The following is a 103,984-nucleotide window of genomic DNA, read 5'->3' on the forward strand; positions in this document are numbered from 1 at the left end:
GGAGCGTAAGTGCGTCACGAATCAGGGTCGGGCCGATTAAGAAACAGGAATTTAACTGTTCATATAATACATCTTGCGTGCCGTAAAAACAGTACAATAACGTAACAATTTTTTGCTTGTTTCTATCAACGCATATCTTCCAATTAAAATTTGTTATAAGTTCAAATATCTACTTTAATCTAATCAATTGAACTTCTTAGGCGTGATGTTCCTTTTGTTGCGATCAGATATTAGTATTTAAAAATAATAATAATAATAAATTTACATGTATATCATCAAGTGTAATTCTTCATGTACCTTTTATTGAAGCTGAAAATTTTAGACGATTATTAAACTCGTAGGCACGGAACGAAAGCGCAGCTTGTACCTCTTAAGCATCGCTACACGAATTTTAAATCCGCCCCTGTAACGAAGCATGGTGCGTAACAGAAGTGCGTAGGCATTGGTCGTGCACACGTGCAGGGGCACGCGTCGTGACAAAGGGCCCGCACTGATCCACCCCCTTTCTGCTTCGTTTTACTCTCTGCTTCCCCGTCATTCTACCACCCCTCTTCCTCATTCCGTCCCTCTCGCCTCTTGCGTTCTCTTACGACTGTTCGACTGCCTCGGTCGCTTAACGCGGACGATGAAGTCTGAAGCATTCGCCGTGTTATTAGCGCTTTTTAGGCACGTGGGCCCCCGCAGCGCATTAGGCCGGGCGGATTTTACACGTTGAACTTGCGCTCGTGCTGGCTCGACTTGACCGATAATCGTGAATCGAGGGACTTTGCTCTACCCCATCGCACCGGAAGAACGAGTCATGTTCGTGCCAGGCGGTGGCAATCACCTATAACGAACAAAAAAAAACCTACGACGAGGCCAGTATTTACGATCGATACATTAAATACAGTATAACGTTTACTTCGTATCAGATGCGTTTCATGAGAAATCACTTTGCGATAAATTTGGGACAGGAAACGGCCAGATCTTTGTGTGGACAATAGATTCTGAGCACGAGAGAATTTAAATGAAATGTAAACCTAAGGGGTACCGCGTTGCGTGCAAGCCGAAAGAGATCGCGGCATTCCGCCACGGCCAACGTGATCAAATAGGCATCGCATTGTCACAATAATACGGTCATCAATAACCCCGACGGTTATCCCTTTAACAATAAACACGAGAAATTAGCCCCGGGAACGGTGGCACTCTCGTCCACATGCACAGCGCGCGACTGCCAAGCGAACTACTAAGCCGAATACTGGCAAAGTGGAGAAAGCCGCGGCCGAATTTATAACGAAATATATAGAGCGGCGACCCTCGGCGAGAGAGGAACTTTAATCTCCTGGGTGCCGTGGGGCGAGCGAGCTGGCGCGCACGCCTCGGCGAAGTCCCACGAGAGAGAAGTGCTCGCAGGGATTACGGGCGAGAAAACGAGGGACCGCCGTGGGGCCCCACCGAGTCCCCCATTGTTGGGTGCCTGTGGGGAGGGCGAGGGGGAAAGGATCTTCTCCGACGCATAATGCCCCCGGATGAGCCTGTAAACTTATCAGTCGGACGGGCATCGATGCGCCGCTCGATAATACCGAATCTCCATGGATATCGCATCGTGGCGGAGAACGAGGTCGACCGTGGTGCACGGATATTACGAGCGGGGAGTATTCGCGCCGCCCCGTGTCTGGGTACGTAAATCAGGATCAGATCACTTTGTGCCTTGCGACGTGAGCTTCTCTTGCGGCCGCGCCCGCGTACGCAATAGGCCTTTGAGAATATACATATTTGAGTGTTCGTTTTGCCCGCAAAACTATCGGATCAACATGTCCGGGAACTTTACGGGGTACTCGGTCGCGCGGCGTACCGCGATTTCGGGCCCCCACGTCCGGCTGCGACTTGTCGCGCTTGTAAATGGCGAGCGCCCGATGTACGCTACCCTCGCAATGATAATCGTTGAATTACGCACGTTTAACGCGCAATAAGACACGACGCTTAGGCGCTGCGGCCGTTCAGCAACGAGCCCCGACGCGCGCATATACGTCGCTTTATATTCCTCGCGTGACGTCCCTACGTACATATATTTTTCTTGTATCACGTCGTATAAATTCCGATTGTGCGTTACGCGAAAAGCAAACCAGTATCGAGTTCCCGATGGTCGTTTCTTTTCACGTTATTCGAGAGAAGGAAGTCGGCCCGTCATCGTTAACGAGTGTCATATGTGAGGATTGATCCTTTCCCGTTTTCAATGAAAATAATGAGGAAGCGAGATGGGAAAGTACCACATCGAGAAAGATTTCATAAATCACCGTCTTAATCGCTGCTGAGGACTAATCGCTGTCACGTGTAAACCGTTTGCACACGAATTGCGTTAATCCCTTACGGGGGATAGAGGATCTTCCCTACATGTGTGGGAAAAACCACAGCGCCACATCGCATTATTCCCATAAACAGATTTTTCCCAGCTGTTATGGAACGGAAAATCACTGTTCTCTTCGTCGTTCTAGCCATAAAACTGACAATTGCAGATTATCAATGAAGTATTAACTTGAATTTATAGTAGAAACATATATTACAATATCCTGGACTCTAGACAGTTATCACATTTTAATAAATAACATTGCTTTGCAAATCTGAAATTAAAATTCTGTGCAAAATAGACACAGGCCCTAGTTTACATAATGTACATTATAAATTCGGCCTCCGTTTTAATCGCACGGTTGGTTTAGGGGCTCTCAGGTTTGGGTGCACAAATGCAGACTAGATCTAGGTCGAATCCTACTGAACCCTCCGATCCCTTAAGCATAATCAGTACAGCCCTCCGGCATGAAAAGCTTTTTATCGCGGTTGCTTTCTAAATTATAACTTACGTATGCGCATACAAATCAGATAGGTACGCTCTAATTCAATATGCAATTCAATCGCCATTTTACGTGGCAACTACAATTTGTAATTATTTAATGTAAAAATGAATCTTTAATCGTTTTAAACATTCTCTCACTTCCTGCCCTTTTTCTCTTTCTAAGATAAAAAGACCTTTAAAAATAATTACTAAAATAAAACCAAGTCTTTTAAAAGTAAAACACATTTTTATCGAATGAAGCATAAACTTGGTAAATATCCGTCAAAGACAATTTCAAGGAACCGGTCTTTTTTATTTTCCCGAACAAAAATTTATATTTCACATTCGGTATGTCACTCTCACGAGCGTACCGCCCCGAAATACGAAACTTCCGCGGCGCGACGAGCCAGTGTGGTTCTTCCTGTCTTCTGCAGCAGTAGGAAATATGCCAGGTGGAATTAAATTATTCTTTCAAATTTCTCTTTTTATTTTTGTTAAATGATTAATGTATACGCAACTTGATATTTGCATGTAAAGGTAAAACGTCTTAAACTATACATCACTATTCTATTATCTTATCTCTTTCATGTTATTTTATACAAAATTAAATGTATATAATAAAATGTACAAAATAGTTTAAGGGTTCTATGTCTGCTTATTGCAGTATATACATATTGTACTCTTTTCACCCTACGCTTATGGCACATACAACGATGAAAATTAAAACGCTCTGACAATGTAGGACAAAAATGCAAATCATGAAACACATATCAATGATATCTAATACTGAGATCTACGTAATCTTCAACTATCTATATAAAAATTACAATATCTTATTAGTTTTAATTAAATAGATAATATGAATAAAATAAATGGATTCTACAGTGTTTTGTCTATAGAAGTGTTTCAAAATAAAAAGAAAACTTTACATGATGATATTAATTAAAATGCATAGACAACTTAATGTTTCTCCATGACTCTCTTTGATAATGGAGCAATGAAATGTAACATACGTATTACAGAACATGTCGGATAGAGACAGGCGCTAAGTAGACTAACAATATAAACATGACTACCTAATGTTACTTGCCGCCGGCACGCGTATTACCGTAGGGCAATAAGGGCTAAAGTACATAATAATATGGTGCCCTTTAATCGCGTATCGACCGCCGTTCAATTACGCATTAGATTACCAAGTTCACTTTGTCTTTCGTATAGTCTTCTACGGCCGACGCCACCGGTACAAGAAGCGGTAATTGCGGGCAAGGTACGCAGGCACGCACGCACGCACTCACGCACGCATACGCGCACCAATGTGCGCCACGCACATTATTGCTGGGCCGTAGACCCACACACGTAGTGGCACAACCGGCACACGCTCTCTCTCTCCCCCGGCATATGGCGCGCACGGTCCCCCTTTTTCAGTTCCGGGGGAGAAGAAACGAGGGGCTGCGGCGCGTGCTGAAAATCCCCACCATGTCTTTCTCTTTCTTCCTCTATTCCCTTCCCTTTCACGATTTCGCTCCCTCTCGCGCACGGGCGCCCTTCTCCCTTCTCGCTCCAACCCCGCGATCCAACTCGGCGCGGCACGGCAAAATGCTGAAACGTAACCCATCTATCGATGTCCGCGCTCATTCTCGAAGCGGACGCCATGTAGTGCATACCACGTAGGCATGATCGGCTGGAACAGAGGTGCTGGTGATACGCGATCGTGAAGATCTCCCTTCCAGCGACGGTAAACGCGAGCTTCTCGCTAGAGAGCTTCTCCCAGAGGTCTTTGTACTCTTAAGGGCACCCTCGATATTTCCGTTCCGTTAGCGCTCCGTTTCGTAAATCAATGTGGACCAGATTGTTCGCCACATGATCCATGTGGATCATTGCAAGTGAAGAGTGAGGAGTATGATGAATGAAGATTTTCAGTCGAACGGATTACGTGCGGTTGAAGTTCCAGTGGAAATTTTCTTCTTGTTCGCATTGCGGACATCAGAAATATCTTCTTTTTTTTTTAAGTAGTACATGTTAATTGTGTCCCGTGTGTGCAGACAATTTAAAATACAAAACAGATCGAATCTGACAATTTTACGTTAACATTGTGGCAAAAAGAGTCAAACAAATCATCACGAAGCTACCATTCACATTTGGACTACTGGTCCAAATTTTATTAATCTTTAATTGTTTGAGTGTCTTCAATTGTAGTGAATACATAGTGACTATTGTTAGCAAGATTGAGTTCAAAATTTGGATCGTAATTCAGTATTCGCGTCTGTTGCGAGTGTAACAAGCAATACATTGTAATAAAGAAGAAAATTGCGCCACTCGTTTGCATTGCATAAGGAGATACCAATGAGAGACACATAAGTGGATAAATTATCAAAAACTCAAGTGCCTTTAATTATTCCTCCGTCTCAGTGAAGTGTTGAGCTTCTAACGAAGCGATTATTCGTCTACATAAACATTTGGAGATCAATATACGTTAAAATCATTAAAATAATTTATCTTCATGGCAAACGTTACAAAATATTTTCATCAAGTGTCGTTTTGATCTTTGGTAAGTATTTAACTTTGAAAGTCATATATTCTTTTTAAAACGTAAAAGATCTTTTATGGTACGCTTAATAGCAATTGGTTGAATAACGACACTAGAAAGAGCTTGCAAGTTATTTTTAATTAAAAATAAATTAAATCGTTTTATAATTGACGGATCACCACGTTAAACTCAAAGGTTTACTAAAAAATTATTTTGAATCGGCAATCAGATTCGAACAGTCAGTTGAATGCAAATAATATACAACTGAATTTATAGTGTACGATTTCAGACGGAAAATTTCCCTTATATACTGATAACTTGAGTTAAGATAGATTTGTTTTGAAAGATCTCGATATTTAGTTTCCGAGGAGTCGACGACCGTCGTGAAGAAGAATAGACGGTGACCTCATGCTTTACTTAAGCCGTGGCGACCGGCAGCGAGACAATTAGATCTCGGTTTGGATCATCAGCTTCATAAGTTAGTAAAGGAAGAAGCTATAAGCTCTTGTGGAAACCTACAGCAAAACGTTCACACGTTTTTATTTCGAATCGTCGGTTTTCGGAAAGAATAAAAGTCTATATATGTGTGAATAAAGTAGAAAATTAAATATATATAAAACTTTCATAGATAAATATATAAGAATATCATTAATCGCACAATTTAAAAATGTTATCTCTTTACACAAAAGATTTATGACGCTTTTTGCGGACAACGTGACAGGTTTGACCCAGATTTGAATTGATACCCAATCATAGCGTCGTCGAACGGTCTGCGTCGATAATCGCCTTTGTCTCCGACAAGAGGGCACGTTTTATTTATAAGCCCGGCAATTAGATTCGTCCTCGACAAGCATTAGTGTCGTTTATCGACCGGTTGAGTCTCTTAACGCAACTCGTTTAATCAACACTATTGTGGAAATTACGCGATATAATATTTAAAATATACTTTACGGAATTCATAATTTATTAAGATATTGCATAACATGGATGTAAACATGTTATTAATTTTTTTATTTCTATTACATTAATTATATTTGGCCGCGTTATATTTATTTATTATTTAATAAATTCAATGATAAACGTCTTTGTAATTGCTTACAGTATTAAACTCGACGAAAGAAATTGATTTTTCCAGCTTGGCGCAAAATCGCGGAGCGACTTCGATGATAATTCACACATTCTGAGAACTCACTTCGCTGATTCGTGTCACCGAAAAACACTCGTTGAAACGAGCACAATGGCTACCATGGGGGTAACGGTGTTTTGCAATAGAGTACAGATAAACGGCAATGATCAAGAACAACTGATGTTGCTGCGAACGTTACAAGATAACGAGAACAATATCATCGGCAATCAACCAACGTTGATAGTCCCGAAAAATAATACCGGCAGTAATACGACGAACACTACGACGGTGTTACCTCCGTACGATCCCTCCAGACTGAAGAAGCACGGCAAGAACGGACAGCCGCCGCCTGTTGCTGTCGCTCGGAGAAACGCCAGGGAGAGGAATCGCGTGAAACAAGTGAACAATGGATTTGCTACATTGCGACAACACATTCCGAGCCACATTGCCGCGGGTTATGGCGACAGGGGTAAGAAGCTGTCGAAAGTGGAGACTCTCAGGATGGCCGTAGAATACATCAGAGGCCTTCAGAGGCTCCTGGCCGAAGCTGATGGCGTTGAATACGATACCAAGACCGTTGTCGGTGCCCAGTGCGCTCCCTCTCCAACTAATAGCGTCATCTCTTCGACCCATAACGGCTCTGGCGAGAGACTCGTTCTCGAGGACGATGTACTAGCCGCGGAAGACGACGAAGGGGAACAGCTCGACGAGGAAGAGGATGAGAGTGCCGCTAAATCGAAAATTACATTATCTAGGTAAATATTCGAGATAATTGAAATAAAACAATGAAAATAAATTTAAAAGGCACCCAGAAATACAATTTAGGAAAGAGACAGCTTCTATTTTACTTCATAAAATAAATATGAACAATTACATCAATTTTACCCTAATAATATATAGAGCTATGGCCTTTTTAATATTAATTTTGTTTTTTTTTCCCTTACAGATTATCCCCCAACCGAACGGCTATTCCATCCCCGCGTGACTACTACGCATCCTCGGCAGGCGATGAAGAAAATTTGGAACCGCGAACTCTAACCGGTGGACAGAATTTCTCCAGGCTATCGCCAAATTCGGTGGCCTCGCCACCTTCGGAGTATTACGCTCAGAATGAGGAGAACCTGGAACCGCAAATTTTGTCGCCATACAGCGGCGCCGGGGATAGCGAAGAGGGTGCAACGACCGTGTACGCGACTAGCCCAGAGACCTTCTCCGGAGCCCTCTACTACAAACAAGAGATCACCGAAACGGGGGAATTCATGGACGTCGTCAGCTGGTGGGAACAGGAACAGGGAAGACTCGTCCATCAACAGCACACGCAACGGCTGACGCACGTGTAACCATAGGTAAGTTCCCGACGAGTTTAACTCAAGTCGTCTGTTCAAACTGGGAGTCCGACCGACGACAATAAATTACAGAAAAGCTGGCGTACACTTTTAGCTTTTTACACGCAAGATTGATGGTTCATAAATTGATAGCTATGTAGCTCTTTCAAATATTATTATATCGTATTATCTTCACAGAAAAAAAAAGTAATATAGCCAATAACATATGTAATTGCGAGCTGCCAACTACATAAAATACTCAATACAACAAATAATATTTACTGTTAATGCAAGTACAATGTTGATACTGCAATAGCATATATTATTGTATTGAGTACATCTGTAGTTAGCAGCCCACAACTACATATCTTATGGGATATATTGCATTTTTTTAGTGTTGTCGTAACAATTATATTACTATTTAATGAAAAATTACCATGACATATCTTTTACTTTTTATTTCAGTCGATATTTCGAGTGCATGAAAAATACTTAATTTCGACACAGTCGTTGACACTAAAAGTTTTTCGCGAAAAAGATGTTAAATTACAAAGGGCAAAGGTGTTCGCGTATACGAGTGTCGCGGCTTGCATGTGTCCGATGCATTCAGGATGCACACGTGATACCCGCGTCGCGGAAATGCCGCCAAGTGGAAACTCGTGTTCGACGCTTCGTCCCGAACACGTGCTACATCGGTGTCGAGCCTGAAAATAAACTTTACGCATTGAACCACTTTGCGAAGTACGTGCCGACGTGACACTTGGATGTCACGGTCTCTATTACATTTTTTGTCGCATCCCTCTCCTTTAAAACGAAACTTTATACCGGCAAAGAGCACATCTTCCTATTGAGAATATCAATCTTTTATAATGTTTTATCATACATAAAAAATATTATGTTGCTTACTTAATATAAAAATGTTGTTTGTTTTTTATTCGGCAATCTTTTATTTATTTTTACTTAATTCTTGCAGTAAAGATTAAAAAAGACTTTCTTACCAGTTTAATTTTCAGAATTATTTATAAAAAAAAAAGTAATTTAAATTAATGTTTGAATAGAACCCTAGATTTTCCCTCGATAGAAAAGAAAGTTCGAATAAATTCACATTTGCAATTTCCGTTTTATATCCCTATCATATTTGTACTCGAGGTCTCGTGCATCGAAGGTCAGAGCAACCTTAATGGTCTACAGTATGCAATTTGGGGGACACATGGCTGGTGGTGGATCATGGTGTGTCATCTTAAAAGCGTGCAACCACGAACGGAAGTGGCGGAACGTCTAGCCATATGTTGGATATTCTTCTTGAAATATCTCACAACCAGACCTTCCTCAATCTTCTTGGTTTCCAATTGCTGGTCATCAATTCCCATGGATATCTGACACATGTTCGTTTCACGTCTGAGCTACTTCTTTCAAACCCACTTAGGGGAACTTTAAATCGATATCCGCACAAATATGTAAAATATTCTGTCGATATTTTTGTCAAATATCTAGTGCAAGAGTTAAAAAAAAAAGAGTGAGATAAACATTAAAAAATAATATACTATACGCAAATAAAAACACGCAAAAAGGTTTTTTAAAATGATAAAAGAAACTGAATTCCTTTAAAAACTCACGCGAGAAGATGGTATTACATCTTAGTTCTTTATAGAAGACTTTACAAAACTTTATATTTTTAATTTCTGTATAAACACACACATAATAAATATTCAATATATTTCTTAGAGGAGAGAAACATAACCGTAACGATAACCGATGCATTCGATTCTGGACGTGCAACGGGGAAAAAATCAGCTGGCGGGCGGTGCCAGTACCACAAATAGAAGTCGCGGTTTCCTTAGAAACGTGCGTAGTGCCCACGTGCCGTACATGCAGGCCGACATATAGTGCTGAATGCACATACGTTGATCGACAGAAGGGCGACGGAAACTGAATTACCGCTGCCGTTGACATATGCACGGCATGACCATTTAAAAAAGTCGAGTCACGGGCCATGAAACGCCATGAAATTTTATTTTCAAAGTCATTAGCCTCGTCATTATTATCATATGAAAACATTTATTCTTTAAAATATTTTTTTCTAGGAAAATATATAAAGTTTATATATTATATGATGAAATTTTTAGTTCGTAAGAAAATAATTTCAATTTTGTAAACATTTATTTTATTACATCTTCCTCCAGAACAGTTTCTTGAACTTTAGCATAAAAAATTTCAATCTTCCCCTTACAAACTCGCCGCGCTTTCTTCATACGTGTATATTTTTTCTCAGTTGAAATATATTTAAATATAGTTATCACAGAAACGTATCGCGGTATGACAAGAAGCTTTAAGCTTTAGTCCCGGAGGGCCTGGAATGAGCGTCCAGCAAGTAATTCTCGACAATTATAAAGTGAGGTCATCTACGAAGTTTACGAGATGCGTCGTCGCGTCAAATTAATTTAATAAATTCCTTACTCGGCTCCCGGTCACGTATATCGGTGTGTGCGACCGCTGTGCCGGTTTTCTTCCTCGCATTTAGTTTGCCTTTCGCGCGGAAACAGCACAGCGAGAGGCACACGAGGCCCAGGTTTTAGCATCATGTTAATCCGCAAGGTGAAAGAGAGAGAGAGAGAGAGAGAGAGAGAGAGCTCAGATTTCTCTACTCTCTCTCATTTGAGCCGGCTATATCCCAATTAAATCTTCTTTTTTTAATAACGTATTATTCCAATAACGGAAATGCGTTACGCACGAATTAAACGCGAGATAATCCACGGTAATTAAGATAATTAATTGAAGTGACGTTACGTCGCATCCAACACGGGAGTTTCTCGGTAGGAACGCGTGCAAGGGTGGCCGGAAAGCCGTAGGCTAAAAGTTGCAGTAAATAATGGTCGCGTCTCGCTTTAGTAATTGAAACGTATTATAGAAATTAAATATAGTATGAGATACAACCGTACTGCGACCATGTAATCGTGAGAATTTTTCTTGCGGACCCTTCGAAGGTAGAAAAAGTCCATAAATTTGCTACGTAAAAAAAAGAAAATAGAAAAAGAATTTTTTTCGGAGTAAACGAAAAGTAATTTTGAAAATCTTTAATCATCATGTATGACGAACTTCTAATTTTTTGCAATAAAGAGGGACTCTTTCTTTTTCACAATAGTTTTTAATCTTTAAATGATAAAATTTTGGTATTTAAAAGAAATCAGCTATTTTAATTAAAAATATAAAATATATATGTGTTCTTTTTATATTTTCCTTCAAGAAGAAATTTTTTCTAAAAATAACACGCAACTGGACTAAAAATTATTAATAAATTAACGTAAACTATATGAAATAAGTATGCGTCAAAGTTTATGGCGATCGTCACAGTCGTTTTCCGCTTTCAACTTATTCTATAGACATTTAGTGCATAGAACAAAGAATTCAACGAACAATATGCTGGTGGAACCCGCATGTTAGTTATCTCTCTCTCTTATCAATAAACATTACCAGCATGGTAGCGCGACAACTTTAAAACGACGATGGCAGTTTAAAGTAGCCAATTTCAGTACTGCTAAATTCTCTAAATTTTTTAAATCAATTTTTCTGGCATATAATTGTGAAAGTATATTACAGGCACAATTGGTATTTAATTATATAAATTTTATTATATTTTATTGTAGGACTATAATTTAGTAATTTTTTTTAATGTTTAAATAAAATAATTTTTTTTATTTTTACATATACATAATGACAACTTAAATAAATTATAATATGTTTTCTATTAGGTTTTCTTGATACTATTGTAAAATCCAATTTCACATTTTGAAACAGATAAATCTATATACGATCAGTAAAAATTTAGTTACAGTTTAAAATACACTTTTCTTTTATCAAGACGCACCGCAATATTGATGTGCGCCAGATAAGAAGAAATAAGTCTGAGGACTTCCAGATTTGGGAGACAACGAATATTTCTCTAAAAAACACTTTGTGTCGGTTCTTAGGATCTTAAAAGTACAGGCGTGGCAGATCCTCTAATTTATCTCTCACCACTTATGTATGCTACACACGCTTTCCTCAAGCTTTTTTTTATCGGCGCCTTTGCGGTTACGGAGAGACAGACATTTCTTCATCAAACTCTTCAGAAAACACCGTCGACTTTGAAATGGTACAGTAACGATATGTACAGTCTCTTGAAATTTATGTAAATTTCTATTTTTGTCATCAAATTCTATTTATCTCGATAAAATTTACATTGCTCCATAACTTAATTAACACAATGTATATTTCTATAACATATGTTCTTAAAAGATATCAATTAAAATCTATAATTGGATATTATTATTAGTTATTGTGTGTATATATATAATTTTATATAATAATTTAAATTGCACTATGTCATAAATGTTAATTTATAATACGACTGTATATTTTTGTTATTTTTTATATAATATATATTTATAGAACTCTAGACATACATACATACACATATATATATACACAAATTTTTTTACTATAAGCTGCGTTACATTTTTTATTAATTATACGTTTCGATTATAGATCACTTTTTTTATAGAGTTTTTTAATTCAATGTATACCATAAAGAGGAGTTTCTAACATCTTTTTTCTCATACCGAAACTATTCTGTTCCTTCTTTACCCCCCGATGCTTTCTTCTAAAGAAAAATGAGGATTTGCTACATTATTTGTACATGCGTTTTTTCCCACGATATATCCGGAATCTACGGGATGTCCGCGACGATTCGTCCGTCCGTTTCCGAATTTAATTCTTCCCCAATACAGTTAAACGAGGATCCGCGCGATCCAGTGACGGCACACAATAGCGAAACGGGACAAAGGATCTCTCGAGGATAGACGGGATCTTTTTTCCTTTCCTTACTACTAGGATCACGAAATTTTGATGTGTATGGAAACTGTTTTCTTTCGATATAAATCTTCGACAAGGATTCACGGTTATTTCGGACAGTAACGGTTATCGCGAGCAAGACAATTTTCGTACTAGAAGAATTTTACTATATGTATAATAAAAGGAGAATGATACAAATTTTCGATTATTTCTATTATAAAAATAAGAATAATCCACCAAGAATAATCCAGTAAAGTGTTATAAATGGAAATTAAATCTTGAAGAACAATCAAAACATGGATTACTTTACATATAAAAAAATTAGTTTTATTTACTAATTTAATGCCTACTTATTTAATGTTCTTTACATACAGAATTAATATTTTTTTGTGATTCTTTTCAGTTACAGATTCCAGTTAGGAAAGATGAATATTTGCAACCAAATTTGAAGTCTACTATAATATAATACGCCTCAAATTTCACATGATCTCACTAGACCTGGATGAAGATTTATTCGACAATATATGACATGATATTGTAGACACGTGGAAGACGTGTATTGTGATTAATAGCGAAAGATGGAAAGTGTACTTACGAGTACTTATCTTTTAAACATACTTACTTACCATTATATTTGTCTTTCGGATTATCAATAGTATGTAACAATAGAAGCTAATATGGGACGCAATTAATATAATATTTTTATTTTATAAGAACAGGTTTATTAAAAACAAATTAAATGTGATTTTACATCATATATATTACACATGAAAGTATTCATGAAAAGCTGCTATTTATGCTGCAGAGTACAGTTTTTTTAGACCTTGAGAATTATGTTATTTACATGTATATTAATTGCGTCAATTTCACGAAATAATATCCTCGTATACTTTCAAGTATACTAATTAATTATCTTCTTTTAAAGACAATAGAGAAAAATTTTTTAATTCTCTTTAGCAATGACTTTTTGCGCTTCCAGAAAGAAAATACTTATTTTCTCGGCTATTTATATCACAACAAGTACAATTAATTTAGTTATATTATAAATATAATTATATTTATATAAAACACAGTTTATCGCAAAACTGAAAAATTGAGATAAACGTGCATAACATACGTTATGTGCTATAAAATAGAAATAATGTTTCTTGTTAATGTCATCGAACGTTGATATGCTATTTTACTAAACTTTTACGATACAAACATTTAAGATTTGAAAAATAAAATTATGATACTCTTATTTATAAAAACAATGTTTATAGAATATTTATTACGCCGTACGTGTATTATTGCACAATTAATTATGTTACATATTATAAGATAATAAAAAAACAACGTGTAGGGTACAGATGATATAAATGAGCCAATCAACGAGGAAATAATAGGAAATTACATAATTATAAATTACACACACACACACACACACACACACACACACACACACACACACACACACACACACACACACACACATACATACAGATACATAAAATTGTATAAATTAATCTACAACCAATAACAAAAAGAATTTACATGCATTTAGAATTTACTTTACATATATTTTTTTATTTTCTTGTTTTTGATGTACCCTACATAGAAACGTTTTGTAAATCGACTTTAACGCTGCGGAATACAATCAAAAAATTTGTATATAAAAGTGCCTTAACTAATCATAGGCAATAGTGTTATAATATTTATATCTCTTTTTATACTCAAATTTTTTATGGGATATATATGTAATATGTACAAGAGTTACTATTACATTTCTATTACGGCGCAAAGTGCTGCTGTCTGTTTTGCGATATTATGATTTATCGAAAAATGAAAGTTATTTGTCATTATATATGATGCTGCGCCAGTCAAATATTTTTTAAGAAAATATTTTTGTAAAAATTTTTAGCAGTGCTAAAAAAATGTGTATTATCACGTTACGTGCCTTAACTATGCAAAATAAAACAATCCGATCAGATCTTTAATAATTTTTTATTCATAATTATTATTTAAAAGATACCACGTACAATCCCAAGTACATATGAATATTATCTAACACTATTTACAAAAAGCATAATTTGTTTAAAGGACATATGCGTTTAGAGCCACAAAAACGAAGGTACTTTTCACGAACTTTTTTCAGAGCCTAGAAGCAAACTAGAAAAATGGGACTATTTGCATAATAAAGTACATCTTTTGTTGTTTTCATGCAAATTTTATTACAATAATTTTGTTGAAAAATCCCCCCCCCCCCGCCCCCTCCATTGTCGTGTAGTCAACCATGCATTTCCGATATGACAATGATTTCTCTTTCCCTGTCCAACTGAAATACAAAAACCAAACAGCATCTTAAAGAAGAGTAAATTTTTTCGTCATTGCCGTATCCGATTTTTTAAATTCGAATTTTAAACAAAATGGTGGACTTTTAAAATTAGAGTGCCGATTTTTGGCAAAAAATTTTATCTTTATTTGTTAAAAAAAAATAGAGAAAATTCGAATTTAAAAAATCGGATACGACAACGACAAGAAAATTTACTCTTCTTTGAGATGCCGTTTGGTTTTTGTATTTCGATTGAACAGGAAAAGAGAAATCATTGTCACCGCGGAATTATGCATGGCTTTTTCAACAAAATCATTGTAATAAAATTTGCATGGAAAGAACAAAAAGTGTACTTTATTATTTAAAAAGTCTCATTTTTATAGTTTTTTTTTAATTATGAAAAAAATTCGTGAAAAATGCCTTCTTTTTTTGTGCTCCAAATGTATATGCCCCCTTAACAAAAACAACGAAATTGTTGCACATATATATTAGTTTATGTAATGTATATTAATTATAATATCCGTTTCATAATATTGTATACATTTTTTCAATAGCGGTGCCGATTATAATAAACATTATATAACTTTGTTGTAAATTTTATATTACTTACATATACGTTACAATACTCGATCGCTCTTTTGTCTCGAGTTTTGATCAAAGTATTATAAAAACGTCGAAGATGTCATTTTAGAATTAAGATTTATTGTAAATTATACTTGAACATAGACGATATTTCCATGGCCACCAGCGCTTATATCGATCTTGTAAATATCAGTGCCTTAATTAAGTTTAAAATAAGTATTTTATGATATTGTATTTGACATATCTTTTTACAAAATATTTAAAATACATTTTACTAATTATACACATTGTTTTTATTTAACAAAAACAATTTGTACCACAATTATTTATAAAATTGATTATATGTATTAAGAGATTTATAAAGATTTTTAATATAATAAAAAAAGAATGATTAAAGCAAATACAAATTGAACATAATTAATTTATAATTGAATATAATATATAATTTATAAAAGAAGATTGCCAATGGTAAATTAAGCCTCCTGAAGCAGCACTTATATATTTCTCAGAAACTAAACATTGTACTGTCTGTAATATATTAATAATTTTATTGCATTTTATTGTATGCAAGAAAATATAACATTTTTTATGTTCTACATTTTCTCATTTTCCATAAATACTTTTTTTATAATAGCCAATTTCTGATCATATTTAAAAAATTCTACTTATATTGCATTGTCACATCTGAAAAATTTTCCACAGTAATGAATATTAATTTTAAAAGTGTGACGCAGATTTGTCATCCGGTTTACGATTTAGTGATGTAAATGAACAAGCGATGTGAAGTGGCGAGGTCATTGTATAATTAAAAAGTAAAATCCTATATAGACTCAGACTATTAGTATTAAATATCACGACGAGCAAATTAAAAGCGCATTTACCATTAAAACGTGGAAATGTGTAATTGTTAGTATCTCTACAATCGCTATTAGTAAATGAAATATTTTTATTAAAGTACTATTACACATACAACAATATATATATAACAATAATTTTGGTTTCTTGAATCTTTTATCTTTTAACATTGACACTGTAATCAAAGAGTGAATTGTAACCAAAAAGTGAGACAAGGTTACACAAGACGGTACTTTTCAATTGCAATGGACGCAGAACTAGTAACGACACCCTATTTTTCGATTTTAACTTATTCCCTGTTGGCTACGTTCATCACAGGATTAATTGCACTGTACTACTATGTCGAAACCAACCGAGCAGTTCGTTTTGTAAAAAAACTTCCACGTATGTACATATTAATACCAAAACAAGTTTATCTTGTTATTTGTGTGTATTTTTGTGTTATGTTAATTTGTTCTTTATTTTGTTTGTCATTATATTATTCTCTTCTTAATAATTTTTTAGATCCACCAGCATTACCTATTTTAGGCCATTCATATATAACTTTTGGATTATCTCCCGAAAAAGTGTTAAAAACAGGTCTTGAACATTATACAACACTCACTAAAAACGCTGATTCTAATCTAGTAGCCTTGTACTTGGGTACAAAAGCATTAATCTTTTTGATAGATCCAGAAGATATTGAAGTAATCTTAAGCAGTTCTGTGCATCTCGATAAAGCCGAAGAATATAGGTAAAAAATCAAATTAATAATGAATTAAAATTTATATTGTGCTTTGTTTCTATATTATATGTTTTTATTATGTCCGGATGTTCTGTCATTTATATCGTTTTTTTGTTTTAACTATACAACTAGTATTTTGTTATTAATTATATAATATTGTTTATTAATATTCGATCTCTTTATCCCTATCGTAGACTGTTCAAGCCGTGGCTAGGGGACGGTTTATTAATCACAAAAGGCAACAAATGGCGCAGACACAGGAAGGTAATTGCACCTACGTTTCACATGAGTATCTTAAAGACGTTTGTACCGTTATTTTATGAGAACAGTATAGATCTTGTAAACCGACTTCGCGAGAAAGTTGGAAAGGAATTCGATTGCCACGATTATCTATCTGCCGTAACAGTTGACATTTTAACGGAAACAGCAATGGGAATCAAGAGGGAAAAAAGACAGAAAACCGGATACGATTATGCCCAGGCTGTGATGAAGTATATATTATTGTTTTCTTAAAACTATTAGTAGCATTTTATTAAATATTTATCATGTAGGCCATGTACTCATCACAAGTTGAATATTGTAGAATGAGCGATATCTTACACCGAAGGCATTACGATCTCGCATTACGTTCAGATCAGATTTTCAAATATTCTAAGTTTTCCAAAATTCAAGAGAAACTGTTAAAAACTATTCACACACTGACAGAACACGTAATCCATGAGAAATCAATTGACGTTGAGGAAAAACATACGAAAGAGCAAAAACTAAAAGAAGAACAATACGATAAACCAAGTGAAAATTTGAATGTAACCGAAAATACCAAAAACAAAGACGTTAATTACAAAATGCATTACGTAAGAGATGATCTCGATGACATTGATGAGAATGATGTAGGTGACAAAAAACGACTTGCCTTCCTAGATATGATGTTCGAATTAAAAAAAAATGGGCAGATGACTGACGAGGAAATTTGGGAGGAAGTGAACACTATTATGTTTGAGGTATGACAATAGTATATTCTTAATAGTAGTAATATTCTTTTGTATAATATATTGTAGAAAATAGTAATATTCTTTTGTATAATAAAGTACATAAAAATAGCTTTTTGCAACTTTAACTTAAATTTCTTAAAATTGTGACGTAATAAAGCAATTCTCAAACAAAATTCAGTCCAAAAACTGTAGAAAATTATTAATCATATTTTGATGTTTTCTGTTTTTAATGAGAATTTTGTTACTGTTTAATTATAGGGTCATGATACCACGGCAGCTGGCTCGAGTTTTGCACTTTGTGTCTTAGGGAATCATCCAGATATTCAGGTACGTTTGTTATTTTTAATGACAATAACTTTGATAACCCCACAGTTTTCATAATACTTTTATGCTGCAAAACTACAGCACATACTAGTTTATTAAAATGTTATTTTAAAGTAGCTAAAAAAGCGATTATATCTCGTCGATCTTCGGACTTCTTAACGCCCTTAAACACCATTGATGTTCCCGGGATAAATTTTTTGGGATAGTCAATATAGCCGCTTAAATTCTTCTCATTCCATACAATAGCGCTTTCTTTCATGGCTTTCGAGGAACTATATCCCGGAATAGCTAGAAAAAATTATAACGGTTGCGTATATAAGTAAATAACGGTTACGTATATAAATATAAAAACGGTTATATATAAATAAAACTGCTACATTATTATTTAATTACATATTTTTTAAATTTATGCATAAATATTATTAAGCACTGTTAAAAATAAAGCTTTTCTAAATTTATTCTTAATAAATTATGTTCTCAATTAAGATATAATTTACAAAACATTGGGACATATTTAATATACCTACTTCCGCTAGTTTTGCCCATGATGTCATGTAGGTTAGGACCTATCTTATGTTTTCCACCCTTTTCCGTGGTATGACACGTAACACATAACTTCATAAATAATTTCCTGCCATTTACCACATCGCCCATGATTAATAGATTATTTGTTTGTCGCTAATTGAGTCAAATTTATAACTTAAATTAAGATTAATATAGTAATTTAATAATATTAAATTTTGCGATCTTCAGTTTCTATCTCGTTTTTTAGAAAGGTCGATATATTTCTCAGTTTCAGTTGTTGTGACGTAAGTATCTCTGCACTCTTTCTTTTAAATTAATGATTTTTACTGTCTTTCTTCAAGGATCGTGTACATGAAGAATTAGACGCAATTTTTGGCGATAGCGATAGACAATGCACTTATCAAGATACTTTAGAAATGAAATATCTTGAGAGAGTTATATTAGAAACTCTGAGACTTTTCCCACCAGTACCTTTAATTGCTAGACATCTTAACGAGGACGTGAAAATAGGTAAACTGTATAATTAAATGTATTATTATTATTATTGTAATAACTAAATTAATTGCATTATAAACTGCATTCACTTTATAAAATCACTTATAATTTAAAGAGAGATGCTTATCATTAATCTATTTTATAATTACAGGCAATCATGTTCTTCCAAAGTCTGCCACAGTATTGATCGTGCAATTTTTAACCCATCGTTTAGAGAAATATTATCCAAATCCATTAGCTTTTAATCCAGACAACTTTTTACCAGAAAAAATGCAACAAAGACATTATTATGCCTTTATACCTTTCAGTGCTGGGCCAAGGTATGTAATAATTAAAAATAATACTTTTTAATAATAATTCATTTCTATTATTACTAAAGTTTTCTTCAAAATTACGAAATTCATAATTAAAAACATTATATTTATGTTTAGAAAACGCTTGTTCTTAAAACATTTGTAAAAATATTTTGTTGTGAATAGTAAGATATTGTTACATTTATTAACAATGATATATTTTTTAAAGATCTTGTGTGGGGAGGAAATTTGCTATGTTGAAATTGAAGGTGTTATTGTCGACAATACTAAGAAATTACCGTGTAATTTCTAAAATTCCGGACAGTAATTTTATGCTGCAAGCGGACATTATTCTAAAAAGACACGATGGATTTAAAATTAAAGTCGAACCGCGCAAGCCAGCATTTCCTAAAGAAGAAAAAATATTTTAAGTGAGAATGCAATCTTTATTTATTAATCTTACTTAAGTAAATATATTTTACTAACGTTTTGCTATTTATTTTTCTAGAATAACATTTAAAACGCAGATGAAAAAATTGATATATATGTATAATATGTGTTTATATAATATATATAATTATTATTAGACTTCAAATTATATGCAAATTGTCTAATTATTATTTTTTGCATAGTCTGTTAGAGCATTAATAAGGTAAACAAATTATAATGTTTTTAACTTAATTAGTTAAAAACACATTAATTAATTAAAATTAATTAGTTAAAAACGTTATAATTTGCTTACGTTATTAATATTTTAATAGAATATTTAAAAAAACAAATATGCAATTTGCATATAATCCAAAGTCTAATCATTACATTTAAAATACTAAAAATATCGTTTGACACGCTATACTTTAAACTTTATTTATCTATAAAACGTAGATTTGCGTTACTTATTTGCTTTACTTTATTTCTTTTTTTGTTAATTTAATAAAAGTTAATAATTAATTATTTAAATTTAATCTACTTTGTAAAATAATTATAAATATATTAAGCAAATAAATAAAACTCTATGATAAAAATTATAATGTTGTGTTTAAAATTATTTATCACTCGGTAATATATCTAACATACTTAGTAATTTTCTTTATAAAAATAATTATAAACTATCTGTATATTTTTTAGAATGCAACAATTATGAGAAAAAATTCAAATTTAATTAAATTAAATTGTTTATTTTAAATTATTTATTTGTATGTACAAAAAATATTTGTTATTACAAAATATCAAATTCTTTTATATATAAGTGGCAAAAAATTACATATATAAAAATTAATATGTTTAATATACATCAAAAATAACTTAAAAAAATACTAAACGTTTTAAAAAAAGCAGTAATACAATTTATTAAGTGGATTAATATGAATAATTAATTCTTAAAACATTTTACATATCTTTATTTAACCGTTAGCCGATAAACTGTCAGTTTTCTGTGTACGTTGCTCGCTCCACTTTCTGAAGTCTACGAAGATAAATTGCAAAGCCCAAGGTAAAATAAATGCACTATTTAATACTAGTAAAGAAATTTGATACATTTCGTAGCTACCAGTCCAATCCTTAATAATTCCTACAACAATATACACATATATGTTTAAGTTACACATAAAAAGTTGTATGACGGTCTTTCTCGACTTACCTACGATAGCGCCAAAAATTATCGTTACTAAACTGCTGATGACAGAAGCAATTCCATAAGCAGAGGCAATTTTTTCTATATTAATATCTTCTATGATAACTAGAGGCTGTGGAACAAGTAACCATGATCGCACAATGCCTATTAGCACTATCATAATCAATGCGCCGTTAATTGTACGTTTAAACACCAGAAAACCTAAACAGCATTTTTATTATCAGCTTTAGAAACAAATTTGTAATAATTTATTTAATTAATTATAAAAATTAAAGACACTCACCTATTCTTGCGAATCCCATAATGATTGTGGCGGTAAAAAATATATACTTAGACTTTACGCTTAGTATTAGTGTAAAAACTGACAGTAAAATTTTTGACGTCAACTCGGCTATCCCACTAATTGTGACGCTCAATGCGGCATAAGCCTTCGGATATCCCAAATCGGTCATCATAAGAGGAAGAAGAGAAGAAAAACCAAAGTCGGCAGTACACACGAAACTCACGCCAAAACACAAGTTTATGAAACAGATATTTTTCACCAGAGACATATCCACCAGTTCTTTCAAAATGGTTTTAAACCTTTCCAATTGATATAAAAAATTAGATAGTAAATATTATAAAAACACAATTAAATATTGTAATATTGTGTGTGTGTGTGTGTGTGTGTGTGTGTGTGTGTGTGTGTGTGTGTGTGTGTGTGTGTATGTGTGTAGATATACAAAATTATATTTGCAAATTGTAATGATATACACAAAAAAATGTAATACCAATTAATATAAAAAACCAATTAATATAAGAACCTCCGAATTCTAAACAGACTTAAAGCGTACTAATCAAAAATTGTATAATTCAATTACATAAACAACGATATACTTACTCTATCATTAATTGATTTTTCTTAGTATCTTGTTCCTTTTCTTTCTCCTGGATATCTTTGTCTTGTTTTTCCTTCTTTTCCTGAATTTCCTTATCTTGCTTCTCCTCTTCCTCTTGAATTTCTTTATCTTGTTTCTCTTTCTTCTCTTGCTCTTCCTGAATTTCTTTATATAGTTGTTTCTCACTATTTCTCTTCTCCAAAAGATGTAAGTCGCTCAGCATGCAAGAAGTGCGAGTCGCCAAATTAACTAAGCTAGAAGCCGATATACCCGATGTGCGCCTCGATAAATTTTCCCATACAGATCCTGATTTTGCCCTTCTGCGGATTCCACTCTCGATTGCCGAGACTGACGCGACTCTTTGCGCAGAAGGCTGGCAAACAAAATCAATTAGTGCAAATAAACACATATCATTGCCATTTGTTTAAAAATATTTTGCATTTTATGTAAAAAATTAAGGGTTAATTAATAAAATTGAGAAACGATCTTAATGTTCATTGGTTACCTTAAGATTTTCAATCAACAGTGGAATTTCTACGCCTCTTTCTTCTTTAAGACTACGAAGACTGCTCCATTTAGTCTTGGAAGATAAAGGTATCACGTCGAAAGTTGAACGACGTTTTAACAGTGCCAATTCTTCACAAAGTTTTTGTTCCTTTTCACGTGCTTTTTCTGCACGAACATCTTTCGGCTTTTTAGCATGCCATGCCACGGGATGCATCAGTGTCATTCCAACGACGCTATTAAGGCTTATAGCGCCTATGATTACCGCAGTACCTAACACAAACAATAAACAAAAATAATTTATAGTAAATTTCTAAACTTTGCATTTTTTTAGCACTTACCACGAAAACCGTACATCGGCAACATTTTTTCACACAACATAGGATAAACAATTCCGCCCAATGCAATAATAACTTGCGATGTGTACATCACCTAAACAAAAAAATTAATATTCAGCGAAATATTCAACAATTTTAAACAAATCTGAGCATTAATCGTAATTGCTTTACTTTCGCTCTTTTTTTAACAAAGTACGAGTTAAAAACCGTGTTGGTGATTGTCATAATCAAACCAAATCCAAAACCTTGAAGAAAACAAATAAAAGCCATCTCGTATATGTTTCTGACAAAGGCTATAGCGATGTTAGGTAATCCGAAAAAGAGTGCACCCACAATTCCAACCGATCTTGAAGTATATCTCTTCAGCAATGTATTGGTGAGCAAGCCTGCAAGAAACATTTTCTTAATGTGACAAGATTTATTAAATTATATGACAAAATCTTAAATAAAATTTATAATCTGCATATTATATGTATATTTACTAAAATAAATGTACAAGTACGCTTTTTTGTAAAATATTTTTAACTATTTGCGCAATTAATTTCAAAATTGTATTTTGGCAAAACTATGACGATATGGCAAATCATCTCAGTATATTTGCAAAATTTAAATTTAAAAAGAAGTTATTCAATAATTTAAAAAATATTTTAACTATATTATTTATAAAACACTTAAAAATATAGATAATTTATATACATATTTACAAAAATGTATAATTATTTCCCAATTATAATGTAAATAGAAATATTGTAACATAAAATATTACACATTCAGCATGACAACATTTTATATAAAAAAATTAATAATTATTTAAATAATTATAAAATATAGATATCTCAAACTTAGATTTGTCAAAATTTTGACAAATATTGTTTAGAAATTTTAATCCGACAAAACTGTATTATAATATATTATCTTATGATGACGTGATTTTATGATATTATTGTGTAATATTTATACACTGTATTTATCATGGATGATTTTTGTTTAATGCAAATAAAAAAAAGAGAAAAATTATTTTATCAATGAATAAAATGCTGATAAAGAATGTAAACTTCTAAACACTAAAAACTTTATATAAATAATTTTTATAATAAGATGTTCATTATCTTATTTATTTTAATAAAATTTATTATTTATTATACTTTACTATCTGTTAATTAGCTTTATGTTATAAACATGTTTGTATATTTTACAAAATATTTATCTTTATTTACATCATTATAATATTTTATATTAATAAAATATAAAATATATTTCTAATAAAATAGAATTGAGCATATTAGTTAACAACAACAAATAATAAATACAAAATTCTACTTAATTTCTTATTTAATGATCTTTATTTAATTATTAAAATTTATTAACTTTAATTCTATTTTGAAATTTATTATCTTTATTTAATACAAATACTTCTAAAACAACGAAAATGCATTTCTACGCTAGTAATAATGCTCTAATCTGATAGTTGCGATATGTTTCATATGATAACAAAATATAGCGTTTGCTTTTTTATAAGCATGAATTTGATTACAGTTAGATTCGAATGATTGCCGTGAAACTTTCACGTGTCAGAAACATATAACATATATCATCGTATAAATATATGTCGGATTAAAACTTCGAAGAAAAGCATGCTATTTGATTTAATCTTTTGTATCAAAGTGTCGACAGCAAAAGCTGCAAATGTGTATTAAGAAGTTAATGACTTAACTGACAACGTTGATAAGAATAGAAAAATGACGCTTATTTCGAGAAACACTTAATCTTCTTATCACACGGATACAAATGCAAATTTCTTCATTCCAGAAAATTTTTCCATGAAAAAAGAATGTTGCAAAGAGCACACAATTTTTTGTAAACATCATTTACTATTAAATTTACATAGAAGTTTTTAATTAATAACTATAAAAAATATAATTTTATGTACCGATCTTTTCTTTAATTTTGAATACTAAATACGTGTCACATATACACTTACTGGCAATAGAAAAAGTGATCATAAAAAGGGAATTAAAAAGGCTCGATGCCATGCCCGCTTGCCCGGAAGCTTCGAGAAAATCGCCAAAGACTATAAAAAATGACGACGATGGACCTATTGTGGTAAACTGCAGAAAAAAGAAGTTATTAATACAATATATACCTATAGGCAAAGTCATTTGTGTTGCATTAAACAAAACTTTTGTTAAATGATTCTTAAGCAAATATTATTTGTATAAGAAGAATAAAATATGTCTGTTTCGATCTCTAAGCACTATTATCGTACATTATTATAATTATCATACTAACTAGAATTAATATCATTGCGAGTGCAATCATCCATCCCCAGCCACCATCTGGCGCCAAATCTTCCAAAGTAATTTCATCCTCTTCATTTATCAAATCTTCTAACTTTACAATTGTGTTCTTTTTATTTTTAACAGAATTGTTGATGGTGGGCGTATTTGTCGTGCCGTTGACTTCTGTCACCGTCATATTGCGATAATCACGTCCTGATTTATTTGAGCACATTAAAGAGCACGTCTTAACGAACTTTCACAAAATAAAAATATATAATGAAAGAAGTATTTAACAAACAATAAATATAACAATATTTTCAATAACACTTAAAATAATATTTACGTATAAATATATTTCAGTTAGAAATAGACACTGAAATAAAGTGATATTTTTTATTTAATAAGAAAATGACATATTAGTTGCAATAATATTTTGGATAAAAATAAACAATTTATTCATAGAAAACAAAATTTTAAAAATATTAGCTTTTTTGTTTAATTAAGTATATTTTCTCATTATTATACAAATAAATTTAAAAATAACAAATTTCGAGCAATAAGAGTTAATTTATTAACATATAATTAAACAATAATTTTAACACAAATATTTTTATATAAAATTATTTGTATTCTCGTAACATAATTTACATATAATTAGTTTATGACAACAGATCTTTCATTCAACGTTTACCAGATTAAGCAGATGAAACATATTTTTGACCACTGGATTTGAAGATTAGATTTAAGTATTTACCTAGCAGAATAACGATAGATAAATTTAAAGCAAACCTTAACGATTCCGATACACTTCCACGATAATCGAAGGTAGACAGTTTCCGACTAAGCGGGGTATGCCAGAAACGATTTCGAGGTTTCTCTTATCTACGAAGTGTCATCGTATTAAATACTCATTCTTAGGCCAGAATGAAATATTAGCACTGTAGATTCCATAATTATGGAATTGCACGAAGAGAGAAAATGCGAATGTAAATCAACTGTCTCACGTGCACTCTCTAATACATAAATGCTCCAATTAATCAACTATCATGTATTTAACATTAGAATGCGTCACTTTTTATATCTGATTAGCCAATAATAAATATACATAAGTATCTTAATACTACGGATTTATTCTATATATAGTTAAATATAACAACAAAGTACGCAAATAATATTATTATTCCAATAATGCACATTAATAAAATTAATTAATGCTTACTAATTATAAATTTCTTTGCACATTTCTTAAAAAAATTTTTTTTTTTAACATATATAACTTTGCACAATTTTGTAGTTTATAAAAACTGTATTTACAAATTTTAATAAAATATAAGATTAAATGAAAAAATCTTTTTTAAATAACTGTTAAATAATAATATTAAAAATACAATTACAAATAATAAAGTATATAATTTATATATTCTTAATAAATTTATTGTAATATATATTACAATACAGTTTTAGTTTCTATTAACTTTCATAAACTTAGCTTATCAAAATATATAATTATTTTACATATTTTTATTAGTTTATAATGTAATACGAAATGTAATATAAAATAATACTTAAATCTTAGTGATATAATCGTAGTTTTATTTTTTTATATTATTATGTCTGTATTACAGAAAATATTTATAAGTACAGACCTGAGCAACGTTTACCCAACTTACATCGCACAAGTTGCGGTTGCATAAGTTAAGGCGCAATTCGTTTTATATCAGTAAACATTATAATATAATTATATATTATAAACGTATTTATGTATTCTATTTATCATAGTTGCAGCATATTATCACATAGGGCCAATAATACTGAAGATTAAATCTTATTTTGCAATAATTAATTTTATTAGCAAATAAGTTTGTAACCTCTTATAAAAATGTAATACTGGGCTGTATTCAAGCATTAATTATTACTTACTTTTAGCATTAAGAGTGCTACTAGTAGTACTATATAAATTACTAGTAAAAGTAATTAAAATATATAATTATTACATTATATATTCTGCCGTTTAAAAATTGTTGTACAATCTGTCATAAAAGCTTTATTGCAATTAAATTTCATCGATGAAGGTGGGTAACGTTTTGCATATAAGCTCAATATACCTATCAGTTAGTGAGTGCTATCTATGTGTACATATATATGTATATAATGTGGGCAAAGATAAAACGTCCAACCGATGAAGGTCGGCCAGTGTTGCAAACGATTTACGTGTGGACAGTTGGATACTAGCCTTAACAATTATTCGTCAATTATATCAGCGGTTTTCAATGACTCATTCTGACGAGCCACAAAAATGTTCGTGATGCTGAGTAAGAGAGAAGTGAGAAGTGTGTAACGTACAATATACATATGAGACAAATTATTGAAATTGTTTGCAAAGCAAGTTAATAGAAAAATAAATCTTTTACGATTAATGGTAAGTTTTATAATATTTATTGCTTACATATTATGCATTAAGTAATAATTTAGTATAGTTCTATAAAAGCATAAAAATTATTATTACACTATAACACATCCTTAAGTGATAATATATAATAATAATAATTTATGTACATATAATTGTAACGTTATTATTTATTTAATAAATTTTATTTATAATTATATATAGATAATATGTAATTACAATTTTACGCGCATCTTTTACTCTAAATATAATATTATGCTTTAGACTAAATAATATTAGAAAATAAAGACTAATAATACATATCTTACTTGCAACTAAAGATATCTTATCGATATTAAAGAAATTCACTAGATACAAGTCACGTGTATTTTTACATCAAGCACGTGATGCAATACAACATATATTTTATTCGTCCAATCCAAATCATCTTACGTGTCATGTTATTCCACTTGCTGAATGCCAAAATAATTTGACTTTATCGTTACGTAACATATACATTATATAATATTATTTAATATTATTTATTGCGTTATAGATTTTTTAATATACGATTCGATTATTTATACGAATACGTTCGATTAGTTATACGATTATTCTAGATCTCCTTTGACGTATGTATTTTTCCACGAGTGTAGAAGTGGAAATAAGTGGAGAGGAATAGACAGCATGCTATTCGGGTATTCGCTTAGTCTTAAACAGAAAGGCACACAGTAGTGGACAAGCATTCCATTACTGTTTAGTGGGCAGTATTGGTATAAAGTAGAAAGCGCTTATGTGACAATGTGAGGAACGCTGACAGAGTTTAACTCTCAATAATACTTTTTAACGGTAATCGTTTACGAATAAAAAATTATTTTCGTGGATAATGACAGAAAACAAGGAAAATGATACTAAGGGACAAGCTCCTGATGGTGGTTGGGGCTGGTTTGTTTGTCTTGGAAGCAGTTTGATTACGGTAAATGTTAACAGAGTTATCACTGTTATGATAAAGCTTGAATTATAAATTAACGTTCATAAATAAAAATATGTTATATTAAAAATGTTATTTAAAAATTTACTATTAAGAAAAAATATTATTTATGTATAATAAAAAGCACTAGATAATAATTATTTTTGAGAAACTTTATTTTTTTTTAGAACTTCTCCAAAGTTCCTATTTTGCAAAGCTATTACTTTTATTTTTATTTTTATTAGCTATTAAACGTCAGAATACGTATACATATTTACTGATACTGAAAAATATAAATTAAAAAAACAAACTTGAGTTTTGTGGAAGATTATTTTCTATTTGTAATAATAATTATAGATAATATTAGAAAAAATTGACTTGTTATTTTTAATAATGATGTAAATTATAGCTCTCTTTGCGATCATTGGATCCATCATTCGGACTGCTTTTCAACGATTTATTGAAGGAGCTCAAGGTTGGCTCTACAGGGACATCAGTTATAATGAGTGTCTTAGATGCCATTGTCAATTTTTCAGGTAAAACATCATTTTAGTAATATTAAAAAATTATAATTATGTTAATTTAAAAAATAAGATTATTCTTATCAAAGTAATTATAAATTTACAGGTTTTTTAATCGGCCCATTATTAAAAAGATTTTCTTATCGACAAGTCGCATTTTTTGGATCTTTATTGAGCTGCAGTGGTTTAATAATTACATCGCAAGCTAACAGTATGCTGTACATTATTTGTACCTACAGTATATTAGGAGGTATATGTACAATTTGTTATTATAAGAAGCATATAATTTTACCTTAATAAAAAAGCTGTTTCTTTTTAATATTTTAGTGTTTTCTAACAATAATTTATGTTACGATAGGCATAGGTACCGGCCTTGCCATGGCTTGTTCCTTCGTCGCATTGAATACATTCTTCGATAAAAAACGTGGACAAGCAGTAGGTTTTTCTATGGCGGGAACCGCATTGGCAATGATGGTTGTACCATTGGTAAGTGAATAATGTAAAAAGAAGAAAACTTCTATGAATAACAATGTGTTTGTATATTTGTACAGCGTTATTTGTTATTTGTACAGTTAATACATATGTTGCTGCACATATACGGATTTCGCGGCACAACGCTTATAGCCGGAGGATGGGCATTACATTCTGTGGTGGGATCATGTTTGTTACGTCCACTTAAAGAACCGCCGATAACACCACCAGTAAAAGTAAATATTTTAATCTAAATTATCGAATTCTCACGTAGCTCAGAATTTTTAATATCTCAAATTTTATACATATTAAATTACTAACAAAAGAGAGCAGTAAAATCTAATAGAATAATAATTTTTTTTAAGAAAAAGCCTGAAGAGCGAGAAAGTGAGGCTTTATTAATGAAACCTACTAAATCACGAAGAATATCAAATGGATCAACGTGGACGGAAAATCAAAATGCAGAAAATGAATCAATCTCACCTAAAAAGGAATCGTTCGTAAAAAAGATAAAAGCAACTTTTGATTTGGATCTCCTAAAAAATTTCACGTACTTAAATGTCGCTTTAGGTTGTAGCTTTTATTACGTGGCTGAATCTAATTACAAACTGATGACTCCTTTCTTCCTCTTAAGTATTGGTGAGAAAATGTTAAATGGATAACTTGAATTTTTCAATGCATAACGTGATCAGTACCGTAGCAAAGGATGTCTATTACATTATTGAAGGAGTTCCCGTGTGTTCTAAACATAAAATTATTTAAAGTTACTCGCATACAAATCTGCTTAAAGCAATATTATAGGAACGTCAATGATCGAAAGACATCGATCTCAGCAAACATCCTCGCTACGGCACTGCTCGTGTGTTACATAAACTGCTCGTAGGAACTTGACGATTGACAGGAATGACGAAAGCAGAGGTGGCCTTTTGTCTGTCCCTGACTGCATTTACCGACATCCTTGCTAGGCTGCTTCTACCAACATTATTCGACAAATTCGGTTGGAAAAAGCGTATACTTTTTTGGATTTCTTGTCTCCTCCTTGGAATCGCACGCTCCAGTAATTCTCTCATTAAATTAAAAAAAAGCTACTATAAAATTTTATTACGGCGCACTACATATTTATTTTTATTTTATTTATAAAAATATTTATCTGCAATTCATTAATAATAAAAACTTTTCTATAAACTGTAATTTTATAAAACTATTATAAATTAAACAGGAAATTAAAATTTTTTTAAGTATTGGCGGAACAAACGGAAAAGACACCATTGATTGTCATGTTCGTAGTAGCTGGATTTCTGCGTGGCACTACATTGGTAAACCTTAATCTCTGTATATCCGAGTGTTGTACTTTGAAGAAGCTACCAAGTGCATTTGGAATATTTATGGTGTTTAAGGGCTTATGCGTAGTCATCATGAGTCCCTTAATCGGTATGTTTTTATATAAGATAATAAAATGAGGATGAGATATAATAACATTTTTATGTACCTGTTAAAATAATAATATGTGTAAGTTAATTGGATAAAGGATAATTTGTATTTATTTTCTGTTAAAAAAGGATACATCAGAGATGTCAGCAATAGCTACAAAATCTGTATTCACGTGATGACCGCCTTGATACTCGTCACATTTGTCGTGTGGACCATTGAATTTTTAATTACAATCTTTTGTAGACAACTTGCTATAGCTAAGAAATTACAACAGCACGTTATAGAATAATATTTCTAGTTTAATTTAGTAATTGTGTAAAATAATCTAATGTATTTTTACCACTCATGTCATTTGTTTACAACTTTAGTACGGCATGAATATCGATCAAATAAATTATTATTTTTAAAAAATTAATTACTTTTTTAATTAATAATTTTTATAATATTTTCGCGATTAATAAACTAAGAATTTTAAAATAACGATCAGTTATGTGTTGAAACATCTGTCACAATACAATTGTTTTCCTGTTCAAAAAATAATCCTCGTGCATTAAATTGGATCAAAGTACGTTTGCAATGATTTTATAATTTGTAATCTTTCCAATGCACTGATATCTTATCTACCGTAGATGTTACGATGTATTTTTACATGTGCAACAAACTCTTTTTCCTCTGTTTATCCGTTAAACTTCCTTGTTTAAACCAATTATCGTTCTATGTACACAGATAAAAAAAATTTGATTACTGGTTTCTTATAAGAGAAGTTGTCCGAAAAGATTATTAAATTTAAGATTGGATCACTTTGATAAATACTTTTATATAATATTTGTTTTTGTATCTGTTTGCTTTTCTCAAAAAAAGGCTGCAATTTTTTATTAAGTTTCAACAAAGTACTTTGTTGAAGCGCAATAAAATTGCGCCTAATTTAACACCTGCTCTAACGTGACTGTGATATAGCTTATTTCATTATTCGTGTCGTTGCACTTACGCGACATAATAAAGTTTATTAATTTGCACTGGGTGCATAAAGGCGACTATAAATTTAATACCCCACGACTGCACGCGCGCATCTGTTCAGCCTCGAGTAGAAGCGTTACGAAAGATCGCGCACGGTCTCGGAGTAACGGAGCCGGTTTTAGTTGCGCTCCGGCCAGTCTCGGGTCGTCCGCAGCCCGTGTCAGAGCACATCTTTCCTAGCTTATTTGTGTCGTCTATAATCGTCCATATCAAAACATCTTAAAGCATTCTCTTCGATGTTTAAATAAATTTTCATAATTGAGTGTTATACGTTGATATATTTGAAATGTGATGTTATACTGCAGCGTTGAAAAATTTTCCGTACTCAACATAAAATAATGTATCCCGACAACTGGTTGCCAACTGCAGAGACTTGACTTAAATATCTTTGCTTGATTGCGAAGTAAATAGCTTGCACGCGAGAAGGGAAAACGACTGAGTCAGATTAGTACAGATAAAGCAGCTAAAGCGCTGATGAAGAGCAAACAGAAGAACAAGTTGAACGTTATTTCAAATAACTCTATATGATTTGTGTGCTGTTTGAGCAATTGATCGATTAAGCAAGCGTTTGTTTTTTGTCTCTTTATTTTAATCATAGATCTTTAATATTAATGCCTATTTTTATCTACATATAATGTGTCAACTTTGATCTCAGTTTAAATTATTCTTTATCTTTTCTTAATTCTTTAAAATTAAAGAAGACTAAACAATTAAAAGTTAATAAAAAACGTAAATGATTTGAAATGAGAATCTTGTTGTCAACTTACAAATAAAGTGAATTTTTTAAATATTAAAAATTATGAAAGAATGTTTTATTATAATAATAAAGTTTTATGGGTAGAGATTACAACGCGTTTGCAATTTTAATATCTTGTCATTATTATATTTAAGGATAATAAAAGTTAATTGACAAGCTTGTTTTTTTCTATTATTAAGCATTACTTTACTTATTAATTATTATAAAAAAGTATTTAGAGAGAGAAAGAGAGAGAGAGAGAGAGAGAGAGAGAGAGAGAGAGAGAGGAAGAGAAGCACATAAGTATTACAATATAAAATGTAAATATGTGAATGTGTAATAGAAAATGCAAATTTTTCTAATAAAAAAAGATATATGAATCTTACATATGTATAAGTAATATGCAAATATATAATACATAAAAGCAGAATCGAAATGAGTGGGGCTTTTTCCACAGCGTATCTTATCTTGTTCGATTTAAGTTGAGATTGCACGTTGTCTGGACGATTGCGTTTACAGTTTGCCGATGATACGAGTACTGGATACAACTCTAGGGACGTATACTTTCATAAAACGCTTACAAAAAAATAATTGATATGACTGATGGAACGGCATGTGGCGTAATAGATCAAGGCTGGGCATGGGCGATTGTCGTCGGCGTGACTGTTATCAATGTAAGTGTTTTTTTATTTGTCATTATTCGTCATTGGCTTGAAGCGATTAATTCATGTTGGTATACCAAACTGCAATCTCTAGTTCTAATTTTAATTGAAATTTATTTTCAATAATTTACTTTTCTATCGAAAAATAGACGAAAAATTCACGAAAAATTTAAAGTAATGCTGTTTTTTCTATTTAAATTATAAAAATCATATTTGATTATAACTAGTACAATTTTATAATTTTTATAAAACTTATATTTTTTACCTCCTTAAAAAAATTAGAATTTTCTCATCTAAAAAAATTTGTTAAAATATGCATAATATTATAATAGATATTACAAAATTTAAACAATACATTCTTACAAGACTATTTGTAATTTCCTTAATTAGCTAGCCGTGCTTCCCGTCCAACAATGTTTTGGTCTTATCTTCGCGGAACGCTTCGCAAGTCTTGGCATCACCGCAACACAAACGAGTCTAATTCTTCATCTTAATGGAACAATAACATGTAGCCTCGGTTTGATAAGCGGTCCGATGATGAAGAGATTCGCGTTTCGTCAAGTCGCATATTTCGGCAGCTTAACAGTCATCCTTGGAATCTGCGCCGCTGCCTTCGCCAAATCTCTCCCGATGCTTATTATCACTTATTGCGTTATTATTGGTAAATAATTTACGTTATAAAATACTAAAACCTGAATGAAAGTCGTAATTTTAATAAGCCGCTTGATTGTTTGAATTGAGCACCACTAAACTGTAAAAGAAAAGTAAACTAATGAAGAAGAAGGCGATAATAACACACGCACACTAAAAGTGGAACCTTTAAAGTTATAGTTATTACAATGTTATTTTTAGCAGTAGTGGAGAAAATAATTAAAATATGAAAATAGTAATAACTATGTTTATTTAAAAGACACATCTACAAAAATACTATTTATAAAATACGTATTTTGTGGAATATTATAAATATTAAAAACCAAATAGTATTTAACATTTACACGTGTGCATTTACTTAAAAATCAATAAAAAGAATTTATTTTAAAATATGTATAAAAATTAAATTACGTCTACATATCCATAAAATATGTGTTATTTTTTATTTTTATATTTTTTATTTTATACTTTCTCTTAAGAGAATGCTACTCTGCCCGTCAAACTTGATCGAGGTCGATAATGTAGAGTCATTCGTTTATCCTTGTTTATAAAAACATTTGCTTCAAAATACAAGTTATGTAGCTTATACATACAAATTAATGGTATCCCGCAATTTGGAATAAATTCAGAAATAAAACTACATTCGTTAAGTTACGATTAAAAGCCGTAAAAATAAATTTTATTTGAAATCTGTAATGATTAGAAATTTGAAAGCGCTTAGATGAATAAAATTGAGTCACACAAATAACTTTTTTTACGGCTATATCTATACATTAACTGCACTATTAGAGAAAAATCGCCAACTTACTAACACAACTCCCAAAGCGATTAACTCGTAAGTATATTTTACAAATAATCTAAAAAAACAAAAAGAAAATCGTTGCATTATTATCTATTATTCTATTCTCTTAATTTTAGAACTCATTTAATCAGACGTTTATTTTTGCTTCTTATAAAAGAATTAATTATTACAAAAAATGTAAAACAATTCAAATTAAATATAAAGACTATTATAATTATCACAGAACACTTTCTAGTTTTTATTTATGTTTCCAAACTTTAACTTTTTTTAGTTTTTATTTATGTTTCCAAACTTTAATTTTAATTTTTGAAAAAAGTTTAAAAAGCCTAAAAATATACAATCCAAAAACAAAGTAGTATTGGCGGTCTAGCTCTATTATTGTAAGAAGAAAACAGCATTAATTCCAAACGTTTATGTTTAACAGGTATTGGCCAAGGAATTATTTTCCCAGCGACAACATTAGCATTAAACACATACTTTCGCAAGAAACGCAACGTAGCTATGGGTTTTTCAGTTACAATGACCGGTCTGGGCCCAATCTTAATGCCCCTTTTGATAGATGTACTTCTCGAGAATTTTGCCACGACCGGTACTCTTCTGGTTCTTGGTGGAATTGCCTCGCATTCGCTCGTTGGTGCATCCCTGTTGAGACCATTTCAAAAGGAGAAAGAGGTGAGTTAAAGGTACGTGAGGAAATGCATAATCTTATACCAATCCTCTTCATTCTTCATTTTGTTACATATTTCAGTCACTGATCTATTGTCACATGAACAATATGCGAAATGTAGATTATATTTGGAAGGATCTTTTTCTTCTCCCATTTTTTACATTGACAGATTGTTCTAATAGACAAAACTACCGATATATCGAAAGAGGAACGTACTGGTAATGAAGAAAAAATAGAAAATATCGCCGTCCAATTATTAAGTGAAGAAAACACTGGAGAAAGACAACCGAATCATCATCCAGAGAATAGAGAAACGGAAGTAAAAGACAGTAGAAGAACTTCGTTCCTCCAAAAAATTATTACGAATATGGATCTCGATCTTCTTCATGATAATCGTTATATAGCGATAGTAATAGGTAAATTACTAACATTAAATTTACAAGTTTTGTCGAAACAGAATTGAAATCTTAAGAGATACATAATGTGACTTGAAAAACAGGTATGAGTATCTCGTTAGTGGCCGAAACGAATTTCAATGCAACGATACCTTTCGTCTTGGGCGAATTGGCGAACCTCGACAGAACAACGATAGCTACAATGATGTCGATTCAAGCTGCCGCAGACATCACAGGACGACTTTGCGTACCGTTGTTGGCACAAAAAATCGGCTGGACCTGCAGAAATCTTTATGTGATATCCCTGTTGGGATCGATCCTCGGAAGGACTAGTACGTACCGCCACATAAACTATACGAACACGAGGAATCGCTTCAAGAGATGATCTTAGGGGTGGGTTGATTAACTATGGTTAAGTGTATATAGCAATCGATACCATCTCCAAATTACTGAGCATAGCATTTAATAATTTAATTAAACTGCAAAATTGTAATGTTTATATTTATATTTATCACAAAACTAATTATCTGGATATAGAATGCTATAGGGAGGATACTAGAAATTTATTTTATATAAATTTACGAAATATTATACTTTTTTTAAGGGAAAAACTCGATTGAATCAGAAACTCTTGTTAGTAATGCATCAAAAGCATACTTATGTTCAAAAGATTCACTTATATCCGGTTGTTAAATCAAATCTAATAACTATCGCGACACACATATGTATTTATTATGTATGTACTACGTATTTACATATTATTATATATTTTAATATATATATATATATATATATATATATATATATATACACACACTATGACATACATTTTATTAAATTTTTATTAAATTTTATTAAATATATTATATTTTATATTTGTATAATATGATTAACAATATTGTGATTCATCTATCTAAATATATTTACATATTTTCTTATTGATGATTTCTTGATGTTTTGTGTAAATTTCCGTACAAAGTTAATCTTCATGTTAGTTTCTTGATAGTTCTGTCGATGTGGGGTGATACTTACATCATCGTGATTGGAGTAGCTCTCATCGTCGGACTGGCAAAGGGAACCAAAGCTGTCTTCCAAGCACTAATCATTCCCGATTACGTACCATTAGCGAGACTGCCAGCTGCATCCGGTATTCAGATGGTTTGTAATGGCATTCTGTCTATCAGCGTGGGACCAATTATCGGTAAAGAAAAATTTTAAATATATCAAATACAGCCCATAAATTTTTGAATAAATAAACAGCCGTTAAATTTTTATCATAACTTATAGAACAAGATTATCGTTTTCTATTCTACCATTGTCTCTCTTACCTATTTTTATCGAAATTAAATATTCTTTCCAGGTTTGGTGCACGATTCAACAAATAGTTACGTGGGTGCGCTTTATTTCACATCCTTTCTTAGCTTATGTTGCGTCTTCTTATGGTTGATAAGTGGACTATGGACTCCCTGTAGAAAGTCCCGAAGACTGAATCAACAAAATTCGTCAGAAGAGCAAGAAAATTCTCGCGAAAATACGTAATTGATTAATTTATAATAGCAATGTGATATCTCCAACCTAATATAACTGCATAAAACCTTGACGAATATAAAGTGATACAATTTTAATATATTATAACGGATATGTATTTTGTACTCATAATTTAATATAGTTTTTATGCCGAAATCTTTTATACAGAAATCTGGTATAAAATTATTAGAGAAAAGTTACCAATACCGATGTAAATTTGTTAAAACTTATACTTCTTTACTTTTTAATTAAATATTGTATTTTATTAATATTGATAGAAACACAATCTGCTTAAATAATATAAAAAAAAGTAAAATAGTTTATATATTTACGGTTTTTTATGTAAAATTTACTAAAAACAAATTCGTGATAAGAGATCTAAATAAAAATTCGCATGATTCTTTAACACATTGATAATTGCTTATCAATATATTGATATAAATCTTACACCAGGTGATTCATACAACAAATAATAATATATGTATGATGAAACTTATGCATACGATTCATACACTGAGAAAAAAGTTATTAATTTGTCTAAATTTTTCAACTAAAATGTTTTAGTTTAAATTTATTATATATTTATTTAATTATTAAATTTATTTATATATTTTTATGGTTGATAATATAATTATTATTGGCTGACAAAAATATTTTTTCAAGCAAATATTTTTTATATTATTTTTTATGTTATAAACAAGTAAATATTATCTACAGTCTTATGAACAAAATTTTACTACTTCTTACTTTTTAATAAAAAAAAACCTTGAATTTTACTACGAAAAAATAACTACCAATTTAATTTTTGAAAAAATTATTTTAAAAAACAAAAAGTAATTAATAGTGATCTTTTTCTTTTCATAACAAAGATCTAAAGAGCTTGTAAAAGTTTGTAAACAAATACATTGTTTTATCTTGCACTCAGAGAGATTGACGTCAATTAATTTATACATAACGTGAGAATTAGGTATTTAAGGAGACTTATCAGTCTCAGAAAGGCAAACAAAAAAATTTTTTACAACTTTTTTTTGAAGAAAACAAAGAGGAATCTTTTTAAGATTTTCCAGCTACTTTCCAGCTATATTTTTACATTATTCAATTAAAAGAAAAATTTTTCCCTAAATCGATTTATACAATTTATCACACAAAATATATTCTATCAAAAAAAAGTGCTGAAAATTGCTGGAAGACGTAATTCTGGTTGAATAGATCGTCCGAACAAAAATAAAATAGATTATTAATCTGCGGGTAAATGGCATTAGCATAAATCAAAACGAGAAATTTTAATGGAAAAATTACAACGTGGCGAAAGTTTTTCTTAAAAAACCTTTTTTTATAAAAAAAATGTTAAAAACTCAAAAAATTATTAATTAATTGTTATAATTTTGGTTTATGCCAGAGTCACAGATATGTACTACAACATATTAAAAAATCAAAACAATTAGTCGAGTAGTTTTTTTTAAGTCTGTCCACCACTTTTCCAGCACTTTTTCTTGACAAAACATATCTGTATAATAAATTGGGTAAATCAATTTAAAAAAAAATTTCCTTGTAATTAAATAATACAAAAATATAGCTAGAAAATCACAAAAAGATTCCTTTTTGTTTTCCTTAAAAAAAAAACATTGTTGAAAATTTTCTTTTACTTGCATTCCTCATACGATAAGTCTCCTTAAATAAATATTTTTATAAAAACGCAAAAAGATAAAACAATTTTTTATCTTTTATCTGAATAAAAACATGATTTATATAATTTTCTGCAAAACCTGGCTAATATTACATTTTTTAAAAAGTATTCTTATTACTATTTTTTTTCTTATTTCTTTCTTACTCTAATTTTGCAATTTTATTATAACATTTAATTGTGCAATGATAACGTATTGAATGATCATGAACTAAAGTCATCAGATTAGATTAACTGTGAGCATAGATGCTTTCTTATCATTTGTGAAAATGTTTAACGCCAGTGTAACTTTTATCATTTCGCAAGACGCAACACTATAATTGAACTAGAACAATAATGCAAAATTTAGTGCTATTTACTTATGTATATTATAGTTATCAAATTAATAACGTTAGATTAATTAAATGTGTGAATCAGTTCAAGAAAACAACAGAAGAGAAATATTAAAAAATTGCGTAACAGTTATGGTGTGTAATATTTTGAAATAGAGAAAGACAAAGAGATAAAACACAATTTATTCTTACAATCATTAAATACATATGTATATATATTAAATGTATACATATTAGAAACATAATTATAAACTTTTATTAAAAGCAATATTATATTATATTATATTATATTATATTATATTATATTATATTATATTAATAAAAAAATAAAAGTTTGCAAAGTTTATTTGCTTATTGCAAATAAAATATGATAATTTATTGTAGTTTAAAATTGCAGATAATACGTTCCCGAATAGAATTGTCGACATATTCAAATAATGCGTGGAATCAATCGATAAGATTAATCACCGATTGACATCACAAAAAACTGCAAGTCATCATTATTACATAAAATCAGTATTATTACAGAGTGATTTATATCTAAGAAATGACGCATGTTTAACGTTTTAGTGAATAAAGTGTGCGGTTTGCAAGCAATTAAGTAAAGTCAATTTCTCTAATAATAACGGATGTGAAAACCTAGAAGCAAGACTCCGTGCAAATGTCTATTTAATCCAGTGAATTTTTAGTGTTGCATGTGATATTTATATTCTTAAATAATTCGTTAATATTATATTGATTTTTTTACATAACTTGATTTTATATTGACTTATAAAATGCTTACCAAAGTGCCGCCGAATGGAGGCTGGGGATGGGTAATTGTAGTAGCATCAGCCGTAAATGGCGTAAGTTATTCTAAACATCTTATCAGAATACGTAAAATGTGTCAAAATAATTCAACATCTGTCCAAATATCAGAATTTTGCTGCGAAAAGCAAAGAGACAAGCAAAAGAAAAAGAAAGAGAGAGACTAATCTGAATAAAAATTTTATAGGTATCAACCATCCCAATTATACAAGGATTTGGCTTGATATTTAAAGATTCTTTCGCTGCGCTTAATCTGACTGCAACAGATACGTCTATTATAATCAATGTAAATTTGGCATTCGGTATGATACTTGGTTTATTCAATGGACCACTCTTGAAGATTTTCGGTTATAGAAAAGTGGCGATAGCTGCAAGCATAATGTTCGCAGTTGGTGTAATACTGACAGCATTCGCCAATAGCTTTACTCTTATTATAATTTGTTATGGAGTACTAACCTGTGAGTAAGACTAAATTATTCGGATATAATTAATAATGTTCTTTATATTGCAACAAAGTCTTTATATTGCAATTATTGACAGAAAATGTAATTATATTCAATTATTATAGTTATAAATAAATGCTTATTTAATAATGCAAATTAATTAAACAAAATGATTATTATTATTAAAATAGAATTTTTATTAAGTATTAAATGTTACAAGTCTTTTTATACAAATATACAATTTTCTAAATATAAATTATAAATATTATGTAAAGGCTCAACTGAAAATCAAATAATTAATGAGAAAACGGCAAATGAGCCACTACAAGATCTTGATGTAGAATTTATATTATCTTCATAATTTTAACAAAAATAAACGTTTCGATCTGTAATCAGATCATTTTCAAAATTATAAGCGAAAATCGCAGATTACATGTAAAAACCGATCAAAGAAAGCGAAAGAGTTAATAGTCAAAACGGCGAAAAACGCACATCAAACATCTTTATCTGTTTCTTGACAGAAAATATAATGTAAGAAATTCCATAGAATGTTTTAAATTATATACCAGTCAATCCATAAAAGTAGTCAAATTGTAAGAAAATCAAAACGTGTCTAATGAGTAAAATCATTGATTTAAAAACCTTTGATTAAAGGTTCCTTAATTTTCTCTCATTGTGACCAACGGACCCGCTATTGGTGATGTTGTTCGTGTTATAAAAAGTAGGATCCTTAGTCAGGTGGAATAATCGATTTTTTTAACGTCTGACACTAACAAATAAGTTTAACGGATTACAAAGCTCTCGATTATTCCACCTAGTAGCTCATTTGCCTCTCATTAATTATTTGATTTTTAAATAAAGTTTTTTTGATACACATATATGTTTGTGATGTAAATTAATTATAAAATTTATTTATATAGCTATTGGCATGAGTATGGGAATGTCTGGATTTTCTCTGGCAACCAATTCTTATTTTACCAAAAAGAAACGAGGACGAGCCGTAGGCTTGGCATTAACCATCACAGGACTGGGTCCAATCTTTATGCCTCAAATAACATCCTTCTTACTTTCGGCCTACGGTGTTCAGGTATCGTGAAAGCTACATTGTGATAAAAACGGAAAAAAAATTAGCAAACAGAGAATAAATGAATCGAAAAGATTTTAAGTTCCTTAATATTCTTCGCTGTACAAAATGTGATTGAATCAATTGAAAACATTAAAAGATACAGAGATAACGTTTCTCAGATAAAAAGTATAGACTGTACACCAATACTTAAATGTCTCGATAAGAAAAGGCACCTCATCCGATGATGAGGCATCTCCTCTATTTACCGCGAATGTTGCCGATCGTAAAGTACAATACTATTGCTTATCGATGTGGGTCAGACGAAGTTTATTTTCTATACTGGTTGAATAACTTATAGAGCTGACATTAAACGCAATTTTCTCTTTACGTATTGTCGATTTATTACATTAATCAGGGATACTTAAGAGTTATAACTATTTATAAAATACTAAAAGATTATTGTAAATATCTTATCTCTCAAACAAATGTATTTAGTAAACAAATGTAATATTAAACAGGGGACCGTCTTGATACTTGGCGCTTACAGTTTTCACGCATTAATAGGCGCAATGCTACTACAACCGGTTAAATGGCACATGAAAGACGCACCCATCTGCTTAGAAACAGTCAAACCAAAAAATCCTAAGACTTCGACTGACAATAATAATAAGGGTATTTGTTAATCAAAAATATAATATGTATAGCCTTGGCCAAAAAAATATTAGACTACCTGTATCTCCTTTATTTATCTGCAATTCTTTTATCTGTATTGTTTTCTGTTCGATTCTATTAATTATAACTCAATCTTTAATTTCTGTTTACATTCACTTTAATTAAAATTTAACAAATATTATCTAATATCTTAGACCAAGACTATATACAGGCGTGGTACACTCGTTATAATTTGGAATTGCTTGCAGATACATGGAATTATTACGAGGAAGATGAAACAGATATGCACTCATCAATGCTGACGCTAAATAATTATCAGAGAAAAAGAAGAACAACAATATCCAGCATTGATCATGATGTCGAAGTTGGAAGTATTTATGGATTTGATACGCCTTTGCCTCGACAAATTTCTACTGACGGAACGAGTATGAAAAAGACTTAATTACAATTTATGAATTAATAACGAGTAATCAGTTAATAAATGATTAAAATAAAACGGCGCTAAGAACACAAATTTTATATTTTAGCGGCATACGACTCAAATTATGGTACCGAAATGTCGGTGATAAACGGAACATCAAAGACGAATTCATATAACAATCGCAGAGGTCCAATATATCCATGGTGGAATTCATGTAACTATGTCAAAAAATTATTTAAGCTACAAATGTGACAAATTCAGACTGTTAATTAGATATTATAAAAGTAATATATTTTATTTACAGTAAAAAGCATAGACAGTATTCATCTCGGTAGCAGCTTCAAAATTTTCGAGGAACCTGCTCCACTAACGAAAAAACTGACGTTCGTTGATAATGGTGTAAGTAGAACTAACGGTGTAAGTCAGAATATTATCGAAAAGGATTTGCTATTACAAAAAGAGACAGATAATTGTACGACCGAAGAAAATAATAACGACTGGTAAATATGAAAATATAACTATTGTGTGTGCATATAATATGTGTGTGTGTAGCAGTGAATAAGAAATAAAATAAAATAATATTTTATTCGTCATTTCTATTTTATTTTACTAATATTGATGTAAACTTATTACCTGCGGCATAGAAATGCGCAATTATAACATTGATTATAGTTCTAATATAATAACTATATAATAAAAAAATTAATAAAATATATTACACTATACAAAATCATACTATACCTAGGTACCATGATATGGTTTTAGATGTAACAAATAATATAATAATTACAGTGACAAAAACAAGTCGGCCGTCTGCCGGATTCTACAACGAGTGGCTGACCTTTATGATTTCGATCTTCTACGTGATCCAATTTACGTGAACATTATGTTGGGGATGTCAATCGCGATTTTCGCAGAGGTAAACTTTTCCATGCTGACACCGTTTATCCTCGCTGATATGGGCTTGACGACAGCAATGATTGCCAACATCATGAGCATCGTCGCGATAATCGATCTCATTAGTAGAGGTGCGGCACCTTACCTGGGGGAGTGTCTGAACCTGCAACCCAGGATGATGTATATGCTCAGCCTGTTTCTTCTGATAATTAGCAGAACCTGTAACGTATATTGATTATCTTCCATATCGAGTTTTGACGAAAGAAAGAAAAGATAAGAAAAGTAAGAACTTTAATATAACGATAGATTGATCTCTGATTATTTGTTGACGCAGCACTGATATTTGCGAATAGCTTTGCTTCGATGGTGGCCGTCGCGATTGGTTTGGGAGCAGCAAAAGGAATTAGGTCGGTGTATATGGCTTTAGTTGTACCCAGCTACGTTTCTATTCAAAAGTTACCCAACGCCTCAGGAATTCAAATGCTGACCAATGGAATGATTCTCCTGAGTGCTGGTCCTATGCTTGGTACATGAATAATAATATTATATATAAAATGGTCAAATACATTGTTCTTCGTATATAATTTATCAAATATTAAAAGATCTGAATAATAAAAAATAATAAAAATAATAAAAACTTGTTACAGGCATAATACGAGATAATACTGGAAATTACACGATCTGTATTATCTTGCTTAACTGCGTGACCGCTATTACACTGTTTATCTGGACAACAGAGATGCTTGTACGGAGAAAATTTGCTCGGCAAAAAGCGCAATTATCCGGAACATTTTAATCTTAAACTGAATAGAATTATGTTTTTGTAAATAAATCATTTCCAACGATACGCAAATTGCAAACACGGTAAAAGCGCGATTAGTAAGTATGCAGTTTAAATATATGCACATCGGACATAGGGGAAAGATTCGTATGCGGCAATTTTCGATTTCACGAATCATGAAAGGGAATTAAAAATTCTTCCACGTTTCCTCTAAGCGGTACGTTAGATCGTCCGCATAGTCGCAATTAAGGTCGTGTCCTTGTTCGATACCTCTTTATCATGGAAATGGATCTAATTAAAGCGTTAGTCCTCTCCAGACACGACCAAAGTCTTTAAGACAAACAACGGCGGTAGACCTTGTAGACAATGGTACGACTTTTCCCAGTATCTTCCGGCGGGAGTTCTCACGTTTCGCTGCGACAAGCAACGTGTGATCCTACCGCAGAGACCTGAAAAGGAAGTTCAAAGGTCAATGAATTGTAGATATTGTTGCATCAAGCAAGTTAATCTATTCGACGCTATTAGTTTCATCCTCTCTCGCATCAAGCTCTTGCTCATTAAGTGTAACACTTTTTTTTCGTGACATCAAATGGCTATAATGTACACACGATATCACCTAATTTTCCTGCGCGACGGCTTAAAACTAAAGCACGGAAGTAATTTCATCTCTTTTTTATTAAGACTTAAATGTAAAAGCTCATTATTATATGTTAAATATTTTTGTTAAAATATATTTTGCAAATATATTTTATTATATAATACTATAATAATTTAGCAATATAAAATATCGTATATATTTTTAAACGCATTGAATTACTAGACTTGAACTATTTTTTATACGATTTTGTTTGATGTGAATAAAAGGACACTCGCAATTCACAAAGTCCCGTTTTACCGTACAATTGGATGTAACAGACTTACGCGATATATATGTAATCGTATCACGTACAAATGTATATTTAGATGCAGCAATACTCAAATAGTCGTGACACTTCTTGGCGGACGTCCAGGTTTACGAAATCAGCGAAAGTGATCGAACGCGGTTGGCAAATGCATAAAAGACGAGTTCAAGTAATGTAAAAAAGTGCGACAGGATTTCGAAACAACCACGCCCTCGATTTTCTAAAACGAAAATAATAAAACGGGTGTGAGATGCCTCAAATAATCTACTGAGTCACCTAGATATGATTTAATATTAATTGTTAAGAATATTGTATTACATTGTACAGAAAAATATGTGACACGATTCGCAAGAGTTAGAAATATTTTCTTAATATGTTGGAGATAAACTTATATTAACTCTTTTCTTTATGTGCGAAATATTAAATCATCCATTATTCATAATTTATTATTTGCTATTCGTTTTCTATTATTCATTACTCCTCATTGTTTTTTTTTATGTCGCAGACTTTTCTTTTAACGTTAAACAGAATGTGACTAGAAACGAGAAGAGCTTCTTCTTTCGAAAGTGTTTAACATGCACGATAGACTCTGAGAAGATTGATTCTGAACTGGCTTAGGGTTGGCTTATAAAATCGACGAAAGTGCTCCAGGAAACGACATCGTGTTCACTTAAAATGTAGTTCATGTAACGTTGACTTGTGATCAATACGCGTCTGTTGTGAACAATCATCAATCTTCTTTGAATTAAAATACATATTTTTTTAACTTAAAGCAAAAAGCCTCTTTGCTAAAATCAAATCTTAATCTTATACAACTCAGAAATTTCAAGTACAAATTATTTTTTACTTCAAAAAGTAAATTTGTTAACATAGAAATTTTATTTAAAAAAATTTTTAATATGCATATATGTGTGTATAAATTTTATAAAAACACATATACATTTATAATTATAAAAATAATTCATTTTATTTCAAATAATTCAAACTGTGTCTGCAAATAAGCGCGTAATTCTTTTGGATAAATTATTATAATTTAGCTTTTGTTTACGTATCTAAAGATTTATATTTTTTACTTAACATTATTTATAATAGTTTTAATCGACAATTTTACAACTCATGACAACATGCATCATGTTGCAAATATATATTATATTATATTTAGTTTTCTATGCTTTTTTTAAACTTATTAAATACTATATAAAAAAGACTTACAATTACACTTATAAAAGTACGTATATCCGGATTATAAAATACATTTATCCGGTGCACTGGCCACGATAATCACTTACGCACATACGTAGAGTCAAAACAGTTCACCCGTTCGTATTAAATATTATTAAGTTAAAAAGTTTGTTTGGGAATGAGGTCAAAGGCTACTATTTTAACATAACTATTCACAGTCGCTCACATTGTTTCACGAAAACACGCTATCAAACTCGTCTACACATGCATACAAAATTGTCTTGAGCATTTTCCACACTTGATGCGTCATCGTCTGGCACGTGACTCCTGTACAAATATTTTTAAAAAAGAACGAAAAATATTAATCATTATTTTAAAAATTTCTAACATTAATTGCAACAAATAAAATTATATTTGTAATATTTATTCTCAATATAGAAAGTGCTAACATATTTTTAAAATGCTCTAATATAAAATAATGTGTCTAAAAGTTACAACATTAACTTAAACATCGGTATCAAGCTTTTATGCTTCGTTATATAGAAAAAATTAAATATATATTAATATTTAAAAAATTCTTTTTAATATCAACGTCTTTTAAAACAAAATTTAATTTGCATATTAGAACATTTCTAACTAAAGCTTGAAGATGAAATTTTGAAAATGTGATTTCTTAAAATGAAAAGATTAAAACAGGAATTATTTATATATAAAGAGTTTAATTATAAATGCTAAATCTCACAATTATGATACGTGCCTTTGAGGATTTAGAATATAGCGTAGGAGGTTCAGTGTCGTTGTTATCGTATTCACTGTCAACAGTCGACGCAAACTCCTCGTGCTCCATGATGCCCCACAAAGGAACGTTCTCCGGGCCTGTGGAAGCCACAGCCAAATTGTTCACAGCCTGAGGCAGCACTTGATAGGCTTTCTCGATCGACTCGAATTTATCGGACTTCTCCGTTTTCTTCGTGTCCGTTTGCGAAGTTTCCTTTGATTCCTTCCTGTCTCTTTCTGCCTCCTTCAACACTTTCTCTTTTCTGTATTCAGGATTCGATCTAGGAGTAGTAATATGTGGCTGCGGCGTCACTATATAAACGCGTTCTCTATTCACCGAAGAAATTCCGACGGGAAAGCTTTGCCACATGTTATCCGTAGATGCAGTGGCAGCATCGGTAGGGCTTTTAGTCGAGAGTTTTTCAGGTTTTTTAATCTTAAATAAAAAATATAAAAAAATATATAAGATATTATTTCTTGTAATTGATATATTTTTAAAACTTTTATTAATTACTTCTATTTGTGGTCTTCCCATGTGGTTGCTGGCCAAAGCTTTATACTCTTGATCAATGAAGCTGAATCCGCCCAAAGTATATGTCTTAACATTATCGTAATTAGAATTAGCTACACGATTAACAGGACCATCGGTAGTGGTCAAGTATTCATTAGGTATTTGTTTTGATGGAAAAAAGTATTTATCTGAACTAGGCGCTATTGTACTAACGGTTGTGCCCTTTGAATATTCCTAAATTAAATATATTATTATTATTATTATTATTATTAACATTTACTGTTCTAAACGTGTTAAAATTGACATAAAATTTTTTGTTTTGTTAATTTTATTATTTTGCAAAGATTTTATTCATAAATACACATTTATTACAAAAGATAACATACCTGTATCGTCCAGTTGTCGATATTCTTTTGCAATTTAAATCGGTCTATGACATTGTTCTTTTTATTATTAAATGGTTTCCTGGTGGTATCTTCAAGCATCGATAAAGTAGTCGGCTGAAATTGGATGTGCGACGAGTTCGGAGGACTGACCACTTCGGCTCTGATGTTTGATGCTTCACCAATATAATTGTCATGATTGGATTCATTCGTGTTAGAAATCTCGCTGGGCGATTGAAACGGAAGAGGTGTATGCTGAGATGTATAGGGAATTATAACCTGTAACTAAAATTTTAATTGCATAATTATAGTCAAAGGCAATTTAAGGTAGTTTCCTTCTAAAGATTTTCCACTGAAAAAACACAATTGCATCACCTGTTTATTTTTCTTCGGTTTTCTGTGTGGTGAAAATAAACTGTCCCACATTTCCTTAACCTCATCACGTGTTGCATTCTCTTCCTCCTAAAAAGCCGTAGAATCTTCGTTACTTTTTGGAATTCTGAATCGCACTATTATTGATCTTTTATTTCTTTACCGCGGTATCAGTCGTTTTCTGGAAATAATCCGTGATAAAATCAGATTCCGTTGAAGCGTCTTGATGTGTTACGAAATACTTGTCTTCAGGTGCCGTAGTCGTCCTGACACTTTCAAATTTAATTGAATCTTCTATTTTCCCGGAAGAGGCGTACACAGGTGTAAGAGAGCTTTCGGCGACGTTGGCGCTGGTGGATAGATAGTTTTTCTGATTGTTATGATATAATTCTCGATTGGAACCGGAATTTTCGTAGCTGTTGGGAATTTCCTGATTAATTTGACTTTCGTTATAAACGGAACCATCTGGCGATCCACTCAATCCTGTTACGTCATAATATCCTCCGTTATTAAATACCCCCGAAGATTGAAGACCGCTAGGATTAATATATCCTGGTTGTTGAGAGACAACTCCCTCATTCGAAGGACCTGGATACACAGATTAATTGTCATGTTTACCATTGAAACTTCGCTACAGTTAGAAAGAAAAAACAGCCATTACCTGTAGCTATACCATTTCCGGAAATTGATGAGGGCAACGGGTTGGGAATGATGTCTACGGAATAATTAAAATTTTGTTGGTTGAAGAGCGGTGGCAATGCTCCAGGATATACGTGCAACGGATCTGGTACCGGTTCACCACTAGGCAATGGCGCATTGAAGGAGTAATCTGGAACTCTAATTTCTTGCGAGGCAGCATGATAAGCGTCGTAATAAGGTACGTCTCGAGTCTCAGTCAGATATTCGCCATGCGGCGATGATTCAATCGACTGTGATGACGATGCGTACGAGGCATCTCCCGAATGTGTTTCACCATGCATCGGTATCCAGGGGACTTTGTTGCAAGAATTACAGCTCCTAGGTTTGATCGAAGGGATGGGATATCCTGAGTGTTCGTTGGACGGCGGAGGAAGAGGTGGTTTTTCGTACTCTATAGGGGGAGGACCATTGTAGTTTGTTGCGGCTGGCAGGGGATCGGGATTTTGAATAAACTTTGGCGGATACGGGGTTTTGGGCTGCAGAGACAGTGATGGCGGTGGTGGCGGTTGTGAAGAATCAGAACTAAATGGATTCAACAAACTCATGAACCGCATGAAGTATCCTGGTTGCTCGGTTGACTGATAGTTCGCCACTCTTGGGATTCTCGGGTTCGGTGAAAACCTTGGCGGTGGCGGTGGAACAAGATATTCGCTGATTTTGCGAACGCGTCGAATGTTATTCGGTCTGCCCCAACCATTTTGAACGGCAGTCGCGTTGATTATGCAGATCAGCAGTAAATATAACACCAAGCAAGCCTGAAATACGAAACGATTGCTATAGGGAAGACCCAAAGATGTTACTGGAAATTAGTTTTTTTTTTGCATTTGCATCTGCAAATTATTTGTCGAGAAAGAATAATCAAGAAACAGTGACATTGGAAGCGAAACCTCCGCTTAAGATTGGTTTAATAAAGTAATCCCAGGTGAGCCAAGTTTTCACTTCGCAGTCTTAAATAAGAGGCACTCAAATGCTTATTAAAGTCGTTGGATGCATGCTAACAATTGTTTCTCTCTTTCTCAATATTCCAGGTATCATTTGTCTAACGAAATCTCGTGCGCATTACATTATTATGTACACTTTCCGCAACAGTCAATGACGCGACAGAGAATAACGTGCGGTGAAGCGAACTGGGTCGCGCCATGAGAATCATTCTACGCCGCCGTGGATTATGTATGCCGTGCGTGAAACTAGACGCCTTCTCCCTTGTTATTCCAGAACAGAGTCCTCGTTGGACTCGGTTTTCCTCTCCTTAGTCCTAAATTCAGCTGATTACCCCGCTTTAATGCGCCGCTTGCAATTTACGCACGAGCAGAAACGAACAATATTGCCGCCGCAGTAAAAATCCTTCGGTCGCGAAGCGGCTAACAATTGGTTTGCCTACTGCGTTTTAACTGCCGCAAACCATATGCCCGCGTCACATTAGTAATCCACAGGTTTCACATTTGTTTAACGTTATTAAACTTACCGTTATTAAATTTCGCACGGCGCTCTTTGCATATCCCTAATTTTGAAATTGGCTTTCGAACCGAATGGAAAGCGCAATTGTCGTTCGAGGTTTTTGTCAAGATTCTTCGGCCCATTTAACCGACATAGAATTCACAATCATCATCTTCCTGAAGAGATTCTGAATCAGCCAGTCATTACCGGTGGTAAGAGTTCATAAGGTATACGAATGCGAGGTACAAGGTCAAGAATTTGCTGTAAGAAAGCCTCACGAATTCAATTCCGGATAGAGTTACTTCAATCTATTACTCCCTCAATTTGCATTGTATTATTTATGTGTAGAATCAATATCTAATAATATTATATATTGAGATATAAAAATTTCAAGCATTACTGCATTTTATATATTTTGTATGAATCTCTTGTCTCATATTTCTTTATATTTCGATTTTGACATTAATCGCTCTCTCAATGCGTAACGTTTTTATTTAAAATTTCTATGACCCAACATTCAAAACATTACAAATAAAACATTTCTCATAAACGAAAGTACTAAAGTATAATGACAATTAAATTATAATTATTATAAGGAAACAAAGAATATATCGATAACAAATTAATAACTGTGACACATACAATATCTGCTGTCATTTAATTTAACTTAATTTCTCTTTAGTTAAAATAGTTTCTGCTGAAATAGTTTTCCGTATTGTTCAAACACTCGAGTTAAGCTCGACACGCATTTCAAAGAGTCGCAGCCTCGCTGTTGAATCTTCGCCGAATCCACGGTGAATTATTTTCTTGGAGGCAGAAAACCGGCGTTCGGAGAAGCCTTCACCGCGGAAGGCCGCCAGAGGAAAACGAAGGAAATGTCGAAGAAAGGCCCGGGAATTGTCGCGATTCGCAGCGCCCGCGGCGCGGCGGCGGTTGGGATTCTCCCACGTCGCGATTGAATGCGAGGGAGAAAGAAGCGCTCTCCACGTGCCAGTTCTTCGCGTGCGTACGTGCGCGTCGCCGCCGCTCGCGTGAGAGAGAACGAGAGTAAGTCGGCGGATGACCGTGTTTGTCCCGCGAACCGGAAGCCGCGTAGGAAAGTGAAGAAACGGAAGAAAGAAACGTAGGAGGAGGAGAGGGGGGCTGGTGGCGCGCTCACGCTCGCGCTACGCGCGAGAAACGCGCGCTTCTAATGACGCGTTATGGCGATTTTACGCGCGCGCGGGCGAGCGCGCACATACACACGGGAGCGCGCGTTATGCAAATTGCCTTCCGACCAGGTCGCGTACTTTGCAATACACGCGCGATTCGCGACGCGTCGCGGTGGTTTCGTTTACGACGCGCAGATGTTCGACGCGAGAGTAGTTTCTCGCCTGATGACGAGACGGACTATAAACGCGCGAATCGGAATTGTCACGCTTATCCTACGGAGATACCTCACGCGGTACTTGGAAAATATTTCCTTTCGTATTTCAATGCCTCTACGTCGCTCCTGAAACTTTGATACTGGACGCGGGCCGAATTTCAGCCGCGCACGTTCGCGCGTAATATTTTAATGAAATTCAGAGCGCGCGCGCGCGAATAAACCTACTTGTTCCACCGGCGGCGGCGCGGATTCCTTCGGATGTTACATCTTCACTCGTGAAAACGATGTAGCACAACGCCGTCCGTCTTTCCCAAGACGGACGTTAATTAGGAGTCAGTAGGCTAGGAATACCCGGCAGGTATTAATCAAGTATCGAGAATAACAGTGACTCCGCGCTCTTAAGTCAAGGATGGAATTAAGGATACAAGAACGGGTCGAAATCTGCTGAGAAGCGGATAGGTCCGATTTCTCGGTTAGAGATCGTCCGGAACATCTGGAGAGCCGTCCATTTGCCCGCGCGCAGGTTTGATCGTTTACGACTGAACGATCGTATCGCGGTACCAGCGTATATCGATTCTCTTTTTCCTGGCCGTTCAAACCGCCGTCACGTTTGAACGGGAAATTATGGGTCTATTCGGTTGCTCGGCAAATATACCGACCTCGACCACAACCCACAGTGGGGTCTCGACCTAGAAGTGCAAGGTGAGAGGACGCTGATGCACGAATGCATCAGCGTAACTGCAATATTCGAAAATCGAACGATGCGTTTCGTTGTAGGTTCGTTCTCAAAATACCTGTTACGCCGTAAGCGGAATATAATAATAAATAGCGTGCGTGAGTCAAAATAAAAAATGCACAGATGCATGAAGCTATGTGATAATTACGTAAAGGTATAAATGTATATAAAGCGTAAATATATCCTGGTACCTGGTATTTGTACGTACTTAGAATTTCCAGGAGCAATTTATCGCTGGCGCAAAATAATAACCGTTTGTTTTCGACGAAACGCGCGCCTCGTTCCTCTTGCGCTGCATAAATTATCGCCGCGTAACAACGACGTACGCTAATAACACGAGGAGGATAATCGTAAATTCTAATAACCCGTTCGCCCGAAAGCGACGGCGCGGCGGTACTGCCGCAGCCGCGCGGAAGTCACCCGCGTGTTTTCTCATTAAGAACGTCCCACGCTGCCGCAAAAATTAATTATTGAAACGTCCGATTATTAAAATTGATTACGCCACTGCGCGTATATACAAAGTCGTCGCCCGCCGAAGACGACGCGCGGAGATGTAGCACCCGCGCACACATAAAACGAGTAATGTAGGTAAGTGGGCTGTGGGTATTACGACGAGCTGGGATCTGCGAGTCGAGGAGAAGAAGAAGAAGACGAAGACGATGTAATGCGCGGGGTCGTGCACGTGTAATCCTAACGTGGTGCGTCTTTGTGTATATACGTGCGTGTGTGTGTGTGTGCGTGTCCCATACGTGCGCGCTTGTGTAGGAAAATAAATGTCAGCGCTAATCGAGACGAACCGCGGCCGATAATGAGGCTGCGCTCTCATTACGGGATAACGTCGTCCGAAATGAAACGATCATCACGTACGAGAAATTCTGCGAGGTATCTACGTGAAATCGAGACCGAACGTCAACGAGATCGATATTTACAGACGAAACTTTCGACGTTGTTCAGCGACGTAGGTCGTTGCTCTCTTTGGTAATGCGAAATAAGAGTTCATAATTTAATCACTCTGTCGACGTATGTAATAATTTTTTTTAATACTTTTTTTTCGAATGTTCGCGAAATGCAACGTTTTGATAAATGTCAATTTGTTAACGTAAATATTTTAATAAAAGTTACGTACGTTGCTCGAGATCGCGATAAAAATAATTGTATGATTATATTATCCTGTCACTTTCCAAGATTCTAAATTCCCGTGGGAATGGTCGGGTGAAAATCGGGAGATCGCGATGATCTTCTCGGCGAGAAAAGACGAAACCCTAACGGTGCTTCAGCGGCACGGGAGACAATTACAGGAGCGTCGAGACGGAGAGAGTTAACTATCGTATTTACATCGCGGGCTGCTCCAGTTCGACGTGCGTGTAAGAAGAATACGGCATAAAACGCTTGCCGTGACCCCTCATATGAACTTCTTCAACTAAGAAATCGCGATTTTTACTGTGATTAATTGAAAACCTTGTACCTGTAACTTCGAAACTGCTCGAGCGAATTATCTATGTTTAGAGAACGATAGAAGAGTATTGTCAAATCTTCTTTTGCTGGCTTTCGCGATTTAAAAGTCACATATACATATCAATATATTAAGCGAAAGTATGTAAATCAAAAAAGGAAAACACAGAAAAATATGTGCAAGAATCGCATTTAGAAATATCTCGCAAAGAGCGGAAACACGGTTTACATTGGTACTGTGTCATTATTAACAACTCAATGTTATTTCCTTTTAACAAGGAAGAAGATTTCACTTTTATTTTGTCAATGTAAATGAACTTGTTGTTAACTGGCGCTCTTAACTCTTACTTGTCATATTTGTCGAAATTATCGTTATAAAATAAATGTTACAATATAAATGATATGCAGATACTCGATATACTTATTTTAATTTTGACATTGGCAGACTGTTGAGAGTATTATTTACTCTCATATATCCGTAGAAACAAGATACTACTAAAAATGTCGGAACTACACGCACACGAGTCTCATTAGTCGAGCAGAAAAATTCAATGTTTGTATGAACATCACACGCTCGTTAAGATCTAATATTGACTATTCTAAAGCTGACCTGATAAGCGTGTAAATGGAAAGCGACTTTTCTTTTTGTCTCTTTTAACAAGATCATTTCTAGCATTTCATTCGTTATCAGCACTATGCGTATTTGCACATAAAGTTTAAACATCCATATAGTACACATGTCCAAAATATAGACATCTTTTAAAGATGTCTTTACCTTACAATTTACAAAATATCTTACAATTTGATATTTTCATCTTATTATTTGAAATTGACACCAATATTCATAATCGAATTTGTATCTCAAGATCGTCTTAGATAATGTCTTAAAGAACTAATACGGCTCTGTGATGATTGATGATGTGTGATTGATTTTTGATTTACATCTTAATACAGTATTTAGCTCAAAAATCCTGCTCACCTTTTTTTATATTAATATTATATATTATTCTAAGAAAAAATTAACCAAAACAATTAAGAATTTTTTACACTTTCTTTTTATAGGTTGCAATGTTAAAATAATTGAATTAACTATTTTAATGTAACTATTGGCGAACATGATACAACGGATAACGCACTGACTGATCTGTTCAACATCAAAGGTCTCGGGTTCGATGACGGCCACGAACCATGTTGTTATATGCTTGTTCTCCTCTTTGATAAAATGACAGACCATCAAGAGTATTCTGTGTCTACAGATCTCTCTACCTTAGCCTTTGGGAACCGGAAACGTTAAACTGTAGGTCATATTTTTGGGTACAATCTATACGTATACGCACTATAATCCCGTTTGCTAAAAAAGATTACAAAGATTACTAGCGTATCATATGTTTGTGTTAATAAAAATTAATATCAAATTTCTTTAAAAAGTAACGCTACTGCCCAATATCTTTTTTCCATTATTTTTAAGACACTCCGTATAATAATATTCATAATAATAAAGAAAAATAATTGGGAAATATCTGCACTGATGTATATATTTTTGGAAATCGGAACTAAGTGATACACGTGCAAACGGAAAGCGATAGATTTAGGTCGGTCGAAAGAGTTTTCCCTCTTCGACTGGCAATATGCCGAACAGTCTGATCGTTTGCTTCGAAAGCGGCTTATGTCTTCGTCACTTATTCGTTGTCCTGACGCACGCTACCGTCGATTCACGATGCATAAATCACTATGACTCTCGAGACACAACGCGGGCAGTGCATTAACATACTGCTCCGACTTCGACTCTCCTGACTAATTAAAAAACGTGATTGTGGAACAGTTTGCACAAAATCAAAACAATTTTTTCAAAAAAATTATAATTTTGGAACTAAAGTTTAATTTTCATAATAATAGGCAAAACTTCTTTTTCAATAAATTATATTTAAAGGTATTTTAAAAATTACAAAGTACATAAATACCAAAAATATACTAATAAAATAATTTTAAAAAATTAATATATTTAAGCTTAGTGATAGTTTTTCAGTAATAAAGTCATATGTCTAGTAGAAATACAACTATACTTAAAGAGTAGTTTCTTCCTATTTATCTACATTTTATCTACATCAATGCACGTTATCATAATGCACAGTATCTTAATTAATAATGAAAAGTATGTTTGATTTTGGCATGGAAAGTTTAGTATATTCATTTCATCCACGTGTGCAATATAGATTAGAATCCAAAGTGATATATACGTTTTATGTAGTCAAGTTTCTCGGTATATCATAATCGTACCCACGTGATTCACCTCATTATCAATATCGCGAGTAAAACGGAATTATAGTGCATTAAAATGATCCATCATTAAATTCACGGGAATGATCTAACGCGAGCGCAGCGGTTTGCATTTTTTTAGGAAATTATTACATAGTATGAAGATAATGAATAATTGCTTTTGATAACATATTCCGCGATATTGATCTTATTTACTAACTATGAACTTTTATTTTACTAATTCTGAAATTCTAATTTAGGTTCTAATTTAATTTAAAATCTACAATACAATTAAAATGTATTTTAGAAATAGTTATTGCACAAAAATATAAATTACAAAAAAATTTCTATGATTATTTTTATTAATATAATATATAATTAATATATTTACATATGTCATATGTACATATTAAATATTTTACATATGTCAAACACAGACTTTAATAATAATTTGATAACAATTTAATACTATGTAATATCAAATTAATTATATTATTTTATATAGAAAAGCTCTGAAATCTCTTAATTCTATGACAAGCACATTTCTACAATTGCTCGACAACTTTGTAATAAACGATTCATTACTGTTACTCACTTTTCGAGTATCCATCTCTCCTAAAATGAGGATCTCTCCACCAGGAACATGTCACATGCACGCGAAACTAAAATTACACTCGTCTTTCTTCTAAAACAAATTGAATTTTCGCTAGTTTTCAACCTTGTACCAACATCACAGCGCGTAACGCGATCGAACTGGCGCGAGAACCCGGTTCTCTTCTTCGCCGCGTGAAGGTGAAGGTTGAAGTGGAAGGACGTAGGATCGAAACGGCACGATCATGCATGGGAAGGGAAGTGGGAAGAAAAGAAAAAATGGAAGGAAAGATGCGCACTTGACCAGGGTCAAAGAGAGAGTCCATTGGAGCGTCTTCAACCGAAGACACTTATATACATTTGCGCTTCTCTCCTTCCTTCCTGACACCTCTCTCTCTCTCTCCCTTCCGTAGCACCTTTCCCTCGCTCCAGAACAAGGATTCCTTCTTGTATATTCTGCCGATCTCTCTCCTAGAGCCTGTAGTTTAATGCGTGATTTAGATAGAGGATTTTCCTATCTATTCTAGAAGATCTCCGTCTTCCCGAGCACCCCGTCTACTAATGGGACAACGGAAAAAGTTACCTGGACCGAAGGGTCGCAGGCTGGAATGTATCTAAAGGTGCAATGCTCTTGCGGGTATAATGACCCTTTTCATGGATGTAACTGATTTCTTTGATCCCTCGTAATTTTTTTATATTCTACACAATGTAATATTGTACATATTTTATATCTTGCAAATTAAATTATTATTTTTTACAATATACATCAAAATTGATTAAAATCTGTGTGTATAAAAGGTATATGAATAAATAATTTTTGTTTCCTTGTACATGTTTATTCAACACAATGTAATATTGTACACATTTCTTGTATCTTGCAAATTAAATTATTATTATTATTAATATTTGCATCAAAGTTTATTAAAATCTGTGTATAAAAGGTAAATAAATAAATAATATAATTTTATCTCGGTAAAAAGTAAGTCTTTAATTTAATAGAAGGACAGAAAATAAATGTTCAATATGAACAAGACAAGCATAACAAAATTTTTTCAATATATATATATATATATATATATACATATATAAGATGTGCATGTATAATTGATGCATAAGCACGCACGAATGAGCAGAATATTACGCGCGGACATTAAATCCAGTTGCAACTTTCTCGTCGCTTTCTGGCGATTTTGTATTCTGTAGACTTCACCCTCGATTTCCTCGTCGTAAGGCTGCCGAGTTAAAAAAACGCGCATTCAGAATCGCGTCCGACATTTCACCTGGAAAGAATCGTCGGGGATGCGCAAATGCCGTCTTGACTTTAAACGACGTTGAAAAAAAAGACAAGCAGTGTTATTATTTTAATCACGTCGCACAACGTTCAACAATTACATAATATAATAGAGTAAATAAATTATTAAGTCCTTAATTAAAAAATTTTGTAGAAAACTTATAAGTAATGAAAAAAAAAGGAACGTTGAAAAATCTCGCGCGCGAATTTACACAACGAAATTATTGTCGACAAGATCAAAAAAAAAAAAAATTAATTTTTCGTATCAAGACAGAAAATAAGCGAATTCATGGAAAAGTTATAACTGTTATCACTTTATCTTGTTTTGATCTTGATGAAATCTCTGACAAATGAAAGGACGATTAACGCAATTAAATGATAAACTACTTCCGTATAAAAGATTCGTCCGAAAATCACGTCGAATCTTTCGTTCGCACACGACAATGGGTCGCGTCTTGATCGCCGTTCTTTTGTGCTCTTCTTTCAAAATCGTCGCAGGTCAGACCACGACACCCAATTGCACGGAAATGGGTGCTTTCGAGATCTACGATGGAACTTGCAGGAATTACTACTTTTGCGTGGACGATGGTGAGGAACTCAAGCCGGTGATACTGTCGTGCGCTAGTTCTGCTATATTCGACCCCGACGAGGGTAGATGCATGCCTGCGGATGCAACTAAGTGCCTGCAAACGACGACAATGGCACCGTTGACTACTTCAGCACCACTCTGCCTTGGATACGGTAGATTTCCAATAAACGACGTATATTGTAAGAGATATTACTTGTGTTATTGGAACGGCAGCGGGTACTCTAAAATGGACAATCTTTCGTGTCCAAATAAGCTAGTGTTCAATCCGACATCGGGAAAATGTGTATCGTCGCAATTGTACAAATGTCCAGGGACATAATCGTTTAGTGACAATAGAACATTGCCACTATATGTGTATACAATCTGTAAAATGTAATGCTTTTCACTTTATGTAACTGTTTATTGAAACATTATAAATATTATTGCTGGAAAAATGAGATTTAATTATAATAAATACGCGTATTTATTAATTAAATAATTCATTGAAAATAATAAAAAAAATGTGTTAAATGTATAAAAATAGTCGAATCTATTAATATTTAATACGTGGAAAGAATAGAGAAAAAAAGCACGTATATAATTATCTACACTTGTAAATTGTAAACGAATTTCTGAGACATGCTGGCATAAATATTACAATTGATAAAAAAATAATAAATCTTTGAATACCGCATGCTTAATAGTCATGTTTATCACCCAGTGCATTATTTTCAACTTAATGAAAACAATAAAAATGCGTAACAATTGCTCGTTAAGACGATCCATTATAAACGCGATTCGGCCAATACGATTGTGATTATGTGCAATGCAAAATTGGTGTTCATGATTAATTATTTTCGAACGTTATAAACGAGCGCAAACTATAATTGTTTGCACGATAATCAGGCGTGTTTACAACTTTACAGATTATTAATCATTATACTTTTTCCCACCTTATATGTTGACTCAACGTTACAAAAATAATAAAAGTTATATCAATATATAGAATAATAAATTTTTATTTTAGATAAAATAATTACATTTTTTGTAATTGAATACATATTAAATTCTTCTCGGTAAATTAGTAAATATATTTACATAAATAAAAAGCAATTTTTCAAATATTTTGCCGTATTTTGAACAATTTAATATATATAATTAATATATATTATAAAGATTTTTTTGTAATATACATTTATATTACAGTATACAATAAAATTTAGATACAATATCATTTTTAATTAACTCTCTACATAGAGAGAAAAATTTCTTTAGATATAGTAAACCGCCTTGTTCGACTATTCGAAAGCATATATTTCTTTGTTTCTAATAAATTTCATTAAATCTAAAGAAATCTGTTTAAAATTTATTAAAACCAAAGAAATATATGCTTTGGAATAGTCGAACAAAACTGTTTATTAATCTAAAGAAATCTTTCTCTCTGTGAATTTAGTTTTATTAGAATTATCTTTTGATATTAGAAAATAGCGAAATAATATTTATAAACTTTGCCATACATTTATTCAATGAAGGACTTTATACAGTGTGAATTCAGTGACACTTCTAAGATTACCACCCATTGGCGTCTTCTTGATCCTTTCATTTGACCAATGTCCGACTTCTTCCGTAGCCGCTCTTTTTCTCCTCACCTTCTTATCTTTGGGGTCCGCTAAAATATCTAATAAACTCTTTCTGATGGCTTCTCTAACCTTAATGGCCGAAGCCAGACTAACATTTTGTGTCAATTTTGATATCATGTGCTGCAATCCATCCATGACATCTTTTTGTATATCTGGTAATGTCTCTTGCATGACTTTCATTCTTGTTTCGCTACTAATAGTCTCGTTTATCAAAGGCATTGTGCTTTCATTTCTTTCATTAGTTGTATTATTTTCATTTTCTATATATCCAGCATTATTTATTTCCTCCTCAGGTTTATTTGTCATCGCTTCAAGTTTATTTGTCGTCAATTCAGGTTTATTTATCGTAGTCAACTGTATGTTGTCCTTCGTCAGATTAATATTATGAGATTCTGAAGTATTTGAAAGATCATCATCAATAACACTCATTAATGTCGAAAACATCATACTTTCATCTCTAGTTACGTTTTGTTCATTTTCTCCTGTCCTAGTTACATTTCGTTTACTTTCTGTATTAATTGTTTCCTCGTCGGAATATATTGTCGTCGCGGAAAATTGTAAATTATCCGTTGTCAATTCAGTATGTAAAGATTTTGAAATATTTGAAGAATCAATCATAGAATCAGTGGAATTAAGGTCTCGTTTAACAAGTCTATTTAGATTTTCAATTTCATCATCAAGACTTCTTCGTCTTCGTCTTCGAGGTGGTACTTCTTGATACTCGGGTAAGCGATCTTGATATTCAGATGAGTCAGAAATAAACTGCTCTGACATCGAATCCTCAGGTTTAGAATTTGCAAACTCCATATCTGCGTCTCCATCTGTACTTTTAATAGCATTATCCAATTTTTTGTTGATAAAATTTGCGTCTCTTGTCAAATTTCCCAAGCTGGTACAATTCAGTAATGCGCTTATGGTTTCCATGTTAACGGAATCGTTCAAGGATTTCAACTGCTCCAACAAGTTGGGAATGTCATGGCGTTCTACATTCTCGTCCAACGACAATTGTTTCTCCACCTCGACCAAATTTTGTTTCTCTTTGTTTTCATTGATGTGTTCCACGAGGACCTTCACCTTTAAGGTCAGCTTGTGCTGCGGCGTACTTGTAGTTGTGCTTCTTCGAGCATCACTCGTGATAGGAATATTAATAGCCGTCCAAGTCTCACTTTCTTGAGAATTTATGCCCATCGTGACAGTCGTGTGCTGATCCTCTATCATTGTTGATTTCTCAGGCAATTGCAAATCAACTACAAGTGGCGGAGTTTTTATTGGCGGGGAAATGTCGTCAAATTTTGATTGAGACTCTGTGACTTCCTCCTCGGAACATATCTCCGAATCGCACTTAGTGGTCGTTTCGCCACAATGTCCGGACTCGTCGCAACTTCCCAAACCGGCGCACTCTTCAGAATTCTCGCACGAATAGTCTGTCTTGCTGCTCGTCACCGGTAAAAAAATCGTTGATTTAATCATCGTTGGCGATATTGTTTTAGTCATAATAGTCGAAATAAATTCGTCTTTTTCAGTCTTTGATCTAACCCTTGTCGATGTCCCTTCGACTGTAGATGTTGTACTTTCCTTGCTTTCTTCGGATGACACTTGTTCAGAAGTTGGTGAGGACTCGGCAATTATAGTTCCAGTTACACTTTCAGTCGAAATTGGCCGTTCAGATAACTTATCCAATTGGGTAAATTCTGTATATCCAACCGTCGGAGGCAACGCCGATGTGACAACTGGCTTAATATCAACTTCCTCTGAAGTTACGTACTCGCTTGAAGATGAAACAATTTCACTTATTTTACTTAATTCTTCACTTGTCAGTTCAATCGAACTCTCACTCCCTTCTTCAAACTTTGAATATTCTTCCGCATCTTCGATTGCACTAGAACTCTTTGTTTCCAATGAAATAATGTTACTCTCCTCGGTACTGATTTTCTCAACAGACGCTTCATTTGTTGATTGGGGAACATATTCTTCCGAAGATTCTGTAGAAACGTCTGTCGCGAATGCAGTTGTCTTTTGAGTTACTAAGTTGGAAATTTCTGTCTTTTCTTCTGATAAAAATGATGTGGTTTCTTTCGATCTCTCCTCGATAGAAGGATGAGATATTTCTTCTTTCGTAGTTATTTCCGTATCACTAATTGATGATATTTCAGCCGACGTGACTGCTTCCGTCGTGGACGCTTCCGTACTTGTAATTAATTCAGGAAATAATTCTTCCGAAGAGGATGTACCGTGTATTTGTATCAAACACGCTGGATCTGAAGAATTCTCATCACAGACTATCTTTTCACGAGGTTCTTCAGTCGTAGTCAATATTTTGGAAGAAATTGTTGATTTTCCAGATTCCTCTTCTGCAGGTAATAACTTCGTATCTGTAATTAAACTGTAATCTTCTTTGCTCTCGCTTTCAGTTTTACTGACTATTTCTTTTTCATCTTTTGTTGAAATACTAGGAGAGGTCATGGTTTCACAAGTTCCAGTACTTTCACAAGGTAATCCAGTAGTATATGTAGTGGTGCTTTCCGTGCAGGGTTCCTGTTCGGTTGTCACTGCCATCAACTGATTGATCTTGGGACTAACTTTGATCTCCACTCTCTTCTTCGGATTCTTTGAGTCATCAGTTAATTCTATAATGTTCTTACTGACCACTGGACCAACTCCGCATTTTACCTTTTTGTGTTGCCAGATAATGATATCACCAACGTGACTGACAGACGTAAAATTAACGATTCTACTGACCATCGTATCCTCGTCTATGACCTCAAAAAGGGCCGTCTTGCCGACATCGGGATCGTTAGCCATTAGTTCTCCCTCAAATCTTTTGCATTCGAGATATCTTTCTGGTATGGTTGCCGAGTTCTCAAAGGAGATTGTGTACTCGCGAATAACCAATCTCTTCGGTGGTTGCATAGTTTTGTCCTCCTTGATAGTTGTCGTTTCAATCCAGCATAAGGTGATGTCCTCGCCATCGTGAACGCTGCTCGATTTCTTCACCTTGGAATTGTTGCCAACCACATCATGAAACTCCTTGTCGACGGTTAGCAAATGGCCCGTTGTATTCACAAGGAAGCTACTCGAGTATCTTTGGTTCTTTTTGTTCTTGCTCGCACAATTTGTCACTTCTTCCTGGACTATCTCTTCCAATGTCTCTTGTTCCTTGACCGTCATACGTCCTTCCGTTGTATTTTGCTTATGACGCTTATCGTAATTCTGCTTAATGCGAGGATGCTTACGGCGGTCAAAAATATTTCTATTTATATTCCAGTTTTGATTTACATTTCTTATTGTGCTATGTAAAAAATAGAAAATTAAATAGTTAGCAATAATAATAATACAAATATCATAATATATTTTAAGTTAATAAATTAATCGTATAAATTCTACAATTTTACTTATTGTTCTTTTTTTGTTAATTTTAATATTGTTACAAATTTATATGTTTTTATTCTTGTACTTTACTATTTACAGATTTGTTTTATTAAATATATGTTACTTTTGAATTTCATCATTATCGTCATCTTCATCATTTTCGTCATCATCCTCATCATCATCGTCGGATGTAGCATCCGATGCTTCTACCTCCCTCGTAGAACGAGAATTTAAGGTAGAATCCCAATCACTTTGCGAATCTGTTTCTTTGTTTTTGAATGCATTCTGTATCTAAAGAATTAGACAGATGCTAAAGGAAAATTGACGACAAGATTGAAAGAACAGGATTTAAAGAACATACTTCAGATAAAAAGGCATATACAAAATTTTTGTATTTACAGTAAACAGATTTTTATTAATGCACAAAGTTGTTAATATCAATATCCCAAAATAAGAATTTAAATTTATTTGCAAATTTTACTTACGCTAAATCAATGACTCCAAATCAAAGTATTGCATAAAGCGTGATTGATGAAGAAATATCCGAAGCATTGTTTTATGGAAGTAGCAATCATGATAAATGATATATGTCAAAACTGCTGCGTTTATCCATAAAATTAAAAAAAAATCATTAAAAAAGTACATAAATATAAATTAATTATAAAGATATAACAAATTCTTGGAGACATTTTTCAAAATTAATCTAAAAAGAAAAAAGTTTAAAGATGTATAGCATAAAATATTTTAAACAGCTAAATGAGAAAGATTTTTTAATGTACAAAAACATTAAAAAATGTGTATAAAAATGTAAAAGTACAACAAAGATAAATTTTAAAAAGTATAACTTAAAAAAGCAGAAAGCAAGCAAAACCAAATATATTATATATTCATTTTATAAATAAAAGTAAGCAATCATATATAGTATATGCAATTATATAATCATATATATAATATAACCGTAATATTTATTAAATATTTAATTTACATACTTGATGTGATGAATGAGAGGCTAGTGGAACTGCGGCATTATATCTAAACAAACAGCTGACCTGTTTTAATCAAATAAATATATTATAACAATAAAGACAAATTATAATTACATTGATAAAAATTATTATTGATATATTGATTTATTGAAGTAAATATTATTTATATTAAAATACACTTAAATAATTGAAACTGAAAGTAATACATATATATGCAATAACTAATTTTCCAGAGATACATGAGAAAGTTTCATGAAGTTCAATATCGCCTGGCGGCGATCATGTATACAATTTAATTTAGAAAATGTCGGTTTCACAATTGGTCCCCGATCAAACCATGCAAGCGATTATCTCGGCACGCGAGATTAACCAGCGAAACGACTGCACAGTACGTCGGTATGAAAGTGAAAATAGTCAAAGAATAAAATATATGTTACGGCATGATAAGAACGGCAATATTTCTTTCAGTCTAACAAAAAATTTAATTATCTAACATTGATATATTTACGGTATCGAAGTGAGAAAAATACAACTGGCTGTAATACATCTAATTAATTTGAAATAAAAAAACAGAAATTTATACTATATTCATATAAATGTAATATTCTTGATTAAAAATACTTATTTTTTAATAATACTTATTTTTTTATGTTAATAGTACTGTTTTTCTTACATATATATGTATGCACAAAACAATACACGGAAAGAATTTTCTCTTAAAAATTACCCTGAAAATCGTGGTAATTGTGGGACAACGTAAATCTTGAAAAATTTTACTATACTTTTTGACAAAATTTACTAAAATTTTAATAAAATTTGGCAAAATTTTGTAAATTTTACTATACTTCTAACAAAATTTACTAAAACCTTGCCAAATTTTATTAAAATTTTACTAAATTTTAGTAAATTTTATTAAAAGTATGGTAAAATTCTTTAAGGTTTACGTTGTCTCACAGTTACCACAATTTTCAGAGTAATTTTTAAGAGGAAATTCTCTCCGTGTATAAGAACAATTTTATATACAAATTTTTTATAGGTTGTCTAATAATTTTTTGTTTAGTGTTTGTTAGTTTTTTAATTTTTAAATTTAGATAAATATTATTTATAAAGTAAAAAGTTCTGCTTTAAATTGATAAACTATTATAGTGACCAATCTGACAATATTTATTTATATAATTAATACCACAACGTTTTGGCCAGACGATTTCTGGCCATTATCAAGTGTATCTAAAATTACATAAAAACCATAAGAGTAATTTAATAGTTACATGACGTTTAGATCTAGTTTAACATAATTAAATTATTTGTGAAATTAAATACCTCGTTAAATTATACTAAATACATGAGTGTTTCTGGATATTAATCCATGAAAGAAAAGAAATCGTTGAGTGTTGTTATCGGAGACGTGTTAGACAGCGCGTCTACAACCTTTGTCAACAGAATGAATATGATAATGGCCAGAAATCGTCTGGCCGAAACGTTGTGGTATTAATTATATAAATAAATATTGTCAGATTGGTTACTATAATAGTTTATCAATTTACTTTAATTACTGACAATTCAACTATTTTCATCGGAGTTCTGCTTTAAATTCAATATATTTTAAGAAATAAAAGAAAGTGCCATTTTTTAATCAAAGCAGATCTTAATAATATTTAATTATTAAATATATTTTCTCTAATTTTACATATATATAAAGTTGTGTGCCATAATATATAAAAAATAACAATGTTATAAGCTTCTTTAAAAAAACTGTAAAGAGCATATTGTGAAAGATTTCATTTCAGACAAGATTGAAATCTAAATTAAAATTTCTCGCATTTGCTTTTAAAATAAATAAATTTTTTAAACGGTCTAATGTCCAAATTATTGTTGTATTCAATATATTTTATATTAACTTCTTAACTTCATAAAAAATAAGTAGCATACAAGAAAATAACCTACCGTAAAAATAAGAAGGAAGATGCAGGGCGCGCGAAGATGCAGCATCGCCATTAGAAGGTCACTCTTTCTTCTTTTCAAATCTTTGATTCGCGGACAGCAAACACGGTCTGTATCCAACACGAAATCAGAACTAATCTTATCAACGAAATTTCTAATTCTTCACTGTTTGTGTGCTAATCTACCTGATAATGCCAAAAGATCTAGCCGAATATTTAACTTCTAATTAAGAAGCGATCATCCAACAACTGAATCATGTTTCCGAAAAAGATCAAGCCGCTGTTTGTCATTGGTACTGACCACGATGGGTAATCGAAAGTCCCAATGATGATACGCCGACGGTAACACCTGCCTGATGCTGAATCGAAGTCTGTTCTTATCGAGTGCCAGCTCGGCTGGACCTAGCACCTTCGATAAATGCGAGTCACCGCCCCCACCTGTCATCAATCCCTCTAACCCCGCTCCTTTTTAAGACTTCCAATCTAGCGTCTCGATTTTCCGGGCTTGTTATCAGCAGCGGCAGTAACGTCTCATCTCTTTGTTCTACATGTTAATTTCCCTAGGGAGCATTTTCCTCAATTCATCTCCATGACAGATGGATCAATCGATTAAATAAATCTCATCCGCCTACGCCTCAAACGAAAATCGTTTGCCTCCGTCAGAATAACTATCTCATTAAAAAGTGACTGAGCGAGTATTTCATATAATATTCCAATTAATTCGTACAATGTTAACTTTTGTTGGACAATTAATGCTTTGAACAAAATAAAATAAAACGTTATTTGCCATTTTCGTATTTCCCATACAATAGTACCTTTCTCAAGCAAATATCTGATTTTTTCTTTTATACTAAACTTTTTTATAATGAAATGCAACTATTATGTAAAAGTCATATTTAACAAATTTTTTATAAATCTTAGAAGACCAGTGCGTTGATTTCCTTATAAAAAAATTCTACATTTGGCTACATTCATTTCAATTTAACAGGCAATCGATAATTGACCATGAAACATTTAATTTGAATATCTTCGTTCGTTATGCACGATAAAGCTTTGTCGCTTTGTTTGGCTCTATTCTCTATGTTAAGAAGAACATTTCGCTCGGTGCATTTAAAAGTTTAATGAATTGCAGTTGCCTCGCGTCCTTGAATTATGATAATGTAGATAGCCGTTTAAAAAGACTTATGTTTATCTCATAATTGAATTTGGTAACGTGTTTGAATATATTGCTTTCATAATAAAAATAAACGGAAATATCTTTAGTCAATTTTTTTTTAATGAATTTAATTGTTTCAGAATTTAATTACAAATGATAACACAAAAGTACCTGCGAAAATTTGTTATTGTAATTAAAAAAACAATCACATAATATTTTATTGCATTTAACCAGATATTCTCCAAGAAGTAATAATTCATAATTTTTTATTAATAATTTTTATGACAATCTCACAGTTTTAATAGAAAGCAGAACTTATCCAACACAGTAAATATTTCGAGTAAGCACATGGAAAAATTGATTTTTCGCAAGAACCCCTTTTGCAAATAATAATTAACATTTATTCTCTCTTCTTCCTTTTCCTCTTCTTACTATCAATTCTTGACAACGCAATCGCTCGATCGTTACGTGTATGTTACGTGGCCTCATCAATTGTGCACTAAGAGAAGTAAGACTCACTTTATATGTTCCTTTGTCTTTCGCTGATCGTTTTATCGCTACTGACGCCGAGATGCAATAATTTACGAACCATCACGCGCGGACGCTGTGATCTCTGATCCTCAGAATCGCTGATGGTAGTCGTTTCCGATTTTACAACGTCGTTTTACCTTACAGCGGAAGTTCCGTGAGAGAGAAACGTCAAAAACAACCCGAGTGGAAATTATGTTCGGTAGAAATCAGGGCCAAGTTAGGCATGACGAATTGACGTTCGGCTACCTAAATTCGGCTAATAAAAAAAATGTAGCGCATTTTAGCGATTTAGGCCAGGTCATGTATATCCCGCATATTTGACACTGATTATTATTAAATAAGTTTTGTGTACACAAAGAAAAACTAAATAATTATTGAATTCAACATAATAATAATCAAGTTTACTACATAAATTAAATATTTTATTTCTGTCCGATACCATATGTCATATGAGAAAGGCTCAAATAATTACCAAATTTGATATGTCCAATACCATTAAAATCCGGCGCAAGCCGGAAATTCAGTACTTCGTACCATACGTAATACAAATTTCTACATCTAGGGAAGTATACTTCATAAAACTCAAACCCAGATAACGATAAAACTTAAAACCTTTTCTAAACTTTTTATATTAGATTAAAAATACTTTTAAACATATATAAAAATTTATATTTATAAAATAAAGAAATAAATAAGAAATAATCTTAATTTTGATAACTTAGAAATTTTGATTTTTTTAAAAAACTTTTTTTGTATCACACACAATATTAATGAAAAAACCCACTAAAAAAATTGAAATACGTTTTTAAATAAATTATATTTATATTTTTATATTTAATTATTTCTATTCAAATTGCGAAAGTTGTCAGTGCTGCAGTGCTACAGATGTTACACAACAATCTAATTTATTAACAATAATTATAGAGGTGTTAATAACTCGCGTTCTATGAAAATAATTTGGCAATTTAAACGTATAACTGTGGTCGGATTGATTCAATGGTTTTTATGTGGTTTGCGGCGATTGTTATTGCGTCGAGCGGCCTGCTCAATCGTTCTCATTTCGATTTGACGTTGCGTATTGGACGGAAGAGGCCAGAGGAAAACAGTTGTGCCTCGATGAAGCCCGGCAAATAGAAGAGGAAAGAACTGTATATAAGATCGCGTGCGAGTGCGAAATGATAAAAGCTATTGCGCAAGGTGTTAGCCAGACCACAAATGCCAAAATAAAAAACAAAGATAGCCTGCTCTTTGATGTGCGCGCGATTGATTGGAATTGCGAATTTACGATTCTCACATCTGCCACTTATAACTTCTGTGATTACCTCGCGCCGCTATAATCGTCGATATTAGCAATGATCCCAATGACCATTTCGCAATAGGCCCGTTCTTCGCCAAGAAACTCCTGTGCCTACTTCTATGGACTGTTTTAAATCATTTTTTCATATCTCTAATAAGTTTTTTTCCTATCACTACGGAATAATTGAAACATAAAAATTAATATACATACTCTCTTTTTCTTCTTCTTCTCTCTCTCTCTCTCTCTCTCTCTCTCTCTCTCTCTTTAGATATACAATAAACACAAATTTGCTATAAATTGTACTACAAAAAACATTAATTAATAAAACATTAATTAATAAAACATTGATGTGAAGAATGTTTCGTAAAGCATTATTGGACATGTTCGGTATATAAGCTGTCGCAAAGCATCTTGTAATAAAATGAAAAGTAAAGGATGATAAGGAGGTCGCATGCAATGCCTTTAATGCATGTTCAGGCATATTCAGGTGCATACTTGAGGAACCTTGAGCCAAAATCCTCTTGCCCAACATGCTAGTGAAAGGAGATATTTCATACATATAAAAGAGTTTCTACAGGACTGGTGCAGTTTCGATTAGTGTTGCTTGTAGTGAATAACAATTTGATACCAGATACAATGGATTTAAATATTATTATTAATTTAAAAATTCTATAAAATACTATCAATTACCGTATTTATCACATATGACATTTGTCAAGTCACGGTAATATCTTCAATCTTTTTCTAAAAGATATAAAAGATTTCTTAAAATATAAAACAAATTTTAGTAAAGTACATTTCTTGTAATATTCTGTTATTTTGGTGACATTTTCATCAACACTAAATAACAAATAAAAATGTGGTTTATAATTATTTTCTTGGTAATAATATTCACAGTAAAGATTCTACTTAGTTGGCGACGTCCATCAACATTTCCTCCAGGTAAACTATATTTTATTCCAACCATTTTTAAGAAGTCAAATTGACTCGAAAACTATCCTTTCTTTATTATATTTATACATTATATTAATTTAGATCTTACATGTAAATGTTACATTAAAAATGACAAAAATAATTGTACAAATAAAATAAAATGTATTACTTTCTATCAAGATAAACAAATTATTGATATTTATCCTACAAGAAATGTAATACAGAAAATGCCTTTATTATAAACTTTTTACTTAAAAAGGACCTTACGTATGTCCTATTTAAAAATATTCGCTTTACTTTAATGTGCATAATTCAATATTTTATATCATATCGCAATTTACATGAATCTATAAAATATTTGCGAAATGTTCTATTCGAGGTCCTCGCGGCTTGCCAATCGTGGGGAACATACTTGACATAAAACGACTCGTTGACGAGACGAAGTTTTATTCTCATGCTTGGTGTCGGTTAGCTGACATTTATGGACCCATCGTCGGCTTGAAACTCGGCTTAGCTGAGCCACTGATCATTGTTTCCGGTAAGGATGCGGTGATCGAAATGATGAGTCAATCTCAGTTTGACGGTAGACCTAATGGATTTATACATAAACTTCGAACGGGAGGTAAACGAAAGGGTGTGATGTTTACCGATGGTGAAATTTGGCGAGATCAAAGAAGGTACTTATTTCACTTTAAAATTTATATATAATTATTGATCCTAAAGTTTCTAAAAGATCTTATAATTTATTCCTGAAATGCTGCAATAAATAAATTTTTACTCAAGTGCTAAATTAAGTTTAAATAATATTTAATAAGATTATTTTACATTAAAATGCTCATTAATATTTATAATGTTAGTTATTTTAATACCTTGTAACTTTTATAAAGTAAACATAAATAAAAAGATGTAAAAGAAGTCTTTATTTATGTAAATAAATTTTTACCTAAAGCATTAATGTAAAAAAGTTAGTATTAACGTAAAAAAAAAACGAGTAGGATTCCAGAATTAATTTGATACACAAAATGCTTTGATATAAATATAAATTAACAGGAAATAATATTAAATCGTGTTAAAAATAATTTTTTAAATAAGTGTTACGTTCTATTACAAATTATAAAATTCTCATTTAATTTTTATTTAATAAATTTGATATTTTTAATAAAACATTTTGACGTTAAATCTTTAAAATACTACATTATTTTCTTTAAGTCAAATTAGAACAAATCAATTTATTGCAAATTATTTAGATTTGTTCTGAGAACATTGAAGGAATTTGGATTGGGAAATGTTACGATGGAGGACTTGATATTAAACGACGCGGTTTCCTTAACGACTATGATAGACTCGCTGGCTAAATTGGGTCCCATTAACAACTTGTACAATATTACCTCTATAGCAGTTCTCAATAGTTTATGGACATTAGTCGCTGGAGCACGGTATGCTGCAAAGTTAATATCAATTACATGCAATTATATATTACCAAAAATAACATCAAAACATTGTAGATTCGACTTGGATAATCCCAAATTAACAGAAATTTTAACAGTGGTAAACGAAATTATTAGAAATACCAACGCCACCGGCGGTATATTGACCCACTTACCATTTTTAAGATATATTATCCCAGGGTTATCCGGATTTACCGCACTAAATCAGAGATACACACAAATGTTGCAGTTCATCGGGGTAATGCAATATTCTTCTATTAACAATGTAATTTCTATCTATAGGTAGAAAAGATATCTTCTTTCAGACCGAAATAGCGAGGCACAAGCAAACTAGAACGGACGGCGAGTTCAGAGACTTTATCGATGTTTACCTAGCGGAAATGGACACCAAGCAATCAACCGTATCGTCTTTTGACGGTACACAATGCTTCATAATGTACATAATTACATAAATGAGAACAAATTTCTACTAATTGTGATTAGACTTTTATACATCATAATTTATAAAAACAAGAGTAAGAACATACAAAAGAAACAAAAGAACGTTATTTATAACTATTTTAATCCTGAAATGCTATGTTCATATTTTTCTTAACATTATTAAATAAAAATTTACTCACATAATTACATTTTTACATTTTTTATGTTTATCTCTTTTATATTATGTTTTCTATAGATTGCAAAGTGTAAGAATAACTAAACTAACGCTATTTTTTAAAATCTTATTAAATTTTATTTTAAGCTATTAAAATTTTAATAACAAAACATGTACTAAATTTGAATTGGAGAAAGAAAAGATAAAAATTTATCTATGATAGTATTTCAAAGTTAATAATATTGTAATAAATTTATGTACTGTTTTGTATAATTGATACTCATGATAAAAATAATTGCATAAGTAATTTTACATTCAATAATACACAATAAATAATACAGAACATTCTCGTTTCCAGAAGAACAATTAATTAGCGTTGTGAAAGACCTCTTCACCGCCGGAGTGGAAACAACGAACAACACTATTGGCTTCATAATAACGTACCTCGTAGTGTGTCAGGATGTGCAAAAAAAAGTGCACGAAGAAATCGACAGAGTGCTCGGCAAGGAAATCCTACCTCGTATAGTATATAAAAATCGGTACACACCAACTCAAAAATATTGCTTGGCATATACCATTAATATTTTTCTTTTGTTCGCAAATTACTCTACAGATATACGGTCAAAAATTTTCAGATTGCCGTATTTGAACGCGACGATAGCGGAAGTGATGAGACTGGCGAACATCGGTCCTACTTCAATTCCTCATCGGGCATTGACTGACTCCGTCCTACTCGGCTACAAGATAAAAAAGAATTATACCTTACTGGCTAATTTGCGAAGCGTACATATGGACGAACAGCATTGGGGCGATCCAAAGATATTTCGGCCTGAAAGATTTATCAATGAGAAAGGAGATTACGTCGAGGATAGCTGGTTAATACCATTCGGCTTAGGTAACGAAAAATATAAATACTGTAATGTATGAAACTGAAAATCATAACGTTAATGAAAATCATAACGTTAACAGGCCACAGAAAGTGCTTGGGAGAGACCTTGGCGAGGAACAGTGTATTTCTATTTACTGCGTGTTTGCTGCAGAAATTTCAGTTCGTATTACCACCGGATCATCCCGATCCCATTTTAGATGGTATCGACGGCTTCACGATAGCGCCACCTCGTCTAAGTGTTATTGTTAAGAAAAGAAAATGACTGCGTATTTAACGCATATATTAACGCATATGCGGCATATAAATGGATGCGAGATAATATAAACTCAGTACAAAACAACATTTTATATGGCAAGGAAACAATAATAATATTTTATAACAATTATCCGTAGAATAATTTTGTTTCCTTCGGAAAGATTGCAGTATATTAATCTTCATTTTTTTTACAATGGCGATTATCTTTATTTTGTTTTAAATACAAGTTTCTATCTCAAATAATGTTAGAAGACTATTTACATGATATACAATTAAGATTTTCTATTCACAAGAGAAATGCTTACATGAAGTCTTTTTACTATGTTTCTTAACATTTGAGAGAACGTTGTACGCTTTCGTTGGCCACATGTTGTACATTTGGCATAATTCAAAAATGACGAACCAACTACATAATGGCTTCCTTTCGCACGCGAAATTTATTATCGAACGCGATAAATAATGGAAGACAACAAAGACAATAAAAAAATCTTTGCATTGTCGAAATAACTACTTGTATTGATCACTTTTATAGTTTGAATGCTTCGATTTATCGAGCAAATTAATCAAAAAATTATTGCACAGACTATTTACCTTGAAAAATTTAATTAGCATATTATTAAATTTAGAGTTGAATATCTTTTCGCAGTAAACAAAATATATATTTGTATATATACAACCAGGAGATACTGACAAATGTCAGTTTTGATTAATATGTTAATGTATAATCTATATGAACGAATGTACACTTTTTGTAACATGTCAGACTAATATTTATAGTAGAAACAAATGTGTTCCGTATAACCGGATTATGATATAGACATATAGAATCATTATGTGTGACATGAGAGAAATTTCAAGAAGTTCTATTTACACTAAGAAGATTTAGAGATTTAAATGGTCCGCAGCTCTTCTCTATGAGTAAAATGTCAGAAATATATATGTAGTCATTATGATCCAACAATGAGTATCAACTAATCGGAAGTTTAAATGATAATTTTATGTTTTCGGTGGTACGGTACAAACACTTTAGAATTTTAATAAATGTATACAGTCACTAAGGTATATAATGAAATCGATTAGTCAAATTAACAATTAATACAACTTATAACATCGATAAATTAACATAATAAAATAACAAAAATCATCACGATTCGACATACGACGGCAAATAAAAAAACCTGATTCGTAACAAAAAGAACATAAATATAAATAGTTATTTAAATATAAACTTTTCTTCTTTTCGGTGTTAATACCAAACCACGACGTCAAGTGATATATAGTATAATTATTAATCATTAACTATCTCATAGAATCAACAGCTTCAGCTTGAACTGTCATAATTCACATGAGCCTAACAACAAGTCCGACGACGTCCAATTAAACTTTCAAAAACGTGATACAATGTCTCAAAAATCTTTCCTTCTATTATTTACACATTTCATTTAGGAGAGCCATCGATAATGTCTGATCTGCATGTCAAGATCATTCACAGCCTCGTAATCAGCTTCATTGCCGTCTTACAGCTTGCTCGTATTAAATCTAGAACTTGCCAAATAGGCGGCGCTAATTCGGCAATATTTCGAAAAAATTTACGTGCAAAAGAATTGATGTTTTATTGCAAAATTAATAATAAATTTATTTCTAAGTTTGTTTTAAAAATTAGAAATAATGTAGTGATAAATTGTAGTAATAAATTGCAGAAATAAATTGTAATTGCATATATAATATTAATCACGCTATAAATTATTATAATAAAAAAATTTTTATTATAGAAAAACTTATCAATAAATTCATAACTTTTTGTAGTATTGTATTATATAATACAATTGTCCAAGCGGCACGTAAATTTTTTAGAAATATTGTTGTATTATCATCAAAATTACTTTACACAATTAGAGAGACTTTAAATATATATATCAAAGATATATATTACAACATTGCACCCTCCCCTTTACTGCACAAAAGGCCGATGAACGACGAGAACGTCACTAAATTCTTCATGATTCACGGACTGATTCTATTTCCAAACAATAAACTCTTGACTCGAATTAATTCGAGACTAGATGACGTCCCGCCTACGCGAACCTCAGGACGACAATGCCAGACCCAATCGTGCGAAAACCATTTCCTTCCTTAGCCGCGTGATCTCCCAGTAAACATCATGAACTGCAGATTAATAAATTCCGTTATTATTAGAAAACAATAAATTACTTTCAATCTTTAATTTTTTTATTGTTAAATTATACTTTATTGTATGTTGTGATAACATAAATGTGTTTATTATTGTGCTTGAGTTCCAATATTCTACAAAAAACATACCTGAGCTTTTGACGAGTCCACGTTCGATGTATCTCAGATAATTAAGAAAGTCACACACTGCTATAATCTGTAAAAATAATTAATTCCTCACAAAACAGAACTTTTTAAGTTTTCTTTAAAATAAGTTATAAAATAAGTAATATATTGAAGTGAGTAATGATATATAGAACTTACGCGATTGCGACAAATCTGCGAAATACAGTACCACTGGTTTTCCTGATCACCAAGCCGCATACGATAGTGGCATTGTCGTGGTGCCTCCAATAACGCACATTTCCTGAAATCAAAATATAATTACATACTTGTTTCATATACATTATACATTACGCTATATATTAACTTAATCATAAATATTATATAATTTTTCGTTTATATAATCTTTTAGCTATGATTGCAGCAACTTTAAATGGTTACTTAAATAAAGTAATTTTTCCTAATTCTGTGCAATAATTCTGAAATATAATACTTTATTTTACATTAAACAACAGATAAAACTTTCTACAGGCTTTTTCTTTTATAATACAAAGAAATAATGAGCATTTTAATATAAAGAAAAAGAACTTATAAGAACATACTTGGGAAAAGCAAGTTTTGTTTTGTCGCTGACTGCCTCGATAAATATGATCCCATCCAAAACGGCTTGCCTGACCTTGGCTCCCAATTCTTTATTCGGGAAATCCAAGCAAAGATCGATATCCTCCCTAAATACCCTCGCAACGAAGGGATCACTCTTGTCGACGCAAGGGTTTGCCTTCCACCTGAGAAATTCCGTATGGACCCTTGGATCGACTTCCAGACCAAAGTCCTTGTACTCCTTTTCCTTCTCCTTTTCACGATCACGCTTCCAATCCCTTTCGAGGGTCTCCTTGTCGGTCGGCAAAGGCGACCTTTGTTCCTTTACAGGCGAATCAGGCGGCGAATTTTCTCGACCGTACTTTAAATTAAAGTGTGAAGGCGACCTGCATCAGAATTGCAAATTATTGTTAAGTTTACTTTAGTTTGCGAAAATAAATACAATGACTTTATATCTTTTATAATTTATTCTCTTATTCCTATGTTTTTATTTTGTATTTTAAAATATATTTTGATTGAAAATTTTAGAAAAGGACAAAATACATTGCAAATTACTCCTCTCTAATATTTTGTAAGAACATTTTCAACATTATCAACGATTAGTATAAAATGTATATAAATATTATAAAGTATCGCTTAAATTTATTTCAATATTTAAAGTACATATGTGTACATATACTTTATTTTGCAGTTTTGAAAAATTATAAATATAAAACAAAATTATTTATTACCTCCGATGTTTCTTCGCAAAGAGTCCTTGCTGATTTTCTTCCCCGTTGCTAATTCGTCCCTTGGTGTCGATTTGAGGATGCAAGTGGGGATTAGGTCTCGACGGTGTAGACGTAAGCACCAAAGTTTTCAAGGCCGCTACTTCGGCCGCGAGCACTTCCGATTTCATACGACTCTCTTCTAGAAGACGCTCCGCTGTGGCCTGACGTACGTTAGCCTCTCGAACCATGTTATGTGCCTCCTAAACACACACGTTATAAATAATTTATATTCTTTGCAAAATGATATTTTCTAAGAAAATTTTAAGTTTTTTAGAAAATTATTAAACGGATTAATTAATCACAAAATCGAGGATAATTTCATTTTTTCTGTTACGAGAACAACACAGGCGCGCGCTACGCGCGCGCTATTTAGTTTTTTACTTTTTAAAAATAACAATTGCAATAATAATTACATAAATAAATAATTATATACAAAAAGAAAGGAAAAAGAAATAGAGAGAGAGAGAGAGAGAAAGAGAGAGAGAGAGAGAGAAAGCATACTTACATACATTAATTTATTATATAATTTTCTTTCTTCTTTAAAAATATTATACACATAAAAAAAGAAAAAAAGAAATACAATATACACAACATACATAAATCTTCTTTAAAGTAATATGATATTGACACTGAAATGTAACGAAATATTGTCAGCTCAGACTCTTCTTCTTCTTCTTTTTTTTTTTTTTTTTCTTTAATTAGCATTAGAGATTGACGACATAGTTTGAAAAACAAAATTACAATTGTTAATAAATTATTAAATACTTTGACATTACATGTATCTTTCTATATAAAATAAGATCAACATTTTTTGGAACTTTATACACATTAATTAATTAACTATTATTGCTAGTTATAAAATAATATTGTGACATATGCATGCACACGTACGCGTGCACATATAGAAATTAATAAATTTAAAAAATAACCAAATAAAAAATAATCAATAGAAAAAACTAACTTTCGAAAATCTTTCGTTTGAGTAAAATACTCCACAGTGTACACGCGCACGAATGCACGCACCCCCCTCCCCTCTCTCTCTCTCTCTCTCTCTCTCTCTCTCTCTCTCTCTCTCTCTCTCTCTCTCTCTCTCTCTCTCTCTCTCTCTCTCTCTCTCTCTCTCTCTCTCAATCTCTCCCGGTCTCTCCCGGTCTCTCCCCGTCTCTCCCCGTCTTTCCCGGTCTCTCCCGGTCTCTCCCGGTCTCTCCCGGTCTCTCCCCGTCTCTCCCCGTCTCTCTCCGTCTCTCCCCGTCTCTCCCCGTCTCTCCCGGTCTCTCCCCGTCTCCTCTTCCGGTATAGATAACCATTTATACAAATTTGACAGCTGTCAAAATTCAATCGCAATAATTACTCTCGCAACACGAAGTAAGCGCAACGAGAGAACCAATCGACATCGCGGAAAAGCGACAACAATACTTCGAGAGATGCGAGTATCGATGCCATGCCCTTTTTTTAGAAAGAAAAACTTTACCTTTGGTCAACATTTTAAATAGGCAATATTCAACAAATATAGTTTCTTTTTTTTTTTAACATTTTAAAGTTATTTTATTTGTTTTTTTTTTTTTTTTTAATTTAATTTTTTACTTTTTCTGTATATATGTATGTGTGTATCCTTAAATTTTTTGCCAAATATAAAATTGGTTACTAACTTGAAAAAGGCTGGCAGTGAGTTCCTCTAGTTCGGTCTCCACATCTTGCCTAATCCGCGACAGTCTAGCTACTTCCTCGTCCTTTAATTTCAATTCTTCGTGAGCCCTTTTAAGTTCCTCCTGCAGCTTCGCCACTGCGTGCTCCTTTACTTCGGCCACTGCTCTACCCCATTGCAGGGTGGTAGGCGATGGCGGGCCATTGCTCTTTGTAGGAACGCACAGTAATTCTTGCTTCGACAATTCTTCCGGCTGTAATAATTTTCATATTTACATTACATAAGTATTAATAAATTTATTTCTTACACACACACACATACAGTGGTGATCAAAAGTTTCAGGCTATGCAGATTTTTTTTTTCATATTTTGAGTTTAAGAGAAATAAACAAAAAAAGACTTTAAATTTAAATAAAATGATATATTTTACTATAAATAATCGCTGATAATAATTAAAAAAACATATAATAAGTTAAATATTTTTTTAATACTGCAAAAAAAACATTTAACCCGAAAGTTTTAATCGCCACTGTATATATATTTATTTATTTAATATATTTAATTTTTTATTTCTCTCTCTCTCTCTCGCGCGCGTGCGCGCGCGCACACACACACACAAAGAGAGAGAGAGAGAGAGAGAGAGAGAGAGAGAGAGAGAGAGAGAGAGAGAGAGAGAGAGAGAGAGAGAGAGAGAGAGAGAGAGAAATAGAACCATAGTTTTATAAAACAAAGACTGAAATTACCTGCGTATCTTTAGGGAGAGAAAGTTTCTTGGATGATTCGAATAAATTGTCCTTTTTCAAATCCGTATCAGCTTTCTCATCGCTAGCATCTCCTGTAGACTCAGCTTCGTTCAATCGAAAATCTAAAGGTTTCGTGCTTTGAGCTTGAGATTCCGAGACGTCTACTTCATGAGATTTCAGCTTTTCGCAGGACTTTTCTTCTGTTGAATTTCGATGTCGCGATAGGACACCTTGTAATTTTTCGTTGTACGCGAATAATGGAGTGGTTTTGGTTGAGTTGGAACTGAAATATACAAATTAAAGCGTTATAATAATCAATAATAACCCAGTAGCCCCAAGCATCAATAAAGAGTTTTAAATAAAGCACTTGTACAATTTTTGTATGCAAATAAAAATAATTTTACATTCACAGTAAAATTACTGCTACACTATTACATATTCGATGAAGGAACAAAGGAAAAAAAATTTAACTTTTTTACTAATCAATTGTTGTGTAAAATAATATTTATTTTATTTAAAAATAACAAATTTTTAATGGCAAATTATCGCTCAAATTAAAAATTAAAAATTATACGTATACGACTTCAAAAAATCAATTATATGCCTGTATACTTTATAAAAATGTAACTCGGTAGAAAAGTAAAAGAAATCAATACTTGGACTCACCTATTATCTAGGAACTTGTTATCATCCTCGTCGAATAGACTAGTGGGCTCTTCCTCGTCTTCATGCTTCGTGGCATATCCGAAGAGATCCGTAGCTGCTCTCGCAAGGTCCGACTTGAGAATAGGATGCGGTGGATGTAACGCGGCGCAATCAGTTTCATCCGTATAGAGCTCATCCTCGTCCGTGGTGTATTCCTCGTCACCGGTTGTCCCGGTACTCCCAGCTCTTCTGTGCTTTGTCGTAAGTGGTCGATAAGCGTACTCGTTCGAGCCGGAAACCGACTCGTTGGATTCCATTGACTCGGGCTGCTGCTGCTCCTGGACTTCCTTCATCGCGCCTCACTGTAGCCGGATATAGTCTTCAAGCTTCCTACAACGTTTAATGTCTCGGTTACGTCAGGAAGTTTACAAATTTTTCTCCCCAACATTATTTTATCATAGAATTCGCGCTCTATTATTTTATATATCTTTTAAGAGCAGTCTAATAAAAATATACGATTATTAATATTATAAATCAATCATAAACAATAAATATAGTCAACTTTGTGATCTGAAATTAAAAAATTTATAAATTTCATTAAGATAAATAATTCTAAAAAAAATAAATAGAAATTCAAGTGTAAAATATATCAAGTGTATATAGCTAAAGTCATTTTCTCTTATCTTAATTATACTCTTATGATGCAATTTATTCGCAAATTAGTTTAAATTCTGTATGTACGATTGTGCGATTAGTTAAAAACTGGCAGAGGTTTTTCCCATGCCAGGAACCATACAAAAATCTTTGTTTTATAAATAATTTGCATTCCAAGCGTTCCTTGCATGTGATCATCAGCATGGACATGCGTGTTGCACGCACGCATGTTCCTCTGCTTATTATGTAAACATACCTCGGGAAATTTAAGCTTATTAACACTCTGGCCACGTCAAATAAGCCTATTATTCGTCACAGTCATTACGCAATCATCGTTAAACTTACGTGCAAAAATTTAATGGCCGAATTTAACGTGCCGCTCTTTATTCAAAATTACCATGCAGTTAATTGCTTCAATTGCAAGTATTTATCGGAAAATTACACGCACTCGGACACGAAGCTGACGCGTAGAATCCTGTTTTTACCGAATTATCTCTCCTGACACAGTTCCAGCCAACTACTCTAATACCTCCCAACAGTTCCAACTACTCTGATGTAGATACAATACAACTTGAGATAATGAAAAGAAACGAACGTGCACTATCGTGTGGCACGCATATCCTTACGTCATCCTGCCGTATCGTGCACGTGATGCTTAGAAAGGGAATATATCCATTCACCACACACACACACACACACATACACGCGCGCGCGCGCGCACACCCTTGTGTAAATCAAGAGCAATTAGAAACTCGATGAGTTTCTGTTCTCATTGCAGATCGTTAATACAACTTGTCTCGGGTGACACTGAAAACGCGATAATAGTGTCGCTCTAATTAAGTATATTATGAATTCATGTCATTAAATCTCCGATGAATACAATGCTAATTGAAACTCCGACTGTGTTAACAATACACTCAGTTTTGCAAGGTAACCGTATTTTTTACCTGCAAATTCAAAAACCTAAATAATCTTCCCCGGCTTAATTTCGCGGTCTAGTGTTAATTGGTGTGTAAAGTATGCGGAAGAATGTGTTACAATTCAATTTGCATACACTCACTCAATTGCTTCCATCGCCGCTACAAGTCTATTATTTTCCGAGTTTGTACATTTTGAAATTATTCAATCGCACGAAATGGCGAGATATACGAATAACGAATTCATTCGTTTATCGGGATATCTTTTATTAAAAATCTTTACAAATGTCAAATAATGTATCGCACATAATCTCAATTATATCTCGCTTGTTTCTTAATTTTTTTTCTACGCGACTGTAAGCTAATAGATAGCTGATGGACGGATTATAATTTCTGCGGGACGCGACGCTAATGACTTGTTCGACATTCGAGGATATCGCGAGAATTGTTTCCACGTATTCTCACGAGGCAGACCGTTAACAATGTAACAGGCGTTGCCGCCGGGATCCACGAAGATAATTTCCTTGGGGGCTGTATAAGGGACGCGCGGGGGATTGCGTCACGGTTAAATCGTGATCGCGCGAGAAGGCGGCGAGTGGTACAGCCGGGCACACGCTATGCTTCTCCCTCTTTCTCCTTCTCTCTCTCCCATATATCATCGCGGGTCAGAACCGAACGATAAGCGCAAATCAGAGACGTGATTTTTTTTTTATTTTTACCACTGAAGAGATTCCAAATCGTTTGACGTTTTTGGAATTGAAGAAGCAATACATACTGATATTCAAATATCAGAGTTGGATAGCAACCTAATTAAAAAGTTAATAACTTTTAACTGAACTTATAGTTAATTTTAAATAAGTTAATTTTTTACTTCAATTAGTTATTTTTGAAGTACATAAACTTTAACTTGTTAACTTTTTCCCTAAGTAGAAAAAAAAGATTAAAAAAAGAATAGATAAACGAATAGGACTCGAAATATATGTATTTATATTTATTTATTAGACTGTGATGCTTCAATGTAGAAATATAGTACATAAGATAAGCAAAGTATATATTAATGTAAAGATAGTAATAATTAGAGCAAATTTGTAATAAGTTCTTGTGAACGAGTACGTAAAAGTCTAGTCAGATAGATCTAACAATAAGTAAATAGATTTGATATGAATGGATGTGTAGATAAGAAATTATTGTTACTATAATAAAACCAAATCCTTCCTTAGCTATGTAACGCTTAAAGTAATAAATTCTAATCTAACTTTTTCCTTAAACATTTATCTACGTAAACAAAAAGAATTATAAAAGTAAAATATATTTTTACATAAAAAACAATATTTCTTTGTTATTTCAAAAATGTAATTTACAAGAAAATATTAAACTTACTTGATAAACTATATTATAATTGTTTAAGTAATCTAAAAAGTTTAAAAAAATTATGCTATTTAAATTTAGTGCGAATAATGCCTTTTAAATTAACTTTGAATTAAAATTAAGCTAATTTAATCTTAACGTAACTTTTAACTGAGTTAGTTGCCTGTGTATGTAACTTTGTTAACTAAATTGATTTTACGAACCATTAACTTTTTCCAACTTAATTTATTATTAAAAAGATACATTACATTAATCAACTCAACTTTGTCCAATATAAAATGTAAACATTCAAACTGCGTTCTGCTTTTAATTTGTTCGATTTTACTAATTTTACGATTTCTATTTTTCCGTGTGTATATACGAATCAACAATTTGGAAATTGCAAATACTATGAGGAAGTACATGCAGATCGACCATCATGCGTTTGTATTTATAATTTAATTTAACAACAAAGCTTTCGAGTGCACGAAAGGTGTGAAAGCCGACATGTGATTAGTATCACGATAACAAAGTAATCCGGTAGTTAATTATCAGTCAACACGACGTAGAGGATTAGAGGGTTCAATTAACATTTAGAGAGGAAACATCGCGAAACACCACGATTCGTAATATTCTCCGGATATCCTAGCCTTGAGCTCTCTCTCTCTCTCTTTCACACACACACACACACACACACACACACACACACACACCGCGTGCGCGGCTCGTGTGTGCTAGTTAACATAACATACATGCGGATTTTGAATTGACAGCATCTCGACTCATGTAGGTGTGTGTGTATATCTATCATTCGTGCGTGTGTAAGTCGCGGGCGATCGCGTACCAGTCGCAGACACGCTCGACGAACAGCACACCACGACGACAGACGACAGCGAGGAATAGGAACTGTTTTATTCGTATCACGCTTTCATTCGCCTGCTCCGAATGTCCCGAGCGAAAGATCTTCGATTTTGACGTGAGATCGTCGACATTTTCGAAAGCCGAAGATGAAAACGTGACGCGGGGATTGGGACCTGAATGTAACATAAATTCAGATTTCTACTCGCGATAAAATTCATGACGGTTTCAAGTCCTCTTTTTTTATTTGCAAAGCTTTTTGGGGACATACGTAGAATTTTTATAAAAATTGTACCGATACGAATCGACACGAGAGCCTCGAAAATAGTGAGTCAGAAATTACAAATAACCTCGCGTGGGCATTAGCAAAGTACCAGCTACGAGTGGAGATTCCCATCATGCCGCAGTCTGTTCTCACACGATTTCTAGTAGCGCGGATAAATTCTTTTACTCTTCTTTCCGTTCTTCCACCAACAAGTAAAATATTTTATTCATAAGATAAATCCTATTTATCGAATAAATGTAGTTACTCTCTTTCTCTTTTCACAATCAACAAAAAACAAAGAGAATAGTAAAATTTTTACATGAATAAGTTACGATTCTTTTGTTGAAACTAGTCACACCGCCACTAGCCAGGCCGTGTGGTCTAAATACGTGGCGTGTATTGAGAAACAAGGTGCGGCCAGATTCCAACAATAAAACAAAGTGCAAGGCGAAGCAATAACCTGAAAAATTGATAGTTCGATAATTTACAATTGCAAGCTTGTCGATCAACGGATCAAGGTTTCGGGTAATATTAACACCTCTGCTTTGAGAATTATAGCGAACAGTCCTCAATTCATATGACCTAGATCCATGTAAAAGAGACGTAATTTAATTTCTCGCTCACAGTGCAGTCGTGTCTGCAGTTAAGTAGCCTATTAACCAACTTCACAGTACAAATTTGCGATTTATCTAATTATCATTCGTTGCTATTTCCTGCTGATACTTAGGATTATAATAAAATCGTGTAGACGCATTAAGTTCGCGTGATCTAACACGAGATATTATTCAAATCTAAGTTTACTGTCTTGACGAGGCAGAAAGAAAAATAACTTTTCCTTCGTAAAGAGAAGCGTGCGAAATTCGCATTTTGCTTTTCGTGATGACGCTCCCTGATATAACACGACACCGCCAAGATTGCTGGAACGTGTGCAAGAGCGCGAAAAAGTTTTAGAGGTGAAATCGAAGCGTGTCATTTTACACGCCGCGGTTTGACGTCTCGGGCAGGTGCGTCTTAATCTCGCCGCACGTCTTCCTTCGTACTAAAGAATAATTATCGTCCGTTCATTGCGGGAGACATTGTACAATTCCATGTTGATTTACGCTGATACGTGTAACCTTCAGCGCGTGTAGTAAAAAAAAAAACATTTGTTTATGTAAAGCTGCACCTTTCTTTGTCGATAACATATGGAGATTAATTCGCAGTATTTACCGCATGACGCACACCGTGTATAACATATAATACCGTTACATTTACTTTCTTGTTTTCGTACGTCACAGCTGACAAACGCGTTTTCACGCGTGCACCCTTTTTATCATTTTGTGAATGGTAAATCATAGATCGCCGCAGCGCACGGAAGCTACAACGTAAAACTATTGTGTAGCTCCCTATTGTAGGATTGACACACACAGTGTCATGAATGATAGAGACAATGGCGCGGATTAATCCAGCAGTGTTTCATTTTGCACCCTACCTATGCGGTTGGCTAACAGCGTATATCGCTTCACCGAGTAATTCATGGGACATTCACATCCTCGAGATGAGCTATGCTCACGAGAGCAATGATGCATAATTCAACGAAAGCAACAAAGATAACGGGAATAATACGGAGCATAAAAATTTCGGTTCTTTGCTGATGTAAATTTCTATATGGAGAATAGGATAAAAATTGATTCTATCTTTATAAATGTTATACAATAGTAGAGTATACTCATACACAAAATAAAAGAATATATATATGTAGAAATTTCAAATACAGATACAGAAGATATGTATTGCATATTCTAATGAAATTCATGATAAAAATAAGAAAGGAAAGGGCATATATCACACACATACACGCATATCACATAGAGAAATCAGCAGCACAGCTTTTCTGGCACGTGACCTTTGAAAAAGAGATTGCTAAAGGTAGAATAAAAGACAGAATTTTTATGGAAAGTGAATATATAAAGGCCACGATGATACAGCTAACAGCATAACTATAGCAAGAAAATTACAAGTAGACGGGAATGAAAAGAAATGTGGAAGTTGTTTCCCACGTACGTCAAGATTGGTACAATGCATCCGCTACTAAGTCAACATTAATGATGCCAGTAGAACCTGCAAAACACAGCGAAGATCGCAATTCTATCTAGATATGTGTAAACTGAGAATCCGCGAGTACACTAATCCTTATCAAATGAGCTAATCGAATTTATGATATATAATAATTGAGCTCTTTACGAGTTGAAGTCGTAAAACGATCCAAAATGTCATTCAGTTTTCCAACTTTATATACATAGTCACTTTAAGATTTCATTTTCTTCATTTTAACTATATTTTGTGCCATTTAATTTTTTATTAATCAATTAATTTAATTTACACACAAATAAGGTTTTTTAGTACAAAAAACATAATTACAAATCATTTATTAATTCTAGTTACAGTTAAAACACTGCAAAAAAAGATTGTTGCATTAACTGGAAATCTGGTAAATGCAACCAGTATATTTACTTACAAATGATGAATCAGAAATCTTGTAGGAATTACTGGATCATAATAAAGTCTATCAAGCGTTCTGGTTATAAATTCCCGAGTCTCGTTATAATAATTAGAAGTTTTATTTGGTTTCATCAACGCACTCATTCATGTATGTCTTGTCGATGTACTCAGCTCATTTTCTCGGTGTACTATTTTAATATTGTGGGAATAAATATTTATTTCGATACATTCTCTCTAAATCATGTACCGTAACTTTGTCATACGACTCGATCGAATAATTATTTACGGTAAAACGCCCACCGCGTTTTACCGCGACGCGACGACGGCGTTCGCCGCAATCGGTTATTCAACGATTACAAGGCTTACGTGCAAAAACAAACGAGAGAAGCGGATAAATCGGAAGTGCGTTATCGCGTGACCAATCTCTGGTTTTCATTTGATAACGAAGCACCTGTTCAACACACAATGCGATCCCATAGAGATATACCTCGAAATAGGACATGCCCATGGACCGGTGAAACGGGAACGAATAAATCTCGCATATCTAGTGATCACAACGTCCAGCGACAATGCGTATATTTAAAAATGTATCGCAACGTCTCTGTCTGTCTCTCCTCCCCCCTCCCTCTCTTTCTCTCTCTCTCTCTCTCTCTCTCCCTCGCCACTTTCCAAATCCTCTAACTCATCTTCTGGCAAAGCTAGAGAACGCTGCGGCGCGTTGCTCACTCGCCCGACGCAATTTCATTCCATTGCAAATGGAAAAAAAAAACATCATTCCGGGGAAAGTGCGCTCGGCTAATTTTTTACGATACGCTCCGTCAATCAAATCATCCGGCCAATCTCGGCGGCGATTGCTATCGAGAGTCGATGGTCGGGTCGATTCGTCATTGATTTGACATTTGACATAAACTGCGAACGGAATAGTAAAATTAATATGCGCGCAACACTGTACGGCAGACTCTTGAAAGTTATACGTGCCAATATCGCTTCTTCCCCGCTATTAAACGCAATAAATAAAATTACACGATCGACCTGAAGACCTAGATTGAACGCCAAACACCTTGTTGTCACTGCACTCGCTTTTGTATGTCAGCTATCCTCATCCGATCCACTCGGCAAATCCAATTTACGCTCCCCTCTGATATACGATCGACGCAAAAAGGTCAAACAATCGCGAAACATTCTATCCCTCCACCTATATCAATCGCTCTCTCGCGTTTAATTTTGTCTCGTAAAAACCGGAGAATCAGGGAGACTCTCGCGAGAAAGATACGACAGGAGCGGGATGAGAAATCGTCCCCGTCGAGCGGCATTTTACGGCAAAAAGAAATGACGCGAAATCTCAGAAATGTCAGCCGTAGGCAAAAATAGAAGTGACAGTTCGAGTTTTCCGATAGCGAGAGACCTACCTGTCAGGTGAAATCCTCTCGACGCGCTCCGACACATCGGAGGAACACATTCGGTCACGTCGATTCGGGCGACGGAACCTGGACGGCGATCGATCGCGACGTCAACGCAACTGCGAGAGCAACAAAAGATAGACAAAGGCCAGAGCTGGTCGAAAGTCGTGAGTCACTGTATCCGCGCTCAACAGCGGTTCGGCGCGGACTGAACCTACTGTACTCTCCCACTCTCTCTCTCTCTTTCTCTCCTCGGAGTCTGCCAATGATTTCGCCCCCCTCCTTCCTCTTTCAGAGACCTGGCATCACCTCGATCATCATCCTGCTAGCCGTACATCATCAACCTGCTGCGGCGATCCAAGAGAGAATTACGTTGTGCAACTACGACGCGCAAGTAGTGGTGGTGGTGGTGGTGGTGGTGTCGTACATAATAGAGCGTTTCAAATAGAGTCGTAGAGCGAATTGAAGAGTCGAACACAAGAATGAGGAAGTCCGCAATTTGCAATTTCAGACACGACGTCACGTTTCAGATCGAGGCCTAAAAAATCGTGCGGTTCATTTCATAGGATTCTTCGAATTCCCTTAATTGTCCTACGCCAGAGAAAGGTATAATGGAACAATTTTTTGGGAAGAGTAATTTATTTACGTACAATCATTCGTCTTTCTCCACTTGCGCGCAGGCAATTACCGCTGATTATTCGCATTTCCGGCAAGAATCGTCATTGATCGCTCGCGCCTTCATGGATACGATCATTGACGGCTGTACGTTTCCATTTATCATCGCGGAGCGTCTTCAGCTTGTAATTTTTTACTCGCTCGAGACTCTCACCGGCCGTGTCTGTTTCTGCTGCTGGCGAGGCGACAAGCGCGCCATTGACTGGCCGGATCTTTGTCTGGAAGCCGGTTGTCAGTCGGCTGCACATTTTCGCCCGTACATTTGCATTTAATAACTCGATTCTCCTTGCACGGATTCTCCCACTCTCTGGGCACTCGTCCGCCCGATAGCTCACCCTCCCACGCGCAGTTTTCGATAATAACAGCAGCCCTCTCCCGGGTATCTATTGGTGCTCAAGTATGCCAGCTAAATGGAACGTTAATTATAGCGTCCGTAATTGAGTTTGATAGGGCTCAATGAGATAAGTGTGACCCTTGATGGGGCGCGGCGGCTCCTATGTGCCGCGGCCGGGAGTATTAATGTTAACCATCTACTGCATGGTTTCTTCCTACGCGCGTATGTCGGCTATTAAAGTCATCCGATGTAATTTCCTCCTTTTCCAGGAAGGATAAAAATAGCCGTTTCTGCTATAAATCTTCATCGCAATCAATCATCTGCCTCAACGGCGGAATTAGCTTTGTTGACACGACGTAATAGAAGGATTTTATTAGATCTCTTATTTGTGTACAAACTTCTGAAACGGGCATACGTTGCTTATTCCTGCTTTTACTTTACTCAATTAGCTGTTGGAAGGCAACATTGGAAGCTTCTATCTTCCGCTCGCAACGTAAATGCAACAAAATTTCTTTTTATAGAGCAATTGCGATGCATTGTTCGTTACATTGTGCCGTAATCGCGCTGCAGAAAACAAACTTCGACTTCGTGAAATCTTAGCTGCATCCTGTCTCGAGGCTGATAAAACTTTATTTTTTTAATTAAAATCCACTTATCGTATTGTCGTTTACAAAAATATTTGTTAATTTGTTACGAAAAGATCTATAGAATAATCCTGAGGAAAAAATCACTTGAAACGAAAAATATTCGTTTCTTTTTTTTGTAATTTAGCAAATTTTCTTGGAGAAAAAAATTTCTGCTATTAAATTAATATTTAATGTTCAAATCGTTAAATATGATAGATAAAATGTTTTCAAAAATAATAGTTTCGAACGAGGAAACAAAGAAGCATTCAGTGCCAGATTTTTTAACGAATTATTTTTGTGCAGAGATACGCTTTCAAGGAATTAAATAAAATGTATTTATACAAAAAAGGTAAAAAACCTTGCCAGAAAATTCTTTTTACACACACACACAATTCCTTCCAAGGTTTCTTATCTTTTAAATGTCAGTTATTAGAAACAAAAGCTAATGTCGAGAAATGCTTTTTAAGACGTCTGAGAAATTCGAAGGAACCGTGAAAGTCTCTATTCTTTGCGAGGCATACACACATACACGTATAAGTTACATATGAATATATATTGACCATGTGAGACGTTATTCTCGGCTATTTGCGTGCGATTTCGTCACTTTCGGCGCCGATTTCACCTCGTCGAACGAACATGCGAACATATAGACGCACATGCGAGAAATAGATGGCTTATATAGAAGGCAGCGTGATGGAATTCGCAAATAAAATTCTTATCGACGAGACGCTTTCAAATTTTGTAAAGCTCCAGAGAGGTTTTTCTTGCCCGAAGTAAAGCTTTAAAAATTCATATTTCCAGGTAAACTACGCGACGTCTGAGTTACCATTAATATTTCAATGCGGCTGGCACCTATTAAATTACGTCTTTCAATATTCACTATGCCAAGCAACGTCAGAATTCTGAACGAAGGAAAACACAATTTTATTAAAGTTTAGTTCTTTATGTTTCTTTTTTTAAATTAAATTTAAAGAAGTCAATACTAGTAACAATAAAATAACATTACAAACTTTATATCTTCCATTTGCTTTACAGCAAATAGTTTTATATCATAAAAATATTGTAGAAAATTTTCTATATAAAAAGTTTGTAAAAGTTTATTTTTAAGTGTTTATGTATGAATAGATGTTTTTATCTATTTATGTATATTAATGTTATCAAGTAGAAATGCCGTGCACTTAAGTTACACACACACACAAAAAAAAGATAAATTTTTCTTGCATGACACACAGAACGTTATGAATGAGTGATTAGACAAATGGTGATAACAGACTAACGTTTTATGACAGTTTCCTGTGCCAAGCAATTATCTGACTATAATCCATGTCAAATAGAAGTCTCTTTCACAAACGACTAAGTTTTCATTGAAGAATTTTCGAGTTATGTAAGTGCAAATATAAGTATAAAAAGACTTGTTTAAAAAATATCGCGCTGACAGAATTTATTCTGAAACACAAGACAAAAATTGATCATATCATCGAATCCCTGCAAATATCACGTAACATTGCAGATACAAAGAAACGTTTCACCAACATTATCAATTCAGTAACAAGTGTGGTAACAATTGTATAGCCTCTTTATTACCTATATCCGTTCAGCAGATTGAGCTGTTATCGATCTCGCGGACGTTTTCAACCCTAATTTCTCCCAACATTCTTCCACTTGGCTGCTGTTAATGAGCCAAAGCATAATTGTGCGTAAACAAGAGAACCTGAAGGGGAACAGAACAAGACGGAGTACGATCCCTCTCTCGTATAGTTTCCCCGAGATTATTTTTAAACGTACGATGCACCTAGGCCTGTGCCAGCGCCGCTGCGGGAATTCCATACGCATACACGATATTACATACGTCGCATATAGGTATGTACCTATATATGCCTATAATACTGCCGCGACAGTATCGCGCTGATCATGTGTAGATACGTGTGCTCTCACGTTCCCCTCGGGCCGTGACCCGACTGCGCACGAGCCGTGGTGAATTCCATCGTGCAAAGGGCCCCACGTAGAGAAGCCGATGCACGTGTGAGGCAGGATCGTGTTGTTAGATGGGTCACAAAGAGCAACTGCCCACTGCAGACAATGGGCCGGCGTTATAATGGGTTCGTTATTTTATTATAGCGACGTCACGTCTGTCGGCGTCAACGAACTTTACGCACCTCACGTACACAACGATCCGCGAAAATATTACACGCGATTCAATTAACGCGCGACATATTTTTATAAAATTCATTGAGAGAAAACATATAACCGACTTTCATTCAAATTACAGTTTGTACTATTAATTTTATTACTAGTTTTACAATTATAACTTATATATTCCGATCGAAGAGTATCTTGCTTAATGATACTTTTACATCAATTATTAAATATATTTTTCAGTTTTACAATGTGATCGTCAAATTTAATAACACTGCTACAAACATCTTAACATACTATAAAGAGTTTATTGCGAAAAATATCACTCCAGCCAGGATGATGATCAATTTAATTCAAATGTTATTCCTAGTTTTACGATAGTTTTATACGATTGCATTTAAAGCCGACAATTATTTTAATACACAGTTACTTAGAAATGCCGAGAAATGGCAGCTCTTCTTATTTCTTGCGATATATACACAGTCTAATATCCAACTTATTATTATTATATTGTATTTTAGCTTGTGAAGGCCAAAGGAAATGTAAAAATAATAGACAAAATTGCGAGACATATTTACAAGACATTAAAATTAACGGGAAATAACTTGTTTGTTGCAGATTGTAGAATTTTTCTGAGAGAAAAATACCATTATATTGGCCACAATTCTTTTAAGCTTCGATATGTCAGAAACTAATCTTTAAAGCAAGATTTTATATATTAAACTACAGTCCTCATATTAGTTAAATCAGAAATAATGTTTCATTAGTTTTCTACGTTTTTAAATGTAATTTACGAAAAATGGATTACTTTTAATGACTTGGAAACTCGACCATTTTCCTGAGAAAAGAAAAAGACCGATGCTGCATCCGTCCGATTCCGACATCCCATATAACGCAAAGCTATGAAAAATAGCAAAGAATCTCGTCGAGATAGATTGACTCATGTACGGTGCATTACACTGCATATATGATATACTGGTTTAAAGATCATATAGATCGCTTGGAATAAATTCCTCTGAGAAAGTGCACTCAAGCGAATCTATTCCGCTTCAAAGAGCGTAAACGCCATACGGCGCATGAGATTCCACGTGCGCAACCGTGGGATCGTAACACGTCCTCGTAAAATAGTTCTTGAAATCGCGTAATTGCCTTTGATTTATGCAGCATTAACCGGAACTATCTATAAGACTTTAAACATAACTATTAGAAAAAGTAGAATAGAACATAGGACGTAACACTTTTAATTATATAATTAATTTACAACTTTTTTCTTAATTAATTGATCGTAGTATCATCTCGCATAAACTTCAAGCATTTCTGGGTCTCCTAACTTTTAATATTCCGTTATTGATTTGATAATAACATTAAAGTGGACTTCAATGTTATCAATGCAAAATTGTCAAACGCCTAATTAAATGACTAATAACAGCTTCGCAATATTTGATATTTTTCAAAATATATATAAGTAAGAAAACATTTCTCTCATTACATGTAGAAATAAAGAAACAATTTTCTTATGTCGAATAATATTTTACAATTGAAGAAAATGTCGACGGAAAGATCAATGCCACTAAATTACTACGTCAAGATTCAATTTATTAACTCGTAATACGTAGCTTCGTTCCAGCGACACGAATTTTCGACTTGTAGTGGTAGACTAGACAAATATCTAAAAGATTCGAAGATATATTACGAACACGCTTCGCTTCCGACTGGATGCGATAAAACCTACGAGATTTATGCAGCCAACAGCATCTCTGCGTCCTGCAATGTTGCAGTCACGGTTTTTAGTTATCTCCACCGGTTCTGCAACGTAAACTCCATGACGTTGCACATGTGTTGTATATGTAGCACGCACTTTATCTCAAACGGGGATAGGGATACGGCTATCGCGCACCTTGCAAAGGAATCTCGCAAAGCTACGCTGAAATTGAAATGGAATCTTCAACCGTAGCAATCTAATTGGACGATAAGGACTATAATCTTGTATAGCGCAATAAAAGCGGGACAAGATGCTCTGCAATGAAAAGTGTCGTCAGATGTATCCATTGCAAGATTCTTTTGCTTTCAAGGAAATTGCTTTAATATCATATTTGCGATCCTTTAATTTTTTATTAATTTTTTATTACACAATTCATTAATTTTGATTAATTTAAAATCAAACTTCTCCAAACAATAATTTCTGTAATACAATACGATAATAAATTAATTACATCAAATTAGAAAATTGTTAATGATATTAAAAGTATAGTATCCAATAATATATCTAATTAAAATTTTGTTAAAAAGAAATTGAATTCAAGTTAGAAATCAGAAAACGCATCATCTTCGTTCACCGAGCAGTTCCCTCCTCTTTTCCTTTTTCTCTTACCGAAAGAGAATGACGCATTACGTTATATTCAAAGGGTTTCAGCTTTCCAACCTCACGTTGACCAATAGAAAATGTTCAAGTCCAACTGTAAGATTATCTAAATTTACACGTAGTAGTACGTGACCTGGTTAAACAAATGACGGTGCACCACACCGATGTGAAATCGGCGGACGGGTGCGCTCTTCAGGGGCGCCTCGAGGGTAGGGTTCGCCCCGTCCACGTCTTCCCGGTGCCGTCGAACCGGCGGCGGCGGGCGGCGCGCGGCGCGGCGCGGCACGGACCGGAATCCGATGGAAACCGGTACGACGGGTTCCACGGTCGACGGGTACCCGGGCGGCGCACGCGGTGCATGACTTCCCGTACTTCTAACTCATAAACGAGACAGCTCTCTCTCTCTCTCCCTCTCTCGGGTACTCGCGCTCGTAAAAATTCTTCACGGCCCTCGTGGGTGCTTCTCGCCGAGTGCGCTAACGCGAGTACACATGCGTGAGTGCACGTGCACGTGCGTGATCCTTCACTCAGCCCGGGCACTTCATCCGAAGCGATCCCGCTTATTAACCCATTGGACCGTCCCCGTCCATGGTGCTGCGCCATAAACGCGTTATAAACTTTCCTCCGCGTGAATGTAGGAAGTAAGTTGTTCTTTTTTTTATGTATATATAAATTATTGATAAAACCTATATAAAATATGAATAAAATGCATTGTAACGTAAAAATCCGCATGAATGCGAAAGAACCTTGTTAATTAGTGCGCGCAACGGACTTGTGGAAGCGTTATCGAAATGTCGGTCAAAAGTTTAACATTGTGCCTCAAACGTTAATAATTGTAAAGAAGCGCCAATTACTGGCGCTCCTTGGTGCTTAATTTATATGTAAGTCTTCAATACGATTTCAGTTTTATAAACCGCGCGCTGAACACAATCTTGAAACCCAATCATAAACTGAAACTATAGAAATGATATCGCGAATTTTAATTGATTGAGAAATTGAGAGTTATAGTCTTTCCTCCTTATCTTAACCAATTAAAATATGATAATAGAGAAGGCGTTTCAATATTAATCATAAACAAAAACTAATTAATTGATTTTAAGGCAAGAAGCTGATGTCACACAAACCCGCGCGTTTCTTATTATATCGATAAAACAATCGCGGTTTCTCTTCTATCCAAAGGAAGGAAGAAAGAAACATGAGAGAGAAGACGCGACAATATAGAGCGCAGTACTAAAGAAAAGCTCATAACGGGGTTATACATTACACGGAAGTAGAATAAATATATCTGCAGTGGAAGAAGCGATTAGTTCCGCTTGTCTAACTAATAACCGGCTTACGTCCCGAATGATTCAGATATTTCTAATTAAGGCACATTGCGCGTATTGTATGTACAACAATAAAAAAGCTGTACACGTATTCTTTATAATTACTCCGGTAAAGGAATGCACGCGCATCGCAGAAATTCCCGTCACGTCACGTAGCCCCCTCCCCCCACCCTTCGTCCGTGCAATGAAAATGTACGCGAGGACGTCGCGCAACTTTATAATCGTCATCCGAATAATTGGCGGCCGCGTCTCGTCGGGTTATTATATGAAATACAAATACGCTGGCTCTATATTGGCAAAAAGATCGCGAACGCAAGGACAGTGTCGAGTCCTCATTACGCGATGCAACGTATGATAATTGCGTACGCACTTCATCATCGATTCCGTCGTCGGTGCAATTCCGTTACCGTCAACAATCCACGGGCCCCTGCACGCGACAGAAAAAGAGAGAGAAAGAGAGACCGGTTCTCTCGCACGACCGGTTCTCGAAAAATCGCACGACGACGCGCAACCGGTTGACGGAGCGGAAAATACAATCGTTCGGCTCGTAATCACTTTTTTGCTCTCCCTTCCCCCCCTTCCCCTCTCGATGAAAAGTGAATGAACAGCGCACGTCCCGAGGAAGTCCGATCAGCCGTTGGTCGGCGGCTGATGCTCGCTCGACTCGCAAACGTCGGGCGCTCGGCACTGATGACAAAGTACAATTGTAATTGCTTAATTACCGCAAAGCGTCAGCACGGGACGTTCTGCAATTAGCCCTCCCTGTCTCTTTCTCTCACCGCCCCCTTCCTTCCGGAATCCGGTGTACAAAGCAAATTAATTGGGCGTCGCGATGCACGCGCCTTTCCATTGTGTTCTCAATCTCCGCTTTTTCATCCTCATTATGCGGTACGCCGCAAGTTTTCACGATTACAACAGCCGTCCTACAACTTTTCTATTCCCCTGCATCTCGCGGTGCGAGAGATCTGTGGCGTTTTAAAAGAATTCACGCATCCACACGCCATTTTCCACGGCCTGAGATTTCTCTCGTAGAGATTTGCCTCGCGACGAGGCGAAGTGTTTCATCGAGTCTCGCTCTCGTCCCCCCAAAAAATTAATCATTTTAAAAGTTAAAGTTTCTGCCGCTAAAAATATTTCAGTTTGAGAGTGATAAATGTAATCTGTATTGCAATTGCAACGCTTCGGACAGACAATCGGATTCTTCAAAATTCTCCAGCTAGATGCCTGAAGAAATAAACGACAATATAATGGTATCGTGAAATTTGGAGGAAAGCGGATTAGAATATACCGCGTATATTGAACGCAATTTACGGGGCAAGCTTAGCAGAAGTCCTTACAAAGGAAAACCGATAGACAAAGTTGGCCCTCAAAGGCCAACTTTATCGTTGCACACCGGCAAGATGATTTGCGGATACCCGGTGAATATTTCGCCAAGCCCCGGTACTCTCGTGCGGCGCTTTAGAAAGGCTGACAAAGTCTCGCTCGGCACGAGGGCAAGTAGAACGGGCCTGCTCGAGTAACGGCACCCGGGAATTCAGGGCCGTACACACATTGATAAAGGGGAAAAAAATAATCCTGCGGTCGTTGCACACCTGTGCAACGCTACCTTTTTTTTTTTTCAGACACAATCATCGACGCGACGACGGACGGACGGGAAAAGAAGAAGCGCGCACGTCTCTCGTAATTTTCCATCGCCGTGGATTACGTGTTATTCCTCGACGGCGAGCGTCTTCAGGTAACCGTTTCACCTGCGCCCGCAGTTTACCTTTCAGCGACATTGAGTTAAATTAATCGATGCTAATTGGAAAACAAAAAACGATATCACTTCCAGCAGGTGCGAGACTCGCGCGCGCGCGCGCGCGCGCGTGTGCGTGAAGGAGATCAACCTGACGACGGTTTATGCAAACGCGCTTCGCGAGTATATCATTTTTCCTGTATACGCGCGCGGGAATAAATAAACAAAAGAAGAAAAACTTATTCGTTCTATTTCCGACGCAACAAAACGCAAGTTTTCCCTACGGGCCTTCACGGACAATTGCGATCTCGCCAACTCGCAATCGCATTTCGCCTCGCTACGATAACCGCCCGTTGCGAGTAACGGAGATATGTTTCAGTCTATCAAACGAACGATCTCGTCATTTTTTTTTCTTTTTTTTTTGAGTCATCAGCTATCACGCATCTTTATTGTGCGTGCGTCGCACGTACGATAATGGTTGCCTCCGAGGCACTAATTTGTAGTGACCATTACGCTCGAAATAACAGCAATTACGTCGCCTATTAAAGATAAATGGGTGCAATGACTTCTGCGAATTGAGTTTTGTATTTTGTCGACGACAGACATTACACGGACATTAATTGCTTCTTACGTATACGAGGCTTGTCTAACCGGCACTAGCGCGATTTTAAAGCAACGGTTAAGCGAGAAGCAAAAGTGAATTAACGAAGGATTTTGCATTTTAATTGGATTTGAAAAATTAATACCGCATCGTGCGATGCGAGATGGTTTAATGATAAACGTCGCTACTTTAATTAAAAAAAGCTGCTATTTATCTGTCAGATTTTTATTATTCCCCGTGAAAAATACTATTGAAAAATTGTAAATGAAAAAAACTGGCGCTTTACCTCGAAAAATAACTTTGCGTTAGACTTGCGTTAGTAGCATCGTACTTTCTTCTCGGCAATTAAAACATTCCTCGCTTACCAAGATTCAGCGGAATGTAACTAAAACTCGCCGCCAATTCCATACCAGTTCACTTTTGCGTACGTTATTCGTTCATCCACTTGTTTCCGGCTGCATGCACCGGTAGGCATTCCATATCGCGTATATATCAAGATAGAGATCTACACAAAATATATACGTTGCATTCCGATAATGTTTTGGATCTAGCGGTATAAGGCGCTAAACTCGACTTCGTACCGAGAGATACGTTGCGTTCTTTTTTCCTTCGAGCCTCGATTTTTCACATCGCAATCGCGTTTCTCGCTAAACATCCGTTCTGGCTTATCCTGCAAAGGTGATTAATGACGTACGTACACTCCGCGGAGTGCAGCAATTTTGCCAGCGATAAAGCAGACCACGGCAAATACTTGATCGAGACACTTTGCACGCTCGCTGCACAATAAGTCAACTTTCACCTCGAGTAGAGCGGGTGCTTTCGCGTTAAAGAGAGAAATCCACGGATGTACAACAAAATCGTTTGCTTCGTGCCCGAACTTGGGCGCGGGCCTCGCCTTTGTTTCGCCTCGCAGAAAATTTCAAGCGTGGACGCCCGGCACGCTCCCCTTCGCGTGATTTAAGATATCAATAAACCGATCGTGCGCAGGTGCGACGGGTCTCGTTCACACGTACGGAACACCCGTGCAGCTCGCGAACGGAATTAGACGACAGGTCTCGTCCGATTCTGCTATTATGTAACGAGCGAGGAAGATTACGCTAAGTACGTAGTTATGAAAATATTTTGCTTCGAGAAATTCATTCCTTCTTTTATACCTGAAGAAAAATAAAGATTGATCAGAGGCCGCCGTATCTCTAATTAATTTTCTGTTTTCACGGAGTTTGCAAAAAAATTTCACGCATTTTACTCCTTCTTTTTCAGCTTGCCGGGTTGATAACATCAATAACGGACCACTTTACGTGTCATATACCATCATGCAACGCTTCGCTTCACAAAAAGCGCATTTCCGAGTTCTTTTGCAGGCACCATCAATCAAACTCTCTGCTCTCACGATCCAACGATGATTCGCCCGATATAATTAAAATGTCACCGATGATGTTGAATTACCGCCAAGAACTGCCAATTATTCCCCGGCGGGATCTCTTATAATTGATCCTATTAGCCCGCCAGATTTCATTTCTCATGCGCCGAACGTCGCACTTTCTCTCTCATTTCCTAGCTGAAGAAAAAAAAAACCGAAGCTCCCGCGCGAGATACGTCTTCCAGACACTTGCGGCTACCGTCCGCGCGCATCCATTAAACTTGCTCACGATTTCCCGAAGGCGGAAACAGCGTAATAAATATAATCGCTTGCTTGCTAATAACTCGTTGCCTAGTTAAAAAAAAAAAACTTATTCAAGTTATCCGATTAAATTGCAGAATACTTCTGATTTTATGCATTTCAATTGTGATTTTATTTTATTTTGTTAATATTTCGAATTTAACTAACACAAAGAACGGGCTCATAAATATAAGGGAATTATTCGCGTCTCGTGCGCAAAATGTATGCGATCAATTCATATATATGCGAGTTTATGCGGTTCCCGTGTCGCGCGCGCGTAAATACGTACATGTCGCCGCACATCGATGCCGAGGCATTGGGAACCACGGATGCGTGTACTTCATCAGATTACATTTAAAGTTCGACGAACCGCACTCGTTATTCACGTTATTCACGTTCGACATCAAAGAACATCGATACAGTTCGCGAAATAGATGCCGGAGAAATCGCGTGCTCGTAAGATACCGCTCAGAATTCCGTTAGTTGAAAACTTGTAGAAAAAGAAATAACAGTTGATTTTCCATATTAAAATCTCGAATGTACATTCACAAACGTTTGTAAAATATTTCATTGTCCACTCATCTTTGTAACTATCCGTACGCATCGGATGATAAACAATTGGGAAGCGTAAACTAAAAACAATACCATCGCACGCACGATATCGTGACGGGAATATTTCGCGGAAACATATCAATAATTTTTGTGTATATTGAATGCACACGGCATAAATGCATCTAACGCTTACAAAACTGTCGAGCGACATTAAGATCCGTTAAATTCAATTAACAGCCTGTCCCTCGCAAGCAAACACGTAGTACACATCTCATGGAGGAAAGGTAACTTCTTTTTAATTATGCAAAATACACTATCGCTTTTTTTTTCTCGCGCAATTAGAAAGCGCGGATAAGCGATGCTTGCGCGAACGGTTGTTACACATTTAAAGGTTCCTCGCGTGCGTGGAATATTCAGAAAAAATCGCGCGTGAAACATGAGCGTCAGGTGCAAGGACCCTGGCCAGGGTATAAAGAGCCTCGCGCCGTGTACCCATTTACTTTTCCACGGTCTACACGCGCCTCTCGTCGCGCCTACGTGTGGTACGATAAATCGCGATTTTATTCCAGATATCGTAAAAATTTTTACGGAAAAAGTATGCCAAGGAATTTGCTGGCCACGTTTGTTACGCGAATCACGCTAGCAGTGCGATTATCCGTTTGGATCCCTCGTGCACTCCGCGCGCATAAACAGGTATTCGGTTCGCAGTTTCCCGCTTCTTTTCTGCCATTTAGAAAGTAGGATACTCCAGTGACACGTGAGAAATCCACGGCGGACGTTAATTTGTTGGTGCGGTGACCAGGGACGCGTAACATTTCTATGCTACACGAAACCGTAGAGCAATGTGAGCTTTTCCTTATGTTTCTTTCCTTTCCCTCTTTTATTTTCCTTCGACTGCATAAATATCGAAGGAAAGTTTCATAGATATTAACAGTTTGGCCGACTTAAATTTATTTGCTTGTAATCAATATGTCTCGATACGTTTTAATGACGCTCTTTAAATTTATTCGTAAAACTCTTGTTAGTGATAAACGCTTTTGCGTTGAAATTGCGATTGAAATTTATTCGCCCGTTCAGTGTATACCAATATTTGTTTCAATACATTCTAGTGAAGCTTATTGCCCGCTAAATAAATTAAAGTGTTAAATTAAAAAAATATGTTCGATCTTAGGATAAATTTATTCGTTAAAAAATTAATCATTAAGAGGAAAACGTTTACATGCGAGTACATATATACTTTTCCTCAATAGTTAAACAGAATTTGGCAGTTGCGAGGTAAGTCGAATCAATACGACGGGCCCGCAAGCGAGTGCTCTCTTATCGGTTAGTAATAAACTTCATATACCGGAACCCACCAATCACAGGTTGATTTCGCGATTGCCAATAATCGCGATTGCCAATAACCGCGCGCGCGCGCACGTTAGCATAATTTCGCACCGCGACACGGCGATAAACGCGGAGGGGGGCCGGATGCAACGGGAGAAACGACGCATACCTACTCTTATGTAAGCCGCCGAAGGAAGCGAAAGAAGAAGAAGAAGAAGAAGAAAAAAACGCTGAATCCTCATTGAAATTCCCGGGGCGGTGTGCATTGCTCAAGGCGGTGTACGACACGGCATACCATAGCTCGGCCTACTTTTTAAATGGCCACGCACGTGTGATATTTTCTCTCCCACATATATATCTCCGCAGAAGTACGCTCGGGCAAAACCCGAAATTCAACTTCGCGCGCAGCCACGGCCGCCACGCGGAAACCGGATGACTAAATTGCTGGTTTCACACGTGAACCCGCCGATCGCCGCGGACAGGAAGAGGATATTGCATCTCCGTCTCTCTGAGAGACTTTCCAGATAAATAATTCCGCAATACGTGGATACGTATGCAAATTGTACGGCGCATTTACGGGTATTCTACATTGTTTTCTTTCATTCCGACTCTCGTGGAAAATATAATTAAACAATGTCGAAACCTTAAATTTTCAAAAGAAAAAAAGTACGATGTGCAACTTCCTTGGCCTCCTCTTTTCTATAACTTTCTTTCTTGTAAAGTAATTTGTAGCACATTTTAAAGATATTTAAATTTTTTACAATGTACTTGAAACACTTTGAATTTCCTTAAAATGTTTTCTATTATTTATTTATTTATTTATTTAAAAGATTTAAAAGGGTCAATAAAAAAGAAAAGATTTCCCGATCATCAATAATAAGATTTGAATTTCAAATCTCGATAACTCCAAGATGATCGATATATCAAGCCACTTCCGCGTTATAATCTCTTCCGCGTCTAGAAATGTAAAGGGGACAATATTGTGCAATACCACGGGAATAATCCGCCAGTGATAAATGACAAGTGCCATTTCTTCGTCTTCCGCTTCTATCCAAATCCGCACGCTCGTCGAAGGAGCGTGTCTCCATCGAGATTGAATGCCGCCGAGAGTATGAATAAGACGCGTCTTCGCCCTGCGTCGGAACGTAAACCCTTTTTGCTCGCGAATCCACCCTCCGCACGTTAGAGAAACGGGAAAAAAAAAATCTCTCACCGCAGCATCCGTCGCCGCGCGCGGTATCCGTCGCCGTCCGAGGGAGAGACGACAGAGAGAGAATCCAGTATCGATCCGAAGCACGGTCCGATTCTAATAATGGGAGCGACCAGACGTAGTACTTACCCGCGTGTAATAATAAGCCGCTCGCACCACCACCTTGCCATTCGCGCGTGAGGAAAAGCAGAGGGTAGAGACGGTGAAAAATCAAGAGGCCCCGCGAGGCGACGCGAGGCGACTGCGGGCGGGCGCGCTTCCGGTTCTCGTCCTCGGTGCACTCGGTGCTACTGTCACACCGACGGTACGCAGAGCGACGCGAATCCACTCGATCCCAAACATTCGCACGCCGCGGCAGAGACGGCTACTGAAGCCACTCGGAACGGCAGAGTTCGCGTCGTAGCTTCGTGATCCACCTGTTGGAAACGTCCTCAACTAAAGAGACCCGGCGTTGTGATTGGCAGAGGCCGACAATGGGCATTCAATTCTTCCATAATTGCAGATCTTCAAGTTTCCGTTCGATAGTTTATAAAACATTCTAGAAATATTTTTATTTATTGTCTATTATCTGTTATTTC

General features: G+C 34.2%; 12 protein-coding genes across 23 annotated transcripts; 7 read left to right on the top strand and 5 right to left on the bottom strand.

The window, feature by feature from the left end:
* The first annotated feature begins 4,432 nt into the window (after positions 1 to 4,432).
* Positions 4,433 to 15,791, top strand: LOC105834540. Its single transcript, XM_012677100.3, has 4 exons — positions 4,433 to 5,357; positions 6,472 to 7,217; positions 7,409 to 7,808; positions 13,021 to 15,791. Exons 2-3 carry the CDS (start codon positions 6,574 to 6,576, stop codon positions 7,800 to 7,802), a joined length of 1,038 nt encoding a protein of 345 aa, XP_012532554.1. The 5' UTR covers positions 4,433 to 5,357; positions 6,472 to 6,573; the 3' UTR covers positions 7,803 to 7,808; positions 13,021 to 15,791.
* Positions 15,792 to 16,369: 578 nt separating this feature from the next.
* Positions 16,370 to 20,671, top strand: LOC105834545 (cytochrome P450 4g15). Its single transcript, XM_012677106.3, has 9 exons — positions 16,370 to 16,749; positions 16,870 to 17,098; positions 17,284 to 17,580; positions 17,673 to 18,090; positions 18,340 to 18,408; positions 19,272 to 19,440; positions 19,577 to 19,745; positions 19,948 to 20,149; positions 20,227 to 20,671. The coding sequence occupies exons 1-8, from the start codon at positions 16,611 to 16,613 to the stop codon at positions 20,147 to 20,149; spliced, it is 1,692 nt and encodes a 563-aa protein (XP_012532560.1). The 5' UTR covers positions 16,370 to 16,610; the 3' UTR covers positions 20,227 to 20,671.
* On the bottom strand, positions 18,451 to 19,258 carry LOC118644781 (cytochrome c-like). The gene is made up of 2 exons (XM_036284271.1): positions 18,933 to 19,258; positions 18,451 to 18,693 (listed from the first exon to the last, which is right to left on the bottom strand). The coding sequence occupies exons 1-2, from the start codon at positions 19,057 to 19,059 to the stop codon at positions 18,509 to 18,511; spliced, it is 312 nt and encodes a 103-aa protein (XP_036140164.1). The 5' UTR covers positions 19,060 to 19,258; the 3' UTR covers positions 18,451 to 18,508.
* Positions 20,672 to 21,045: 374 nt separating the features above from the next.
* Positions 21,046 to 26,212, bottom strand: LOC105834546 (monocarboxylate transporter 9). Of its 4 annotated transcripts, XM_028190484.2 has the most exons (10): positions 26,137 to 26,198; positions 25,358 to 25,600; positions 25,050 to 25,176; positions 23,240 to 23,454; positions 23,072 to 23,162; positions 22,732 to 23,003; positions 22,229 to 22,599; positions 21,632 to 21,930; positions 21,355 to 21,549; positions 21,046 to 21,285 (listed from the first exon to the last, which is right to left on the bottom strand). In XM_028190484.2, exons 2-10 carry the CDS (start codon positions 25,577 to 25,579, stop codon positions 21,119 to 21,121), a joined length of 1,959 nt encoding a protein of 652 aa, XP_028046285.1. In that variant the 5' UTR covers positions 25,580 to 25,600; positions 26,137 to 26,198; the 3' UTR covers positions 21,046 to 21,118. The 4 variants fall into 4 exon arrangements, with proteins under 4 accessions (XP_028046285.1, XP_036140166.1, XP_036140165.1 ...); XM_036284273.1 differs by having other exon boundaries at positions 21,046 to 21,549; positions 25,358 to 25,560; positions 26,137 to 26,212; XM_036284272.1 differs by having other exon boundaries at positions 21,046 to 21,549.
* A 1,328-nt stretch (positions 26,213 to 27,540) lies between these two features.
* Positions 27,541 to 31,541, top strand: LOC105834544 (monocarboxylate transporter 12). Its single transcript, XM_012677104.3, has 10 exons — positions 27,541 to 27,766; positions 28,354 to 28,709; positions 29,113 to 29,239; positions 29,331 to 29,474; positions 29,583 to 29,710; positions 29,797 to 29,931; positions 30,061 to 30,334; positions 30,597 to 30,752; positions 30,935 to 31,126; positions 31,255 to 31,541. The coding sequence occupies exons 2-10, from the start codon at positions 28,620 to 28,622 to the stop codon at positions 31,413 to 31,415; spliced, it is 1,407 nt and encodes a 468-aa protein (XP_012532558.1). The 5' UTR covers positions 27,541 to 27,766; positions 28,354 to 28,619; the 3' UTR covers positions 31,416 to 31,541.
* A 152-nt stretch (positions 31,542 to 31,693) lies between these two features.
* Positions 31,694 to 37,995, top strand: LOC105834543 (monocarboxylate transporter 9). Its single transcript, XM_012677103.3, has 8 exons — positions 31,694 to 32,709; positions 33,399 to 33,553; positions 33,932 to 34,202; positions 35,419 to 35,666; positions 35,831 to 36,077; positions 36,161 to 36,388; positions 37,063 to 37,257; positions 37,417 to 37,995. Exons 2-8 carry the CDS (start codon positions 33,476 to 33,478, stop codon positions 37,593 to 37,595), a joined length of 1,446 nt encoding a protein of 481 aa, XP_012532557.1. The 5' UTR covers positions 31,694 to 32,709; positions 33,399 to 33,475; the 3' UTR covers positions 37,596 to 37,995.
* Positions 37,996 to 38,294: 299 nt separating this feature from the next.
* On the top strand, positions 38,295 to 46,034 carry LOC105834541 (monocarboxylate transporter 9). 2 transcript variants are annotated; one of them, XM_012677101.3, is made up of 11 exons: positions 38,300 to 39,734; positions 39,997 to 40,444; positions 40,594 to 40,864; positions 41,770 to 41,936; positions 42,434 to 42,587; positions 42,836 to 43,012; positions 43,115 to 43,222; positions 43,313 to 43,508; positions 43,801 to 44,126; positions 44,240 to 44,431; positions 44,553 to 46,034. In XM_012677101.3, exons 2-11 carry the CDS (start codon positions 40,376 to 40,378, stop codon positions 44,699 to 44,701), a joined length of 1,809 nt encoding a protein of 602 aa, XP_012532555.2. In that variant the 5' UTR covers positions 38,300 to 39,734; positions 39,997 to 40,375; the 3' UTR covers positions 44,702 to 46,034. The 2 variants fall into 2 exon arrangements, with proteins under 2 accessions (XP_036140026.1, XP_012532555.2); XM_036284133.1 differs by lacking the exon at positions 44,553 to 46,034 and having other exon boundaries at positions 38,295 to 39,734; positions 43,801 to 44,187; positions 44,259 to 44,332.
* A 601-nt stretch (positions 46,035 to 46,635) lies between these two features.
* LOC105834549 lies at positions 46,636 to 58,849 on the bottom strand. Of its 2 annotated transcripts, none has more exons than XM_012677111.3 (8): positions 57,355 to 58,849; positions 49,475 to 50,267; positions 48,977 to 49,401; positions 48,817 to 48,903; positions 48,445 to 48,720; positions 48,062 to 48,292; positions 47,528 to 47,983; positions 46,636 to 47,097 (listed from the first exon to the last, which is right to left on the bottom strand). In XM_012677111.3, the coding sequence occupies exons 1-8, from the start codon at positions 57,367 to 57,369 to the stop codon at positions 47,077 to 47,079; spliced, it is 2,304 nt and encodes a 767-aa protein (XP_012532565.2). In that variant the 5' UTR covers positions 57,370 to 58,849; the 3' UTR covers positions 46,636 to 47,076. The 2 variants fall into 2 exon arrangements, with proteins under 2 accessions (XP_012532565.2, XP_012532564.2); XM_012677110.3 differs by having other exon boundaries at positions 48,445 to 48,726; positions 57,355 to 58,848.
* A 206-nt stretch (positions 58,850 to 59,055) lies between these two features.
* LOC105834539 lies at positions 59,056 to 59,674 on the top strand. Its single transcript, XM_012677099.2, has one exon. The coding sequence runs from the start codon at positions 59,085 to 59,087 to the stop codon at positions 59,547 to 59,549; it is 465 nt and encodes a 154-aa protein (XP_012532553.2). The 5' UTR covers positions 59,056 to 59,084; the 3' UTR covers positions 59,550 to 59,674.
* Positions 59,675 to 60,711: 1,037 nt separating this feature from the next.
* LOC105834531 lies at positions 60,712 to 67,751 on the bottom strand. Of its 2 annotated transcripts, none has more exons than XM_036284562.1 (5): positions 67,446 to 67,751; positions 67,149 to 67,255; positions 65,208 to 65,267; positions 64,343 to 64,509; positions 60,712 to 64,138 (listed from the first exon to the last, which is right to left on the bottom strand). In XM_036284562.1, the coding sequence occupies exons 2-5, from the start codon at positions 67,197 to 67,199 to the stop codon at positions 60,733 to 60,735; spliced, it is 3,684 nt and encodes a 1,227-aa protein (XP_036140455.1). In that variant the 5' UTR covers positions 67,200 to 67,255; positions 67,446 to 67,751; the 3' UTR covers positions 60,712 to 60,732. The 2 variants fall into 2 exon arrangements, with proteins under 2 accessions (XP_036140455.1, XP_036140454.1); XM_036284561.1 differs by having other exon boundaries at positions 67,331 to 67,751.
* A 2,667-nt stretch (positions 67,752 to 70,418) lies between these two features.
* LOC105834547 (methyl farnesoate epoxidase) lies at positions 70,419 to 75,417 on the top strand. Of its 5 annotated transcripts, XM_012677108.3 has the most exons (8): positions 70,419 to 71,070; positions 71,441 to 71,738; positions 72,309 to 72,497; positions 72,567 to 72,747; positions 72,815 to 72,926; positions 73,463 to 73,643; positions 73,740 to 73,999; positions 74,074 to 75,417. In XM_012677108.3, the coding sequence occupies exons 1-8, from the start codon at positions 70,986 to 70,988 to the stop codon at positions 74,253 to 74,255; spliced, it is 1,488 nt and encodes a 495-aa protein (XP_012532562.1). In that variant the 5' UTR covers positions 70,419 to 70,985; the 3' UTR covers positions 74,256 to 75,417. The 5 variants fall into 5 exon arrangements, with proteins under 5 accessions (XP_012532562.1, XP_036139916.1, XP_036139915.1 ...); XM_036284023.1 differs by having other exon boundaries at positions 72,309 to 72,747; XM_036284022.1 differs by having other exon boundaries at positions 73,463 to 73,999.
* Positions 74,431 to 103,771, bottom strand: LOC105841075 (guanine nucleotide exchange factor for Rab-3A). 2 transcript variants are annotated; one of them, XM_036284019.1, is made up of 9 exons: positions 103,536 to 103,771; positions 80,964 to 81,332; positions 80,298 to 80,580; positions 79,560 to 79,808; positions 77,872 to 78,110; positions 77,143 to 77,526; positions 76,742 to 76,844; positions 76,568 to 76,634; positions 74,431 to 76,414 (listed from the first exon to the last, which is right to left on the bottom strand). In XM_036284019.1, the coding sequence occupies exons 2-9, from the start codon at positions 81,293 to 81,295 to the stop codon at positions 76,335 to 76,337; spliced, it is 1,737 nt and encodes a 578-aa protein (XP_036139912.1). In that variant the 5' UTR covers positions 81,296 to 81,332; positions 103,536 to 103,771; the 3' UTR covers positions 74,431 to 76,334. The 2 variants fall into 2 exon arrangements, with proteins under 2 accessions (XP_036139912.1, XP_028044828.1); XM_028189027.2 differs by lacking the exon at positions 103,536 to 103,771 and adding an exon at positions 88,874 to 89,713.
* Between the last annotated feature and the right edge of the window lie 213 nt (positions 103,772 to 103,984).

Source organism: Monomorium pharaonis, chromosome 3 (assembly GCF_013373865.1).
Source record: "Monomorium pharaonis isolate MP-MQ-018 chromosome 3, ASM1337386v2, whole genome shotgun sequence".
NCBI lineage: Eukaryota > Metazoa > Arthropoda > Insecta > Hymenoptera > Formicidae > Monomorium > Monomorium pharaonis.

Bases quoted from the DNA above. Each gene is read 5' to 3' on its own strand.
- LOC105834540 (XM_012677100.3), top strand. From the start codon at position 6,574: ATGGCTACCATGGGGGTAACGGTGTTTTGCAATAGAGTACAGATAAAC. The intron at 7,218-7,408 runs GTAAATATTCGA...TTTCCCTTACAG, and splicing joins TCGAAAATTACATTATCTAG to ATTATCCCCCAACCGAACGG.
- LOC105834545 (XM_012677106.3), top strand. From the start codon at position 16,611: ATGGACGCAGAACTAGTAACGACACCCTATTTTTCGATTTTAACTTAT. The intron at 17,581-17,672 runs GTATATATTATT...TGAATATTGTAG, and splicing joins TATGCCCAGGCTGTGATGAA to AATGAGCGATATCTTACACC. The intron at 19,746-19,947 runs GTATGTAATAAT...TATTTTTTAAAG, and splicing joins CCTTTCAGTGCTGGGCCAAG to ATCTTGTGTGGGGAGGAAAT.
- LOC118644781 (XM_036284271.1), bottom strand. From the start codon at position 19,059: ATGGGCGATGTGGTAAATGGCAGGAAATTATTTATGAAGTTATGTGTT. The intron at 18,694-18,932 runs GTAGGTATATTA...AATTTTTTCTAG, and splicing joins CATGGGCAAAACTAGCGGAA to CTATTCCGGGATATAGTTCC.
- LOC105834546 (XM_036284272.1), bottom strand. From the start codon at position 25,579: ATGTGCTCAAATAAATCAGGACGTGATTATCGCAATATGACGGTGACA. The intron at 23,004-23,071 runs GTAAGTGCTAAA...TGTTTGTGTTAG, and splicing joins GCCGATGTACGGTTTTCGTG to GTACTGCGGTAATCATAGGC. The intron at 21,550-21,631 runs GTGAGTGTCTTT...AATGCTGTTTAG, and splicing joins TATGGGATTCGCAAGAATAG to GTTTTCTGGTGTTTAAACGT.
- LOC105834544 (XM_012677104.3), top strand. From the start codon at position 28,620: ATGACAGAAAACAAGGAAAATGATACTAAGGGACAAGCTCCTGATGGT. The intron at 29,240-29,330 runs GTAAAACATCAT...ATAAATTTACAG, and splicing joins TGCCATTGTCAATTTTTCAG to GTTTTTTAATCGGCCCATTA. The intron at 30,335-30,596 runs GTGAGAAAATGT...GACGATTGACAG, and splicing joins TTTCTTCCTCTTAAGTATTG to GAATGACGAAAGCAGAGGTG.
- LOC105834543 (XM_012677103.3), top strand. From the start codon at position 33,476: ATGACTGATGGAACGGCATGTGGCGTAATAGATCAAGGCTGGGCATGG. The intron at 33,554-33,931 runs GTAAGTGTTTTT...TTCCTTAATTAG, and splicing joins TCGGCGTGACTGTTATCAAT to CTAGCCGTGCTTCCCGTCCA. The intron at 35,667-35,830 runs GTGAGTTAAAGG...TTACATTGACAG, and splicing joins CATTTCAAAAGGAGAAAGAG to ATTGTTCTAATAGACAAAAC.
- LOC105834541 (XM_012677101.3), top strand. From the start codon at position 40,376: ATGCTTACCAAAGTGCCGCCGAATGGAGGCTGGGGATGGGTAATTGTA. The intron at 40,865-41,769 runs GTGAGTAAGACT...TTATTTATATAG, and splicing joins TTGTTATGGAGTACTAACCT to CTATTGGCATGAGTATGGGA. The intron at 43,013-43,114 runs GTATGAAAAAGA...TTTATATTTTAG, and splicing joins AATTTCTACTGACGGAACGA to CGGCATACGACTCAAATTAT.
- LOC105834549 (XM_012677110.3), bottom strand. The intron at 48,727-48,816 runs GTGATGCAATTG...TTAAAATTTTAG, and splicing joins AACCGAAGAAAAATAAACAG to TTACAGGTTATAATTCCCTA. The intron at 47,984-48,061 runs GTAATTAATAAA...TTTTTATTTAAG, and splicing joins TGGGAAGACCACAAATAGAA to ATTAAAAAACCTGAAAAACT.
- LOC105834539 (XM_012677099.2), top strand. From the start codon at position 59,085: ATGGGTCGCGTCTTGATCGCCGTTCTTTTGTGCTCTTCTTTCAAAATC.
- LOC105834531 (XM_036284562.1), bottom strand. From the start codon at position 67,199: ATGGCGATGCTGCATCTTCGCGCGCCCTGCATCTTCCTTCTTATTTTT. The intron at 65,268-67,148 runs GTAGGTTATTTT...TGATTAAAACAG, and splicing joins TCTTCCTTCTTATTTTTACG to GTCAGCTGTTTGTTTAGATA. The intron at 64,139-64,342 runs GTAACATATATT...TTTTTTACATAG, and splicing joins GATAATGATGAAATTCAAAA to CACAATAAGAAATGTAAATC.
- LOC105834547 (XM_036284021.1), top strand. From the start codon at position 70,986: ATGTGGTTTATAATTATTTTCTTGGTAATAATATTCACAGTAAAGATT. The intron at 72,748-72,814 runs GTAATGCAATAT...ATCTTCTTTCAG, and splicing joins AAATGTTGCAGTTCATCGGG to ACCGAAATAGCGAGGCACAA. The intron at 74,000-74,073 runs GTAACGAAAAAT...TAACGTTAACAG, and splicing joins GTTAATACCATTCGGCTTAG to GCCACAGAAAGTGCTTGGGA.
- LOC105841075 (XM_036284019.1), bottom strand. From the start codon at position 81,295: ATGAAGGAAGTCCAGGAGCAGCAGCAGCCCGAGTCAATGGAATCCAAC. The intron at 78,111-79,559 runs GTTAGTAACCAA...GTGTGTGTTTAG, and splicing joins TCACTGCCAGCCTTTTTCAA to GAGGCACATAACATGGTTCG. The intron at 76,635-76,741 runs GTAAGTTCTATA...TTATTTTTACAG, and splicing joins CGCAGATTTGTCGCAATCGC to ATTATAGCAGTGTGTGACTT.